Source organism: Xenopus laevis, chromosome 3S (assembly GCF_017654675.1).
Source record: "Xenopus laevis strain J_2021 chromosome 3S, Xenopus_laevis_v10.1, whole genome shotgun sequence".
Taxonomy (NCBI): Eukaryota; Metazoa; Chordata; class Amphibia; order Anura; family Pipidae; genus Xenopus; species Xenopus laevis.
Genome location: NC_054376.1, coordinates 30,481,269 through 30,625,447, shown reverse-complemented (window position 1 = coordinate 30,625,447; position 144,179 = coordinate 30,481,269). Strand labels below are relative to the sequence as shown.

Below are 144,179 nucleotides of genomic sequence, written 5' to 3'. Positions count from 1 at the left end.
CCTAGGGTTTAGCCAAACCACAGTGTACCCACTGCAGTACAAAACTGATGCTGCTTCCCCAAACTATTGCAATACTTCCCTGAAGTAACTTCCAGCTGAAAAAATGTACCAGTACAACTGATTCTGCTCATACTGTATAAAGTGAGTACAACGCATACAGTTCTCACTGTAAAAAAAAAACCCCTTTCAAAATATTAAGATGAAACCTCCTTTTTTTTTCTCTAGTCAGTGGATGCCCTCATGTCTGCTGGAGAAACTACTGTAAATAAAGCAGCAGTGTGCCCCTCTATATATTTATACATTCAAAAAAATGTCCCCTTAATTTATTGTATGCTGTGTATACCATTCCGAATGTACAGAATGTGAATCTACAGTGCCTAACATTGGTGAATGCAAAAATGTGAACATCCCCATTGGATTGACTAACTGGATCAGTGCTAAATAAAGAATAATATTATTAATAATATACTCACGGACATGGGGGTTGGGACAGGTGTCCATCAGCAATGGTCAACAGCTGCCTTTACAATACCACAGGGGCTGCATAACGATGTGCGAATGTGTACATTTTATTTACAAAACAATATTTTACAAATGGAAAGGAATGGTTCCAAAATGCCAGTGTCCAGTATAGATTTAACACAAGCTCTATATTGAGTTGCGAAATATGTTGGCACTCTATAAATACATGTTAATAATAATAAGTTAGATATTTCGAGCACATCCAGCATGCATCACTTGAATTTTATAGGAGTCACCCTGTTTGCCTCCTTCTCACCTGTTCACACTGGTAGGGTTGTAACCTTTAAATGCCAGCCTTTCTATATTTTTATAATTCTCCACTGTAAATAACACTGGCATCAAGGATCATTTTTACCAGTACAATACGGGACTGGGTGGCAATCCAACAGCTGGGGGTGTGTAGTTATGGTGGCAGGAAGGGGTTGTAGGTGTAATGGAGGTAATGTAGCATGGTCAAGAAAAACCTAAAATATAAAATTTTTTGGTCGACATGTTGATTTATATACTGCGGTTAGGATTGCTATCTTTTCTGGAAAAAAATACCACCCTTCATATATATATTTATCTTTTTTCCCTATTAAAGGAGAAGGAAAGGCTTGTACACTTTGGGATGCCAAATGTTAGGAAGAGGATCGCTCCATGGTGCTTGCGGGTGCAGTTTTCTGCTGATAGGAACACCGCCCCGGGTTTCAGGTAAGTAAATATAATCACTTGGGGGTGCCTAACATTTGCCACCCCCAATTGTATGAAGCCTTTCCTTCTCCTTTAATGACATTGGGATCAACTATCATTTTTATCGGCCAGGCCGGTAAAATACCGGCCAGGTGGCAACCCTAACCGCGGTCCAACTGAACTATCAGCGGCTGGAACTCCCAGCATCTCCATAACAACCTGTGCAGGTCAGGACTGAGAATTAAAATGGGCCCTGGCATTTCAGGTACACAGAGGCACAATAAGCCCCCACTTAATACTGACTTTCTATGGCACCTTATAGCAGCCCCCTCTGGCATTTGCCAGAACCCACAGATTGCCAGTCCGGGCCTGAACCTGTGGCTATCAGAGGGGATTTACGGTTGCCAAATTTTCTGGAAAACTTGCTGGCAGTTCTTATATTTCTTTCCTAATTCATAACAGTGGCAGCCATCAAGCATCACTTTGTCAGCTGAGCTGAAACAACCGTACGACCTGGTTAGTAAAAATAATATTTATTAGCAATATGAATAATAGGGTAGTGACATAGGAAGGCCTTAGTTTTCTCCAAGAAATGTTGTTTGTGTATTTTTTCTCCACAGCCTGGAGCCCCAACCTTTGCAAGGCCCCTCACAACTCCATGGCCTCCCTGTCCTATTGTTACTGATCAGTAAAGCTGATTATTCATAACACACAATATTTAATAGGAGTTTATTAATGCGACACAAGCAGAGGTTGTAAAAAGGAGAGAAGAATGAATTGTAAGTAGAACACACGGCGCAGTGACACTGACTAACTGCGGCACAACTACGAAAAGACATGAGGGCGGGTCATCATTTTGGCGCCGCACATTCGAGCAGTGACGTCATCACCGCTATTATATAAGCGACGGAAGGCACACTGGCGGGCTCATTTTGGCGCCTGAGCTTCAGTAGGTTTGAAGTACCGTCGCGGTAATCCCTTACAGCCGCCGCCATGTTTGAGGCTCGCTTGGTGCAGGGTTCCATCCTGAAGAAGGTGTTGGAGGCGCTGAAGGACCTAATCGATGAGGCGTGCTGGGACATTACATCCAGCGGCATCAGCTTGCAGAGCATGGACTCCTCGCACGTCTCGCTGGTTCAGCTCACTCTGCGATCAGACGGCTTTGACACCTACCGGTGTGATCGCAATCAATCTATCGGCGTCAAGATGAGCAGGTAAAACAGACATATGGGCTCTTCGTAAATGCGTAGGCGAGTTAGGAGGATAGTTCGGCAGTTTAGCGATTAATATATTCATACTGTCCCATAGGGAGGACACACTGCTTGAAGCGCGCTCATTGTATTTGACACCACTGTGCGCTACTCTTTATACCCCCCCCAGCTGTCATGGACTTGTCTGTTCAAGTCCGGACGATTGCGCGCGCAACCTGTCCGTGACGTAACGGACCCGCCAACTTCAACAAAAGCCGCTGTTGGCGGGAAAAGATTTGCCGGGTCCTTCATCGCGCGCTAATAAAGAAGCGTGTGGTGCAGCAAGATAGCGGAATAATCCGTTTTACCAGTGAACAAATAAAAATCTATTCCTCACAGTATTGCTCCGCACATATATAAATGTATTCCTCCCTTGAATTATTTTTCCCTGTACCACTATAACCATTTGTAAAGGGTTTCTGTTTTGTGCAGTCATTTTTCAGACTTGCCTGGTAAATGTCAATTGTTCCCTTAGTGCAATTTTAACCAACTTCATATCGGATTTAAATGGGCTGTTCACCTTCTACACTTTTCAGTTTATGCGTTTTCGTAAATACTTTTTTCAATTGCCTTGTCTTTTATCCTTTAGGGTTAGTTCACACGAGGAGATTCGGGGAGATTTTGTCGCCTGGCGACTAATCGCCTTTTCTTCTGAGTGACAATCTCCCCGAACTGCCTCCTCGTGTCTACCCATCCGCTATAATGAAAAGTCGCCTGCACTAAAGCACACGCAGCATTTTCCGAAGTTTCTTCGTGAGGCAAGGGCAGATGTGGAGTTTTTAAAAAAAAAGTTCCACCAGGTGTAAATATGCATAAACTGAACTACCACTGAAACTAATGGAAAACGCACTATGGTAATTCACACAGGGTGCTTGCAAGCCGAAATCCGCCACAGGACGCCCGTATTGGCCTTTTTCAGCAGAAACGCCAATACGTCAAGCAACTACCATATCAATAGAAAATACGCAGCGTATTTTAAATATGGCGTTGAAATTCTCAATGAGAAGTGCATGTTGGGAAAAGAAACCTACATGCTGAAAAACGCATGTTGACAGTTGCGTTTGGTTTCAGTGGCGTATTTACGCCCGACGTTTCTCTTTTAAAACAAACAGTCACTTCTGGCCTTGCCCTAAAAGTCTGTGACCCCTCCCAGAGCTGCATTAGAAGGTGAAAAATGAAACTTCACATTTCAACATTTGAAAAACTGTCATGACTAGAAAGTAATTGGGGGGGAAATGTCTTTAGTTTAGGGATGCACTGGATTCGGCCTTTTCCAGGAGGATTTGGCCAAATCCTTGTGCCTGGCTGAACTAAATCCTAATTTGCATATGTAAATTAGAGGCATGTAGGGAAATCATGTGAATTTATCACAAATTAAGAATTGTTTCCACTTTTTCCGTCCCTGGCACTAATTTGCATATGCAAATTCGGATTGGGTTCGGTATTCAGCTGAATCTATCACCATGGACTCTGGGGATTCGGGCGAATCCCAAATAGTGGATTCGGTGCATCCCTACTTTAGTTGTGGTGGACAACCGGAAACCAACTGAACTGACAAAGTGTTTGAAGGTGAAAAACTCCTTTAAATTAGGGTGTTCCAATACAAGTGCTGCTCAGAATGTCACTTTAAAAGAGAAGCAAACCCAAAAGTTAAAAAACCTTTATTACATAGACCCCAGCCTAATGCCCCCAAGTCTTTACTTACCCCACCGTGCAGATTCTGTCCAGCAAAGTTAACAGACGCCATCTTATTCTCTTCATAATCTTCGGAATGAAACCGGCAGTGCATCCGCAGTTGGAACAATTGTCTGTTTCGCGACAACTGCGCGTGCACTGAAACTCTAGAAAACTTTTGGATTTGCTTCTCCTTTAAATGGGCACATAGGACAAATGACATTGTGTGCTCATAAATTGTTGGAAAGACCATTAAAAGGGGATTCTGAGGCGCATTCTTACTCTGTCGCGGCACTCAGTCTATTGCTATGAAATTCCCAGAATTTGTACCAATTGGTCTACCTTTGTCATTCTCCTGATATGTTACATATGTTTAATCTTTCACAGTATGTCCAAAATCTTGAAGTGTGCCGCAAGTGACGATATCATTACTCTGAGGGCAGAAGACAATGCTGATACAGTCACAATGGTGTTTGAGTCGCCAAGTAAGTATTTGCAACTGGATTGCGCTTTCGTTGGCATAACTATTTTGATATCTAGTTAATTCATCATTCTAGTAATTGTCTGTGCAAGCTGTCATGACAAGCTTCCAGTCTGCATATTTCTTTTGCTCAGATGGCAACATTGAGACCATTATACTTTTTTTTTTAAACCTTACCTTTGTATAATGCAAATATATTGCAGTGTATTATTCTGTCTTCATATAACTAGCATCTTGATAATTTGTGAAACAATTTGTTCATGGAGATGTACTCTGTAAGAGTAATTACTGAACAGACGGTACCTGCTCAGCACTCCAATTATAGTAATGATTTAAACCTTTAAAGTTGTCCACATGCCTTGGGCACTAGCTAACATTGGGAACACTGTGACACAAAAGCTGATGCTGCAGAGCTAATTGTTCAATTTTGATGCAGTAAGTACTGGTGTCTGTGCAGCCATGCAACTTTAAATCCAAATGATTGCATTATAAGTGTGTAGGTAATGTATATTTTTATGTACTGTCTGTGTTTTATTTGCACTGTATGCTTTGGAAAGCCAGTTACATTTTTCATTGGGTTTCAATTTAGATCAAGAGAAAGTTTCAGACTATGAAATGAAGTTAATGGACCTTGATGTGGAGCAGCTGGGCATTCCTGTAAGTATCCTTATCATCTTAAGACTTGGATGCACACAAGAATTGTTTAGTGTTTTAGGGTGCCAGCTTTGGAGTTCCAAAAAGCTCTTAAAGGAGAATTCAACCTGTAATAAAAAAAACCCTACCCTGGGTAGACCCCTCCTCCCCCCAGCCTACCTGCCCCCCCCCTCGGGGTTCAAGGCAGCCATCTTCTTTCTTCAGTCGGGAAGTTTTGACGCATGCGCAGTTGGAGTAAATTTCCTGTGCATGCACCGAAAGTCATACATTTATGAAAATTTGTGACTTTCGGTGCATGCGGGACCGTAAATTTACTTCAGCTACGCATGCACCGAAGATGCCGTCAAGACACGAAGATTACCTGAGAAAAAGAAGATTGCTGTCGTGAACTCCGAGGCCAGAATCTGCATGTAGGGGTGAGTAAAAAATTAGGGGCACCGGTAGGCGGGGGGGGGGTCTATCCAGGGTAGGGGGACGTTTTTTTTTTTTCCATTACAGGTTGAATTCTCCTTTAAGGGGCAATATACATGAAGCTGGTAGGGAGCTTCCCTTCTTCTGTAGCCATGGCGGTTGTATGATGACCCACTATGCCCTTCACAAGTAAAAAAAAACCCAGTCTTTCTCCGGTGCAGTTAATGTTGGTTTGAACTCTAATGCAGTTAATTTAATGTTGGTTTCAACGCTAATGAATTATCTTGTTTCTTACACAGGAACAAGAGTACAGCTGTGTAATAAAGATGCCATCTGGTGAATTTGCACGTATCTGCCGAGATCTCAGCCAGATTGGTGACGCAGTAGTAATTTCTTGTGCTAAGGATGGGGTAAAGTTCTCTGCAAGCGGAGAGCTGGGAACTGGAAATGTAAAGCTGTCACAGACTTCAAATGTGGATAAAGAAGAGGAAGCTGTAAGTGATTTTAAAAATATTTCTAAATCATTAAGCAGCAACAGCAAACATGGTTTCCACACATGCTATAGTTTTATAGTGCCCCTGTACTTTCAGACAAGTAGTAGCTATATTGTTGGCATCTATTGTAAGTGAACATACTTTGAGCTCTCAATTAACAAACAGGAAGTCATGGTTTTGTTGCAGTTTGTCTTGTATGTGATCTGTTCTAGTTAGGGATGCACCGAATCCACTATTTTTGATTCGGCTGAATCCTTTGCGAAAGATTCTGCCAAATTCCCGAACCGAATCCTAGTTTCTAGTACATGCAGCATAACAGGCCCCACAATGAGAACGTTATAATTTAATGTACATGGTTAATATGAAAGGATAATTTTTTTCTTTTATCTTATTTCCCAGGTGATCTGTAATATTTATAGTGACTAATGGTTTTCCAATCTAATCATGTTTATTCCTTCTTTTTCAGGTTACAATAGAAATGAATGAGCCAGTACAGCTTACATTTGCTTTGCGGTATCTGAACTTCTTCACCAAAGCTACACCCCTGTCCCCAACAGTTATTCTCAGTATGTCTGCAGATATCCCACTTGGTGAGTATGTAGGGAAGCGGCACTTTTTTTTTTTCTCTTCTGGAACTTCTGTTTTGGAAACATACTGCACATACAGAGCTGTTGGATGCACTGAACCCTGAATTTATTCTGTATTTACTATTGATGCACCGAATCCGGGATTCAGCCTTTCAGCAGGATTCGGCCGAATCCTTGTGTCTGGCCGTACCGAATCCTAATTTGCATATCTAAATTAGGGGCGGGTATGGAAATTACGTGACTTTTCGTCACAAAAGAAGAAATTTTTTTGCCACTTTTTCCTTTCCTGCCACTTGTCAGATTTCAGTTTTCCATAAGTAGGACCAATCTTGAATATAGATATCATGCCAGCTCCTGTATGTGGAAAGGCTGGAGGTAAAATGGGCTGTGGATTATAAAATGTTATTTTTAAACCATCTCACAAAGTGCCTTAAATGGTTGCTGAATGAATAATAAAATGGTGATTTATGTCCACTTCATATTCGTTAAATGTATGGTGCATCCAATTATATAGTTTTTTTTTTTTTTCCTCCAAAAAGGTTTTGCTGACTATCTCTTATTGTCTTTACAGTTGTGGAATACAAAATTGCAGATATGGGACATGTGAAATACTACCTGGCTCCCAAGATTGAAGATGAAGAAGCTTCTTAATGTCTGAACTAGCTTATTTTATAAACCTCAACTGAACGTCCAATGGCGCTTTCACACACCTGCCTTGTTTTAACAGCTTTGGCTGAACCTACCCAACTTGTACCAACTGGCTGTACTTCTAGGCATGTCTGTAGATATTTTTGTAAATACGTCACGATTTTTGTAAAATCTCTGCCCTAGGAGGTCAATAAATCTTTGTAATAACAAACACGAATGGGTTTAATTTTGTCTGATCATAATTCGATTGTTGGGTATTTACCCAAGAATTAAACACCTGGTATTGTGTTCAAAGGAGTCTGCTGAAGCTACAGTAGTTTAAACTAAAACTTGCCATAATAACTCGTATAAAGCAATTGGCTCCAATGGTGAACTGCAGTAGGTCTTAAGAAGGAAAAAATCCTGCTTGGAATGAACTATTGCTTTAACACCAATGTAACCAGTCTTATGTTAAAGCTGTGTGACTACCCCCCCCCCCACACAAATCTGAGCGTGGATCTGTATATTGCTCCTTGAGGCCCATTAAGACTCGTGCCCCCCTTGTGCTCATTAAAAAATAACAGGTTTGCCTCAATTATGCCAAAATTATGCAGCGGGGTGCCATCAGCTGTAACTTGGCAACTCCAAATATGCAGTGATACAGTTGCTAATACTGTAAAACTTAGGGGAAGGGTTTGTTTTATATAAAATGGGCAGTTCAGGTAGAGCTGGGAGGGGGGGGGGGGTTTGGGTGAGCCAGAACAGCATGAGCTCATAATGAAACCGCAAATCCATTGCCACTTAGGGCAGAGACACTGAGATTAGTTGCCTGGTAACAAATCTTTTCTTTGGGGCAACTAATCTCTCCGAACTGCCTTCCTGACGGCTATGGCGACTTTGGAAAACGAAGCAGAGTGCCATCCCGCAGGCGATTTTCATTCTACCAGTCAGGAAGGAAGTTTGGGGAGATTAGTTGCCCCGAAGAATTTTGTCACTGGGCGATTAATCTTCCAGAATCAGAGCATATGTCTCTGCCCTAAGGGTCTGGCCACACGTGTAGATTTGGGGAGATTAGTTGCCAGGCGACATATTACCTATTCTTCATGGCGACTAATCTCCCAGATCTGCCTTCCCCTGGCTAAAATGTAAATCGCCCGGGGGCATGAACACGGAATGCTTCGTTTTACGAAGTCGCCCTTAATTGCCTCACGAGGAAACCTCGGAAAATGAAGCACTCCGTGTGCCTGCCCCCAGGCGATTTACATTTTAAGTGGCGGAAGGCAGATCACGGAGATCAGTCGCCTGGCCACTCATCTCCCCCGGAATCTGCCCATGTGGCCAGACCATTAAATGTAGATCGCCTGGGGTCAGGCACACGGAACGCTTCGTTTTCTGAAGTGGCCCGAAGTTTCCTCGTGAGGCAATTACGGACGACTTCGGAAAACGAAGCGTTCCATGTGCCCCAGGCGATTTACATTTTAGCAGTGGGAAGGCAGATCAGCGAGAGTAGTCGCTGCCAAGGAGAGATTTGATTTGTGCTAATGACTGGGCTAGTGAAATACTTGTCAGGCACCAACCTATCTCCTGCTGCAGCTGATTTACTAGCACACAAGCTACGTTTCACTGACTTGTAGTTGTCAAATCAAATGGCTGATCGGTTGCTAGTGGCAACTGCAGCAGTGCAATTTAGCGCCTCTGTTAGTGAACCATATCCAGCGCGTTTTGGGGCATTTCCATAGTCCAATATGATCCTGAGCATTGGAACATTTTAGCGCCGTTGGGTATACTCTGCGGCCTTTCCTAAAATCAACCCGTCCTTCACAAGCAAGTTTGTAGCGGATCTGAATGAGCTGAAAGATCACGCATCAGACTGCGCTTGTTAGTTCCGGGGGAAGTACCTGTGCTTTGTCAAAACGACTTCCTGGTTCTTCTGACGCACAGCCTGCCGGGATCGTCTAATCCCCTGTACCATGAGCAGTGGTATAAGGTAATAGGGCTTGTGCTGGTCATTGATGGGTGGGAGTGAAACATGAATCTCCAGTCCCTGCTGCCTATATAACGTGTCTGTCATGAGCTTATAACTCTTATGGGGTCCCTGCTTCAACACTCATGTTATATCTCAAAGCAGAGGGACGCTCAGAAACACCTTTGCTTTTAAAGGGGATGTTCACCTTTAAGTTACTTTTTACTGTGATGTAGGGACTGATACTCTGAGGCAATTATTTTTCATTTTGTATTATTTGTTTCTTTTGAGTTATTTAGCTTTGTGTTCAACAGCTCTCCTGGTTGCAGTTTCTGCAATCTGGTTGCTAAGGTCCATGTTACCCTAGCAACCATGCACTTGTTTGAATAAGATACTGGTCTAGGAATAGGCGAGGACCTGAATAGAAAGATGAGATTGAAAAAATACCTCCCAACATCTTGGAAATAAAAAGAGGAACAAAAAAATTGCCACGTGTAGCGCGGCAATTTTTGTTGACCACCCCCATTTTTGTGGCCACTCCCCCTAATCACCATGTTCATTTTACAACATTTGGCAGGTTATGAAAGTTTGAACATATTTTTTTTTTAAATTATTACAGTTTTGCTAATTAAGGTGAATTGCCCTTTAAGCTGTGGGTCTAACTTTTGCCAAGGGACCTGTTATCTTATACTGTTACAATTACTTATTTGCTTATCTCGAAATTGTTACAAAAGTATCTTATGTGAACCTTTAAGGCTGTTCTGGGTTTGCTGCCAAAAGCCAATTAAGTTAGAAACATTGTTTCTTTTTCTGGCTGTTCAGTGCAGAGAAAAACAGGACTTTCCAGTACAAAAGAGTGACAGTCCCTCTAAAAACGGGACAGTTGGGAGGTATGTTAAAAAGTAGCATTAGCAATAAATTTGTAGCCTTGCAGAGCATTTGTTTTTAGATGGGGTCACTGACCCCCCCGTTGGAATGTATTAGAAGAAGGCAAATAATTAATAAAATATTAGGGATGCACCGAATTCACTATTTTGCATCCAGCCGTACCCCCGAATCCTTCGCGAAAGATCTGGCTGAATACTGAACCGAATCCTGGGAAGGGGAGGGGGGTGGGAAGGGGAAAACATTTTCTACTTCCTTGTTTTGTGTCACGCAATTCCCCTCCCCGCCCCTAATTAGCATATGCAAATTAGGATTCGTTTGGTCAGCCAAAGATTCCGGCTGAATCAAAATCCTGCTGAAAAAGTCCGATAAAGCACTGCGTATCTTGTCGGCACTATATAAATAAATGATCATGATGATTACTGGGTTTGGTGCATCCCTAAAAAATATATAAGAAATAAATAATAAAGAAGAGTTGAAAAGTTGCATAAAATTAGCCATTCTATAACATACTAAAATATAACTTAAAGGTAAACCAACCGTTTGAAGGAGAACTAAAACCCCCGCAATGTTAAGTCCCCACTGGCCCCCCTCCCTGCCTCCCCCTGCACAGTCTTACCCCAGAATTATATCCCCTCTTGAAATAGCGACCGCACATGCAGAGTGAGCGCAGCAGAGCTCACGGACGCCATCTTCTTCTCTTCTGTAATCTTTGTGAAGTGAGTGGCGTAATGGTGCATGCTCACTTAGAGCAAACTTCCGGTTCGCGTCAACTGCGCATGCGCCGAAAGAGACGGAAATTACCAAAGCATTGGAAGAAGACTCGAAGAAGTGCCGGAAGAAGGAGCCTGTGAGCGCCGCTGCTCTCACTCTGCATGTGCGGTTACTATTTCAAGAGGGGACAGAATTCTGGGGTAATACTGTGCAGAGGGGAGGCATGAAGGGGGGACTTAACATCGCGAGGGGGGGGTTAGTTCTCCTTTAAGTTCCCCACCCATTTTTGCACAATGAGAGAGTATAAGTCTAAGCAACTTTTCAGTTTACATTAATTAAAAAATATTGGTAAATGTAATTGCAACTCAGATCTTGAAAACAATGTGGCTCAGGCCAGTTCTCTTCCAGGCCTGTTAGTCAGCTACATAGTTTCAGGAGTCAGAACCAATATTGCAGAAAGCTACTGATTGCAGTTGCATTTACTTTTGTAGTCATGTTCACAAATAACTTTAAAACATTAAAAAAAGTGAATTACAAATGTTTGATTTGTGTACAGGACCAGACTGGTAATCTGAGGGTTCTGGCAAATGGCAGAGGTTGAGATTCCATAGATAGTCACTGAAAGTGTCTTAAAGGAATGACAATATAATGTAGTGTTGTCCTGCACTGGTACAACTGGTGTGTTTGCTTTAGAAACTCTACTATAGTTTATATATAGAAGCTGCTGTGTAGCCATGGGAGCAGCCTTTCAAGCACAGGATACAGAGTAGATAACAGATAAGTTCTGAGGATTTCCATTGTATAACACTGTTATCTGCTGTGTAACCTGTGCTTTTTCTTCTTTTTTCGCTTTTGAATGGCTGCCCCCATAGCTACAGAGCAGCTTGTTTATATAAACTATAGTAGAGTTTCTATGTATTTCTAGTTTATATGAGATGGTTCATGTAGAAAAGGGCAGAGTGTCGGCTGAAACATTGCAAAAAACATAGATCATTTGAAGCAAGCACGTATGTTTTAACAGTGCAGCAAAACAGTACATTATATTTTCATTACTTTAAAAGACTTTCATTTTTTTGGCGTTACTGTTCCTTTAATGCTATGCGCCAATCTCTAGGCAAATATGTTTTATAGAATGGCAGGGTAATGTACGGTACGTTATATTCTATAAGGATATTAGAAGTCACAAATGAGTACTTTATACAGGTCTAGTAATCAGGGGATTTGGGGTCCTTTTTGAGTTATTTATTTACCAGTAGGTCTTTCCAGCTGACATAAGGTCACCCATTCCGATTAGAAGAAAGGATTTTCCCCCTAAATATTCGAAAGGGATTTTTTACAGTGAGAGCTGTGAAGATGTGGAATTCTCTCCCTGAGATAGGGACAGGCTGATACATTAGTTAAGAAGGGGTTGGATGGCTTTTTAGCAAGTGAGGGAATACAGGGTTATGGGAGATATCCAGGGACTGGTCCAATTGCCATCTTGGAGTCAATCCCTCCGAGATGAATTGGAGAGGCTTCAAATGAATCAGTTAGGCAGGTTAAAATAGAGTTAAAAGGTTAAACTTGATGGACGTGTGTCTTTTTTCAATCTACTAAATTACTATAGGGCCCAAAGAACTACCTTTTCTGGGTATCGCAATAGAAATTCATTGGAAGTTTTATTACTGTCATGTCCTGTCATTTCCTGTAAACTAGACCAACCCTTTTGTGCTCTATGTCATTATGTCATTTCTTTATTCCAGGTTATAATTTTCTTATTTCCCATGACAAGGCGTATGTGCCATGATGCCATCACGCAGCAACGCAGCAGCGGGAATAACAAAGAGCAAAGTGAAGTACTCTAAGCTTTCTAATACAGATGACGGATACATCGGCATTCAGGTGAGGTTAACCCAAAGCATCGATATAGAGAGGGACCCCAAAATAGGTCTCCGTGCTGTTTAGACTGGGTTTCCATGATCTTTTTTAATAATGTGACGTTTCCTTCTTCAATAGAAAATTGTAGTTAAAGGACACGGTACCCCCTAGTGAATCCATTTGCAAAGTGGGTAACATTTTCAGACTTTACAATACTGTTGCACAAGTCTAAGTCTTCAGCATTAGAATGGGGGGGGCTCGTTCCAGGGCTGCTGCCTCAGGGGCCTGCACAACCCCCCCCCCCCAAACACCCTCTGCTTCTAGGCCCCTCGCCCCAGCCTCAACCTTCTCTGCTTGTGCCTTGTTATATCTTATTGTGGCTGCATGGGGGGAGGTAAGGGTGCAGCGCCCAAGGTGGAGAGCAGGTCTTGCTCGGTGTGGCCCACCAGGCTTTCTCCCGGTGTCCTGCTGGCCCAGTCCCACCCTGCTAGTCTGAGAGTCCAAGTAAAACTAGTAGTTATACAGCATAGCTTTTTCTTTTGTATTGATTTAGCCTTTTTATTGAGCCAGTTGCTTGGAACTGTATAGTTGGCAAGTTATTTTTACAGGCCAATCAAGGGATTCATGACAAAGTAGTCAAAATCCATGTGATTATTTCCTGACTCAACATCAAATCAATATTTGCACTGTTCTGTAATTCACACAAATGCAGTTTTGCTAAACTGCCCCAAATCTTACCCCTTTATATTTCACTATATATTTGGGTGGAAGACAAGATTTTTAAAAAAAATGTTTTATTTCAGTTTACAATACAGCTGTGGGATCCCTTATATACTAACCAGTTAACCAGAAAGCCCTGAATTACAGGATGGAGTCCATTACAAGAAAATCATTTTCATTTTTAAAAATGATTTCCTTTTTTTCTGTAATATTTCAACAGAACCTTGTACTTGATCCCAACACATATATTATTAATCCTTATTGGAATCAAAACCAGCCTATTGGGTTTATTTAATGTTTAAATGATGTTTAGCAGACTTAGAGGCCCATTTATCAAAGGTCGAATTCATCTGAATTTTTTTTTAAATTCCAACATACTCACAATTCGATTGGAAGGTTATTTAAGAAAGAAATTCGAATGGCTAATATTCGATCGTATGGTTGCGACTTGAAAATTCGAATCATATTCTTCTCCCAAAAAAACAGGAAGGCAATTAACATCCCCAAATGGCTCAGCTGACATCTGCCATTGACTTGTACATGAACATGGTGAATATTCAAATTAGGACTATTTGCATGGTCCAATTGGGATTATTATTTTTTATTTAAAAGATTTAATTTGTCTCCTTTCCACATAAAGTCCAGTGGCTGCTCATAGTGTACCGAGCTGATCAGCAAAGTGCAGGGAATGCTGATTTGTGAGAGGTTCTCGGCATTATGCAGGACATATGATGCAGATGCAAGTCATTTGCTTGTCTGAAGTTGAAGCAATGAAAAAGCAAAAGACAAGACATTGCTTTCTGATAGCTGATGAAGTTTTCCTTGAAAGGTGGCCCCAGGGAGTGGTTTGAGAATAGCAGGAAGAAAAGTCAGCAACATGAAGCGTTGCTTTATCTAGTGCTGTGCAGCTTTTTACATGCAACAGGATTTTTTATCATGTTGTATATTTGAGGGTGACAATGTGAATTAAAATAATGACAATGTTGCATCCTAGAGCAGACTGGGGCCATAAACATCCTTTGGAGGGCCACATCCAGCCGGTAGGCCTGCATTTGGTCAGCTCTGCCCTAATTGATTGTGTAAACATTCTGACTTTTTAGCATTTACAGGTAATTAACGAACATATAAGATAACCATTTAAGCATAAATAAACCCAATAGGCCGTTTTTGCTTCCAATAAGGATTAATTATATCTTAGTTTGGATCAAGTACATTGTACTGTTTTATTGTTACAGAGGAAATGGAAATCATTTTAAAAATTTTTAATTATCTGGATAAAATGGAGTCTATGGGAGACAGCCATCCCGTAATTTGGAGCTTTTTGGCTAATGGGTTTCCGGATAACGGATCCCATACCTGTTTACAGGTCATGTGTTCCTTTTTTATTACCAGTCAAGGTTCGGTAGAAGGGACATAATCCTCAAAAATGACAAGAAACCTTTAAAGGGGACCTGTCACCCGAGAAAAATATTCCAAATCCTATTTTATCACTTTAGTCAAGCAAAATAAACTTTAATTACACTGCATAAAGTATTTGAATCTTGTTTCCTTCAGTCTTGGAATTAATAATTATAGCAAGCAGGCAGGAGCCATATTGTGGATACTGTTATTAAGGCAAGCCTTGCATCATCTCAAAATCATCTCAAAATCGGATTTGTGCATCAGAACGGGGGACCTGATGCCCATTCGAATGCACTGGTTACACAATTAAATGGTGAAGAGAGCGGGGGCATGTGCGGAGAGCAGTGACATCTAGGAAGTGCTGAATGGAAAGTGAAAGTAATTGCTTGCCCCGCCTCTATGCCTAGGCTTAGAGGAGTGGCAGGCAATATTTGATTGACAGCTGAGATTTTTAAATGAGTTCACAACAGCTATGAATACTTTAATAAAAAAAGAATTTGGATAGGACTTTTATTATAAAGATTTTTATGTCTGGGTGACAGGTCCACTTTAATACAAGCATGGGGCTGTGCACATGCTCTATTATATAACGGTTTTGGGCTGATTGAACCCCAGCAATTTGGAAGGGGGAGGGAGAAACTTGTTGTCAGTGCATTTACTCATAACTACCAATCATAAATATTGCTTTCCTTTTCACCTTTACAGGAGAATGATCAAGCATTGTAGTTATTGTTTACTAGTGGTAAATGAACTGGTGCAATTTAGCACTGCTGTTTGTATATAAATACCCCATCATATCAAAAAGTACCTGTAAGTGCTTACTTTTATCAATTGTGTTTAGTGTCAATCAGTTCTTTGGGTTGGTTTTATTTTCTAACATTCAGTAGACTGATCAAAACGAATTGCTGATTTGTTGCTGTGGAAGACGTTATTGGTGCAAATTAGCACCAGTTAGTCCCACATGTTTTTGGTAGGAGACTTTGTTACAAGCGACAGCTCTTCCCTACTTACAAGTACAGGTATAGGATCCATTATCCAGAAAGCTCTGAATAATGGGAAGGCTGTCTCACATAGGCTCCATTTTATCCAATTTTTTTTTTTTTATTACAATTTTCTCTGTAATAATAAAATATTAGCTTGTACTTGACCCCAACTAAGATGTAATGAATCCTTATTTGAGGCAAAAGAATCCTATTGAATTTAATGTTTAAATGATTTTCTAGTAGGCTTAAGATATGAAGATTCAAAAAAAGAAAAGATCCATTGTCCAGGAAACTCCAGGTCCAGAGGATTCTGGATGACAGGTACCATACAGACATAAAAAAATATTGTGTCTAAAAGTGCCTTAATGTGGCCCTCTGGCAGGCTCTCCAAACAATATCTGGGCAGAAATAATCCAGATGTCGATCGGGCAGGTTTAAAATCCAGTCAGATTGAGGACTGCATCAGTTGATGTGGTCCATTCTCCGACCTCCTGCATTCCCACTGTTGTAATCTGATTGTTGGGCCCTAGGGGGCACACAATCGGATAAGCCAGATATCACCCACTCAAGATAGACATACCGGGTCAAGACCTCTCCAAATGAGTGGATTTGCCCAGGTATAGGCACCTTAAGTGCTAATTACAGGACCCCATATCCTGGGAATTTCACTGTAGCAGCCTGAAAATAAAGAGCCAACGGTTTACATTTTTTTGTTTTGCATATTTTGTGCACAAAACAGTATTTCCACTAGGTGTCATCATTTCCTTACAGAACAGCAATTAAAGTTAGAAGTGATAATAATGCTTTGGGGCAGATAACACACAATCCCCCATATGTAATAAAAGTCACTGTTTGCCCAGTAGCAGTAACCCATAGCAACCAATAAGATGTTTGCTTTTAAATAGGTGACCAGTAACCAGTAACTCCTACCTGCTGGTTGATTGCTATGGGTTACTGTTCATGGGCAAAATGACTGCCTTTTATTATATAACCCCTTATAAGTCTAATTCTCATCATCATCAATTTCTATAGTGCCAGCCAGTTACACCGTGATTTACATTAATTTACAACAAATGTGGGTCTTACAAAAATGTAGCAAAAGGAGGGTTATGGAATAAAAGACTTATTTCATTTAAATCACATAGAATTCAACCACAAAGAGAAGCCCCCAACTGACTTTGATGGAAACATCCTGACACAGTAGATGGGCATCAGCACAGACAATGCTCAGATGCATGTTTTTGCTCTGTTGGTGGCCATACACTGCTCAATGTTGTACAGTATCCAATAGATTGGCCAAATGCGTGGATACTGTATGAGGGGCTGTACAACATATTGCTGCCTTTCAGATGTTCCATTTGGACCAACTGCCTGAATGATAGGAACAGCAGAGTGACTGCAGCTCCTCACCTGCCGATGCATCATGCAGTGGCCAACAGCTTAAAGGAGAAGGAAACCCCGTATAAAAAAAACCCGTAGACCCCCTCCCTAACTGCCTTCCCCCGGGGAAATGCCCCATACTTTATACTAACCTCTCACTGCAGATTCTGGCAGCGGACTTCACGGCATCTGGCTTTGATGGCTTTCGACAACTGCGCATGCACCGAATTTGACGGAGATTGCCAATCTCCCAGTCATTTTACCGAAGACCCGGAAGATGGATGCCGTGAAGTCCGCTGTCAGAATCTGCAACGAGGGGTAAGTATAAAGTATGGGGCATTTCCCCGGGGGGGAGGCAGTTAGCCTGAGGGGAGGAGTGGCATCTATGTGGGTTGGCGGGGTACAGGTTTTTTTTCTACAGGGTTTCCTTTTCCTTTAAAGGAGAAACAAACTCCTTATTAAATAAAACCCTACACCCTATTGTACTTTTATGTATTGTATGGTGCTGCTGCTCCTTAAAGGGGTGGTTCACTGTAAAATTAACTGTTTCTGCTGCAGAGAGTGATATTCCGAGACAAATTGAAACTGACTTTCATTTTTTATTATTTGCAGTTTTTGAGTTATTTAATTTTTTATTCAGCAGCTCTCCAGTTTGCACTTTCAACAATCTGGTTGCTAGGGTCCAAATTATCCTAGCAACCATGCATTGCTTTGAATAAGAGACTGGAATATGAATAGTGATATATTTTTATATAAAAAGTAGCAATAACAATAAATGTGTAGCTGTACAGAGCATTTGTTTTTTAGATGGGGTCAGTGACCCCCTATTAAAGCTGGAGAGAGTTATAAAAAGAAGGCAATTAAAAAAATGTATACAAAAAATAAATAATTAAAAAATTACTTAGAATAAGCCATTCTATAACACTACAATACTAAGGGGCAGATTTATCAAGGGTCGAATTGAAAATTTTAATTTGAATTGGTCAAATTTGACTAGGGAGTTATCTTTACAAAAAAAATCGAATTTATTAGATTTATTATACTCTGGCCCTTTAAGAATTCGAATTCGACTATTCGCCACCTAAAACCTGCGAATTGCTGTTTAAGTCAATGGGAGAGGTCCAGGGATCAATTTGGAGATGTTTGCAGCCTTCCTGACATTCAAGTTTTTTTTAAGATAACTCGAATCGAGTTTTTGAAATTCGAACCGATTCGAATTCTATTCACCCGACTTTGAAAAATTTGATTTTATTGATAAATTTTGATTGGTTAAATTTCGAATTTATGGGAGTTTTAAAAAAACTTACATACTCTGGGAAAAAGACTTATGAATATGTATGGAGGAAGACCAATGGTCTGACATTATCAAGGACAATATACACTGCTCTATTAATGTGACAAGTATCCCAAAAAGTACTGCACCGGTGGTATCTGGTACCCTCAAAATTAGAAAAATGGTACCCCACATGCTCTCCTTTATGCTTCAGAAACTGCGGCCAACATGGAACGTTCATGGTGGGAATGTCCTAAGGCTGTCCGATTCTGGATCCGTATATATACACTAATCACAAACGTTACAGGTCTAACTCTAAAAAAAGACCCAGGAGAAGTCCTAATTCATAAAAGAATTCCAGGAATCAATAAATATCTAAGGAAGCTGATACTGCATATTTTCTCAGCCTTAAAACAAGTTATAGCAGCAGCATGGAAATCCTCCATCCTAGACTTTCCTGCTGTCAAAACAAGGTTGGATAATGTACTTATACTGGAGAAACTAACTAGCCAGAAAAACGACTCTCAGAAATCTTTCAATAAAGTCTGGAATCCATGGCTGATATACAGGAATATCAAAGTAAACTAAGGTCTTATCCCTCTAGCACTCCCACTCTGACTAAGCGGAGAACCCAAATTTAACCAATAATTAGCCCACATTATGTAAGTGCAGAAAAATGACAGTACTCACATGTAACGGAAATAAATGTTTTTTGTTCACTGTTGTTATTCATCTAAATAACTCAGGAATTCAATATACAGTATATTGTAATGCGACTTCATAATTCTGCAGTCTGGGAACTGTCCAGTAACTGCAGCCCCTGAGTAATGTCAATGCTACTGCTTATGCTTCATTTTTATAATTGAAAATAAAAAAAGTTTTAAATTGAAAAAAAAAAAAGATTTTCTTTTTCTCTATAAGAATAGAACAACAGTTCCTTGTACAAGATCCATAGTTACTGGAAGCAAAACCAGCCTATTTGGGTTTATTTAATGTTTACATAGTTTTATAGTAAATTTAAGGTATGAAGATCCAAATAACGGCTCTTTCCATAATTTGGAAAGCCCCAGGTCCCATGCCTATACCTTTTACCCAGTGATTATCTTTTTCAGTTCAAATGCCCATGTAAATATAGGCAATTAGAATATCAGTCATTCAGCCATATTTGCAAGAATAACTATTTCATCAAATAAATATGCACTCAAGTCTAATCCTAACTGACCTTCAAGCTTGGCCATCAAGTCTGTCTAGGAGAGCAAATTTTCATTCTCAACTGGTCTTTAGGTTACTCTCCTTCTTCCACTGATCCAAGCACCCATTTGGCCCAGTTTCACAGTTTGGGAATCACTACCGTATAAATTCTATTGCACTGGTTGTCAGACTTAGCAGTTATATTTGGGCTGGATTACACAGCTTCTGAGTTCCCCCTACCAGCAACCGTATTGATTTCTGTTGGTCTGATTATTGACACTTTCGGGGGTTTCAGTGGGAACACTGCTAGACAAGTATGATTCTAAAAATCACACTCACCAGGCCACCTTGGTGGGCTCCATGGAAGCAATTCGAAATGCACCCTATAGGAAAGCCAAGGACACCCCTGAACTGCCTCTCACGATAAGCTGCCCACAAAAGGCCTGGTTTTTTCAAAGGCTGTAAGCCCACCTCCCCCCCTACCCCCTTATGGAAGAAACTCTAACCTGCAGCACCTGTTGCATCTCCCAGACTTCAGTTACTGACCAAAACTGGGGGTAAAACATTTATCAGATCTACTAGAGGGCAATACCTTTCCAACCCTCAAATCGGCATGCAACAGGGGAATTGTATAGTTTCCTCATTTCTACAAAAGATAAGATGGTGCAATTTCGGATTATACATTGCACGTACGTCACCCCAATTAGACTCAAGGCCATGGGCAGGAATCCTGATGGGAACTGTCCCAAATGCCAGCACCCCGACGCTGGGTTTTTCCACATGCATGTCCCTCAATACATAGGGGGAAATTCACTAACATTCGTAGTTTCGCCAGGCGCAACTTCGCCGCGCTTCGCCAGGCGCAACTTCGCCGCACTTCGCCAGGCGTAGTTTCGCCAATTCACTAAAATCCGAAGTAGCACTCAGGGGTAGCGTAAGGTTGCGAAGTTGCGCTAGCGTTGGTTCGCTATGTAAAGCGAAGTTACGCTAGCGAAGGCTAATTTGCATACGGCGCCAAATTCAAATTTCAATGGAGGAATACGTATCAGCACTACTAATGCCTAGAAAACCCTCAAATCAGCAAATAAAAATTTTATTTTGCCCTACACATGTGCCCACTGTCTAGGTAAGTTGCCATGAGTCAGGAAATGTAGGGGGGAAGGAGGGGAGCCCCAAAAAATCTTTCGATCTTTTTCAGCCCATCACCCATAATGTAGAAAACACGCCAGCGTTTTTTGGGACTTAGAAAAAATTTTGACTTTTTTTGAAACAATCCCTATCTACTCTATTGCGCTTCGCCAGGTCTGAGGTGGCGAAGGAAGTCTAGAGTAAAAGGTAGCGTTCAGTACACTGCGCAAGTTAGTGAATTTGCGTAGTTACGTCGCTAGCGAAAATTCGCTTGGCGTAAGGGTGCGAAGTAACACTAGCGAAACTACGCCAGCGTTCGTTAGTGAATTTGCACAGTAACGAAAATGCCAAACGCTAGCGAATTAACGCTAGCGTTCTGAGCTTCGGCGCTTAGTGAATTTGCCCCATAGGTTCTGGACCAAGGTGATAGCCTACATGACCAATGAAATCCTGTTCCCTGGAGCAATAACACCAGAGATATGTTTGCTGGGGCTGGTCGATGAGCTGGCACCCCTGAACAAAACGAGATGTGTCTGCTACAAAACCTCCTCTTTAATGCTAAAAAACAGATAAGTCAATAAGTGGATGAGCCCCCAACCCCCTACAGTAAAGCAATGGGTAAAATTGGTTAATAGCAGACTTCAGATGATAAAGCTGACATACCAAGGGCAAGGGAATGCCCAGAAAAAAATTGAAAAAATCTGGGAATCTGGGAGGTGGATCAGGTGACCCAATAAACACAAATACGGTATATGAGATAATGTACTGGATGTATTATGTCTGCAACTCCTACAGAAAATGTTGGTTTGTCTCAATGTATCTGAGTCCTGCGAGACCACTTATATCCTGCACTGTGTACATGGCTATACTACATCTGGTACTTTATGCTCCAATGTATAACTGTACATCCTATCCTAACAAGCTGTGGTCCTGTGAGACCAACTACTCTTCACTACAGTAATGCCTATTTTGTTTGTTTTCGTTTTATGTTGTCTAAAATGCAAAATAAAAACCTTGAACATAAAAAAAAAACCTCACATGAATTCGAAGAATTTAACAGTGCTTTACAAATAAAGTTATACATGTATAAATTTCCCCCATTATATTGTCTGTATTATATGCAGAGGGTTCCCCTTTCCCAGCTCTGGGGAATACATCAGGCATCTGCATCAAAAAAGTGCAGGTGCAGTGATTTTTTTTTAGTGTGAGAGGTGTACTCAGTAGCCAAAAGTAGCAGGGATTCTGTATCTTCTATCTGCTCTCTGGGGAAACCGCAAGCAGTCTGCTGAGTCCGATGTTAATTAGGTATAAATCCTTCACTGATTGTCTGCTTGTTGCTCAGTGTTCCCAATTAGATTGTGGCAGACAGTTTTGTCAGTGTTCCAGGGAGACGAGATGAAGCCTGTCTGTGAATGATTTAAACTGAGTAAACACTGAACTTCTGTAGCCTACAGAGAATGATTTAGGGTAAGGACACACTGGACGATTTGTCGCCAACATTTTTAAAAAGCAAATCGCGGCGACATATCGCTCGTTTTGTCTCTGAACAAAAACAAATGAAAGACGCCAGCTCCTGTGCCCACAGCGCGTTTGTGAATCGCCTGTAGCTCCAAAACGCACTGAGACCCTTTTCCGAGCGATTTATCAGAAATAGCATGTACGCTGTGAATCGTCTATTCAAAAAAGACGATCGTCTTGTCGCCGCGATTTACTTTTTTAAAACTTTGGCGACAAATCGTCCAGTGCGTCCTTTCCCTTACTCTCTCCTCACTATGTAAACACAGGAGTATAGGACAGAGCTTGGCAACACGTCTGTCTGAAAGGGCAGAGACACAAGCTCAGATTCAGAGTGATTAGTCGCCTAGCGACAAATCTCCTCTTCTTCAGACGACTAAGGGTAGGGACACACTGGACGATTTGTCGCCAACGTTTTAAAAAAGTAAATCGCGGCGACAAGACGATCGTCTTTTTTGAACAGACGATTCACAGCGACTATTGGCACAGAGCGATTTGTATCCCATTACTCTGTGCGGTACGTGCTCCACCCAAACCGGAAACGGTTTGTGCTTCCCGCTGTAACCTGGCGTCTTTATGTGCTTGCGTTCTTGCGTCATTGCGTTCGCATTGTAATTTAAATACAATTGCTGCTACTTATCTGTATGTGTGTGCGTGTCTAGGAGATTTCAGTGCTTTTCTAAGTACATGCTATTTCTGATAAATTGCTCGGAAAAGGGTCTCAGTGCGTTTTGGAGCTGCAGGCGATTCACAAATGCGCTGTGGGCACAGGAGCTGGCGTCTTTCATTTGGTTTTGTTCAGAGACAAAACGAGCGATATGTCGCCGCAATTTGCTTTTTAAAAACGTTGGCGACAAATCGTCCAGTGTGTCCTTACCCTAATCTCCCCTTCCCGCCGGCTAGAAAGTAAATTACAGGCGGGGTGGCACTGGAAACGCTTCTTTTTCCAAAGTTGCCTGAAGAAGCACTCCGAGGTAGTTCGGGGAGATTAGGAGATTTGTCGATGGGCGACTAATCTCCCAGAATCTGTGCTTGTGTCTCTGACCTTAAACTGTGACTATGCTACTTCTTCCAGGCTCCAACATCAGGAGGTATACAGAACTGAAGGGAGGTAGAATGTTCTGCATATTGTCCGTAAAAAGAGGATAATTTATATAAACTAATGAATTATAGTCAGCATCCTAAACAACATGTATATTTCCTAATTTCCTTATGGTTCCGTTTTGTATATGAAGAGCTCCAATGCAAATACACAAAGGAGCAAAACCTGGTAAATGTAAGATACATTACCCTGTGCAGTGATAGGCATTAAAAACAAAGAACCCCATCCTAGAGAATTTAATGGATCCTATGTGGTACCCAACTTGCTAGTAACTGCTACTTGATCAGATTTGCAACTGCTATATTCGCTACCAAATAGCAGGGGACCTTTTTACCCATAAAGTGGATCACCGTACCAGAGGCCACCCCTTTAGACTAGAAGAAAAGAACTTGCATTTGAAGCAACGTAGGGGGTTCTTCACAGTCAGGACAGGGAGGTTGTGGAATGCACTGCCGGGTGATGTTGTGATGCTGATTCAGTTAATGCCTTTAAGAATGGCTTGGATGATTTTTTGGACAGACATAATAAAAAGGCTATTGTGATACTAAGCTCTATAGTTAGTATAGGTATGGGTATATAGAATTTAATTAAAAGTAGGGAGGGGTGTGTGTATGGATGCTGGGTTTTCATTTGGAGGGGTTGAACTTGATGGCCTTTGTCTTTTTTCAACCCAATTTAACTATGTAACTACCCACTGAGTTCCAACGTCATAAACCCAGAAGTAACACCATATGAGAGTTGGGGAAGGTGGCAGGTAAAGCAGAGCAGTCTAATTTGAGCCTGCATCTGTCATTCCTTCAACCAGAAGTAACCTGTGGCTATCACATGTGCTGTAGGACTCATCCTGATTAAATGCATTTAAACAATTTACTCATCACATTGCAGCACACTCATTGGGAAGTATACTACAGGTATGGGACCTGGGATTTTCCAGATAATGGATCTTTCTGTAATTTAGATCTGCATACCTTAAGTCTACTAACATTATTTAAATATTAAGTAAACCCAATAGGATTATTTGGTCACTAATATATCTTATATAATATCTAATTAATCTTAGTTAGAATCATGTATGAGCTACTGTTATTATCACAGAAAAAGGAGAATCAATTTTTAAAAACTGTATTGATTAAAGTGGAGCTGACTCTTTCCTGTAATTCACAGCATTCTGGATAACGGGGAGTATGGAGTATAAAAAGAAAAAAAAATGATTCTTATGATGACTCTCCTTGAATTTATTTGCATTTGCAGCACAGTTTTGTGTGCTGTTTACAAACAGACCTTTTTCTATTTTTTTTTATTGCTACCTGTTGTTGTGGTGGCAAACGTAGTGTTCCGGGGAGATTAGTCGCCCAGCGACAAATCTCCTCTTCTTCAGACGACTTATCTCCCCGAAATGCCTTCCCACTGGCTAGAATGTGAATCACCATCGGGATGGCACTCGGATCGATTCGGATTTCCGAAATCGCCCAAAGTGACTTCAGAAAAAAAAGGTCACATGACTGAAGCACCTGGAAAACTAACAACATGTCTAGCCACACATCAAATTTCAAAATCAAATGTAAAAGATAATCAGTTTGCTCTATTAAACAACAGATTTTTTCCCCCACAAAAGAATCCCTTTAATCAGGGTTCCTTGCTGTTCAATACCTTGCAGTCTTACAGAACCATTATTACACCTGGGAAAGATTTCAGTGCAGACTTCTGCTGGAGCAGCAATATTAACTGATGCATTTTGAAAAAAAAACATGTTTCCCCATAAAAGTAATTAAAATATAATTTATTGTTGCATTGTGCTGGTAAAACTGGGTTGTTTGCTTCTATATTATACTATAGTTTATATAAATATGCTGCTGTGTAGCCATGGGGAAGTCATTCAAAGGAGAAAAGGCTCAGGTTACATAGCAGATAACAGATATGCTCTATAGGACACCATTATATTATAGGGAGCTTATCTGTTATTCTATTTTAATTAATTTGTAAAGACTATTTTTTTTTTGGTGTTCCTGTTTCTTCAACATGCAGTGTAAAAACAAAAAGCTACTACAAATGACACTGGCACCCTGTAGGTAAGAAGAGAAGAAGTCAGACTCACCAGCTGGATTCAATATGATACGGTGCATGTCTCTGGCAGCCACTTCCAGCCGGACTTAAGGCACAATTTTCAAATAGACTGCACCGAACAGTGAAGTTTTTTTAAAAGGCCATTATTAAAAAAGGGCTTTTCTTGGACAGACATACAGCAACGTTTCAGGCTAGCAACAGTCTTTCCTAAAGCTACTGAGTACAAATTGACAAGCACATTCTATAACTTTAAACGTAGCGTCATCTGATGGCAGCTTGACTTACAAAGACACAGATGAATGTCCTCAAGATAATTAAAGAACACAATGTTGCAAATTAACAATCAGTCCAAGTGTCAAATATCGGGAAAAGATAAAAAACATTTAAAAATATATACTATTAAAACTCATTACCGGAAAATTTTATGAAGTTCATACTCCCTATTCAGACCAAAATGTGTAAGAGTACCCAATAGTCGTATCCACCTGACTTCCCTTTTCAGCAATTCTTTTGTTCTATACCCGTAGCAGGTAAGAGGCAATAGCAAATATTTTGCGATGTACAATTCTTTTTTTTTTTAGCTGGTTCCCTTGCTCTAGTTATAACAAAGCAACAAGCTGGTGGAAAATACATCCCTACATAAATGAATGTCTCTTTAGTCTGCTGATCAACAGTACAGTCTATACATAGCCTCGTAGAATAGAAGTATGAGCCAGTGCATCTCAGGAAATATTAGACACAAACATTAATTGGCAAGCATCTTGATTTTTAATTTTGGTTCCCATATACCACATTTCTCCTTCTGCCCACAGTACTTGCTTTTGAATGTATGTGGCCAGAGTGTTCAACCTGCAGGCAGAGATCCCTTATGATATGCTGGGAGTTGAGTGTTGGTTCACCAGTAGCTGTAGAGCAGATGAAGTAGATATCTATGTTCTACGCCCTGGGTCTGCCAGGTTTTCTTTATGCTAACATAAAGCTTACATGTATTTCTTTCATTCGTTCTCACTTTCTCTGGCTTTTTTCTGAGTTTTTTTCTCCTTATTCTTGTTGAGTCTCAATAATGTGAAATTAAACCTTTTTTCTTTCCCACACAGTTTAAGAAGAGCCCTTCAAAAATCCCTTACAAAGCCATTTCTCTGGCAACAGTGCTGTTCCTAATTGGTACTTTACTTATTGTGATTGGGTCTCTACTTTTAACTGGATACATCAGCCCAGGGGTAAGTGGTCTGCATTTAATAAGCATAGATTTTTACATTTATACTTGGCCCAAATAGGGCACTTAGACCCAGGTCTGGACTGGGAGTCAAAATAGGCCCTTGCATTCCAAGTACAAAGAGGCCCAAAGAGGTCCCAGCAACCCACTAAATAGTGACTTTCTATGGCACCCGATAGCAGTCCCTCTGGCATTTGCCAGAACCCACAGATTGCCAGTCCGGGCCTGCTTAGACCTGCAGTGCTCATGGATCCAGAATATGGTTCTTAGACCCTTGCTCATGGCCCCATACAGGGAACGCATTTCCCATGGGCATTGTCAGTCCCAATAGGCATTGTTGGCTATAGGCCTGTGATGTTGATTCAGTAGAATGAGTGATTGTATACACTTTATGAGATATATGCAGAAAAAAAGCAATGGACAAAGTTTGTTTTGCATGTTATTCCATTAAGTGGTACCTTTCAGTGATTACGGAAGTTGTAGTTTTATCAGGAGGCCACCTATTGGATAAGCATTATACAGGTATCCGGAAACCCATTATCCAGAAAGATCAGAATTACGGAAAGCCCGTCTCCCATAGACTCCATTTTATCCAAATAATCGAAATTTTAGAAAAGTGATTTCCTTTTGTTCTATAATGATAAAACAAAACCTTGTACTTGATCCAAACTAAGATATAATTAATCCTTATTGGAAGCAAAACCAGCCTGTTGGGTTTATTTCATGTTTACATGATTTTCTAGTAGATTTAAGGCATGAAATTCCAAATTATGAAAAGATCCATTATCCGGAAAGCGCCAGGTCCTGAGAATTCTGGATAACAGGTTCCCATACCTGTACAAGGTATCACTGAAATAATATTTTCTTCCAACTATATACTCAGTCCTTTGCAAGAAGAAGGTTGTTGGGTGTGAGGGTAATTATTATGCTTTGCCATGTTCTTCCTGTTAGTAAGGCTGCTTTATGGAGCCCCACAATATGAGGGGGCAACCCAACATAACATTTTAGGTCCAGACACTAACCCATCTTAAATCTTTCCTGATTTTGGGTAAGATCACCTTTTTGGGAGTTTTTGAATCTAGACTACCCCAGCTATGAAAGGACACTTGGGAGGTACTGTGTGTAGGGGGATGGTTGTTCAGTATAATGTTTCTTTAATGGATATCACAGCGTGTTGGTTATATGACATCTTTTAATTTTAATTATTATGCTTTATTCAGGGAAATGAGCGAGCAATCCCAGTCCTGATCATTGGCATACTTGTTTTCCTGCCTGGGTTTTATCATCTCCGCATTGCGTACTATGCCTTCCAAGGGTATCGGGGTTACTCCTACGATGATATTCCAGATTTTGATGACTGAGAAGACAACGTACATTTTGTGGATTAGTACATTGCAGTGCCCTGGTAGGAGTAGACCTACTTTAGGAGAGACCAGTTAATGCAGAGGATACATATTGCATAGGTCTAAGAGTTTGTCAACTACAACACGAGGCCCTGGATTTATTCGTTATTAAGAATCAGAACAAATAAACAGGTTGTGGCGTAAATGACACAAATCGATCAACTGGTAGGAGGTTTCTTCCTCAAACTCAACATAGTTCCGTACGAAAATACTTGGAAAAGTTTCAGATGTATAAGGGAATATATGTAGAAATGGTTATTCTCGCATACTAATTGCTGTGTAAATCAATTCCAGTTGCAGTTTTTATTACCATTACATTTTTTTTATTACCATTACATTACAGACGGAAAAAAATACAGTTTATCCTTTTTAATATATTTTTTCTGAAATGGACGGTAAAAGGTATGTTGTATGGACAAGGCCATTCCTTATTTGCATGTTAAATCCCCTTTGATTTGGATTATTACTGTAAAGATGTACAGCCATGCTTATAGCATAGCACTTTATAAATAAACATACAGTATATGTATTTATGTGTTTACTTCACTAGTATATCCTATGATCAAAAACAGCTTTTGTGAATTGGAGGATGCCATATTCATGGCAACCAGTATGTCTTTCCCTATGGTAAATGAACGCCTGTCCTTCTGGGAATTTAAGCACCACTCTACTCAGGCAAGGGGCTATATGATTCAGGGACAGGGGGCAGCTATATGGGACAGTACCTGTTGTACGTGGATAATGGAAACACAAATCATATTCATGAGTACTGTGAGCAAAAGGTTATTTGCAGGCTTAATTGCCTTTTGATTTCTTACAAATAATATATGTATTCCATTATATACACATTGCTGAAGTTGAATTTTTGTAAAATGTAATTATGTCTCTTAGACTCCAAATTCCCAATATTTGTGCTCAGCTCATCATGCTTTTAAGATTAATTGTTATGTAATTCTCTTTGGTGAAGTTGCTTCTCTTTTCTTTCCCCTACATCTAGAACAATCTAGATTTTCCCAGTATAGGTAGTAGACCTAAGTGGGACCCGAGGTCAGCAATGTGAAAATTCCAACCTCCTTCCTCCTGTATGTACACCTCCACCTCATCCAACTAAACTTAGTTTCTAACATCTAAACCTCATAATCCTTTTGTAATATGCTGGCTCTGAATAGTGTAGCTGTGCTTACAGATCGCTAGGGTTTACAGATACAGTTTAATTGATCTGTATCTGCAATATGTATTTGTGTTTCATATAAAAAGTATCGAAAATCTGTTGATCTCTGTTTTACCTACTGACCAATTAAAGAGAAGGTCAGGCATGTATCTTGAGGTGGTGTGGGGTCTCCTGTATTAGTGTAATCTCTAGCTACACATTCTACACCATAAGGGCCATTTTTGAACATTCCAAACAGGGCAAAGTGCAATTTTTGGATGCAAAACACATTCTTTTTTGCCCACAATGCAGTCCCAACATACTTGCACCCTCCATAACTGCATGTAAAGCATTAAAATGAATGCGATTGTGTGTTCACTTGTTTGCTATCGGACATAAGTTGTGGCTAACATTTAATAGGTACTAAGTCACTTTCAGCAGCATTAACATGGCTTTAGTGTGATTCTTTTGGCACAAGTCAGCTATGCCTATTGATACAACCGCTGTGGAAACCCTGAAAAGTCTGCAGGGTGAAGGTAACTCCAGGTTATCGCCAGTGTGATTAGGCACACTGCAGCTGAAGAGAAAAGACAATGGCACTTAGTGTTGGCATATGGAAGTGCAAGGACCTTAAAAGAATTGCATTAACACACACACATTTGTGTCCATTTTAGTGTGCCCACATGAGAACATAGAGTAGAGGGTGCTAACTGGATGGAAAAACACTGAAAAGCAACAAATCCTACAATAGGGTGATTCATCTAGGGCAGTGGTCCCCAATCGCCGGGCTTTGGCCCAGTACCGGGCCGCCGAGCCAAGGAGACCCCTGATCTAGGGCACAACCCGCAAATGCAGTGGGAGAGGTAACATGGGTCAGTAACTACATAAGATGATTTATAAGGTTTTAGAAAAAAAATTATACTGTATGTACTGAAATGGAGAGGAAAAATTACTTATAAGCTGCAATTTTAATTAGTGGTTATGTACAGGTTTCTTAGGAAACAAAAACACTGACTTAAATAAAAAAAAAAACTGATTTCAGGCTTAAATTTACCTGCTGGGGCATGTTATGAAAGTTGCAGATTTAATTCCAGTAGCAATTCATAACAAACTAAGATCCACATGACTAGTGCTTAATGAATACACCCAGCTGTTTGATTTCTTTTCATCAAAAACACAGAAGCAAATATTTACAGGGATCATATGCAAAACAAGGTTATTCATGCTTTTAATAGGTGTCTAAGCGCCGGAGGGTGCGAAAAGCGTAAGGTGGGCCATGTGGGGTCAGTATGTATCATAATACTTTTTAAAAATGTGAATAATAAATATTTATTTTTATTGAAGATGAGCCTTGGGACATATATCTTTTGATATAAATTTTTGTGGGTTGATTGCCTTTTGAACCAGGGCATGATCCTCTGGTTCTGCCTTAGGCTATTGGACTCATGATTATAAAACCGTTTATTCATTCTTTTAAGGCGAGGTAAAGCCTTTGATATATTACATGTCCCTTTAATTGCATTATCACACTCCCTAAAGGGGCTCCTGTACTCAAGGGTCCAGTATGGTTGTTGATCACCAAAGGGGGTTATTTATCAAAGGCTGACTTTTCGAGTAATGTGAATTTTTTAAACTCTAATAAATTAGATTTTATGCACAATTCAAATGGTATGTTATTTATGAAAAAAATGTAAGTCTTTTAAAATTCGATCGAATAGTTCCGACCAGAAAACTCAAATCTAACTCAAATCGAATTTTCCTCCGAAATTAACCCTTGACTTTTGCACGTCGAATTTTATTTTGAAGCACATTTTTTTCTCCCACTGGAGTTTATGGGGCGTCATTTTCAAAGAGAATCTTGGCATGAAATTTGGCTCATCGCTACTAATATCTTCAAATAGTTCAAGGGACCTCTGCCATTGACTTTAGGCTTTAGGTGGAGAATAGTCGAATTAGAACTGTTTCCAAGGTCGAGGTGTATTATATCTCACATTCAAATTCAAAGTTACGCTGGGCTGGGGGGCGGTGCAATCCTTCCATAGCCTAATTACAAATAAAAACAGGACTGCAGTCTATGGAAGGATTACTCCGCCCCCGGCCCAACGTCATTGAAGCAATGCAGAAGATTCGCTTTGTCAGAAGGTCGACTTCACAAAGGTTCATGGGGCTGGCTTTTGGGGGCTTTTAGTGGAAACTATTCGGCTTGCAGCAGCTCCTAGATACGTTCCTGGACAAATTTACCGGCAGCTACATTGCCGGTAAATTTGTAATACCAGCCCCGGCCTTGGCAGGTGTTTTACCGGTTAGGCCGGTAAAATACCGGCCAGGTGGCAACCCCAGAAGGCTGGTATTTTTTTCCAGAAAAGGTGGCATCCCTATATGTGAGTAATGAATTAGGAGCACTTTCAGGGGTAATCACCTATGGGGGAAGCAGAGTAGTAGATAGGGATTTTATTATTGGGGGATTTAGTTCTCCTTTAATGAAAGTGGAAGTTGCTGTAGCAGAAGGAATGACCCATGAAAATAACTAGAAACAAAAGTCTTTTTTTTCCTGTTCTCTAACAGAAATAGGAGCTGAGCGGAGGAAAGTTAGATTGTGAGGGGAGCTTTAACAATTTATAACTGTGTGGCGCTGATTTACGCCGTGTCGTCACGCCCACCACAAAGCAGCTGTGTGACGCGTCACCGCGCTTACGTTTAGTAGTGACGTCAGTCTCGCGTGATGAGACTCGTGCAATTTGGATTGTAAGGGACAGAACATGCCGGCATCCTAGCAACTGGCCTCCTTACTGACGTATGCGGCTCAATGACAGGAGGCGGCCAGATAATCCAAGTAAGTGCAGGGCAGCCGTGCAGACCCCAAAACCCACCGGGACGTCTGTCCCCCCCAATGGGTACAGCAGCAGTGTGCTCAGGAGAGAATGATGGGGATACACACAGCTGAGCGCAGCAGAGAACAATGGGTGAGGACCAGTAGGGCACCCGTAGTCTTGTCATCAGCTTTTACTGGAGGCTTCTTACGTGTGACAATGTTTGCTTGGGATGAGTGATGAGGAGGAGGAGCATCCATATTTCTGCTCATTAAAGGGCTGGTTCACCTTTAAATGAACTCTTAGTATGTTATAGAATGGCTACTTCTAAGCAACTTTTCTGTTGGTCTTCATTATTAATTTTTAATCGTTTTTGGATTATTTGCCTTCTTTACCGACCCCATCTAAAAAACAAACGCCTTGTGCTACTTTGTATTACTTCTCTTTCTATTCAGGTCTCTCCTATTCATATTCCAGTCTCTTATTCAAATCAGTACATGGTTGCTGGGGGAATTTGGACCCTAGCAACCCGACGGCTGAAATTGCAAACTGGAGAGCTGCTGACTAAAAAAGCGAAATAACTCAAAAACCACAAATAATAAAAAATGAAAACCAATAGCGAATTGTTTTAGAGTATCCCTCTCTACATCATACTAAAAGTTAACTCAAAGGTGAGTAACCTCTTTAGGGGGCCCATTTACTTAGCTCGAGTGAAGGAATAGAGGAAAAAAACTTAGAATTTTGAATGGTTTTTTTTTTGACTACTTCGACCTTCGAATCGAACGATTCAAACTAAAAATTGTTCGACTATTCGACCATTCGATAGTCGAAGTACTGTCTCTTTAAGAAAAGCCCCCTAGTTCGCCACCTAAAAGCTACCGAAGTCAATGTTAGAAGGTCCCCATAGGCTTTGCTAGCTTTTTTGGTCAAACAAAGATCGTTCGATCGATGGATTAAAATCCTTCAAATTGAACGATTCTAAGGATTTAATCGTTCGCTCGAACGATTTTTCGTTTGATCGAACGAATAGCGATAAATCCTTCGATATTCGAAGTCGAAGGATTTAACTTCGACAGTCGAATATCGAGGGTTAATTAAGTAAGTTCACACACCCTGCCGATGTCGTAGAATCTACGGGGAAAAAGTGTGATTTTTCGCAATGGACTTTTCAAAGCCACTGCCAGGGAAAGAGAGAGTAAGGGGCAAATTTATCAAAGGTTGAAGTGAAAATTTCGAGCTAATTTTTTGTACTTCGACAAGGGAATAGTCCAGATTCGAATTTGAAAAAAGTTCGAATTTAGAAATTTATGATGTACTGTCTCTTTAAAAATTCGACTTCGCCATCTAAAACCTGCCGAATTGCTGTTTTAGCCTATGGGGGATCTCGTAGAAACTATTAGGAGTCAATTGGTGGACTTTGAAAAAATGTAAATTCGATTGCACTATTACTACGATTCGAATGTGATCGAAAACAGCTATTCGTTCGAAAATGGACCTATTCGGCCAAAAAAAAAAACTTTGGTTGGTCTTTTTGAAATTGAATCTCCAAGTTTTTCAAAAGCGAAATTCGACCCTTAATAAATCTGGCAGTCGTGTAGGGTCATTTACCAGCCAGTAGTAAAGTGGTTGTTCACCACTTAATTAAAGGGATACTGTCATGGGGAAAAAAAATCTTTCAAAATGAATCAGTTAATAGTGCTGATCCAGCAGAATTCTGCAATGAAATCCATTTCTCAAAAGAGCAAACAGATTTTTTTTTATATTCAATTTTGAAATCTGACATGGGGCTAGACATATTGTCAATTTTCCAGCTGCCCCAAGTCATCTGACTTGTGCTCTGATAAACTTCAATCACTCTTTACTGCTGTACTGCAAGTTAGAGTGATATCACCCCCTCCCTTTCCCCCCAGCAGCCAAACAAAAGAACAATGGGAAGGTAACCAGATAACAGCTCCCTAACACAAGATAACAGCTGCCTGGTAGATCTAAGAACAACACTCAATAATAAAAACCCATGTCCCACTGAGACACATTCAGTTACATTGAGAAGGAAAAACAGCAGCCTGCCAGAAAGCATTTCTCTCCTAAAGTGCAGGCACAAGTCACATGATTTGGGGCAGCTGGGAAATTGACAATATGTCTAGCCCCATGTCAGATTTCAAAATTGAATTTAAAAAAATCTGTTTGCTCTTTGAGAAATGAATTTCAGTGCAGAATTCTGCTGGAGTAGCACTATTAACTGATGTGTTTTGAAAAAAAAAACATGTTTTCCAATGACAGGATCCCTTTAAGTTTTAGTATAGTGTAGACATTACGATTCCAGGATTAATGCAATTGGGTTTCATTTTTTAATCTTTGTGATTTTTGTTTTTTCGAATTCTTTAGCTTTTTTGTTCAACCAGGCAGTAGTTAAAAATGAGGGACTGAATAGAAAGACAAGTAATAAAGAGTAATAGTAACAACAAAATTATAGCCTTGAAGAGTAATCCTTTGTGACAGCTGCAAAGAGGTAGAAGACGAAGATCATGCTCACTTTCCTGAATAAGCTCACATTTCATCAGTACTCTAATAGTTAACGAGTAACAAGGGCTAATGTGTCTAAACGACTTCCATTATCACAAGGTACGTTGCCGATGTGTATTTGTTTAGTTATGCAGGTGTTAACTAAGTATAAATTCAGCATTGTTGGTTTTGTTCTTTGGGGAAGAAACATTTTTTATTTACACGTTGATATCCAAGACTACGGTTCATGAACATGCACTTGTTTTGTCAGTACTCTTTATTCTCAGGACACACTATTGATGTGTTTTTGCAAATCTCAGTGTATGAATAGGAGTAAATAAATATGCTTAGACAATTACTTAGGGGCATATTTATCAAGAGTCGAATTTCAAATTTGAAAACTTCAAAAAGACCAACCGAAATTAAATCAGAGGTTTTTTTTTTATCCATTTTCGATTGAATAGGTCCATTTTCGGCCGAATTTGAATTGTACGAATCGAAATTAATAGCACATTCGATCAAATTCGTTTAGAAAGTTTTTCCCATAAAAAAACGTACATTTTTCATCAATTTGGCAGGTTTTAGATGGCGAATGGTCAAAGTCGAATTTTTAAAGAGACAGTACATGATAAATTTCGATATTCGAATTTTCTAATTTTTCTCAAATTCGAATCTAATTTTGACTATTCCCTAGTCGAAGTACACAAAAAATAGCTAGAAGTTTTAATTTTTTGAATTTGAAAATTCACCCCAACCTTTGATAAATCTGCCCCTTATTGTTTCTAGGGATGCACCGAATCCAGGATTTGGTTCGGGATTCGGCCAGGATTCAGCCTTTTTCAGCAGGATTCAAATTCGGCTGAATCCTTCTGCCTGGCCGAACCAAATCCAAATTCTAATTTGCATATGCAAATTAGGGGCGGGGAGGGAAATTGTGTGACTTTTTTTTTTCTTTCACAAAGGATTCGGGCCAAAAAGTGGATTCTGTGCATCCCTAATTGTTTCATCACTTTAATACATTGTTGTTCATGAATTCCTGCACGTAAATTTTCAATAAAATAATTGTTAAAAACGCAGGCCATATGTGTTGACTGTCAGACGTTGGCAGATATTAACTCTTTGACTGTCAGCTGATTTTCCATAAAGGTGCCAAATGCCATGCGATTTTTCAGTATTTTGCTCTTTTGCTTTCAAGGCATTTACAACATATGTTTTTACAAATAATTCTACCAGTGATTTCTCAAATAAAATATATATTTTTTTAAAAGCAAATTCCATACTTCAGGTTTAAGGTATACCTTCCACATGCGTTGGGGTGCACAGGCAAAGAACAAAAAATTTGGGCAACGTCTAAGTTTATATATATATATATATATATATATATATATATATATATATATATATATATATATATATATATATATATATATATATATGTTTTCCCCTGTTGCCTGCCTCCACTCCATCCTCGCAATTATATACAGAAGCCTGAGGGACTTAAAGGGGTTGTTCACCTTCACTTTTTTCACTTAAATTGTTTTCAGATTGTTCACTATAAACAATATTTCTATTGCTTTCCATCTTTTATTTTTTACTGTTTTCCCAAAATTGAAGTTTAAAGTTGAATGTTCCTGTCTCTGGTGTTTGAATCTGGCAGCTCAGCGATCCAGGAGCAGATTCTGAACTGTTACAATTGCTACATTTAGTTGATACAATTAGTTGATACATTTCTCTCTCTATTAGCATCTATTGTATCATTTCTAACAGCTGCCTTTAATGAAACTCAGGGATTCTGCTCAGCAGGGACAAAGATAAATATATCCACTAAATGTATCAATTTAGAACAGTTAAGGTGGCCATACACGGGCCGATAAAAGCTACTGACAGACTCGATCGGATGGGACGAAAAATACCGTTGGATCGTGGCCGCATCTATCCGTTGATGCGGTCCCGTGATCCGACCGCCCATTACTATTCTTTAGGATGTGATCGTTGGGCCCGACATCGCCAAACGAGCGGATCTCTCCGTGTATGGCCACCTTTAGGCGACCTCCCCCCCCCTCCCAGAGCTGCTTTAGAAGGTGAAAAATGAAAACTTTACACTTTAATATTAGAAAATATTACATTAAATAAAAAAAAATTAATGTACATGATTTTATTAGTAGATCCAAATTACAGAAAGATCTGTTATCCGGAAAACCCCAGGTCCCGAGTATTCTGGATAACAGGTGCCCATACCTGAGCTAGAAAGTCACCAATTTTAATGGGCAACGTGTGGGGTCTTGCTAACTGAAATAATGTTTGGCAGTTCCAAATACTGTAGTGTTATTTTAGAAAAAAATATATATATTTGGTAGTACAGTGTATGTATTAACCTGAAACAGAACAAGTGGTCAGTGTGCACAAAGTATTGAACTTGATGTTTATATATACAAAAAGAGAGCAAGAAATAGCATCACATTTATCAACAGAACAGTGTTTTGTATTTGTCTATTGTAATCAAAAAGAACTGTCAAAGTGCTGAAAAGAAATACCTATATAATACCATTGATATAAAAGCATGATTTCCTCATCTGATGTGTTGGGATAAGTGTTGCTTGAGAAGAGTATTGACAGTAGTGTAGAAAAGCTAACGATACAGGTGTGGGATCTGTTATCCGGAAACCTGTTATCCAGAAAGCTCCGAATTACCGAAAGGCTGTCTCCCATAGACGCCATTTTATCCAAATAATCCAAACATTTAAAAATGATTTCCTTGTCCTCTGTAATAATAAAACAGTTCCTTGTACTTGATCCAAACTAAGATATAATTAATCCTTATTGGAAGCAAAACCAGCCTATCGGGTTTATTTAATGTTTGCATGATTTTCTAGTAGACTTAAAGGACGAAGGTCCAAATTTTGGAAAGGATCCGTTATCTGGAAAACTTCAGGTCCCGAGCATTAACAGATCCCATAACTGTATTTCGAAGAGCTGCATTAGGCAATGAGAGAAGAGCTGACATTGATTCACAGGGGGGGGGGGGGGCTGAGAATTTGGAATGCACGATAAGTGGTAATAATAATTTATTAGAAAATAATAAGGAACTTATATGCCACAGTGTCTATTCTCATTTCCAAGTTCCTTGCTTTCCATCACTACCTCACTGCAAGAATAGGAAATTCCCTTTAATTTTTCAGGAAAAAAAAGCCTTCAATTGACTGCAATTCTAATAAGAAACTTGTGATTCCAGTGTATTCTAATCATTAGCCATGTTTTAATACTAACCTGGGAAATACCCTTTCTATGGTTCCCCTGCTGTTTTTCAACTACAACCCCGCAACTGTAACTTTTAGTTTGATGGTTTCATTTCCCCTATTTAGAACGTCAGACTTCCAGTGTTGGCTGGGTTCCTTGTGGGCAACTTCTGAACAAATCACTTTGCTGATGGGGCCATGAACCCTATTTGGTTGCTGAAGCACAATGGCACAATATGTCATTCATTCTAAATCTGCAGAAACTGATGCAGCTTTCTCCCTTGTCCTCCGGATCCTGCTCTCTTGATACAAACAGTTTGTTTTCTGGGGTTTCCTTCATAATGCCTTGACTCCAGGCCAAGAAATCATATTGCCCATTTAAAGCTATTGAAATCCATTGCAAGGAAAGGAATTCTCTTTGTACAGGTATGGACCTGTTATCCAGAATGATTGGGACCTAGGGTTTTTTCTGTAATTTGGATTATCATGCCTTAAAGGGGTTGTTCACCTCTGAGTAACTATGACGTAGAGAGTGATATTCTGATATAATTGGTTTTCATTTTTTATTATTTGTGTTTTTTCGAGTTATTTGTCTTTTTTATTCAGGAGCTCTCCAGTTTGCAGTTTAAGCAATCTGGTCGCTAGTGTCCAACTTACCCTAGCAACTGCACATTGATTTGAATAAGAGGCTGGGATATAAATAGGAGAGGACCTGAATCGAAAGATGAATAATAAAAGAAGCTTTAACAGTAAATTTGTAGTCTTAGAGAATTTTTTTTTAGATAGGATCAGTGACCCCCTTTTGAAAGCTGGAAAGAGTCAGAAGAAAAAAGCAAATCATTCAAAAACTATAAAAAAATAACTAATGAAGACCAATTGAAAAATTGCTTAGAATGACCAAAAGTTAATTTAACGGTGAACCACCCTTTTAAGCCTACTAGAAACTCATGTAAACATTAAATAATCCCAATAGGCTGGTTTTGCTTCCAGTAAGGATTAATTATATTTTAGTTGGGACCAAGTACAGGTGTGGGACCCATTACCCAGAATGCTTGGGGTTTTCTGAATAACAGATCTTTCCATTATTTGGATCTTCACACCAAGTCTACAAGAAAAACATATAAACATTAATTAAACCCAATAGACTGGTTTTGCCTCCAATAAGGATTAATTATATCTTAGTTTTGATCAAGTACAAGCTACTGTTTTATTATTGCAGAGAAAAAGGAAATACATTTTAAAAATTTGGATTATTTGATTATAATGGAATCTATGGGAGACAGCCTTTCTGTAACACAGAGCTTTCTTAAGGGTTCCCGGATAACGGATCCCATACCTGTGCAAGGTATTGTTTTATTATTACACAGAAAAAGGAAATTATTTTTCAAAATTTGGATTTTCATTATAATGGGAGACGGCCATTCTGTAATTTGGAGCTTTCTGGTATTGGATCCCATACCTTGTAGATAATTGTCTGAAAGCCCAGCTGCCCATGTCTTTGGGCTATAATCTTACCCAATAATTATAATAAAAGTCCCACTTGAAAAAAAAATAGTTTGACATAATGATAAATATTTGCTAATTGTAGGGAATCTTTGTAGTGTGCAAATCTTTATATTAAACCCTCCTAGTGAACTCTCGTTAGGGATCTGTGTCGGAGTCAGACTCGACTTTTTTTTTCCCCAATGTCCCAGCGGTCAGTGCTTCATTTTCATTTTCCAAACTTTCGATGGGATCGGGTATTGTTTACATTTGTCCTCCACCTTTTCGGAACTATTGCCTACTTCCCCAAGCCTAATGTCAACTTGAGGAAGAGTTGGTGCCATCAGATCAGTAAAGGAGGTCTGCCGCGAAGCAGTGGACAACTTATAGAAGTAAGTTTATCACTAAAGACCTTAGTCATAGTGACACGATCCTGATGTGGAATGTGTCACTTTAAAGTAGGGATGCACCGAATCCAGGATTCGATTCTGATTCGGCCGAATCCTTCTGCCCGGCCGAACCGAATCTGAATCCTAATTTGGATATGCAAATTAGGGGCGGGGAGGGAAATTGTGTGCCTTTTTGTCACAAAACAGGGAAGTAGAAAATGTTTCCTTTTCCCACCCCTAATTTGCATATGCAAATTAGGGTTCGGTATTCGGCCGAATCTTTTGTCAAGGATGTGGAGGTTTGGCCGAATCCAAAATAATGGATTCGTTGCATCCCTACTTTAAAGGAGAACTAAAGCATAAGAAAGAAGTAGGCTAGAAATGCCACACACTGCGGGTCATCTATAAGTTTGCGCAGCACATATTTATTCACAAATGGTTGTATTTCCCATGTTTTTTTCCTGAATGCTAAAATTGCACTGCTTTGTTTTTTTGTGAATTCGCATTGCAAACAATTTCTCTAAAAATGGCTCTCAAATGACATGTTTGTGGGCAGCAACTGTACAAGGCTGTTGTGCGCAAAAATAGAGTTGACAGCTATGTAAATTTGAGATTTTTGCCATATTTAAAAAGCTCTGTCATTTGCAGTGCAAAAAAAATTTGCAATTCTGTTTGCACAAGGTGACCTATTGTGAACTATTGCAGAAAATGAAAATGTACTATTAGCTTCCTCATACTGAAGTAAGAAACTTTCTAAATACAATCCATTAAACATTCTGTATTGCTTCTGAAATAATGAAGTTTATTTTCACTATTCCTCTCTCAGCATCTGTTTCTTTTCATTCTGCCTTTATGCAGCAGTTGGGTGTCAGATAAATGATTTAATATATCTTATAGGGGGGCTCCCTTTCCTATCAGATGTATTAGAGCTCACTTAAATAACTGATTCCAGTACAAACAACAAACAAAATAACGGCCTTTTGCACAAATTCTGCATGTAGGGAGATTTTAATAGAGTGAGCTCTAATGCATCTTCTGGGCAAAAGGAGCCCCCCTAAAAGATATATTGGATCATTCACCTGACACCCAACTCCTGAATGAAGACAGAATGAAGAGAAACCGATGCTGAGAGAGGGACAGTGAATATAAACTGGATATTTCAGAAACGGTACAGAATATTTCATTGTATTTAGAAAGTTTCTTATTTCAGTATGCTGAAGCTTATATTAAATTAACATTTTTGCTATAGTTCCCCTTTAAATATACCACTTTTTTTCATCTTTATAGATAAACCATGTGCAGGGCAAATATATACACTGTGCAAATCATTCTGTGCTGTTTGAAGTTTATAAATGAGCCCCAGTGTGTTTTGGGCTTCTTTCCAAGTCCAAGATGACCACAGCCCTTTAAAGGAGAATTCAACCCATAACATAAAAAACCCCTATTTGAAAAACCCCCAGTCCAAAGCATTCTGGATAACCGGTCCCATACCTGTAAATGCTTCCAAATCCTAAGTCGCCCCACAGTTCTATTCTCCTTTGGCATAAATACAATTCGGAGACTTTCATGCTAAAACAAGTCAAAAATGTACTATTTTTCATTCATTTTTTCTTTGTACATGGCAGAATGTTGTAGTTGTCAACTCAAATTCTGAACACTGACAGGCTGTTGTGAGGCAGCATAAGTTTTCCTGCTGCTCTCCAGAACAAGCTCTCAGATGGGTTGCCGATGTGACCCCAGCCTAATTGGCTCTTGTTAACATAATAATTATCATAATATCAACATAATATAAAATAATTTTTACAGACACTTTCTATAGAAAATACTTGAATAGCTAACAGATAACTATCCAGCAGGGGTGTAACTTTGAGGGGCCCTAGCATTTCTGAGCCCCTTATGCGCTTATCACAGGTGACCCGCAATCCCCCAACCCCACGCTGTACATACCTTCCTGTGCATTGATCCTGCATTCAACTATCCCCCCTGCCGCACTGTATGAGCATATGCTACAGAGAAAGCAGGCCGCCTCCGGGTCCCCTGTACCCCAGCAACCAACCCCCCCCCACTGGGAATACCAATTGGTACCCCCAATGTTTTAGACCTTTCATGCTCTTTAAAAACTGTTAAAAGGCATTTTTAGAAATTAATATAATGTTAATTATTACAGTGGCTCTTAAAGGAAAACTAAACCCCTCAAACTATATAGGTCTCTATAAAAATGTATTGCTTAAAACAGCATGTTTCATATGTAAAACCCTGCTTCATGTAAAAAAAACATTTTCATAATATACTTTTCTAGTAGTATGTGCCATTGGGTAATCATAAATAGAAAACTGCCATTTTAAAAAATTAGGGCCGCCCCCCCTGGGATGGTACGATTCACTGTGCACACAAACAAACCAAACAAACTATTTTGTTAGGTCACATGAGCCAATTAACAGTCAGAGTTCTGTCTTTTGCTTCCATACTTCTTCCTGTTACAGTTAGAGCTGCAGTATTTCTGGTCAGGTGATCTCTGAGGCAGCACACAGACCATCAGGAAATAGTGGCTCAAGGCAAGAGATGTAAAAGGAGAATATTTACTTAAATATATATTCCAGTTTAATAAGATTCTTTAAAGTGAACCTGTACCCAGACACACAAATTGGTATGATAAATCCTTTTCAAATTAAACATGAAATCCATTTCTATTGTTCATAGCTGTTGTAAGCTCTTTTAAAAATCTCATCTGTCAATCAAATATTGTCTGCCCCTCCTCTATGCCTTAAGCATAGAGGCAGTTCAGACAATTACTTTTACTTTCCATTCAGCACTTCCTAGATGTCACTGCTCTCCCCACATTCCCCCAGTTCTCTTCACCATTTAATTCTGTAACCAGTGCATGGGGATGGACATCAGGTCTCCCATTCTGGTGCACAAACAAGATTCTAAGATGATGCAAGGCTTGCCTTAAAGGGGTTGTTCACCTTTATATTAACTTTTAGTGATGTTCTGAGAAAATTTGTAATTGGTTTTCATTTTTTATTATTTGTGGTTTTTGAGTTATTTAGCTTTTTATTCAGCAGCTCTCCAGTTTGCAATTTCAGCCATCCAGTTGCTAGGATCCAAATTACCTTAGCAACCATGCATTGGTTTGAATAAGAGACTGGAATATGAATAAGAGATGGTCTGAAAAGAAAGATGAGTAATACAAAGTAGCAGTAACAATACACATGTAGTCTTACTGAGCATTTGTTTTTAGATGGGGTCATTGAAAAGCTGGAAAGAGTCAGAAGAGGACGGCAAATAATTCAAAAACTAAATAAAATAAATAATGAAGACCAATTGAAAAATTGCTCAGAATTGGCCATTCTTTAAGTTTCCTTAAAGGTGAACCACCACTTTAATAACAGTGTCCACAAAATAGCTCCTGCCTGCTTGCTATAATTTTGAATTCCCAGACTGAAGGAAACAAGTATTCATTTTGGGGGTATATTTTCCTTTAAAGGGCCATTTACTTAAGCATAGTATTCGTAAAACAGAAAATGTGTTTTACAGTAACAGACATTTTTTGTATGATCGGAAGGATCCCAGACAATTTTACCCCAGTTCAATTCTATAGTGTATCTGTTGAGCTTAAAGGAATTGTTAAGTATAAAAATAAAAACTGGGTAAATAGGCTGTGTAAAATAAAAAATGTTTCTAATATAGTTAGTTAGGCAAAAATGTAATGTTTAAAGGCTTGAGTGATTTGATGTATAACAAGTCAGTCAGAACACTACTTCCTGCTTTTCAGCTCTCTTGATTTACACTGACTGGTTACCCTGGTTACCAGGCAGTAACCAATCAGAGACTTGAAGGGGGGCTACTTGGTTCATATCTGTTGCTTTTGAATCTGAGCTGAATGCGGAGGATCAATTGCAAACTCACTGAACAGTTATGTCCCATGTAGCCCCCCTTCAAGTCGCTGACTAACTCAGAGTTAGAGAGCTGAAAAGCAGGAAGTAGTGTTCTGGCTATTATGTTAGACATCCAGTCACTTCAGCCTTTATACATTACATTTTTGGCTAACTAACTATATTAGAAACATTTTTGATAATGCACAGGTATCATGTATAGGTATGGTGAATTGTAACAATACTGGCTGTATACAGAGACACTTATTAATAATATCACTTTAAGGGAATTTTAACCGATTGGGGTTCAATTGTATAATGGGATGCTCCTTTTAAGATTCTATTTTTCATGCTGCTGTACTGGAATGTATGTAATTAACTGTTGAAAATAAAAATAAATTTATAAAAAAAAAAAAAACATTTTTTATTTTGCACAGCCTATTTAAATTGTTTTTATTTTCACACTGAACGGTTCCTTTAAAGGGCCTTCATTCTTCAAAAGAGATTCAGAATGAAAGTTTAATGATATTTAAATGTTCTTGAAAGCATCAGAATTGATGCGGTTGTCCTTTTATTGGCTTTGATTAGATGCGCTGCAGTACCAAGCTGTTCCTCCGGGTGCCAGTGTGACACCCCCCCCTCTGTCCAGCCTACAGTGACGTTTCTTTTTGAAGGTCTGTGCTTGGCTTTTATGCAATCCTGCAGCTTCTTCCGCACCACGTTAAATAAGCATGCTGTGCCTTTGTATGATCAGGCAGAAGGGCTGGAAGGGATCACAGACAAGGAGAAACCTTCAGAGGAGACACAAGTGCTGGAGTTGAACAAGTGGCCTCTTCCGAGGTGAGAACCAGGTCAAGTTCAGCACTCCCAGAATGCCTCTGGCTTTTATTCTTTCATAGGGATTTCTTTATAGTCTGGAAGGATCTAATTGATTATCCTAACGAGTTAGTCATCGGCTCTGGTTCACTATACGGCACCATTCTGTAAAGGCGTGCTTCCCAGTTTGTGCCACAATCCATTGATCGATATTGTGTGTGTGTACTTTATGCCTTGCTTATCTATGTCAGTTATCTGTGTGTCAGTGACTGCTATTTCATGGGGTTCTAGGCAAACTGCCTTTTGTAAACACTGAAACTTGCTAAGGATCATCTAAATGGCTAATAGCAATGGTCAGTTTTTGTGTAGTGATACAGTGGAGTCACCCAAACTGTAAATATCTGTAAAGGAGAGCCGTCAACTCTCTGGTTCATATACAGTAGAACCCCCATTTTACATCCCCTGATTTTAAGTTTCCCCTCATTTTACATTGTTGTTTTGTGGTCCCACCTATATATTATGCATAATACATTTTCCTGGATTTTACATCATCCTTTTTTCTTTCCCCTGAAAAACGTAAAATAGGTATTCTACTGTAGGTCCCATGTATTTACTGAAATCGCTCCCAAAGCTGTTCTCACTTAGTGGCAAGCTTTATTTATTGTTTGTTCCAATGTAAACTCTAAAAAACGAATGCAGATTTATGGCGCTTTGAAGAATGGGAAGGAAAATGGGAGTATTTTCTTTTTTTCTCTTAACTTAATGGTTCAAATAAATGGTACAGATATTGGATCCGTTATCCAGAAAGTTCCGAATTATGGAATGGCCGTCTCTCATAGACTCTATTTTATCCAAATAATTCAAATGTTTAAAAATTATTTATTTTTTTCTCTATAATAATAAAACCAAACTAAGATATAATTAATTCTTATTGGAAGCAAAACAGCCTATTGGGTTTATTTAATGTTTATATGATTTTCTCTTAGATTTAAGGTATGAAAATCCAAATTACAGAAAGATCAGTTATCCCAAGCATTCCGGATAACAGGTCCAAAGCATAAAGGGAGGGGAATTTGTTTTTGTTATAAAGTTGCTGGGATGAATAAAGCAGTGTTGGGAAGAGATACTTTATAGACAGGGAAGTGAGCTTATAGGATATCCTGAGCTAACTAGTATATTCCCTTACAACAAGGGAATGTTGTTCATTAGAGATATTTTACATATATATGTATACATATACACACGTGGGTTCTGTTATCCGGAACCCCATTAACCGGAAAGCTCATAATTACTTGATGACCATCTCCTATAGACTCCATTTTTATTGAATAATTTGAATTCCTTTTTCTGTGTAATAATAAAACAGTAGCTTGTACTTGATTGATCACCAGTAAGATATAATTAATCCTTATTGGAAGCAAAACCATCATATTGAGTTTTTTAATGTTTACATAATTTTTTTTAGTAGACTTTAGGTTTGGTGATGCAAAATACAGAAAGAAACACCAGGTCATAAGCATTCTGGATAACAGGTCCCATACCTGTACACCGTTAATGTCTGTCCTTTCCCCATTTTTTTTATAATTTTATAATCTTAGGGCAATGGCACACTGTCGCCCATATTATGACTTGCCATAGCATAACATTAGAGTCACCACGAGTAAAACATATTACTCCCGGCAATCAGGATTAATCATGGGAAATTGCCTACCATCGTATTTACTAGACATAGCGCTACATACCTTCCAGCTGTCCCATTTTAGAGGGACATGTCCCTCTTTTGACAGCTCAACCCGCAGTCCCTCATTTGTACTGGAAAGTCCCGTTTTTTTCTCTGCACTGAACAGCCAGAAACAGAAACAATGTTTCTAACTTAATTGGCTTTTGGCAGAGAGCCCAGGACAGCCACAACAGAAGACAAGATAATTTTGTAACAATTTCGAGATAAGCAAATGAGTAATTGTAATAATATAAGATAATAGGTTCCTTGGGAAAGTTAGACTTACAGAAGGGCAATTCACCTTCATTAGCAAACCTGTAATAACTTAAATATGTTCAAACTTTCATCACCTGCGAAATTTTGTAAATTGAACATGGTAATTAGGGGGTGTGGCCACAACAATGGGCGTGGCCAAACAAATTGATGCATTTTGTTATTGTTATATTTTTAATGGGCCTTCTCCTCCAGAGACTGTCACTTCTCCAGTCCATAATAAACACTGCTGCGAGGCTCATATACCTCAGCAACCGCTCCTCCTCTGCCTCGCCATTCTGCCAATCCCTGCACTGGCTTCCGTTACCTTTCAAAATCAAATTCAAATTAATGACGGTGACTTTCAAAGCACTTCATAACTCTGCCCCACCCTACATCTCTGAACTCATCTCTATATACTCACCCAACCGCTTACTACGCTCCTCTACCGACCTACTACTCAACTCTTCTCTCATTACCTCCTCACATGCTCGCATTCAAGACTTTGCAAGGGCTGCACCCCTCCTCTGGAACTCTCTCCCACCGACTTTCTCCCAACCTTTCTGCTTTCAAGAAATCTCTTAAAACACACTTCTTTCGAGAAGCCTACCCTCGCTTAACTACCAAACGCAACACCACAAACAGTACCACATTTCTCACCCACTTAATTCAATCTTGCCCACTCCCACACCTTGTGTATTACTCCCTTCCGTTTAGACTGTATGCCTATGCATAGGGCCTTCCTCACCTTTTTGTACCTGTATTGATTGTGATGTATGTAACTCCATATGTTCTATGTATAGAATTCATGTATTTTAGTTGTATAATCACATTTACTTTACAGTGCTATGCAATATGTTGGCGCTATATAAATACATGTTAATAATAATAATAATAATATTTGGCATCTTAAGGGACTTTTTGCATGCTTGGGTTGCTCCCCAACCTTTTTTACATTTGGATGGGGCTCACAGGCAGAAAATGTTGGGGACCCCTAACCTAGCCAAACATTACAAACATTAACATACCAGGAGATGAGTCAGAGCACCAAGGGAGAACAAGTCGACAAATGCTTCTGAGTGAAACATTTTCCCGAATTTCCAAGGTTTCTCTCAAACACTGCAAGCTTAACAGCCCTGAACCGGTGACATTCAGAATGAGGAAAGACTTGAATTTAAGCTGAATCATGCCGAAGTGCTGTTTTTAATAAGAAATACATGATGCAAAACAAACTGTGTGCACCAAGGAATTAGCAGACCGAAAGGTATTTTATGTTACAGTCCCAGAAATATGTGAATAATTCACCTGCTGAGAAAATCAACATAAAATCTGGTTGATGATGAAATTTTTGAATGTTAGGCCCCAAAGCAGCAAATTTTATTTCTTAAGGGCTTTTACTAAGAACTCTGTAACCCTCCTAGGAATGCCCTTTGTTTCCGGAGAATTCAGAACAGCCATTGTGGTGACACGAGGAGAACAATGCAGCTTTCTGAGTTTTTGTTAGAATGGCTCAATATAATCTTATCATGCGGGCCAAGCTCAACTGAATCATCAGTGCCTAGAATATTCCAACGTGGATAAGAAAATTCTCTTGTAAAGCTGGCCATGCACATATAAAAGTGTGTTTCATAACATTTTATCAGTATCTTTTTTGGTATTTGTAGCCCGGTAAGTCTGACTGCTTGGCTTTTGGGAAATGAGAAATTTGTTGAGTAAACTCTTAAAGGGGTATGGAGTAAAAGGGCAAAACTTCTTAAACTTAAGACCATATGTTTGATGGGACAGTATGTCCTGTGGGCCCCTTCCCTGGCTGAAGCCTATTAGGCTGTGAGATAAGGAGAAGCTTATTGTACAGCTGTATCAGCTGAATTGCTACTTGCCTTTGTGTGGAATATTTATGCGCTTGTTCTCCACTGAAGAACAAGCGCACTGCTTATAGTGGCCCTGAACTTTATATCGAAATGTGCCATTCAGTAGAGCCCATGCTATTTGCCTTTGCTGTGCCAATAGTCTCGCACTAATTGATCCAAAGGGCAAGTCAACCCCAAAATAAAATATTGCCTAATAACAGAAAACCTAATTCAAACAACTTTCCAATATTCATTAATTAAAAAAAAACCCAGTGCTTTTAAAGTTATTGATAAAAACAATTGCTATTGAAAGAAGTATTTGCTTTAATCCTGGTTTTTACTTTTTAAACAATATTGCAAAAGTCTTAAGGTGGCCATAGATGTAACAATTACTATCTTTCTTGGAAAAGATCTTTGATCTGACGATTCAGCACTAACAATGGGCGATGTTTGGATGCATTCAAAATTACCCAATAAAAATTTTCCGTCCAGTTGTCTTCTGCCAATATCGGTCGGCTGTTTTCCCATCATACACGCACCAAATATTGTACGAAAATTGGTTTTGTACAATATTATCTGTGCGTCTATGGCCATCTTTAGTTCCCCAGCAAAGACAGGTCTGTTAAAAGGGTTGTTCATCATCAAACAACTAGTTGTTTTCTGATAGATCACCAGAAATAACAACTTTTTCCAATGACTCTCTATTAGTGACCGTTTTTCTAATATTGAAGGGTAAAGTGTCATTTTTCACCTTCTGAACCAGCTCTGGTGTGGGTAAGGTCGCCGACCCTGTAAACTGTTCAAAATGGATATATGTAGTTGATACATTTCTTATCTTTTTCAGTCTGAGTAGAATGTCTGGGTTTCATTACAAGCAGCTGTTAGAATTGATACAATAGTTGCTAATACTCCAGAGATGCTGCTGAGAATTGTATCAAGTAATTGTATCAAGTAATTGTATCAACTCATTGTATCAACTAATTGTATCAACTAATTGTATCAACTAATTGTATCAACTAAATGTAGCAAATTATAACAGTTAAGAGTCTGCATTAGAATTATTGAGCTGTCAGACTCAAACACCAGAGACAGACACATTACAGTTTTAAACTTAGATTTTGGAAAAACAGTAAAAAAAATAAATAATGGAAAGTAAATAAAAAAAGTCTTTATTTAAGGGGAACAATCTAAAAACATCTGAATTGAAAAAAGTGTTTGGAAGGTGAATAAACCATTTAATGAGCTGCTTTGTCTCACATTGTATCAACTGTCTGAGGCACCAGGGCAGAGAATAGAAAGGGACAAACACTGCTTTCAATAGCAATATATATATATATACAAATACAGGTATAGGACCTGCTCTACAAAATGCTTGGGACCTGGGGTTTGCCGGATAATGGATCTTTCTGTAATTTGGATCTTCATCCCTTAAAGGGGAACTAAAGTCTTAAATAGAATAATGCTAGAAATGCTGTATTTTGTATACTAAACTTAAACATGAACTTACTGCACCAGAAGCCTAATTAAACAATTGATTTATGTTTTCAAAGTTGGCCGCAGGGGGCTGTCATCTTGTAACCTTGTTATACATCGTTGCAAGACCAAGACCATGCACATGCTCAGTGTGATCTGAGCTTCAGTTGGGAGGTTAAGCTTAGGGATCGTCATAAATTATCAAAACAGCACAAGTAAAATAATATCTGCCAGAAGCAGATACAGCAAGACTGATTAATAATCAGAATATGCAGACAGCACTTGGTCTGCGGATACAAATCTCTACACAGTCACTGGCTGCTTTACAGGGAAACAAACAAAGATATTTCTTTTTCATTAAAGAAAGTAAAAATGGGATTTTATTTTTTTTCCTTTACATCCCCTTTAGGTCTACTAGAAAATCATTTAAACATGAAATAAACCCAACAGGCTGGTTTTACTTGCAATAAGGATTAATTATATATTAGTTTGCATCAAGTACAATGTACTGTTTTATTATTATAGAGAAAAAGGAAATAATTTTTAAATATTTGGATAAAATGGAGTCTATGGGAGACGTCCTTTCTGTAATTCAGGGCATTCTGGATAACTGATTTCCGGATAACGGATACCATACCTGTAACTTAAAAACCATCGAAAATGTGTAATGAATGTATATTGCAAAGTTGCTTACAATTATGTTTTCTTATATTAGGCAAAAAATGTTTGGGTTGACATTCCCTTTAAGTAAGAACTGTTGTGTCCTATTTTTCTATGTATTTGCATGAACTGATCGCACAACAGCATAGGTGTAGCGTTGCCTCTAGATAGTTACCTTTTATGCGTCTCTTTTGACATCTGTTCTGAGTTGCACAACTAAAGCACCATCAAATGTTTTGACTGCATCTCTGCTACCAAATTAACATACTTCAAATCTCAAAATTATCGACCTGCCGACTCTTCCTTCTGTTAATGAGTAGTGTTGTTTGGTGTTGTCTGGTCTCCTCCTTCCAATAACATCATACATGTGGTAGCACAAGCCTGGGGGGCATCCAGACAGCACAGCTCCATGGGTTATGATTGTAGCTGATTAGGCCTAGTATACATTAGAAACTGTACAACAGTCTTTTGTGCACTGGGATCTCCATGCCACAGCTTTTTGGTGCGTTAGTTTTCTCTTTGGTAGGTGTTATTAAAGGTATCTAGTAAGTAAGGGCAACCAATAAAATGTATTAGCCTTGGGTGCTTTTTTGTGGTCTTACTATTAGAAATGCTGAAGAGCAAACATTAAACATTAGGACCAGTGATGAAGTGCACTTTACTACCTGATAGTAGAGTCCTGCGCAGGACCAATTTTTGAAACCCAACCCAGACCCTGCAACCCACATTCTTAACCGCTTGGACCCGCTACCTGACCTGCAAGTGCCTTATCCGCAAACTGATCCCGACCCGATGACCATCAAGAAACAGGAAGTGCTGTCATTGTAAACCGGAAGTGACATCATTAGAAGTAGGCGTAATCAGAAAAAATGTTTTTAAAATATACATAAAGGAGTAAATCTCGCTCTTGAGAAGACCCGCAACCTGACCTGCGACCCGCAGAACCGACGACCCACCTCTATACCCTCACCCTAAAGTTCTACCTGCAACCCACAGGTTACCCACTTTTTTGCGGGCACCCGACCCACTGCAGGACTCTATGTGGCAGATTTCCGCTTGGATTTGGCAGATGCCAGGAGACCATCTTAGCTACTTGGGATGAGGAAGGGAATTCCCTGACTCCTATATGGCAGATCACCGATTTGCACTATGTATGTTAATTCTAGTAACTGTGTATTGGTCATGCAGTTATCTTCTAGCATTGAGTTGCCTATGTGTGTTCTTGGAAAGCTATCTACTAAATAACTTTTAGTGGAGGGGGGTGATTGTACGTCCTGCTCATAGTTTTATATGGAGTGATAATTTCTACATCAAGCACATCTCCTGCACTGTAAACATTGCCTTGGTCATTCTGTTTTGATAACTACAGTTCACTTTTTGCTTTGAGTCCTCCTCAGAGGATCACTCTAGGTCCATGATGTCATTTCTGTGAATTACAGACTAAAAGTGTTCACCGTAGCAGGGGCTCTTCCAGTACTTTATAAAGAGAGAGCCAAGGTCTCCTCTTGTGTTTCTATACCCTTTGAACTTTGCTGCCTCCAGATGCTGCAGAATGGAAAAGGTATTTTCTACCAATAAATCTCTTATTTGGAAATAATCCTAAAATGATACTGACAGATTCCTGTAATTTAGTCATCAGGTACTCTTTGTCCCCTTATGACCTCGCACAATTCTTTTTCAACTTCCTTCTACAGATCAACAGTATCACTCAGTATTAAAGTTATCCCTTTAGTTTAGCTTCTAAATACAGGTACGGGATCTGTTATCCGGAAACCAGTTATCGAGAAAAATCCCATAGACTTAATTTTAAGCAAATAATTTTGATTTTTAAAAATGATTTCCTTCTTCTTTGTAATAATAAATCAGTACCTTGTATATGATCCTCACTAAAAGAGTCCATACGCGAGCCGATATAAGCTACAGACAGACTCTGTCGGCAGTTAATTGGGCAGTGTATGGTGCACTACAACAGACTTGCCTGATCGATATGATCGATAACAAAAGATGTTGATCAGACAGGTTTAAAAATCCCATCAGATTGAGGACCGCATCGATTCGTTGATGTGGTCCTCAGTCCGACTTCTTATAGCCCACAATCAAGGTGGACATATCTGGTAGTAGATCTCTGCATGTATGGTGACATTAAGATATAATTAATGTTTATTGGTAAAAAAGCAATCCTTTTGGGTTTAATGTTTAAAGAGAAGGAAAGGCTAACATTTAGTACACTTTATCAGAAAGGTCTATATAAATACACCAATAAACCCTAAAAATAATGTTGCTGTCCTCTGTCTAAAGAAACATAGCTTTTCTTTCCTTCTATTGTGTACACATGGGCTTCTGTATAAGACTTGTTTTCAGCTTAAACCTCCAGGGCTAGGGCTTGAGCATGCTCAGTTTGCTCCTCCCCCCTTCCTTTTCCCCCTCCGTCCTCCCCCTCCCTGCTGTAATCTGAGCCCAGAGCTATGAGTGAGCAGGGAGAGACTCAAGCAGGAAGTGATGTCACACCAAGCAAATATGGCAGCTGCTATCCTAAACAAACAGAGAGTTTCTAGAGCTGTTTACTCAGGTATGGTAAAGCATTCTGCAGAATAAATATAGTGTTATTGCTTGCACTATTGTGGCTAATCTATTGGCAATAAACTGCTTCGCTACCTTTCCTTCTCCTTTAAAATCAGGGAAATGCACCCATTGAAATGCATTATAAATTGGTGGGATCATAAATAAAAAATGTGAAATGTGGAAAACTCAAAATCAGGTTTCACTGTAGCTGTTTTTTCTTTTTCTTTCCCCAATCATGTTTTTTATATTTCCACTATTCCAGATGTAATACTGATCTTAGTTTTTTATTTTAAGGGTGTTGTTAACTTTATGTTAGAGCAGGGATCCCCAACCAGTAGCTCGTGAGCAACATGTTGCTCTCCAACCCCTTGGATATTGCTCCCAGAGGCCTCAAAGCAGGTGCTTATTTTTGAATTCCAGGATGGAGGCAAGTTTTAGTTGTGTACTGCCAAACAAGGCCTCAATATATGTTGATAATCCACATAGGAGCTACTAAATGGCCAATTACAGCCCTTATTTGGCACCCCAGGAACATTTTTCATGCTATCGTTGCTCCCCAACTCCTTTTTACTTCTGAATGTTGCTCACGGGTTCAAAAGGTTGGGGATCCCTGTGTTAGAGCTTCTGGATGTGAGGCATGTATGCGCTAATCCTCTCCATTTTCTGTTTCAGTTCCAAAGCTTACTCTTACACTAACTCCCTACAAGTTATTTTGTATGTGTGAGTAACTGTGTGTCCCTTTTGCTTATCACTCCCTATACAAACTGCAAGGTTCCTACATGCTCCTCTCCTGATAAGAGACTCCAAACAGGCACATATTTGTTTATAAAAACATTTCACTCCCCAAGCACGTGATTCCATTGACTTGAACTGCTGTTATTTAGGGAACATGTTTTGATCTTTTCTGCTTGACCAAAGTGTCCGCTACCTGTTCTGGATTTAAAGGAACGGTAACACAAAAAAATGAATGTTTTAAAAGAAGATGGGGAGCTACTGGGGCATCTTTGGAGACACAGATTTTTACTGGTAAAGGGCTGTGGTTGCCTTGGGCTGGTACAGAAGCTCAAAACATAATGTAAAACATTTCTACCTATTTCTTCAGTTAGGCTTTAGTTGTCCTTTAAAAGGGGATTTGAGACTTAAGGCTGTTTGCGCTATATTTGATTTAATTATGTTGGCTAATAGCTCAGTGCAGAACTTAATGGCATACCAGCATGAAATATTAGACTAATGGCACAAGTTATGGTTTCTCTGCCAACAGTTTTGGCCCTGTGTGTGCATCGAGAGGAAGGAAAACTTGCCTGTCACCAGGCAACCTGGCAGATTCTGATCTTACAATACACTTTTGAACACATTTGCATACCTCCCAACATTTTAGAAATAAAAAGAGGGACAAGATTTGCCGCGCAGAGCACAGCAATTTTTTGACAATGCCCATTTTTGTGACCACGCCCCCTAATTACCATGTTCATTTTACAAAATGTGACAGGTTATGAATGTTTGAACACATTTCTGTGTTTATGTGTTATTACAGTTTAATGAAGGTGAATTATAAGCTGCAAGTCACAGTTTCCCAGAGACCTGCTTATAATAAATTGTTATTGTTTCTTTGCTTATCTTAAATTGTTACAAAAGTATCGGTGCACCTGCCACTTATTCTGGGCTCTCTGCCAAAAGCCAATTAAGTTTTAGAAACGTTGTATCTTTTTCTGGCTGTTCAGTGCAGAAGATCAGTCAGGACATTTCAGTAACAATCCGGGACTATGAGTTGAGCTGTCAAAATCAGGATCGTCCTGCAAAAAACAGGACAGTATGGAGGTATGCTTTTGGAGCCCAATTCCACCCTCGTGTTTTACCACAGTGGATTCCATTCTTGGGGGTTGTTCACCTTTCAGTTAACTGTTATGAAGGCCAACTCTATGCAACTTTTCAATTGGCCTTCATTTTTAATTTATTATAGTTTTTGAATTACTTGCAGTCTTCTTCTGACTCTGTCAAGCTTTCAAATTGGGGTCACTGACCCCATCTAAAAACAAATGCTCTGTAAAGCATACACATTTATTGCTATTCCTACTTTTTTAAACTCTTCTTTCTATTCAGACCCTCTACTATTCATATTCCAGTCTCTTATTCAAATCAGTGCATGGTTACTAGGGTAATATGGACCCTAGCAACCAGATTGCTGAAATTGCAAACTGGAGAGCTGCTGAATGAAAAGCTAAATAACTCAAAAACTGCAAATAATAAAAATTGAAAACCAATTGTGAATTGTCTCAGAATATCACTCTCTTCATCATACTTAAAGTTAATTAGAGGCTGAATAACCCCTTTAACATTGCCTTAAAAGTAAAAAAAAATATTTTTTTTGTGTAATTAAAATCTTTATCCAGGATGGCTCACTTTCTGGCATTTTGTGATGTCATCTTTTCAGCTATCATAATAGCTTGTGTCTTAGGGAGGAGGCAACAGAACAGAAAGGACTATCATTATAGTTTAGTTGCAGAGGGAAATTATCAATAGGGAGGAGCACATCCTTGACTTCAACAGTTGAATCGGGTGAACACATCTTGTGACTGAAAGGTCAGACAGAGCAGTGCAAATAAATAAGGAGTTTTTGCTGTATCATCTGTGGTATAACCAGCTTTAGTTATGTGTTTTCTCTATTGTGTGTTGATTTTAGCAGTAAGAAAAATAAATATTTGCGGTAGACCAGCATGGAAGCATTTTATGTGTACACAGAATGCTATAGATGGCAACGCACATGCTAACACATGGAATTTCTAATAACAAAGATAGGTACAGGCATGGGATCTGTTATCTGGAAACCTGTTATCCAGAAAGCTCAGAATTATGGAAAGGCTCTCTCCCATAGATTCCATTTGATCCAAATAATCCAGATTTTTTTTTTTTAATTATTTCCTTTTTTTTCTTTAATAATAAAACAGTACCTTATACTTGATGCAAACTAAGATATAATTAATCCTTATTGAAAGCAAAACCAGCCTATTGGGTTTATTTAATGTTTATATGATTTTCTAGTAGAAAAAAGTTTTTTTCAAAACGCATGAGTTATTAGTGCTGCTCCAGCAGAATTCTGCATTGAAATCCCTTTCTCAAAAGAGCAAACAGATTTTGTTTATATTTAATTTTAAAATCTGACATGGGGCTAGACATATTGTCAGTCTCCCAGCTGCCCCAGTCATGTGATTTGTGCTCTGCTAAACTTTACTGCTGTACTGTAAATTGAAGTGATATCACCATCCCTCTTTCCCACCCCCGAGCAGCCTAACAACTGAACAATGGGAAGGTAACCAGATAACAGCTCCTTAACACAAGATAACAGCTGCCTGGTAGATCTAAGAACAACACTCAATAGTAAAATCCAGGTTCCATTGTGACACATTCAGTTTCAGTATATTGAGTAGGAGAAACAGTATATTGAGTAGAAGAAACAACAGCCTGCCAGAAAGCAGTTCCATCCTAAAGTGCTGGCTCTTTCTGAAAGCACGTGACCAGGCAAAATTACCTGAGATGGCGCCTACACACCAATATTACAACTTAAAAAATATACACTTGCTGGTTAAGAAATGAAATTTTATATTGTTGAGTGAATTATTTGCAGTGTAAACAGTGTCATTTAGAACTAAAAACTACACCATAAAAATTGTGACAGAATCCCTTTAAGGTATGAAGATCCAAATTACAGAAAGATCCCTTATCAAAAAAACCCAAGCATTCTGCAGAACAGGTCCTACACTGTATTGTACAATTTAGCCACACGCGGATGCCTTTACAGTTAAGTCAACCAGTCACCTCTACATGTTTCATAAGTCTTTTGAAAGGTACCAAGCTGAAGCTGAGTGAGCATTGCCTTTATAAAGAAATCATAATGGAAATAAGAGAATCCCTGGTGGTACCTCCAGCAGACACTTTTGGTCATCTGTTAAAGTATTGCCTCAGGCATTGGAATTCATCTTGTTTGCTGCATTGTTTTCATTCCTGCTTTTGAGACATCCCCCAATATGTAATAAAAGGCACGGAGTTTTCCCAGGAGCAGTAACCCAAAGAAACCAGTAAGATGTTTTAACAGGTGACCAGTAAATGCTTCCTGCTGATTGAATGATATGAGTTACTGCCCCTAGTCAAACTTAGTGCCTTTTATTACATAACCCCACATCTTTCAATTTTGGGTTAATTCGATTTTTTTTTTTATCTTTCTCCACCCCCGTCCTTCTCTTAAGGCAGATCTGTGGAGTGGCCCTATAAAACTCTCCTGTCTGGATGCCCAGCCCAGTGCAGTCCTCATTCTGACCTCTGAGGGTGAGTTTGCCGAGCACAAGAAGCAGCAGTGTGTGTTGGCTCGGCCAAGGCAACACGAGTAGTGATCCCAGCACCAGAGATGGGCATTGGTCGGAACCCGTCATCCAAGGCAATGGAATCCACAAACTCAACAGATGGGAAATATGAGGAGGAATCCAAGCATACAGCTTTTTTCACCCTGCCAGTAAGTGTCTGAACCTTTTTTTTTTTTTTTGTAGGCATCAGAAATGCACCAGAGGCATTACAAACCGCATAAACAATGAAGAAGTAAGTGTAGTAATCACTGAGGAAGTTTCTTTGGAAAGTAGGAAGGAAAGCATTTAATTTTTGTTTGGATTTTTCAGACGGTCTGTTATCTAAGCAATAAACATAGTTAACTAATAAACAATAAACATAGTAAATAATGCAGTGTGGCTTTTAATGAAGAGTAAAGAGTCATATGCAGAACATTCACTGAATTAACATGGAAATGTTAGAGTAGATCGAGATTGCACTGAACGTCTCTGGTTCATATTGCTTTTTTTTTGTTTGTTTTGATTTTAAAAGTGTATCAATACTAATATTGATACACTTATACAGGTATGGGATCTGTTATCCAGAAAAGCTCTGAATTACGGAATGGTCGTCTCCCATAGACACGATTATAATCAAATAATCCAAATTTTTAAGAATGATTTCCTTTTTTCTGTAGTAATAAAACAGTAGCTTGTACTTGATTCAAACCAAGGCATAATTAATCCTTATTGGAAGCAAAGCCAGCTTATTTGGTTTATTTAATGTTTACATTATTTTCAAGTAGACTTAATCTATGAAGATCCAAATTACGGAAAGATCCATTATCCGGAAAACCCCAGGTCCCGAGCATTCTGGATAACAGGTCCCATACCTGTATAATAGTATAACTGTGCATACAAAGTCTCACTCCCTAGAACGGTCACTTAATAATTAGTCTCACTGTCCATCCTATAATTTTTAACACCGCTGTTGAGTAAGCCTTTAAAGATCTACATTTCCCTCACACACCAAATAAAACCATATTAAACAGATGCAGGTATGGTTTCCTTTATCCAGAAACCCATTATCCAGAAAGCTCTAAATTACAGGAAGGCCAAATCCCATAGCGTCCATTGTAATTCACATTTTTAAAAACAATTCTCTATTTCTTTGTATTAATAAAATAGAACTTGATCCAAACGAAGATTTATTTCATCGTTCTTGGAGGCAAAACAATCCAGTTAAGTTAATTTAACATTTGAATGATTTTTTTAAGTAAACTTAAAGTATGGACATTCAAACTACAGAAAGGTCCCTTATCCATAAAAACCCAGGTCCAGAGCATTCTGGATAACTGCTCCCATACCTGACCTAGAAGCTCTGCTATCGATGGCAGGTTAGTTTTGAGTTTTGTCATTTATTGTAATTCGTAAATGACATTTGCTCGACAGTGATTTGCTCAGGTTAAGGGTAATGGAACACGGTACATATTGTTGCCTACATGAATCTCCTTCAGCACAGGCAACAAAATATTAGAAAATACTTTTCCATTGATCTCATTGTGACTGGCCACCAGCAAAATTGTTAAATCTAGTAACCTCATCGAAATTACGTTTTCCGGCAGTAAAATAATCTAAATGTTTTTCTGGCAGCAATTCACACTGGCACAAATAAAACAGTATTTTTGGATAGCTTTTCGCTTGCACTAAGGGTCAGGAGACACACTCAAATTCGGGGAGATTAGTTGCCCGGTGACAAATCTCCTCTTATCCGGGGCAACTAATCTCTCCGAACTGCCTCCCTCTGGGTAGAATGTAGAAAAACGAAGAGCTCAGAGTGCCATCCCTCTGTCGATTTACATTCTAACCGGCGGGAGGCAGTTTGGGGAGATTAGTCACCCCGAAGAAGAGGAGATTTGTCCCCGGGTGACTTATCTCCCCGAATCTCAGCGTGTGCCCTGACCCTCCACTAGAATGAAAAATCGCCAGCAGGATGGCGCTCGTGGCGCTTCATTTTCTGAAGTTTTCTCGTGCGACAACTTTGGGCGACTTCAGAAAACGAAGCGCCGTGAGTGCCATCCCACTGGCAATTTTTCATTTTAGCCGGCGGGAAGGCAGGGGAAAGCAGCTCGGGGAGATTGTTGCCCCTAAGAAGTGGCGATTTGTCGCCAGGGCGACTATCTCCCCGAATCTGCCCGTGTGCCCATACTCTAAAAAGTTTGTAATTGCCTTGCTATCTCTTATAATCACTGCTGTACAATACAACTGCTTCCCCCCCATATGTTTTTTTTTTTTTAACTTTTTACAATTGTGTCCACTTTATGACCTGTAGTTTGTCTCTTTAAAGGCGTAGTTCACCTTTAAATAAACTTTTAGTAATTATAGCATGGCCAGTTCTTGGCAACTTTTCAGTTGGTCTTAATTTTTATTTTTTTTATAGTTTTAAAATTATTTGCTTTCTTCTTCTGGCTCTTTCCTGCTTTTAAATGGCAGACACTGACCCTGACAGCCAAAAAACTATTGCACTGTGAGGCTAAAACGGTTGTTACTTTTTAATTATTTATCTTTCTGTCCACGCTACTTCTCATAGTCCACTCAGACTCTCCGTCAAAACACTGCCTGGTTGCTAAGGTAAATTGTTCCCTAGCAACCAGATAGCAGATGAAATTCAAAACTGGAGATCTGCTGAACTGAAAGCTAATTAATTCAAAAACTATCAATAATAAAATTGTCTAAAGAAAGTCATCATACTAAAAGTAAATCAAACGGTAAACAACCTTTAAGATGCACAAATTTTTACTATTCTTTAGGCATGTTACTTAGTAGCCTGGCAGCGGTGGAAAGCTGTATATGTTCCACACTGTGGCACAGAGAGAGGTTGCTAGGAAGTAAACTTGAGGAGTAGATTGCTTGGAAACATAGCATGCTGCATTCATATGGCAACACTGTGTAGTGTCAGTGAAGTAGCAGAAAATAATTAGGTTACTGAATAAGAGAAATGCTCATGGGAACAGCTGTACTTCATCAGTAAACGGACTATAACACAAAAGCCAGAAGTGATGTGGTGTTTACCCAGTGAAAACATATAGGGAATGGCAGAGGGCCAGGGACATAATTGATCCTGAATTAAAAGGAGAGTCTGGATAAGTAGTATCAATTACACAAAAGCTGGGTCATTTAGCAACCGCAAAGACATGCTTTAACGAGATCAACTTTTGCTCATAAGCTGGGGGAATGGGAATGAAAGCAAGGTTTTACATTCACTTATAAAACTATAAAACTGTCAGTGGTTTGAGGGTAGAAATACACAAGCGTTTTCCGTGAGATCGACACCCGGCGACAAATCGGAAGGAGACGCAGGTAAGAACTAAATTTCATATGACACAACTGTGGGATGTGGACGCAGGAAGGAGTGTCTTCATCCAACAGTCGGACTGTGTAGCGCTTACCTGCGACTTTTCATTCAGTCCAATTACATTTTGATGCATGCGACTCCATCCGATTTGTTGCATGCGTTTTGTCACCGGTTGTGTAGTTCTACCCTTAGGTTCCGTCACACTCACTATAAGGTTTGGCAGGTCAGTACTGGAAGCTCCTGGGAAGAGAAGGAACTGATTTGCACTTATCTGCCCAGACTGGGAAAGGATGGAAGAGCTGGAAACTGGTTTAGTGGGGTGCCATTGCATTCAGAATAGTGACACAGTGAGTCAAGTGGAAAATGGTTGGGTAAATTAGAAAAGGGGTGTATATGGGACAAAAAGCTGGGAACTGCACTTATTTGATAAGGCAAATTAGAGATGTAGTTCCTTGTAATGGGATTCCAGAGACATTTTGATCTTGTACCTTTCTGAACAAATGGTAAAATAAAAGTGTAAGTCAGTTTAAAGGGGTTGCACCTCTGTGTGAGGCAACAAGTCATTCTGAGTGTCGAGCTTGTTTCCCCAATTAAAAGGAGGGTCTGTTTCTGAGAAAAACTCCATTCCAAAGTTATTCCATTTCTAGCGTTTATGTCTTACACACATCTCAGATCAGTTCTATTGCTGCTGTTCTACCTGAGCCTGTAAAATGGGGATAAAATTATCTAAAACAGTGATCCCCAACCAGTGGCTTGCATAAGAACCAGTTGTACTGCTAAACAGACCATCTTGTAGTCACATAGGGGCTACCAAATAGCCAATCACAGCTCTTATTTGGCACACCTAGGCATGTTTTTCAAGCTTGTGTTGCTCCCCAACTCTCTTTTTCATTTAAATGTGGCTCATGGGTAAAAAGGTTTGGGGACCCCTGGTCTAAACCATGTGTAAGCTGCATCTACTTGTGAACAAATGTGTCCCCAACAAGAAAACGTTTTCAGGTGAAAAAGGAGAATGTGTCTGTATAGAGAGAAATGTTGTTTATGTAGGAGGCTCTCTATTCCTTGTAAAAGAAATAGGAAGACAAATTGAGCAATGGATACTTCCTCTTTGTAATGTCTGGAAGAGCTTACTGGACACACTGCCATTAAAATGAGTTGGTTTTAAAGGGTTTCCAATTCACACCCAGTCAGTATGTCATAGATGTGGCACGCACTCTTGTAAAAAGGACATTTGTCTCTATACGCTGCTTTGGCAGATATTATAAACTGTGAAAACAGAGGTTGTTTTGTGGAAAGGCATATAAAGTCCTTTGAATGAGGCGTGAAGAATGAGAGACAGGCTGTATTAGATTATATCTGGTTATATTTATTTTCAGTATTTGCATTGTCATGATTCCTGCTATACAATGGGGCTGGTTTACTAAATTAGGAGCTAAATTGCCATTAACAACCAATCCGATACTTCCATTCATTTTTCCATGACTCCCCCCCCGGTCTTTGGGGAGCTTAATGCCTCACTTTTATAGTTTCTGTGGGGCAATTTTTAAAAAGAAAAAAACCTACTGTTACCCCCAACCGGAGTGCCTTTGGTTGGGGATAACATTTTAGCCCAACAGATGCCCTTTAAGAGTGATTAGTAGCCAATGGTTTACAGTTGCTTTTACAGTGATTTATATTTATTTAGGGAATTTGTGCAATTTCTGGTGAGTCGTAGCTCCTGGAATTGGTTCAGTATTCGGCCGAATCTTTTGCAAAGGATTCGGGGGTTCAGCCAAATCCAAAATAGTGGATTCGGTGCATCCCTAATTCTGAGACAATTTGCCATTGTTTTTCATTTTTTTACTATTTGTAGTTTTTGCGTTGTTTGGTTTTTTTATTCAGCAGCTCTCCAGTTTCCCCAGCAATTTCACCAATCTGATTGGTAGGGTCCAGATTACCCTATCAACCATGCACTGACTGTGAAATGAATAGTAGATGAGTAATAAAAAGTAGCAGTAACAACAAATGTACTGCCTTAGAGAGCATTTGTTTTTTAGGTGGGGTCAGTGACCCCCTTTTGAAAACTGGAAAAAAAAAAGCTTAACTCTGCCTAGGAAAATGCAACAAAAGTTCAGAAGGCATCAAAACCAAAGGAAAACATATTACAATTAACCCCTCTTTTGTTATTTCCAAATTTCTCCTTCAAGATAGGGGCACTTTGTACTTGCACAGCTACTGAAAAGGGATGACTCCAGGATAACTGGGCTATTTGGGCATATAATAACAATAATGGTAAATGGACAATTTTGAAGGGGCTGCTCACCTTTATATTTAATTTTCGTATGATGTAAAAAGTGATATTCTGAGACAATTAGCCATTGGTTGCCATTTTTTATTATTTGTTTTTTGAGTAATTTAGCCTTTTTTCAGCAGCTTCCCAGTTTGCAGTTTCAGCAGTGTGGTTGCTAGGGCCCAAATTACCCTATTAAAACACTGGATTAAACACGTGCATAAACATTTAACATTCCACTGGAACATGTAGTCCGTTGACTTGGTGCCCTTTTCCACGTGTGCTTGACCCACTAACAGTGTTTTTTGTTTTTTTTAACCTGCCACTTTAAAGGTGATCTGTATAAAATGCTGAAACAGTGATTAAAGGAGATTTTGTTTCACTGCTTCTATTTTCTTTTAATACCGTTAATCATCTGCAGCTTGTCCTAGATTTATTTCTTTTATCCGAATGTGGGGTTGCTATAGAAACCTCCTCCTTACTGTTCATTAAAAGAGCATTAAGTCTCCATATAGGGAGAAAACAACACCGCACTCCCCCTGCTTACTCCCATTTCTATGCACTGGAAATTAAAGAGGTGCTCTGCAGAAAAATGAACGCTGACATTTGTGCCTAAGAAAACCAAATTTACTACTGCAATCGGCTGCACTGTATAAGCTGTGGAGTCATGGCATTAAGTCACCAGAAGCAATAGGAAGGCAGTGTAACATCAGCTGGTGACGCCGAGATCTTATGACACTGTCTGCCTAGATCAGGGGTCCCCAACCCTTTTTACCCATGAGCAACATTCAGATGTAAAAGGAGTTGGAGAGCAACTCAAGCACGAAACATGTTCATGGGTGGTGCCAAATAAGGGCTGTGATTGGCCAAAAGGTAGCCCCTATGTGGACTGGCAGCCTACAACCAACATTTTGGTAGTACACCTGGTTTATATGCAACCAAAACTTGCCTGAATTCAAAAATAAGCACCTGCTTTGCGACCACTGGGAGGAACATCCAAGAGATCGGAGAGCAACATGTTGCTCATGAGCCACTGGTTGGGGATTACTGGCCTAGATTAAGCCAGTGCCATTTATCTATAACACCTTCCCCCCCCCCCCCCGCATGGCGTCTATGGCCAGCTTAAACCTTCTCAAGTATTTGCCAAGGTTATTAAACCTACAAAGCATTTCCAACACCTCACTTCTCTTCTTTTTGAGGACATGACATTGACACTCTCTGTCAAAAATATCTGAGCTTAGTACAGAGGGAATATCTATGCTGGTACAGGTATGGGATCCGTTATCCGGAAACCTATTATCCTAAAAGTTCCAAATTATGGAAAGGCCGCCTCCCATAGACTCCATTATAATTAAATAATTCCGATTCTTCTCTGTAATAATAAAAAAGTACCCTGTACTTGATAAACTAAGATATAATTAATCCTTACCAGCCTATTGGGTTTAATTAAAATTTACATGATTTTTTGGTAGATTTAAGGTATGAAGATCCAAATTATGGAAAGATCTGTTATCCAGAAAACCTCAGGCCGCAAGCATTCTGAATAACCGGTCCCATACCTGTATCTTTCATTATGATAAAACGTGGTACTTCCCCAGCTGTGGAAGGGTTATGTACAAATGTCTAACCATGTCCCTTTGATGTAATATGAACACATAACAGAACTTGCGGAGCATTTCGTATAGTTAAAAACATGTACATCATAGCTGCATCTCGAAATGCCACGAAACGCGTGAATAAAAGTTCTGTTATGTGTTCATATGATATTGGCCTGGACCGGGGGGGGGGGGTGTTGCGTGCAAACACAAAGTTCTACTGAATCAAACGTGCAGGTGAGAGGGGGAGTGCTCCCATTTGATGTAATTCCACAACCAATATGCTTCCGGGCCATGCCCTCTCTGCAAACTCGTTATCCAAAAATCTCCGATTTACAGGAAGGTAATCTTTCATAGAATTTTTTAAAAAAAATCCTTTTCCTTCATAATAATAAAACGATGACTCGTACTTGCTCTCAACTAAGATATAAAATAAACTATTCTGTTGGGTTTAATTAAGGTTTTAAATGATTTTTTAGCAGGATTAAGGTATGGTTATTCAAATTAAAGGACCCCGTATCTGGAAAACTCCAGGACCTAAACATGCTGGATAACAGGTCCCATACCGTTGTATTTCTTTTTTGCTTTAACCCAGGAATGTGATCTGATGTCTATGCTGGTCTAACTAGCGTAAAGTGATCAGTAAAGGCAAGGCATTACCATGGGCAGTTATATAGTGAGAACAACTAGTAAAGGTAGGGATTCTGTGATTCAGAAGGTATGGGGCATTTGACCTTAAATGTATGTTTCATAATTCCATGTTTGCTTGAATTCCAGGGACGCCTTTCCGTCAAAGCTTTCTGTAGCATGGGAAATCATGCACAGGGCTGTCTTAGTAATTTCTTTGAAATAATGTGCTGACCCTGCTGTGCTATTGTTACAAGAAAAGAGGAAAATGTGCTTTTTATCAAGTGCTAAATGTCATGGCCCACCTCTGGGTGGGAGGCAGTCAGTGCCCATGGCAGTGCTTGTCAGTAAGAAAAAAGATATAGGTGCACAGCAAATGAACCTAACCCACTGTGCTATTGATTTTCAGGCGGTGATAAATGGAGGAGCTGCTTCTAGCGTTGATCAGGACAATGAAAATACAGAACTAATGGCTATTTATACCACTGAGAGTGGCATTGCAGAGAAGGTATGTATATGCCATAACATGGCACTGTGCTGAAGTGCTTCAGCAAAAGTTATGTAAGCTCCATTGGGCAGGAACTTGGTGTTCTCAGATAATAATCCCACCTTTGCATTTAAAGGTTGGAAAGGTGCAGATTATGGGCTGGGAGGAATTGTATTCTCACAGTGAGCACGCAATTCTGTGCCAAGACAGGTTTTTTGCCCTTTGTACCACATTATAATTCATGTTTGTTTATTTCTTTATAAATGAGCATACAGCTAATATTACAAGGCATGCACAGTTCTGCTGGCGCCACAGTTATATAAGGTGTTAATGTAAGGAGATCAGCACCTGATACGCAGATATTTCCAACAAAGTGCTATAAAGGAGATAGAATGGCTTTATTCTTCATTGGAGGGTTCCATCTGTCTATTGACGTTCCTAATACTTAAGTATTTAATTATCCTCATAAGTTGTATTTATTCTGGCTTTCCATTGTTTGTGTTTATGCACTGCGTACACTGTTACTAGTTGTGTACATAATGTCCCACACTCCCAAAACACTTAGCAGGGCTTCTTTTCCATAAGGTATGGCACCTTGTGTATGGTGCAATAGTGATCCCTAAATTAAAGTCCTAAGGAGAATGAGTAAGGGCATCAGATCTGCAGTCTTGGGCAGAAATACAGCCAGAAATGTTCAGTTTCTATCATAACCTATTGCCTTGTGGAACCATGATGGACTAATCCCTTGCCTGTGCCCAAGTAGAAAAACAGCCTTGTGTGCCATTAGCCTTAAAAAGAAGTCAAGGGAATGAATTATCCATTAAACTTGGAGCTGTACAAACACTCAGTGATCTAGGCTGAACATTTCTATGGTGGCCTGAGGCACCGAGATGTTCAGAAGCCGGAAAACACAAACGCTTGAAGAAGTTCATCTAAAGGATCTGATCTCTTCTGCTTCACACAGCTGTCAGCAATGGCTTTCTTACAGTTTGGTGTTGGCCTTCCGCAGAAACCCAAAATCAGTTGAGTAATGAGCCCTGTTTAGTTTAAAGGCCTCCATTTATATGGAAAAAAGCATTTGTGGTGATATGGAGTTTCCAAAATGTGTCTGTTGTATAGTTTACATTGTTTCATGTTAATGTATTTTTCCAGCTTATGAATCTTTAGACCTTCATACAACAATCTGATGGTCATGCCCTTCCCTGCAGGGAAAAATTCTGAATTATCAAGTCTTGGACAGATGTCTTATTGCTCACCAACAAAAACAAGAAAGCAGGCAAAACAACATATTTTTATCAAGATCTAATTTTGCATATTTGAGGAAACGGTTACAGGTCATTTCATGACCTCATACCAGAGATGATTAATGTAGTAATAAGTCCCAATTCCCAGTATTGCCTTATCCTCTGTAAAAAGATAAACAACAGCCTATACCTCATATAATTGCACAAATAGTGTGCTTTATTGCAGTGTGGATACAAGTGACCTTTTGTTAGAAGTGTTACCTGCAGTGGATTACAAGACAACATCTAGTAACTGATCATGTACGGTGTCAAATAGCTCTCACTATCCTCCAGGCCTAGACTGGCAATTCTGAAGATGCAATAGACCAGAGGTCCCCAATCTTTTTTTAACTGTGAGCCACACTGAAATGTAAAATGATTTGAAGCAACACAAGCATTAAATAATTAGCAAAACAATTGCCATGATTGGCTATTTGGTAGGACCTATGTGAACCGGCAGCCTACAGGAGGCCCTGGCAGTAGACCTGATTATGCAACCAAAACTTGCCTCCAAGCCAGGAGTTTAAAAATAAGCACCTGCTTTGGGGCCACTGGGAGCAACATGGCTGAGCAAGCCACTGGTTGGGGATCACTACCATTGGCCATAAGTAATCACTGGGCCTGTGGGGGGCTGTTTTACCCTTGGTGTACGTAAAAAAAAAACAAGGCCTATTTAGAATCTCTGCCTGGACCTTTACAGTGTGACATATGCTAGAAGTTGTAAAGATCCTGCACTTTTAGATAGTAACGTAGTAAATTAGGTTGAAAAAAGACACACGTCCATCAAGTTCAACATTTTAACTCTATTTTAACCTGCCTAACTGCCAGTTGATCCAGAGGAAGGCAAAAAAAGGCAAAAAAAAACAAAAACATTTGAAGCCTCTCTAATTTGCCTCAGAGGGGAAAAAATTCCTTCCTGACTCCAAGATGGCAATCGGAATAGTCCCTGGATCAACTTATACTATGTTCTATCTTCCATAAACCTGTTTTCCCTCACTTGCTAACAAGCCATCCAACCCCTTCTTATAATGTATCAGCCTGTACAACTGATTCAGGGAGAGAATTCCACATCTTCACAGCTCTTACTGTAAAAAAACAAAAACTCCTTCCAAATATTTAGGCAGAACCTCCTTTCTTCTAATCGGAATGGGTGACCTTGTGTCAGCTGGAAAGACCTACTGGTAAATAAAACATTAGAGAGATTATTATATGATCCCCATAATTTGAAATTAGCATAACTTGGCTTTTGTTAAATTTATGGTAGCTCATAATCTGGTAGGCTCAGACCCTCAGCCCACATTTTTACCCATTTGGACCCAACCTGCAACTCCTTTATCCACAACCAGATCCACGCCATCACAAACCAGCGACACAATTGGAAACCAGAAGTGACCTAATCCAAAGGCTTGCACCTTAAGGTACAATTCATTTCATGTCTCCAACTGCAGGAACAGTATTTGACAGGCTGGCACTGTACCAGACCACAACAAGTAGAAAATAATAAGCAGCTAATAGTTTTTGTGATTATTTTGAAGTACGTAAAATACACTAGACTTTGTTTGAAACTTTTAGCTGCTTATAGTTTTCTACTTTTTGGGATCCGGACCAGTGACGGGCTGGCAAATATTGTTCCTGTATTTTACTCCCTATGCTGAAAGCCTGGGGCACGTATACCTGAACTCACCAATCACATTAGTTAGCTTACCCTCTCCTTATTACACCAGACTTCGAGATAAGATATAACTGTGTTTAGTCTCCAACTGTCCAGCTGTTTTTGACATACAAATCCCCAACGGTTTGTATTCTCATTTATGTACATACATAACTTCCCCAAATATTTAGGTTAAAGCAATAATCAGATTTAGTGGCTTACTGTTTCTACTTCAAACATTATAATTTTTTAGTGTGTGTGCCACGTGTATTGCCATGTTCACGTGTTTTCCTGCAAAGTAAAAGGCAATATGTATGGCTCTAGATGAAAACTAGATGAAATGAAAACTGCCAACATTTCTCTGGAAATGACATGGAATGTATAAGGAGCAGGGAGTTTCAGTTGTGCAGCATCTGACACACCGTAGCTTTTCCTCTCTAGAGTACACTATTGCCAGTGTAAGTACAAAGTCATTAAACCACATAAATAGTTAACGGCACCATGAAAAAAAATGAAAACTCCTGTTGTCCACGAATAAGATCAAAAGGGTGGAGTAAGCTTAAAGGAATAAAGTTATTAGTCATGTCGTGGGAAGATGAGTACTGTAATTCTGTCCTTTCCACTTACAGTGATGGTGGGAACACCGCAGTTTATGGAATGATACGCCATTAATGCCAGCTCACAGTAGGCTTATTCGAGATTAAAGCTTTAACTGATCTGGGAACATTCTTGTTGGTTTACAGTGATGGAGAGATCAGCCAGGGTGCATTTCTGTATTTCCTTTAGAAGCAGGTACCTGCCGAATATTGATACAGATTATTATTATGTATCATCGTTTCTCTATATAGCACCAGCACGTTTCTTACACACCTATGCAAGATGGGTATAACATGGGCATTTAACCCTGGACCAACTGCCCATTGTCCTGTGCCACATTTTCTTTGGTGCGTAAAGATTCTCTGCAAGGGTTTTCTAAAAGTAGATGATGGCATTGTATGGTGCTGGCACAGGATAAAGGCGGCACCTGTTCCAACCAGAGGGCAAGGCTGCATGCCTATGCATGATAAAACCAAGCATCCTGCTAATAACTTTCCTTACAGGTTTGGTTACTAAAGAATCTAAAATTTTTGTTTTTTGTAATTCTTTATAGTTTTCTTGGGGGAGGGGGTACAGAAAGGAAAAAGGCGGGTGGTGGGGGGTATGCATTAGGTAAAAATCAAACTTCGTCATTGTAAAACAAGGGCAAGTTCTGTCAACAAGTCACTACTGGTAATGTATAAGATACAGAAAGAAAAAAACACAGAGAAGCAGCCTACAAATTAATCACGAGATGGCATTAGATGATATTTTATATGTATTTATATAGCCCCAACATATTGCGTAGCACTGTGATATTACATTTATGTAAATTAAATAAAATGTATCTTACCTGTACCAAGACATGTTGGAGGTGTAATTCTAAGGAAGGTTCTCACTCTCATATTTGGCTTACATGCCCGGCCTTAAAACTATTTTGGAAAACTGTAATTGATATCATAAACAAAGTTACTAATTCCCACTTAAGACATCAATAACCAAACTCAAATCTTATTGCATTTCTCAATTGAAGAGAATAAATCGATCTCAAAACCTCTCACTTCTCAATTGCTACATGCAACTAAATACCTTATACCTAAAAAATGGAAATCTACAGAGGCCCCCATCGTAGCAGAATGAATTTCATCCATAGAAGATATCAAACAAATGGAAGAAACTACGCATATCTTACAAAACAAAAGTGCTTATTACTGGAAAATATGGTCTCCTTGGATAAACTCCACTAAGACAATAACCTGAGAAAGTAGAACATTTTATGGTTAAATTACCTCTTCCAACAACTCCTAAAAAGCCAGTTCATTGACATTTATGTGATCTTAAAGAATCCAATATTTTATAAGGAGTTTATCTGATATGATGATGAAGGAGTCTAGCAGCAGTAGCAGTATTTATTACAAAGTGAAGAATCCCTTCAGAAGAACACTCAATGGAAATACTTAGACTTTAAAGACGTAGACTATGTTGACAAGACAACACAGCTTAGTCCTTAGCCCCAGTGAAGGTAATGCAACTTAAGTTGTATCTCTGATCATGTTGGTCTCTGATCAGTAGCTTTTTCTTGTGTGCGGCTTTAAAAACTAATTAGCTTGTTTTTTAGATGGTATACATGGGTCATGTATAGTGGATTGTAATATTTGGAAGTCTGTAACAAGGAGAGTCGAGAGCAGAGAGCCCATGCCTTGTTTGTTACAGGCACACGTCTATACAATTTCACACTTCATGTGTTCGAGTCACTTCATGCCTTTATGGTCCGCTCAGAATGAGTGAGGATCAAGTGCACTTTTGAGATCTGGCAAGAATGCAATTCATTTGACAAAAGCAAATGTTTTTATAGAGCTGTGCAAACTTTGACCGGGCTGATAATTTAAAGGTCACAGTCTTAGCTTGGGAGCAGATCCAACCCCAGAATCCTCTGCTAGAATGTTGTTACTGTAAGGTTTGCATGGCACACATAAATTTTTTTTTCCTTTTAGCTATTCAAATGTTTTTTTAAAATAAGTTCTCAGGTTCCAGAGTGTTTGTAAAATAGTGGAGACCATTGACTGCAACCTTCTCCTGTATTAGAGCAAAGCTGTGCACTTCAGTACTGATTCCACAAATTCTAGCATTGCTTGTCACATTGCTACTACATTTAGTAGTATGCTGCTGTACTATACATTCTTTTTGTCACTCAAAATTTTTATTTAGCAGATAAATACAATGTAACATACATTTCACAGTCTGGCTTTCCATCATGCCAATTTGATTTGACATTCTTTTTTTATGGTGTACAATTATTGCCCGTAAACTGGGCTAACAGTCTAAACATTATCTAACTAGTTAAACAAAATAGTAATAGGTAAGAACCTGGAGTGACCTATACCATATCTTAACCTGGTGCTGCATGGATCTTATGCTTTCTCCATGTTCCTTTTCCTACTTTCCATAGTAATGGGATGTTTCGCCCGGGTGCAAAATAAGTTACCCACGGGGACCAGGTCTGTTCCTCAAGTTGGGTCGTAGTGGCTATATAAGCTGTCATGGTTTCAAAATCTTTGTTATTATTCACTCTGGAGATAACTTCTGTACTGGTGCAGTAGCGTCACTAGAGGGGGGCGGGCCCTGGTGCGTCACGCGCAGCCGGGCCCCGCCCCCCTCCGTACGGCCGCATTTGTCAGTGGCGCGTGAGCTGCCGGGGGCCCTGAGGGGGTGCGGCCCTGGCCCGCTTGCACCCCCTGCTCCCCCGGTAGTTCCGCCACTGTACTGGTGGGTATTATTTGGGATTTCCATTTAGCCACAAGTGCCAGTCTAGATGCGCAATGTTGTTAGTTTCTGGGCGCTTAAGCTTTGGGATAGGCTGCCCTAATAGTAAATGTGCTGGTTTAATAAATAGAGGAGTAGCTAGTATGGATTGTATGAGATCAGTGACTTCCTTCCAGTTCTATTCGTGGTCATAGCCAAAATATATGGTAGACAACCTACCCACAACCTCTCCAGCATAGTGGGGATGAGGTACAATCGATCTGGCGTCAAATACCACCTCATTAGGACCTAATAAACATTTTCTTAACCACCATTCTGCCGGTTTTGTCCCAGATTCTGGCCCACGTTGGCATTGAGATTTCCTCTCCCAAAGCCCTCTCCCAATATTGCATATATTTATGCTTAGGAAAGGGCTCCTCAGGTAGCTCTACCATCAACTTATATAGATGTGAGATCAGGCCCTTGTATGGATATGATGATCTCAGAATCTTCTCAAATGGGGTTAAGGAGGCCTTCATAGGGACATCTAATCTAGTATAGACGTTATAAAGTGTTTATCCTGGAGGTAATCCATAGACCTGTCCCCTTGCCATTGGATTTTCTCTTGCAGTTTGACATGTGCTAAGGCTAAGGTCTGCCGCAGGTGGGCTGCTTCGTAATACTTAGATATATCTGGGATTGCCAGCCCTCCTTGGTGTTTACTACTTAGCAATACCGACCTATGGCAGTCTACCTTTGGACCCCTTCCAAATGAACTTGTGGAGTTCTTTCTGAATGTCTTTCAAGATATTTGTAGGAATATGTATAGGTAAGGTCTCAAAGAGGTATAGCAACTTAGGTAACGTGTTCATTTTGACCACAGCAATTCTGCCAAACCGGGACAGGACTTTTTTGTGCCAGTCTTTCATATCTTGGGTTATTTGCCTGAGTAAGTGGGTACCTTTCGCTTTATAGAGGTCCCTATATTTAGGGGTGACTCCTAGGTATTTAATATGTGTTGCTGTCCACTTCTATTTGAAGCTAAATTTAAGAGTTTCACTAGCTTTCCTATCTAAATTCAGGGGGATTGCTTCGGATTTGGTCCAATTAATTTTGTACCCTGAGACCATACTATACAGCTGTAAGGTTTTGTGTAAGTTAGGTAACGATACTGTTGGGTTGCTGAGCGTGAGAAAAACATCATCTGCAAATAGTGATCCTTCATATGGAGTGTTGCTGATTGCTCAAAGCCACTGCAGGTATTTGTAAATTTTGTATAACATCAAGGATATTTATCACTCTTCGGGTGTTATCCCCTGCTTGGCGCCCCAGCACAAACCCTACTTGGTTTAGGTGTATGAGGCACAGTAATATTAGGGCCAATCTGTTAGCTAGAAGTTTTGTGAAAATTTTCAGGTCACTATTAAGCAAGGCTATGGGGCGGTAATTGGAACAGAGAGTGATATCTTTGCCTTCTTTCGGCAATACCGTGATATAAGATACAAGCATGGTTTCTGTCCCTTTTAAGAAAGCATTAAATAAATCGGCTAATGTGGGGCTAAAGTAGTCTTTGTACAGCTTATAGTAAGAGTTTGGGAAGCCATGAGGCCTGGTGGTTTTTGTGTCGGAAGAGAGGCAATTACCCCTAACACCACCTCAACTGTGATAGCTTTATTAAGCTCTTCCCCTTCTTCCTGTGTTAAATATGTTAGTTGGCAGTCCTGGAGGAACTTAGCCATATGACTTGTTAGGGAAGTTCCCTTTTGCTGCGGGCTTTTGGGTAGGTTGTACAAGTCCGAATAGTATTTATGAAAGGTTTGTGCTATATGCCTAGGGTCAAATGTAATACTGTCCTCATTGGTTTGGATGGAGAGGATTTGAGACTGGTTAAAATTCTTCTTCAATTGTCTAGCTAGAATTGTATGGGCTTTGTTCCCAGATTGGTAATATTTCCTTTTTTGACCAGATAATTGTTTTTTCCACCACTTTAAGAGCCAGTGCAGGAAACATTATAGTATTATTCATATTGTTGGAGTCCAGAGGATCATAAACTTTTAGTGGAGGGCAGTATCTGGTCTGTGGGCTTCCAGCTGGCGGAACCAGAGACACAGAATCTCTCTATAAGGGCAAATGCTACTGGTGCAAATTCAGATAAGTGTATGGCTCACTGGTTAGAGTTTCCACCTTGCAGTGTTTAGAATTCTGGCCATGGCACACAGTCTGTAGGAGGTTTGTATGCTCTCATGCTACAGTCCAAAAACATACAAATGGCTTCTCATTAAATGTATTTGTGTGTGCCTACAGTTGCAACTTGTAAGCCACACAAAGAGAGTTTTGGGTCATTTTCTGTTCATACTTGCTGACTGTTCAGCATATTTTAATCCTTACCACTCTACATGATAATCATTTTGGATCCGGACAACCGAAACAGGCTGATAAGCAAAAGACTAATCACTTATAAAGTGTCCCAGCTTTGGATAATGGATAACATTGCCATATGCCTTGATTGGAAACTACTTTAGATTGCGTATTATCTGGAATCCACCTGTGCCCACAGTGCCTTCTGAGGTCTATGTAAGAGCCACGGCAAACCCATATTTACTTTTCTGTTTTAATAAAGAAAGTTATTTTCTGCTGCGTCCTGCATGATTTTACCCTTTGCTATGCACAGCAGAGCAAAAGGTTAGCTTTTAGCTTCTTAAAGGGCAACTATCGCGAAAATGAAAATTTAATAGAAGCTTCAGCATACAGAAATAAGAAGTTTTCTACTTATAATCAATTAAAATTTCTGCATCATATCTGAAATAATCAAGTTTATCTTCACTATCCCTCTCTCCACATCTGTTTCTCTTCATTCTGCAAGACTTGGGTGTTAGATATGACCGTTAGATCCAATATATCTTATAGGGGGGCTCCCTTTCCTAGCAGATGTATTTGCGCTACCTCAAATAACTGATTCTAATACAAACAATCTAACAAAAAAAACTGTCTATTGTACAAATTCTGCACGTAGAGAGACAGGATTTCTGGTGATTTTAATAGAGTGAACTCAAATACATCTTCTAGGCAAAAGAGTCCCCCTATAAGATATATTGGATCTAACTGTCAATGAATATATACGACAACCAACTCCTGCATGAAGAGAGAATGAAGAGAAACTGATGCTGACAGAGGGATAGTGAAGATAAACTTGATTATTTCAGAAACGGTACAGAATTTTTAATTGATTATATGTAGAAACCTCTTATCTCTGTATGCCGAAGCTTATATTAAATTCTAATTTTTGCGATAGTTCCATTGCATGCACTCACTCAAGACATATGCAAGGGATCCCTGGAACAGGTGAGAAGGTGGTGGTGCTTATTAAAGTAAAACCCTTGGCAGGTACAGCATTCAGAGAAAAGGAGACCTGTCCCAGGGTCTGAGCTAAGTGATTTGCTGTCAACTGGTAATCTAATTACCTACCTCACAAGGAACAGTCATGGAGTAGCTTTAATTTCTCTGCTTCGTTCTTAAAATAACAGCCATAGAATTTCCATGCTTAAAGCAATAGACAAAAAACATGTTTAGCCCAAGCCCCTATTTAATGCATGAAAGTCGAACAAGGAGGTATACTATCTAATGTTTTAACTACAACATTTATTGTTTGACTCTGAAAGGTCAGCCAAAGGGTCATTTATCATTCTGAAACAAGAAAAGAAGCAGAAAGAAAGATTCTGTACTCAACACTTATTATATATTAAACTTTTAAACTCAAAGTATTAATGGATGTATTGTTTTCCTGGGTTACTTTCAGCTTTGCTGCTTGAGTTTATAAGATTATATTATATTATATTAACTGGACTAGATCTGTGAATCTGGATTTGAGCATATTGTAGGAACACAAAACCTTGGTGTTTAAGCTGTAGACAAGTTCCAGCAGTAATAATTTCCAATTTCCCTGTTAAAGGATAAAGGCAACTTATGCGTATGGTGGTTATTGTAGCCTTCCCTTTGATATCACTCCATCACTTTTTGCACTTTCTCTACCCCACGCAGAGCTCATTGGCAGAGACACTGGATAGCACTGGGAGTCTAGAGCGGCAGCGGCTTGATATGATCTACACAGTGGAGGATGTCCCTCCCTGGTACCTCTGCATTTTTCTGGGTTTACAGGTATGTATAGCTGTTTGTGAGTCCAAAAAGGCACCCAGCATGTTGTATTGTGCCACTCCTTTCTGCGTAAAACTAGGGTGCTGTCATGTCTCACAGAAATGATTGTTTAAAAGAATTGTTCAGTATAAAATTAAAAGTGGGTAAACAGGCTGTGCAAAATAATTTTTTTTTTAATATAGTTAGTTAGGCAAAAATGTAAATCTATAAAGGCTTGAGTGACTGGATGTCTAACATAATAGCCAGAACACTACTTCCTGCTTTATAGCTAACTTGCTTTCCACTGATTGGTTACCAGGCAATAGTAACCAATCAGTGATTTGAGGGTGGGGGCCACATGGGTCATAACTGTTGCTTTTGAATCTGAGCTGAATGCTGAGGATCAATTACAAACTCACTGAACAGTTATGTCCCATGTGGCCCCCCTTCAAGTCGCTGACTAACTCAGAGAGCTGAAAAGCAGGAAGTAGTGTTCTGGCTATTATGTTAAGACATCCAGTCACTTCAGTCTTTATACATTCCATTTTTGCCTAACTAACTATATTAGAATTTTTTTTTTATTTTGCACTGCCTATCTATTTACCCAGTTTTTATTTTCACTCTGAACTGTTCCTTTAAGTCAGGGGTGTCCAACCTTTTGGCTTCCCTGGGCCTCATTGGAAGAAGAAAAATGTTCTGAGGCCACACTCGAAATACACACAAACACTAACTCTAGCTTTTGATTTATTTTATTGTAAAAGAAAAGAGGTTATAATAAACCTAGTGGGATTTTTGACATTGTGTTTGAGAAACTAATGTATCAGTATCTGTTGAATGGAAGTAGTTGCAATTCTCAGTGAATTCTCTAGGTGCTCATCAGATAGTTTGGTTCTAATTTTACTAAGTGTGTTCAAAAGTTGCTCACAAATGTAGGCGCTGCATATATCCCTACCATAGCCGGCAAAGCAGCTGAAGAATGCTTACCTGCCTTTGTAAGTAACTGAACGCTCACTTGTTAACTGCTTTTCCTGCTCTAGGAAGCCACACACCCCTTGTAAAATTGAAAGCACGCATGCACACAATTATCGACCGCGTACATACGCTCTCGGTGCGTGAAATTGCAACATGACGTTTCCTGGAAGTTCAAGCTAGGCCGCATTCATATCCATTCTTGGGCCACAGGTTGGACACCCCTGCTTTAAGTTATACTTCAACAAATCATGATAAAGTTTCACCCTTTCTTCACAGTAAGGGGTTAATTAACCCTCGATATTTGACTGCCGAAGGTAAATCCTTCGACTTCTAATATCGAAGTCGAAGGATTTACCGCAATTAGTTTGATCGAACGATCAAACGGAAAATCGAACGATTTGAAGGATTTTAATCCATCAATCGAACGATTTTTCTACGACCTGAAAAAGCTTAGAAAGCCTATGGGGACCTTCCCCATATGCTAACATTGAGGTTCGGTAGGTTTTAGGTGGTAAAGTACGGGGTCGAAGTTTTTTTTAAAGAGACAGTACTTAGACTATCGAATAGTCGAACGATTTTTAGTTCGATTCGAAGGTCGAAGTAGCCAAAAAAAACATTTGAAATTCGAAGTTTTTTTTTATTCTATTCCTTCACTCGAGCTAAGTAAATGTGCCCCTAAATGTTTCATTTTCACTGTAGCAGATAAATGTATTATACCAGCCCCCACACGTTACTAACGGCAATATATATATATATATATATATATATATATATATATATATATATATATATATAAATAAAACAAGGCTCCCTGTGTTCATATATTTAACTGAAGTGGTCCAGGTATTGCTAACCCCTCTGTTAGTTTCTGACTGCAGTTGGATATATTCACTGCTGTAATAAACCGTGTAGGACTATGTAGCTTTGTAATTACATTTGTGTCACTGGATGAGTTCCTTATATGTGGAGGCACTCATATGAATAATTCCTCTGTGTGTGAACAGAAATACAAGGCCCAGTCAGAAAAACAAAGGGCAACTATAAAACCTTTTGTGTCATTTTAAGAAAAACCTGAAAAGAAGTCGTCGTTGTGCAAGGTTGGAATACGTTTGACCTTCGAGTTATTTTTAAAACCGCGTGTTGGTTTTACACAGAAATATACATGTACGTAATAATGAAACTTCTCCTTTCATTTCTCCCCATATTCTTGCATGTGATCAGCCCAGGAGAAGCAGGGTGGAGATATATTGCATGCTGTTATCTTTTGCCCAAGTGCACGTTGCCCTGTTTCGCTTCAACTTGTGGATCTCCAGTTGTTGCCTAACTGCAAAGATCAGTCCCTGCTTTTATATATGGCCATAAGGTTGGCTGTGGGCCTCCAGTGGGTGACTACCCAGCCGTTTTGTATTAGTCTCTCTGTGGGTGCTTTCATCTGCTGTTGTAGTTGGTCCACTTGTTCTCTATTGATTGTGGGATCGTTTACATCAATGCTTTCCTCAAAAAGTTTTGTGGGACAGTTGCATCCATCCTGGAGGTGGCATCCTTGCAGCTGGTAGTCTGGGCAGCTAAGTGACAGATCATGAGCAGCACAAATGCAAGGAAATACATTTGGGATTTAAAGGAGACTCATAGGATAATAAAATAACCCTAATTTTGTAGGCAATTATGAGTAATATATGGTGTTGCTTTTACACAGTGCTAAAATTATCTTTAAAAATAGCCCCTTTATTGGAGCTCCCTATAGATGTTCACTGGTCCCTGTCCCTGTTACAAATGAGGGGTGGGCGTGTTCTAATGGTCCCTGACAGAAGCACAGTAGGAGGGGGACAGCCAATTACAGCCCTGCAGTCACACAAGCACAGACAGGCTTAAGTTTCCGATCAGGTCCTGCTAGCTGCTGATTGGTTCCTGTCCTACAGTGCAGTGAGTTGAGTGCAGCTGGCTCCCCTGAACAGCCTGGGAATTCAGGGAGCAGGAAGTGGAAGAGAAGGGAGGGATTATTAGGGTTTTGCAGAAATATTCAATAAATTAGCCTGAAACACTACTTTTTTTTTAAGCACAATTCTTCTATATATATAAATTAGTATAACGCACTGGTAAATTCTTATTTTTCAACAAAATGTTTAGAAATAGGCAAGCCACCAAGCTAGGGAAATCCTTGATGGAGAGCTGTCTGTGGATAGCTTATTCCAGAAATTGTCAGTTTAGGGATGTCTTTGGGTTCCTAACTCTCAACTGTTGACCATTTACAAATGCCATTTAAACTAGATATTTAGATTTAAACCAGCTATTTCCAGGTTATTTCCAAATATTTATGTTAAAGTTTTTTTTGCTTCAGGAGTCTTGTTCAGCTGCATATTGCATTCATTGAACTCAATTTCTCCCCTTATTGTTACTTATTGTAACTGTACAGCGGAACCTTAATTTTACACCATTTTGTTGTCCAGTAAAACCTATTGACGTGTGTTTCTGTTCATGTCTTTAACGGTATTTCCTTAGAATTAGAAAGGCTGGAATTGCAGTTTTGGGCTCCAGTCCTTAAGAGAGCTATAAATGAGCCAGAGGCTTGCAATTAAACTGGTTAGAGGGATGGACAACTTAAATTATGAGGGTAGACTGTCAAGGTTGGGGTTGTTTTCTCAGGAAAAAAGGTGCTTGCGAGGGGACATGATTACACTTTACAAGTACATTAGAGGACATTATAGAAAAATAGCAGGGGACCTTTTTAACCATAAAGTGGATCACCGTACCAGAGGCCACCCCTTTAGACTAGAAGAAAAGAACTTTCATTTGAAGCAACGTAGGGGGTTCTTCACAGTGAGGACAGTGAGGTTGTGGAATGCACTGCCGGGTGATGTTGTGATGGCTGATTTTGTTAATGCTTTAAAAGGGGAACTCTGGTTTCCAATCCAAAATTTGATAACACAGACACATAACACAGAAACCCATAATTTACCCATCACAGTTATCAAAAAGTATGAATAAATGTAATTTACTTTGCTGAAATCCAGTTGTTTAAAAGTTCATCTCTTTCTGCATCATTTGAAATCCTGGCAGGGAAGGAGGGACTAAAAACTGATGTTACAACTTCTCCACAGCTTACAGACAGCATGCAGGAACTACATTGTGATGTTCCATTCCTTATTGAAATCACATGTGCAGGGAATTGTGGGGTTTGGAGGATACAGGCTGAGGGCAGATGGCTGTTAATACAAAGTAACAGTAGTCAGCCATCTCAGCAAAGTAGTCCGAAAGATCAGCAGGAGAGCAGGGGGCTAGACTTAGGGAACTGTCAGAAACCATTAAAATTCATGAAAAGTCTGCATATTTTTTAATGATGTATATTACAAAGTTGCTTGAAATTATGTTCACTTTTCAAAAAGCCTAAGTTATGTTTTTGTGGCTTGAACAACGATAATATCCAAGGCCATAGTGATACAAAAATCTACAATTAGTATAGATATCAGAATATATAGTTTATGTGATTGTATAGAGGGGTGTATAGAGTGTGTGTATGTATGGATGCTGGGTTTCATTTGGAGGGGTTGAACTTGATGGATTTTGGTATTTTTTCAACCCAACTTTACTATGTAACTATGGAGAGTAGCTTGCTGGTCAGTTGTCTTTTTTTCCCCATCAATGTTAACTATTGATAAATATTCAATATTGTTCCTTGTTAGTGCTGCCAGAAATTCCAGCGGGCCAAATCGCCTTAAAAGGAAACACTATTGTTAGGGTTCCTAAGCATTTTTTAATGCATATTTTATTTATCAAAGCCCGTTGCTGCAACAAGTCTGAATCCAAAAATCCAGCATCTTAGACTTGCCGAGGTTGTATACAAGTCAATGGGGGAGGTCCCTATCCTATTTGGAAGTTTCTGTGGTCGGCTAATGAATTAGCCCGAAAATCCGACTATTTCAGGCTTTTCGGGCAAAAATATGAAAAATGGACATTTCAGGAAAAAGCCTGAAAAAATTGTATTATTCAGGGGAGAACTGAGAAAAAAAATCGTACAATTTGGGTTTTTGTTTGATTTTTTTTATCGAGTTTTTCCCCAATCCGATTAAATGTAGCTTTTTTTAATAATAAGTAAGGTAAAATCGTGGATTCTAGTTCTCTTTTTTTTTTTTTTTTTTTTTTTACATTTGGATTTTGATAAATAACCCCCTTAGAGTTAGGAAATGCATTGTCTGTTTACTATTACCTACTATGTGATTTTCTCCCACAGCACTACCTGACATGCTTCAGTGGGACAGTAGCTGTCCCGTTCCTGCTGGCGGAAGCCATGTGTGTAGGATTTGACCAATGGGCCACCAGCCAACTCATTGGGACCATTTTTTTCTGTGTAGGAATCACTACTTTGTTCCAGACAACTTTTGGCTGCAGGTGAGAAACAGTTTGTATTTGTAGCTAATCGGATTCTGTCAGTGTGATTAGAGCAGCCACGGCCATTGGTGCAGGATCTTCTGCTGTTGTCGAGTCTTTTGTGTGCTAATTAACATTCCTTCAGTCAATGTTTCTGCAAATCAGCAGTTTATTAATCTGTGTTTGTGCCCTCTCAGCTGCCTTTATGACTAAACTATGCCTGAAAATTGTCCAGATATCTATTTGGGTGTTTTGAAAACCCTGTCGGGTGAGGAGCGATTCTGTGTGTGTTGATGCAGTCCTCTCCCAACAAGTCTCGCTAGGATTATCCCACTTTGCCTGTAAGGGCAGAGACACATGGTCAGATTCAGGGAGATTAGTCGCACGGCGACAAATCTCCTCTTCTTCGGAGCGACTAACTTCAGACGACTTCGGGAAACGAATCGATCCAAGTGCCATCCCGCCAACGATTTACATTCTAGCCAGCGGGAACGCAGTTCGGGGAGATTAGTCGCCCTGAAGAAGAGGAGATTTGTTGCTGGGCGACTAATCTCCCCGAATCTGACCGTGTGTCTCTGCCCTAAAAGTCTGCCATATTCAGAGACAGATATTTCTAATTCTCACCTTGCTTGTCATTATTGCATCCTCTGACCTTGCTCTCTTGCTATTTCAGGTTACCATTGTTCCAGGCAAGTGCATTTGCCTTCCTAGCCCCAGCTCGTGCCATTCTATCCCTTGAGAAGTGGAAATGTAATGCTACAGGTAAAATTTCAGTCACGAAAGATTTCCCATCTTCATTATGTCTTTGGTTGCGATCGTGCATGCTGTGTGTGAGTGTGTATGCATGGTGCACCTAGCATTATTCCTCTTGTTGGTATCTGTACTTGTAATCCTTTGTACAACCTGTCTGGTGTGGGAAGAACGCACATAACCTCAGCCCTGGAGCATTCTGGGATTAAGCACATGATCCGAGGAAACCCAGTACACCTACTGTGTTAGAAACAATATCTGCATTTAAAGGAAATCTATACCCCCCAAACAATGTAGGTCTCTAAAAAATATATTGCATAAAACAGCTCATATGTAAAACCCTGCTTCATGTAAATAAACCATTTTCATAATAATATACTTTTTTAGTAGTATGTGCCATTGGGTAAATCATTTTAAAAAACAAGGGCCGCCCCCTGGGATCCTACGATTCACAGTGCACACAAACAAACTATACTTGTTAGGTCACATGAGCCAATTAACAGACGAGTTCTGCCTTTTGCTTCCACACTTCTTCCTGTTACAGTTAGAGCTGCAGTTTTTCTGGTCAGGTGATCTCTGAGGCAGCACACAGACCATCACAAAATGGTGGGTCAAGGGAAAATATGTAAAAGGACAATATTTACCTAAATATATATTCCATACACATATATATATATATACATATATATATATATATATATATATATATATATATATATATATATATATATATATATATATATATATATATATATATATATATATATATGACTCTTTAATATGCCACTTAATTTGATAAACTTTCTGCTGTTTAAGCGTTCATTTTGGGGGTATAGTTTTCCTTTAATGGATTTATTATGAAAGCCTAAAAATAGATGCTCCTGAAATCTTAAAAAAAGCAGTTCTCTTGTAAAACTTTTCAGTGAAATTAAATGTGGAAACTCAAATGACAAAAGTGGCAATCCCCTTTTTAAAAGAAGAGACAGTGACACCCTGTTTTTTAAAGTGATACTGACACTAAAAATTTTATTTTTTTAAATATTAATCTACATGAAAAGTTGCCTATAGGTCATGTTGATCATTTTTTGCTGATAGTTCTGCTTTTGTAAGTAATTGTTACTTGAAGTTCCTAAACCTGACGGTTTTGTTAACCTGATCTGTCAGTTAGTTTCTAATGCTAACCGACTCCTGCTGAACAAATATGGCAGCCCCCTCATACTGAAATATGGGGGTAAAAATGGTAATGAAAAAGCATCAGGCAGATACTTTTATGGCAAAATTATAAATAGCATTCAATAATAATGTTATGATCGATATTAAAAAAAGTTTATTTTCTGATCTCTTTAATGGACCCTATTAAGAAGTAAAATAAGACATTTTATATGAAAAAGAGGGAAACCATAATAACACAGACATTGTTGGACCTGCAAAGTTAAAAGCTGTTGCTATGGATACAGAGGGCAGCAGCAGTGATAAAAATAAGTTTTTCCTGGGGGAAACAAGAGGCTGCACAATATAAATACACTGTTCTTTCCTATTCCATGCTCTTATTTGCTTCTACTGTATATGGCTTAGGCACACGGGCAGCAGCAGTTTAAAGGACAAGGAAAAGCAAAAAAATAAAATCCCATTATTACTTTCTTTAATGAAAAAGAAACCTATCTCCAATATACTTTAATTAAAAAATGTGTACCGTTTTTATAAGAAACCTGACTGTATGCAGTAAAATTCTCCCTTCATTTACTGCTGTGGATAGGAATTGTCAGATGATCCCTAACTGCTGAGCAGGGAAACAATCATACTTATGAACAGCAGGGGGAACCCCCGCCTTGCTTACCAGCCATGCAGAACTCAAGCAGTTTTGTTTATGACGATCCCTAAGCAGCCCAGACCACACTGAGCATGTGCACAGTCTTAGTCTTGCAAAGATTTATAACAAGGTTACAAGATGGTGACCCCCTGTAGCCAAATTTGAAAGCATAAATCATTTGTTTGATTAGGCTTGTGGTGCAGTAAGTTCATGCTTATGTTTAGTAAACAAAATACAGCATTTCTAGCCTTATTCTATTTTAGACTTTCCTTGTCCTTTAATGTTGTATGTGTAAACTTACATTGTTGTAATAGAATATGTAAACGACACCAGATTTACAGTTTGCACTCATGCCAAAGATTTATGTTAAAATGTCTATATCAGCAGCTCACATTTCCTTGGTATTGTTACCCTTGCTAATGTAAGAACAGTTTGCCCTGGGTCTTGTAACCCGCAGTCATGTTTGCTTTCAAACAGTGGGCAGGTAAGATCTCCTTTACGCTGTGTATTTTTCAGATATATCCATCAGCAATGGAACGGAGCTGCTCCATACGGAACAAATCTGGTATCCAAGGATACGTGAGGTACAGTTACTAACAGGTTAACAGCTATCCTTTCATAAACCTTCCTACAGCCACATTAAAGTGATATTGACACTAAAAAATATCTTTTCAAAATATGACTCTACATTACAAGTTACCTATAGATCGTTTTTCGCTGATAGTTCTGCTTTTATAAGTAATTGTTAGTTGAAGTGACTGTTTTGCCAACCTGACTGTCCCATCTTAACTTGTCAGTTAGAGTTTCTAATGCCAACGGAATACTGAAGCGCAAATATGGCAGCCCCCTCATAGAGGAGCAATGGAGTAAGAAAGGCATTGGAAAAGCATCAAGCAAATACTTTTATGGCAAAATAATAAATAGCATTCAAAGCTAATGTTATAAAAGATGTAAAAAAGGTTCATGCCTGGTGTCAGTATCTCTTTAAGTGATGGGATTTAAACGACCAGGAACAATCTTGCCACATTAAAGGTGGCTATAGACATAACAATTACGATCTTCCTTGGAAAAGATCTTCCCAAGAAAGATCGTTGGTTTCAATACATGCGTGTAGAGCTGAATCGTCAGATATACAGGTAGAAACAATAGAATTCTACCTGTATCTGACGTTTGAGCACTAACACTGGCCGATGTTGGGAGATTTTCAAGGTTTTGTTGTGGCCAAAACTAAGGAATTGTTCAAATTCGATTTGAGTTTTTTTTTTTAAAAAAAAATTCTAATTTGATTTTTGAGATTTATCATACAAAAATGATGAAAAAAAAATACAGGTATGGGATCCATTATCCGGAAACCCGTTATCCAGAAACTTCTGATGTCACACTGAGTCACCATAAGCTGACCAGAATTCATTATTTTTCTGTGCAAATTAATTTGGTTCCTTTTAGCCTTTTAGCCTTAAAACTAAACCCCCCAAGGTGATAACTCCCCACTGCCCCCCCTCCCTGCCTCCCCCATGCACAGCCCCCCTGAATTCTGTCCCCTCTAGAAATAGCGACCGCTAGAGTCCTGCATCAGGTCGGGTACCAGTGGGTTACCTGCAAAAAAATAGCGTGCACCCTGCGGAATAAGGGGAGGATTTTCAGGTGCGGGTATACCCGCGGGTTGGGTAGCATCTCATCTAAATTTCTTATCTTATGTAATATTGTCTATTTTACTCCTTTTAAAGTTTTACAAAACTTGTTTCTGTCCCCGCCCACTTTTGATGACATCACTTCCACTTGCAGCTCCGTCGCTTCCTGTTTGTTGGTGGTCAGCGGGTTGCAGGTCGGGTTGCGGATAAGGGAGTTGCGGGTCCGGGTCGGGTAGCGGATCAAAGTGGGTAAATATGCGGGCTGTGGGGTCGGGTCAGGGTCATAGAAAGTGGTTCCGCGCAGGACTCTAGCCACCACACATGCAGTTAGTGGAGAAAAGCTCACGGGCTCCATCTTCTTCTCTTTGGTAATCTTTGTGAAGTGAGCGCTGTATTGGTGCATGCACAGTTGGAGAAATTTTTCCGGTTTGCGAGACAGAAATTGCCGAAGGGGAGGAAGAAGACACGAAGATTACTAAAGAGAAGAAGATGGCGCCCATGAGCTCCACTGCGCTCACTCTGCATGTGCGGTCGCTATTTTTAGAGGGGACAGAATGCAGAGGTAAGAGGTGTGCAGGGGGGATGGCAGGGAGGGGGGCAGTGGGGACTTATCACCATGGAGGGTTTGGTTCTCCTTTAATGGCACTAATGTAATTTCTTATGTTTCCATTACAGATCCAAGGAGCGATCATTATGTCTTCACTGATTGAAGTTGTAATTGGCTTTCTTGGGCTCCCTGGAGCATTACTAAGATATATTGGGCCACTAACCATCACTCCTACTGTGTCCCTCATTGGTCTATCTGGATTTCAGGCTGCCGGGGAGAGAGCAGGAAAACACTGGGGCATTGCAATGCTGTAAGTTCAAGCACCCCTATTTATTGAATTAGTTGGGATACTGGACTGATATACAATTTGCTTTGTATCTCAAAGGGGGTAGTTCTCCTTTAAGTTAATTTGTAGTATGTTATTGAATGGCCAACTTTTCAATTGGTCTTCATTATTGCTTTTTTTTTTATATTTTTTTTTAAATCATTTACCTTTTTCTTCTGACTCTTTCTGGCTTTCAAATGAAGGTTGCTGATCCCATCTTAAAAACAAATGCTCTGTAAAGTTATACATCTATCATTATTGCTACTTTTCATTACTCATCTTTCCATCTCAGTCCATCTCCCATTCATATTCTAGTCTCTTATTTAAACCAGTGCATGATTGCAATGGTAATTTAGACCCTAGCAACCAGATTGCTGAAATTGCAACCTGGAGAACCGTTGAGTAAAAAGCTAAATAACCTAAAAAACACAAATAATATAAACAATGTAAACCAGTTGCAAATTGTCTCAGAATATCAATCTCTGCATCATATTTAAAGATAACTCAAAGTTGAACAACCCCTTTTAAGATAGGTTAGCCTGGGCTTTCAGGGCCTCTAATTGCTCAGTCCTTTCCCATGTGTTACATGGAATCCAACTTCCTAGAATTTACACGAATAAAAAAGGAACAGTAAGTAAATAGGATTGCATATTTAAAGCAGATGGGAAATTCCAGTTTACAAAGGCAGAGAGTAGCCTTAAGGTGGCCGTACACTGTACGAGCTGCTCATTTGGCGAAGTTGCCAGAAGAGCGAATCTTTCCCATGACATGCCGCTCTTGGGTGGGCGTTATCCTGGTAATGTTATTGTTTGGCCCTATAATGAAGGGGATATGAAAAGTCAGATTGAAGTCCACATCAATGAGCCAATGCGGTCCTTGATCTGAAAGAAAAATCAAGCGTGCCCAATCGATGATCTGGTTGATTTTTGGCCAGATATTGATCAGGGAGACCTGTCGGAAGGCCCCATACACAGGCAGATAAGCTGCTGAATCAGTCTAAAGAACCTGAATCGGCAGCTTAAATCTGCCCATGTATGGCCTCCTTAACATTGTGCTAGAGACTAAATTACAATTCTTCCTGAGTGGTTCCCCTCATTAGGGTGTATTTAGCTTGGAGGGGTCTTAGATTGCTTTAATAACTAACTGATCATTCTAAGGGCTGATAATAGTATGGTTGGCCATACACCAGGCTGGCCAGTTGCTGCTGGTCTAAAGTAGGGGTCCTCAACCTTTTTTTTACCTGTGAGCAACATTTGGGTGTAAAAGGAGTTGGGAAGCAACATAAGCATGACAAAAGTTCCTGGGGATGCCAAATAAGGGCTGTAATTGGCTATTTGGTAGTCCCTATGTGGACTGGAAGCCCACAGGAGGCTCTGTTTGGCAGTACACCTGGTTTTTATGCCACCAAAACATGCCTCCAAGCCATGAATTCAAAAATACCTGCTTTGGGACCACTGGGAGCAACATGTTGTTCACGAACCACTGGTTGGGTATCACTGGTCTGAAGTTTCATATCTGCAGTAGGGATGAACCGAATCCACTATTTGGAATTCTGCCGAATCCTTTGTCAAAGATTTGGCCGAATACCGAATCAAACGCGATTCCTATTTTGCATATGCAAATTTGAGGCGGAAAAAGGAAATAGTGGTGAAACATTTTTTTACTTCCTTGTTTTCTGGCGAAAAGTCACATGAGTTCCCTTCCTGCCCCTAATTTACATATGCAAATTAATTTAGGCACAAGGATTCGGCCGATTCCAGCTGAAAAAGCCGAACTGCATCCTGGATTCAGTGCATCCCTAATCTGCAGGGAGTGAAGGGGGCTGCAGCTCCTCATACAGCTCCTCAAAACTGATCAGTGATATGCAGGCCCAGACAGTTGGGAAATATGGTTAAAACATGTCCTACTGCCTGACCAAATTTGAGGGCTTGTACTACACCTTCTACCGTTACACATGGCTCCCTTCCACAATAACTTTGCTATGGGAGGATGTACCTAGTTCAGCTAACTGATCATAATGCAATTATAAATGGGCCCAAAATGTAAGTGGGAAGTATGCATGGTGGTGGGGTGTTTATAACTACTGCCTTATGCATTTCTTTCCAGCCAGGGCTGAAGTGTATGTTCTCTATGTGTCTGTGTGGATTTCTTCAGACACTCCAGTTTCTTTCCCACTCCACGTGTGTGATAGGAACAGGAACTGATAACCTCAGTAAAGCACTTCACAATATGTCATTATAATCAGCCGTGTGGGCTTTGGGTGTCTGTATCCTTACACATTTATCATGCAGTAGATAATGGATGATAAGTCAAGCAGATCAATCGGTTCATAGTCATAAATTTGTAAACACAACGACTCGGGACCTTTATCACAGTTCCAGGCATGATGAGGTTCCTACATTCAAGGTTAGTCAGACAAATAGATCTCCATATCATCCTCCTTCAAGGTCAGAGGGAAGGAAAGACTCCTGCTGGGGATTAACTGCACCAGATAACAAAGGCAAGTGTGTAACATACGCTGTAAATGAGCAAACTCATAGACTGTCTCAGTTTACAAATGAAATCTCTATTCACTGTATCCATATATTAGTGGGAGGAGAACAAATAGGCAGTAGACGCCTCGGCATCCCTAAACCACTTGTATACATGTCTGCTTCCATGATCCTCCGATGCTTAAAGGGTTAAAATAAGTTCATGAGAAAGAAAGCCTCAGATATTCCACAATGAAGAAAGGCAGCACTTCGTTAGCATAAGCAGTAGTAATATTTAAGGATAATGTCTGTCAATTGTAGTTAATGAATGTATTTCCTTTTTTTCCCCTTCAATCTGAGAGGGCTTTTTCTTAAAGGGGTACCATTGTGAAAATTAAAATGTGATATAAGCTTCAGCACACTGAAATAAGAAGTTTTCTTAATATAATCAATTAAATATTCTGTACCGTTTCTGAAATAATCAAGTTTAACTTCACTATCCCTCTCTCAGCATCTGTTTCTCTTCATTCTGTCTTCATTCAAGAGTTGGGTGTCGGATATTCAGTGACAGTTAGATCCAATATATCTTATAAGGGGGATTCCTTTTGCCTAGAAGATGTATGAGAGCTCATTCTATTTAAATCACCAGACATCCTGTCTCTCTACATGCAGAATTTGTGCAAAAGGCAATTATTTTGTTAGATTTTGTTTGTACTGGAATCAGTTATTAGAGGGAGATCTAATTCATCTTTTAGGAAAGGAGCCCCCCATATAAGATATATTCGATTTAACAATCAGTGATTATCTGACACCGAACTGCTGCATTAAGTAGAGTCCTGCGCGGGTCAATTTTTTGGAACCTGCAACCCGGACCCGCATTCTTACCCGCTTGGACCCGCTACCCAACCCGCAAGTACCTTATCCGCAACCAGGACCCGCGACCCGCTGACCATCAAGAATCAGGAAGTGCTGTCATTCTAAACTGGAAGTGACATCGGAAGTAGGCGTGATCGGGAGAAAAAGAGTAAAAATCGCTGTTGAGAAGACCTGCGGCACTACCCGCAGAACCTACAACCCGCAAACCCGCAGAACCTGCGACCCACGTCTATACCCGCCCCCGGCACTTCTACACGCAGGGCTGCAGGACTCTAGCATGAAGACAGAATGAAAAGAAACAGATGCTGAGAGAGGGAAGTAGCTAGAAATATTGTACATTATGTTTTGGGCTTCTGTACCAGCCCAAGGCAATCATGGCCCTTTAGCAGTAAAGATCTGTGTCTCCAAAGATGCCCCAGTAGCTCTCCATCTTCTTTTCTGATGATTCACTGCACATGCACTTTGCTGCTGTCACTTACTGAGCTTAGGGACCCACTCACAATATACAGTACACATAGAATAGAAATGTCACAATATAAGGCTGATTAGTAATTAATACAGATAATTACTACATGGCAGCACAGAAACCAGTGCAATTAGCATCAGAATTTAATAATCAGCCCTGTCGCATCAGTTTATATTACAGGCCAACCTCATTTTCTGCTGGATAATTAGTGACGACCCCTAAGCTTAGCTTCTCAACAGCTGCTCAGAGCCCACTGAGCATGTGAGTGTCACAGACACTTTCCAAGATGGTGACCCCCCTGTGACAAGTTTGAAGTCCTGGATCATTGCTGCTATTGACAAGCTGAAACTTTAGGCTGGTGCAATAAGTTTACTATATAAAATCTGGCATTTTTAGCCATATTCATTCTTAGGGTTTAGTTATTTTTTATGGTGTCAAATAAACAGTTTTTATGTGCAACGGAAAGAGTTTTTCACTTCCATTAAAATCCAACAAAAAGGGAAGCAAGCAGACACTGGGGAGTCTGATAAACAGTTCAAATCATCTGCTGACTCAACCGAGAAATGTTACACTGAAACAAAATGTGCCAAACTTTTTGGGGGAAAACAGTAGCAAGTTTTTATAGATTTCCAGTGGGTAGTATTTAGCAACATCAGAGAGGGTGGGCGACCCTTTGAGTAATATCCTCTGGTTCTTTCATTCCTGAATACTTGCTCAGCGCACTGCCTGGACTCATGCACCATAAAACTAACAGCAGATCTGTACTGTAACATAGGTCATTCCCCCCCCCCACCCCTTTTGTTATGTGTTAAAAAAAAATCATAAAAAATAAAGAATTATAAAAAATAAAATAAAAACATAGTTTATTATATATTCACATGATTCCTATATTCCTTTTTTTTTAGTTTCTAAATTATTTTTACTTCCTCTACTGCCTTTTTTCCCATTGTAAAATGCAATCTGTTTGTCAGGGAGTGACTGACCCCAGCAATAAATATCTCTGTTTTGTAAGGCTACAGTTTTACTGTTACTTCCCAGCAGGTCTGGACTGGCAGTCAAAATAGGCCCTGGCATTCCAAGCACACAGAGGCCCAAATTGTCCTCCACCAGCCCACTATTTGTGACTGTCTATGGGACCTTGCAGTAGCCCCTCTGGCATTTGCCAGAACCCACAGATTGCCAGTCCGGGCCTGCTTCCAAGTCATTCCAAGCACTGCCTGGTAGCTAGGGTTAAATGGGACCTCAGCAAACATAGCTGCTGAAATTCCAGACTGGGGAGCTGCTGAACATAGAAGCTATGAAAAATAATAACAAAGACCAATTGCAAAGTTAATGTATGTAAAGTTAATTTAAAGCTGAACTACTCCTCCATTAACTTCAGCCTTTCTTTGAAATAGAAGAATACAGCTGAGCAAAGGTGCCAGTGTTTTTTTCAAGTGACATTGCCTAAATATTGGGGCTTCAGCCTCTTCACGCTGCCATTAACCTCTCCTGTTGTTTCCTTTCCCTCAGCACCATTTTCCTGGTCCTGCTCTTCTCCCAGTATGCAAGGAACGTCAAACTGCCGCTGCCCATCTACAAATCCAAAAAAGGATGGACCGCGTACAAGCTGCAGCTGTTCAAAATGTTCCCCGTGAGTAGCAACATAACCTGCTCCTACTTGTATGTGCAGCTGATAGGGGTATTTATAAAAGGCACATGTTCTGATTATTGTATTCATTTTCTTAATTGCTTCAGTTAATTCATAACGGCACAGTGTAGCCCAGAGAAGCATATAAAAGGGGAACTATCGCAAAAATGGAAATTTAATATAAGCTTCCCCATACTGAAATAAGAAACTTTGTAAATACACTCAATTACATATTCTGTACTGTTTCTGAAATGATCAAGTGTATCTTCACTATTCCTCTCCCAGCATCTGTTTCTCTTCTTTCTGTAGCAAATGGGTGTCAGATATTCATTGACAGTTAGATCCAGGTCCGGTCTGAGAATTAAAATAGGCCCTGGCATTTCAGGAGCACAGAGGCCCAAACAGCCCCCACCAGCCCACTAAATTCTTACTTTCTATGGCACCTTATAGCAGCCCTTCTGGCATTTGCCAGAACCCACAGATTGCCAGTCCGGGCCTGGTTAGATCCAATATATCTTATAGGGGGGCTTCCTTTCCGAACAGATGTATTAGAGCTCACTCAAATAACTGATTCCAGTAAAAACAAAACTTAACAAAATAACTGCACAAATCCTGCATGTAGAGAGACATGATGTCTGGTGATCATCATCATCATCATCATTTATTTATATAGCGCTGTCAAGATACGCAGTGCTTAGATGATTTCCTATACATCTTCTTGGCAAAAGGAGCCCCTCTATAAGATATATTGGATCTAACTGTCAATGGATTTCTGACAATGAATTAAATTGTAATTTTCGCAATAGTTCCCCTTTAAGGGGTACATGTATAGTTTAAATTTACGAACTATAATTTTTCTCTCGTTTACAGATTATTACGGCAATACTTGTGTCCTGGCTCCTCTGCTTCATCTTTACTGTGACAGACGTTTTCCCTCCAGATAGCAGCAAATATGGCTTCCACGCCCGCACTGATGCCAGGCAAGGGATCCTGGCGGTGGCCCCATGGTTTAAGGTTCCCTACCCATGTAAGTATATATATTCCTACCCATGTAAGTATATATATCCCTACCCATGTAAGTATATATATTGCTACCCATGTAAGTATATATATCCCTACCCATGTAAGTATATATATCCCTACCCATGTAAGTATATATATTCCTACCCATGTAAGTATATATATTCCTACCCATGTAAGTATATATATTCCTACCCATGTAAGTATATATATTCCTACCCATGTAAGTATATATATTCCTACCCATGTAAGTATATATATATTTCTGTCTAAAGTCAGGCAGTCTTTCAGCCTCTCCTATAAATGTCTTGTGGTGTTACACAGCCTTCTGTTCTTTTTTTCTCCCTTAATTTTTGTGTTAAAAGAAGAATTTAACGCCTTGCTCTTCCCTTATGCTGTACATATTGCAGTTCATATTATTACTGCTACACTGCTTAACCCAGCTGGTTCATTATCAGTGTTCAGTAGAATTGACAAGGGCCCTACAGCAAAGGGCTTGCAATCTAATGTGAATAAGTGAGACAGAAGTTAGAAAGCTTTGTATATTCGGGCAAGTATATATCGCAGCTCTGTAACTGCAGCGATGTTCCCCTCCATATTCCCCTGAAGCATTACACTGGAGAAACATCCTTTGATGACTATGGGCCCATGCCTCAGGGATTCTTTTTCATCCTTGCTTTGATCCGCAGTAGCCTTGGGCAGTAGCAGGGCATCCATGTTGTATCTTTTAGGCTGTGCCCTCTGTGTACACTGCTCTGACGCACATCTTCTTAACCCTTCGAGGCTAGAGGGCCGGCGAGACGTGCTCCATGCCCTGCTGCTAATGACGTACAATATTGGAGAAGAGGATTGGGGCCTTGGGAAATCACCTTGTACCTTTCCCGTTTCAGTGTTAATGTCTCCCCAAGTGGCGCAGGATTGTCACGCCGCCCTTTCCCTCCATTAGAGCAGTGTACACAGGGAGCTGTTTGTGTTTTGCTAGGACACTCCATTCTAGGAAAAGAATCTCTGTAGGAATCAAGGTAACACTGCACCTTTCCTCAGTGTGTCTGTTTCATAAATTGTCTCTTTTTTTTATTTTTATTTTTTTTAAAGGAGCAGTCCCATACATGACAGATAAACCATGCATTTGCTTAGCCATTATGTGCAATTATATTTAAAATCGAAATTGAGCTCTGCCTCTCACACCCGGTTGAATTCTCCTTTAAAGGATTGCTTGGCGTGTCACAGGGACATATTTATTAAAGGTCGAATTTCGAATTCATGTGAGTTTTTTTAAAACTGTATTAAATTTGAATATACTCGAAATTCGACTGGGGGTTATTTATAAAAAAAATTTAAGCAAATTTTACTGACGCGAATGTGACTAAACTCTCAATTCAAGCTTCTTCTCGAATATCAGGAAGGTTACTAACATGTCTAAATTGACTTATACATGAACTCAGCGGTTTTAAGTGGCAAATAGTTGAATTCGAGGGTCAGAATATGATTAGGGATTCACCAAATCCAGGAATTGGTTCGGGATTCGGCCAGGATTCGGCCATTTTTAGCAGGATTTGGATTCGGCCGAGTCCTTGTGCCTGGCAGAACCGAATCCGAATCCTTGAAAATCATGTGACTTTTCGTCACAAAACATGGAAGTAAAAACATTTTTAGCCACATACTTCGTGCCGATTCTTTCATGAAGGATTCAGGGGTTCGGCCATATCCAAAAAAGTGGATTCTGTGCATCCCTAAATATGATCAATTTCGAATTTGAATTAAAATTCGACTTAAGTTCTGATAATTCACAATGCAAATTTAAGAGTTTTGACCATAAAGAAAATTCTAATTTGAATTTTCAGTTCGACCCTTAAAGGAAAACTATACCCCCCAAACAATGAAGGTCTCTATAAAAAGATATTGCATAAAACAGCTCATATGTAAAATCCTGCTTCATGTAAATAAACCATTTTCATAATAATATACTTTTCTAGTAGTATGTCCCATTGGGTAATCATAAATAGAAAATTGACATTTTAAAAAATAAGGGCCGGCCCCTGGGATCGTAGGATTCACTGTACTCACAAACATACCAACAAACCATACATGTTAGGTCACATGAGCCAATTAACAGACAGACTTGTGTCTTTTGCTTCCACACTTCTTCCTGTTACAGTTAGAGTTGCAGTATTTCTGGTCAGGTGATCTCTGAGACAGCACAAGGACCATCACGAAATGGTGGCTCAAGGCAAGAGATGTAAAAGGGCAATATTTACTTAAATATATATTCCAGTTTGGTAAGATTCTTAAATATGCCACTTAATATGATATGAACTGTTGCTTAAGTGTTCATTTTGGGGGGTATAGTTTTCCTTTAATAAATCTGCCCCTTAGTGACCAGTTAAACCAAATTCTTAGGCAATACCAATGTAATGTATATAATGTATCTTTTTAACTTTTTTCGTTTGCTTCATGAACTTCTGTAATAGAATATCGGTGTAAGTGACAAAGCCCAAAGCTAGAAAAAGATAAAACCCTTTATAGGGAAACTAGATGCCCTAGAAAAAAAATCTCCAGGTGGTAACCCTGCACCACAAGAATAATATACCACAATACTGTATATATATATATATAAATAAATAAACTGGGCTCCTGTTGTTTCAGATGGGACTGCTCCTTTATATACCTATACATTTGATCTCTCTAATGCTTCCCGCTTGACTTTCCCTCTGCAGTTCAATGGGGTCTCCCTACGGTGTCCGCTGCCGGTGTTATTGGAATGCTGAGTGCAGTAGTAGCAAGTATTATAGAATCCATTGGGGATTACTACGCCTGCGCACGCCTGTCCTGTGCTCCCCCTCCTCCAATCCACGCCATCAACAGGTGAAATATCCTCAACTATTACCCGCCCACCATGAAGAAGTTGATGGATCTTATCAGCTTTGCTGTGTACATTAACATGTGCCTGTCCCTTTATATACTCTGTGCTGCTTGTACTGACTACTATTAAAGAATGAAAGATTCCTGCTAGATTCCCACAATGCCTTGCATGTTCTTTTATTGGTAGACTTGGCTGTAGTAGAACTGATTATTGCTACACGGTATTAATGGGGTATGTAATCACGGCGAGCAGCTAAAAGACTAGTATGGGGCAGCAGTTATATTACATTGACATATTATTATTGCAAGTGGTTCTACACCTGATAATTCTGATGTTTTCTGACAGAGGGATTTTTATTGAGGGTCTTTCCTGTGTCCTTGATGGGGTGTTTGGTACTGGAAATGGATCCACCTCATCCAGCCCCAATATTGGTGTGCTTGGCATCACTAAGGTAAGGAGCCATGCATACATTAAGAAAAAAACGTCAAGTGTACAACCACAGATCAGTTCTAACTAGAGTTTGCACTGTAGATGTAGGAAAGCTACAGAAGCAGTTTATTGCTATATTTTATTATTAAAATAGCCACAATAGTGCAAGCTAGAACGCTATATTTATTCTGCAGAATGCTTAACCATACCTGAGTAAACAGCTCTAGACGCTCTCTCTGTTTGTCTTAGGATATCAGCTGCCATATTAGCTTGGTGTGACATCACTTCCTTCCTGAGTCTCTCCCTGCTCACTCATAGCTCTGGGCTCAGATTACAGCAGGGAGGGAGAGAGGAGCAAACTGAGCATGCTCAAGCCCGTGCTCAGGAGGTTTATGCTAAAAACAGGAAGTCTGATACAGAAGCCCATATGTACAAATAGAATGACAGAAATGCTGTGTTTCTTTTGACAGAGCAGCAATATTCTGGTGTATTTATATATACCTTTCTGATAAAGCTAACTTAATTTTAGCCATTCTATCTCCTTTAAAGTGTATTTTTCATGTCACATGTTCTTGTTCTTGGACACATATCAGTCTGGATCCCATTACTGAACTGAAAGTAAGTTCTCATTGCCATCTAGTGGCAGTCGATTTGGTTGCAACCAGAAAAGAGCAGATATTGCAGGTGCAACTAAGTACAGTGCCCAATGTTTCATATATAATCTGTTTCTCTCTAATAATGTAATGCTTTGCATCTGTTAACCAGTCATAAATGTATTATAAATCACAAAATTGTTTCAATAATCTTTTTTGTCTCAATTGTACCCTAACCCTTTAGTTTGTAAACAACTCCTATTGTATTTGGTTAATCCTTGTTTGTTATTTACTGTTTGTTGCCTGTTTATTTTCTAATGTAAAGCTCTGCGTAACTTGGCGCTATATAAATAAATGATGATGTTGTTGTTGGAATAAATCCTTAATCTGTGGTAATGTGAATGGGATTCTTTATATACCTGGAAAAGTTTGCAAATCTAGCAATGTTGCCACAAAAAAGAGCCCCAAACAGTAACTTTAGGGGTCAGATGGTAATCCCTGTAACCAGCAACTAATTACAACACATAGTAAAGCTGAAGGAGCTGTAGCTCCAGTTCTACAACAGTGAATAAGTGTTCTCCTGCTGTCCGGAACATATTGTACCTGAAAAGTAAACAAGCCATGTCCCCTATCCTTAATGGATGCCGTCTAAATCTTGTATATTAGTGTTATGGAACAACACAGTACTGATAGTGAAGTACAGGGATCAGTTATCCGGAAACCCGTAAATCTCCAATATAGGGAATGGCTGTCTCCCATAGACTCCATTTCATCCAAATAATCCAAATTTTTAAAAATGACTTCCTTTTTTTTTCCTCTAATAATAAAACCAGACCTTTTACTTTATCCCAAGATATAATTAATCTTTATTAGAAGCAAAACCAGCCTATTGGGTTTATTTAATGTTTACCTTCTAGTAGACTTAAGGTAGGAAGATCTAAATTGAGGAAAGATCTGTTATCCACAGGTCCCAAGCATTCTGGGTAAAGGTCCCATAACTGTACTCAAAAGGCAGTCGGTGTTGCTTGCACTTTCATGCTGCAGTCTGGCAGTACTGCTGCAAGTGTCAGATCCTTTTGTAGATAAGGACAGTCTGAGTGCTTGGCCAACTTCCATTCAAGCTAATATTTTTAACTTTAGAGTGAAGGTCGGTGACTCTGTAACATGTTACATTATTGTATATAGAGCTAGGTGTCTGCCTTTCCATTCCCACTACTGTTCTTGCTTATTTGCTGTGTAATGTTGCAGGTTGCCAGTCGGAGAGTTATCCAGTATGGTGCTGCCTTCATGCTGCTGTTGGGGATGATTGGAAAATTCAGCGCCCTCTTTGCTTCTCTCCCTGATCCTGTTCTTGGGGCTCTGTTCTGCACCCTTTTTGGTAAGCTGAAACTGGTGGAGTCCTGCTCTATGCACATTATTTCATTGCAAAAGCTGGACATACAACTAAAGGGTCACCAGATGAGTGAACCTTTCCCTAATATGCCCACCTTTCCCTAATGTGACCACCTAAGTCAGCAGCTTTTAATAAGCCAGAGTTTGGCCATCTTAAAGGGATGCTGTCATGGGATCAGTTAATAGTGCTGCTCTAGCAAAATTCTGCACTGAAATCCGTTTTTGAAAACAGATGGTTTTATATTTATTTTTGAAATTTGACATGGGGCTAGACATAGTGTCAGTTTCCTAGCTGACTCCAGTCATGTGACTTGAGCTCTGATAAACTTTAGTCACTCTTTACTGTTGTACTGCAAGTTGGAGTGATATCACCCCCTCCCAGCAGCCTAACAACAGAACAATGGGAAGGTAACCAGATAACCGCTCCCTAACACAAGATAACGGCTGCCCGGTAGATCTAAGAACAGCACTCAATAGTAAAATCCAGGTCCCACTGTGTCAGATTCAGTTACATTGAGTAGGAGAAACAACAGCCTGCCAGGAAGCAGTTCCATCCTAAAGTGCTGGCTCTTTCTGAAATGACCAGGCAAAATGACTTGAGATGCACCTACCCACCAATATTACAACTACGGTAAAAAAAAATACACTTGCTGGTTCAGGAATAAAATGATATATTGTAGAGTGAATTATTTGTAAACAGTGTAATTTAAAAATAAAAAAATACATCATAAAAATCAGGACAGAATCCCTTTAATACAGAGCATGCTATATATTTGCTGGGCCTTTCTCACCAGTGATTCTGGTTCGCTGAGTAAGACAAGTTCTTTTTACAATTTAGTGTTTTGCCTAAGATGTTGGCCAGCTATTCCAGGTTTTATGCAACTCCCTTTCACCTGCTGCCATTATTACATTGTGAAGCATAAGTTGCCAGGCTCATGAGTTTCATCTGTTTCAGGAATGATCACTGCCGTGGGGCTCTCCAACCTCCAGTTTGTGGATCTCAACTCATCCCGAAACCTCTTTGTCCTAGGATTCTCTATCTTCTTTGGGCTCATGCTTCCCAGTTATCTAAAACAGAATCCATTGGTCACAGGTAAGTGCACAGTCTAGAGACAATCCAACAGTAAATCCCCCCCGTCTGATTTATGATTGGAGAAGGAATGGCAGAAGCTGTATAGGAGTTTGACATACTCCATTCTTCCTTTTTGCCTTTCAGGTATAGTAGGGATTGATCAAATTCTAAATGTACTTTTGACGACAGCCATGTTTGTCGGAGGTTGTACGGCTTTTATTTTGGACAATACTATTCCAGGTAAGGTGCAATGGAGAAATATGTTTTAGGTGCATTTTGTTAACGTGAAAGGCTTGAGATCTTATGCTGAATCCTTTGCTTACCCAGGCACACCTGAGGAAAGAGGAATCCGCAAGTGGAAGAAGGGCGTGGGCAAAGGCTCAGCCATTGAAGGACTGGAGTCTTACGACCTGCCATTTGGAATGAGCTTTCTGCGGAGATACAAGTGTTTCAGTTACCTTCCCATTAGCCCCACATTTGCCGGCTACCAATGGAAGGCTCTGAGGAAATGCAGTAATAGAGCTGAGGAGGAACCTGAGCCAGCGGTATAACCCTGGCCCCCGGTTTGCTCTCATTGTGCAGTGTACAGTCTTTGCAAAATTTTACCAGGTTTACCAAGCCTTGAACCAGATGTGTTTTTTGTATATTTACATATAATTCCAGGGCAGAGACCCAGGGTGCAGTATGGGCTTTATTAACACTTTCTTCTTTATATATATATATATATATATATGTTGTTCTGCTAATGCAGTAAGTTTATTAATTAACTGATTGTCCTTGTCTTTACCCTTTTCAGTCCCATTCTGCTGAACACTGTATATTTTTTTTCCACCTTCCTTCTCTGGCTCAGAATGGTGGGCTCCTAAATTGTCTAAGGGTTTATCTGAAGACTGACTGTTTAAATGGGTATTCATGCCCATCCAAGGGTACTCAGTTGCCCTCTGTCTCAGCTCGGGAATAGTTAACTTATTGCAGTCCTGTCTTCTATTATTTATGCCCCACCTCCCCACAATTATGTGGGCTCTTGTGGAAACAGCACCTTCCTTCTATCCCTCTGAATTTATATAGAAACTGTAAATCAATTTCCCCCTTTTCTGAAAGACATGTGGTAGTTTTGAATGCCATGATGCTGTGTGGGCAAACCATAGTGGGCAATGTTGGTAACAAAACAGGAAGTGATAATCTGAGAAAAGTTAGTCCTCATTTTTTTTTGTGGTGTTCAGGAACAACTTCCTTCCAACCGAGAACTGGAATTACCTACTGGTTGATAGGTTAAAGATCCTAGTAACCAGAAAGAGGAATAGAGACAAGGGTGGATTTTTATTTATAAGTATTTATTGATTACCCTTCCATGGCCCCCCTCGCCTGCCATTTTCCCAGCATTCTGAAAATAAAAAATGTGCTCTAATATGAAACCACGTCCAATGAAAACCAGTTGCTTTTTTTTCAGATAAACACTTTCTGATTCTTTTTCATTTGAATTTATTTCTTCAGAATCCAAGACCTCATTATTTGAAGTGTTTGTAGAAGGGTATGTAAGGCCGCTTACTTATTGCTCAGCAGAATCCCACAGGTCAGGCTGGTGCTTTGTCTTGGGAGGAATCAACCCAGACACAGAGCTGGAAGGCACTGCAGCTTTAGCTTTATTGGATTCCCATTTGCACACACACACACACACACACACACACACACACACATATTTGTTCCATATCTCTGCATCAGATAAGGGGGAACCAAATTGACTCAACGTAGTTTCTTTGTTGGCATTGCCAAATCAGTGGGAAAGTATAGTTATAATACCAGTTGTCCCTGTATAAAACCATGCTGCAAGTACAGCAATATTTGGAATTGTATATAGGATCACATTTGATAAGTAAAGAAAATGTCATTGCATTCATCACTTTCTGTTCTGCAGAACAATAAGCTGCGCCTCCCCTTTATTATAATAAACTGTAAGGGCATTGCTATGAGGTAAAGATACCAGACTATTCCCATCTCAGCCAGTTAAATATTCATTTCAGAATTCTAAGAGTAATTATATTCACAATAAAATATTTCAGCCAGTGACATTGCAGCTGTATGTACTTCCCAGAATCCTCAGCAGGCAGTAGTCCCCCCAGTTGTGACATTTCTATCCTGCTTTATATTAGCTTATTCAGGATAATGCAGGCTCTTGACTTCATTCGTATGTGTATATTAGCTTGCCTGGGGCTTGCACACTCTGGATACTAACAAATACCAAAACCTAAACTTGCTCAATGGGAATGAAATTAATTGAATACTAACAGACCAAAATTCCCTTCATTTAAGCTATTTTTATTGTGGACTGCTTTGTCTACTCAATTGGGAACTTTGACACAAGGCGCATGGATACATCTATTAGTAGCCTCTAAAGCTGGCCATAGACGCAAAGATCTGATCGTACGAATCGAGGATTCGTACGATTTTCGGAACGTGTGTGGATAGTCCCGAAATTTTTCGTCCGGCGGAGATCGGTCGTTTGTTCGATCAGACAGGTTAGAAAATTTCTGTCGGCTGCCGATAATATCTCTGCGTGTATTGCCGATCGGACGATTTTCAGTGGGAGACTGTCACTAGCTTTGGTTGGACATAGATATCGTACGATTTCTGTCAGGCGTAGAACATTGCTGATCTGTTCTTTTACTACTTTATTTGATCTGACTGGTAAGACTTTGATCTGAATGGTTAGTGGCGGGTCGGGAGATGGGAAAGTCTGATCGTACGATGATTTGTATGATCGGATCTTTGCATCTATGGCCAGCTTAACTGAATGACCCAATTAGGAGATATCTGTATCCACATGTATAGGTATGACCATCCACAATTGTCTATAGTAGCAGTGGAATAATAGTCTCTGGGAAGGGAGTGTGACTGTGGGATAGCAGGTATAGTAGGGAGAGATGGTGTCTATAGTAGCAGTGGAATAATAGTCTCTGGGAAGGGAGTGTGACTGTGGGATAGCAGGTATAGTAGGGAGAGATGGTGCCTATAGTAACAGTGGGATAATAGTCTCTGGGAAGGGAGTGTGGCTGTGGGATAGCAGGTATAGTAGGGAGAGATGGTGCCTATAGTAACAGTGGGATAATAGTCTCTGGGAAGGGAGTGTGACTGTGGGATAGCAGGTATAGTAGGGAGAGATGGGGTCTATAGTAACAGTGGGATAATAGTCTCTGGGAAGGGAGTGTGACTGTGGGATAGCAGGTATAGTAGGGAGAGATGGGGTCTATAGTAACAGTGGATAATAGTCTCTGGGAAGGGAGTGTGGCTGTGGGATAGCAGGTATAGTAGGGAGAGATGGTGCCTATAGTAACAGTGGGATAATAGTCTCTGGGAAGGGACTGTGGGATAGCAGGTATAGTAGGGAGAGATGGTGCCTATAGTAACAGTGGATAATAGTCTCTGGGAAGGGAGTGTGACTGTGGGATAGCAGATATAGTAGGGAGAGATGGTGTCTATAGTAGCAATGGGATAATAGTCTCTGGGAAGGGACTTTGTGAAACAACTGTTCCAAGCAGTTGCCTAACCTGCAGACTTTAATTGTTGTTGAAGTGTAACTCCCAGTGCTCACTGACAGATGGAGGCTGGACAGTTTTATCAGGCCTAATGTATGGTGTGCATTTGCATTCTGTTCCATTGCAGCAGGTAGCCAATACATTTCCCAGGACTTGTACTGAAACGGTGGTGTTCAGCAGCTGAGGATCATGGGAATTGCAGCTAGGTTGGATGAGTAGTTCATGTTGGAAGTGCAGTTCCAGTTGAGAGGAGCAGCTTGGCAATATGGATCAGGATCTCTGACTGAGTTTGAGGGAAAGGAGAAAAGTGCCAGTGTCAGTTTTTTTGCTTTAGTTTACACATATCTCCGTATTTTCATAAAAGTAAATAATAAATAAAAAAACATTTCACATCCCCATTAGGGGTGGAGAGAAACTTGATATTCTCATGACAGTGTCATGTGTGACTATAATTCTACTGTGTATGTGTACATGTACAAAATATACATATATATATATATATATCTATAGTTGTGTATAGAGTGTAGTAACCCTGACATACCCTCAGTGGAAAGCATTTGTACTCTGCTCCAGTGCTACAGCCATTACTGGCCAGATACACTATCCTTTGGCTTCAGCTGGCCACAGTTCTTGAGCAACATCAGTTGGGCCCAGATTATTGACATTGTAGCTAAAGCCGTGCCACAGACTATAGGCAGCAATCTAGGGGGTGCCAGCAGATAAAATGCCACCTTGAGCATCATTCTTTACATTCAGGACTTGCCTGTGATTGGCTGCTGGTGAGACGCACATCTTTTATTCTGTCTTAGGGAGCAGTAGCCCATAGAACAGTGACTGGTGTGTGTGTGATTAGGAAGTCGCAAGCATTTATACTCATGTATTAGAGCTCACTTAAATAACTGATTCCAGTACAAACAAAATCTAACAAAATAACGGCCTTTTGCACAAATTCTGCATGTAGAGAGACATGATGTCTGGTGATGAGTGAGCTCTAATACATCTTCTAGGCAAAAGGAGCCCCCTATAAGATATATTGGATCTAACTGTCAATGAATATCCGACACCCAACTTCTGCAGGAAGACAGAATGAAGAGAAGCAGATGCTGAGAGAGGGACAGTGAAGATGAACTTGATTATTTCAGAAACAGTTCAGAATATTTCATTGTTTGTATATAGATATATATTTCAGTGTGCTGAAGCTTATATTCAATTTTCATTTTCACGATAGTTCCCCTTTTTAAGCAGGATTGTGTGTACGAGGCCACAACCAAGAGTGCAGCCTACATCAAATGATATTCTGTGTCCCAGCCACGGGAGAGCAGCAATTCCTGCCATCAACTGAACCAGTTACTACTCGTTTATGACTTGTAAATGGCACTCAGCACAAATGGCAGTTTCTTTAGTCATTTCCAGTAAGGACCATGGGCATTTTAATATTGATGCCATGAATCACTTCCAATTCACCAGAGTGGAAAGCATCATGAGCGCAGCCCCGAGATCCTCATTCACAGCTGAGAGCAACTGTCATTTTTATGCCCGCCTGTGCCATAGACTTGAAGTGACAGCTAAATTCATTGGTGCATGTATTAGATTCCTTCCTCAGACTCTGCAAGAGCCATGTTGTGTACAGGAGAAGGGTCGGCATACTCAGTATTAATATGATAAGCTGCACATATGTAGTGACTCTATTCCCACATCCCATAATGCTAAAGCACTGCCCCCATCTGTATGGAAGTATCAGAGATCAAATGTTACAGCACAGCATCTGTTTTTATGTCACTGTTTATGCAATGATGTCATGGGGGAGTTGATGATGTCACAGTACAGAGCATCAAATGATTCATTCATTGCCAAAATCAGGAGATGACTGAATAAACCTTTACAAATCGAAGCTTTTTTTTAACCATTTCATAACATTCCTCTCCCTTTCTTCCTCCTATTGTCAGAGTTTGAAGTGATCACAACTGACACAAAACAGTCAAAATGTTTCCTTGTGCTCGACCGATGTATCTCGCAAACGGACGCTTTACGTAGTCTTTATATAACGAAGCTGCTTTTTTTGTACCCGACTGCGGGAAGGAAAATCTTGCGATTTTATAGCCTTCCTGGAGTTCAGGGGTTAATGGCTGGACAATTTTTTGCTTGTTAAATACAACGTTTATTATGGGTTTTTTTTGCTGTTGTCGTTTTTATCTGAGATGTAATTTGTTACAATTTTTTTTTAATTTGTGTTTTTTTTTTTCCTGACAGCTTTCATTCATCGTTTAAATATATTTAAAAAAAAAGAGAGATGTAATATTGGACCAGATGTGAATAATAGTAGAAGATAAAACCTATTTTATTCTGTATTTTTAAAGCTGTTAAATATAATAAAATTGATACACCTGCAGAATATGCCTGGGCTGTTTTTGGATTGAGAAGTAAATATTGGTACTAAATATACCAGATTTATTTATTTATTTTGTGCAGAGTGAAAGCGAGAGAGAGACCGCCCGTGAGGAGCTCAGAGGTGGCACTTAGGCTTACACTGGGATTCAAAACAAGCATTACACAGAAGCTCAAACAGCCCCCCCCCCCCAAGCCAACTGACTGTCTATGGAATCTTTTCTTATTACTGGCAATTAAATTCTAGCATCCCTAAGCCTTCACCCATGCTTAAAGGAGAACTAAAGCCTATATTTTATATATTGAAGGTTCAGAAGCCCTATAACAGTAATGATCCCGGGCCTACAAAGATGTGCACAAGTGCTTACCCATTTTGGATCTTGTTAGGAGTGTCAGTGACTTTGCACATGCTCTGTGTGCTCTGGGCAGCTGCTTAGAAGCTAAGCTTAGGGGTTGTCGCAATCATCAAGCAGAAAATGAGGTTCATCTGTCAAAGAAGCTGATGCTGCAGGGCTGATTATTAAAGGGGAACTATCGCGAAAAATTTAATATAAGCTTCCGCATACTGAAATAAGAAGTTTTCTTAATATAATCAATTAAACATTCTGCAGTGTTTCTGAAATAATCAAGTTTATCTTCACTATCTCTCTCAGCATCTGTTTCTCTTCATTCTGTCTTCATTCAGGAGTTGGGTGTCAGATGAGCGATCCAATATATCTTATAGGGAGGCTCCATTTGCCGAGAAGCTGTATTAGAGCTCATTCTATTAAAATCACCAGACATTATGGGGCAAATTCAGTAAGATTCGTAGTTGCGCCAGCGTCCGCTTTGCCGCACTTGGCCAGGCGTATTTTCGCCAGCGCTACGCAAATTCACTTAAATCCGAAGTTGCGCTCAGGGGAAGCGTAAGGTTGCGAAGTTGCGCTAGCGTTAATTCGCCAATCAAAGCGAAGTTACTCTAGTGATGCTTAATTTGCATACGGCACAAAATTGAAGTTACAATGGAGGTATATGTAGCAGCACTACACAAGCCTGGGAAACCTTCAAAACAGCAAATAGAATTATTATTTTGCCCTACACATGAGCCCACTGTATAGTTAAGGTGCCATGAGTTAGGAAATGTAGGGGGGGAAAGAGGGTAGCCCCAAAAAAAATTTCCATCTTTTTCAGCCTATCACCCATAAAAAAAAGAAAAAACGCCAAAGTTTTTGGGACTTAGAAAATTGTTTTACTTTTTTTGAAGCAATCCCTAGCTACTCTATTGTACTTCGCCTGGTCTGAGGTGGCTAAGGAAGTCTGGCGTAAAAGGTAGCGTTCAGAAAAATGCGCCGTCAGTGAATTTGCGTAGTTACGTCCGTTGCGCAAAATCACCAGGCGTAAGGGTGCGAAGTATCACTAGCGAATTTACGCCAGCGTCCGTTAGTGGATTGGCAAATTAATGAAAATGCGCTACGCTAGTGAATTAACGCTAGCGTTAGGCGATTCGTCCTTTAGTGAATTTGCCCCTATGTCTCTCTACATGCAGGATTTGTGCAAAAGGCAGTTATTTTGTTTGTACTGGAATCAGTTATTTGAGAAGCCCCCCTATAAGATATATTGGATCGTTCACCCAATTGCTGAATGAAGACAGAATGAAGAGAAACAGATGCTGAGAGAGGGATAGTGAAGTTAAACTTGATTATTTCATAAATGGTACAACATTTTTAATTGATTGTATTTAGAAAACTTCTTATTTCAGTATGCAAAAGCTTATTTTTTAATTTTCACAACCGCTCCCCCTTTAAATTCTGATACCAGTTGCACTTTTTGTGTCGTGAATTTGAATTCATGAGTAATCAGCCTGTTATAGTGACTTGCATTCTACAGATCCAGCATATTATAAGTGGATCCCTGAGCTCAGGTGAGTGACAACAGCCCAGAGCATATACTGGGAATCAGTAGATGGAGCTACTGGGGTGGCATCTTTAGAGGCACAGATGGAGGCCTCTGATCTGTGTTTTATTGTTCATCTTTATTACTGCAAAGACACACAGGGCTACTACTTGTAGCACAAATCAAAACACCCACTGCATCCCATTAGTATGGATCTGGAACTTCATACGTGACAAAAGGTCTCTAGCAAGTTTTGGCATGTTTACCCGACAAACAATCAGAACAGACGTCCTTGTGCCATGGATATTGGTCGTTTCATCCATCGGGCAGGTTTGAAATAAATGTCATTTGTGTTGGTGCATGAAATGCTAAAACAATAGGGGGAAAGAATGAGGTTCCTGATTGGTTCCCAGCATCATTAAAGAATGAATCCAAATGATATTTACTAAAGGGAGTCACAGGGCAAGACATGGGGAGTGTAGGGCTGGATCTCTATTGGTAGGAGCCCAGGAAGACATGGGGGCACGTTATCAAATGCCAAACTATTAAACATTAAAATGAGGTGTAAGTGACACAGGAAGAGGTCTAGGAAAAAGGAGGGGGTCCCCCTCATTCATTGACCCTAATATCATTTTAAGTGAGAGGTCTGGGGGGAGACATGAAAATGAAACTGTGCCAATTTTTTCCTTTTATTGCTGTTGCTTCAGTTAACCTTTAAAAAGGTATAAAAGAGCTGCCAGTAACAGATCTATGCAGCACAGGCAAGGGAGGTGTCAGGCTGTTTTGGTTTAAAGGCGTTGTTCACCTTTGAGTTAACTGTTAGTATGATGTAGATAGTGATATTCTGAGACCATTTGCAATTGGTTTTCATTTTTTATTATTTGTAGTTTTTGAGTTATTTAGCTTTTTATTCAGCAGCTCTCCAGTTTGCAGGTTCTGCAATCTAGTTGCTAAGGTCCAGCTTACCCTAGCAACCATGCACTGGTTTCAATAAGAGACTGGAATAGGAGAGGACCTGAATAGAAAGAGGAGTATTAAAAAGTAGCAATAGCAATAAATCGGTAGCCTTACAGAGTGTTTGTTTTTAGATGGGGTCAGTGACTGGAGCTGGAAAAAGTCTGAAGAAGATCAGACTTATTTTTGTACATTCTGGATACCCAAATCATTGTTCAAAATGACGGCTTGTGAGGGGCAATAATGTAGCCGGAATGTGCCAGTCAAATTTATTGTGGCTTCCTGCTGGCAACAGACATTATTGCTCTATAGGATCTTTCAAAAATAATTAAAAAAATAAAAGAAGACCAATTAAAAAGTTACTTAGAACTGGGAATTCTATAAGTAAGTAAGTAAAGAGCAAGTAATTAAAAAATGTTGTCAGCTGCGCACCCCTGTCCCCTCCAGTCCTGCTCGGCCACCCTCTGCTCGCTTGTTTGTGCCGGCGGTGAACTTTAAGGGACTAGTGAGGGGGTCTACCCTACATCTGTCCCCATGGGTCTACTGTATGGTAGTTAAGCCAGCCATGTTGGTTTGCAGCCATGTTGGGGTGCAGCCATGTGCATACTGAGCAACTAACCCAGCTCACTTGTTATGTACATGTATGTGATGTTCATGGGTCAGTGCTTCCCCTTTTCATAGGGGCTCAATAGAGCCTGAAACTGCTCCTGGTACTCGCCATAAGGCATGCACTTTTGATGCACTTTTATATTTCTTAAACGTGTAGGGATGTGAAAATCTTAGACACCCTTACACTTTACAGACAGGCACATCCCTAGTAATATGGACACCTTAGTGGGTCCTTATGGGGACCTTGTGCTTATGTAACCCCTGCAGTTCACACAGTGTACACCAGATGGCACTGTGCCAGAGTGCTCTGGGTCCATTGCTTTAGCCCAACCAAGCAGGCTGGAAGGGAATGGGTAGTGCTGACCCTAGGTGCCTTGGCCCTAGTAATTAGACAGCTATACTCGTTTTATAGATCGCTCTAGGAGTGATAGAGAGGTTATTTAGTTGAGCAGCTCAAGGCTCCGCCGAGGAGATTAGAGGGATTAAGATCCCAGGGTATTACTGACCCAGAGTAAGGAACCAAGTGTTGAGATAGGGATGTCAGGAGTTCCCCTAGTCTGCCACTGGAAGATATCCTGAAAACTGGGCAATACCCATCACATGCTGTCAACTTACTCTCTGCTGTATATTCCCTAGCCTGTGGGGATTCAGCCTATACGTGCTGTGAGTATATGCTTCCTTTATGCTGCTGTGTATGTTCTATATTCCATTGTGGATCAATGTGCTAAATGATCTATGTGCTATTGTTCAATAAATACTGTTCTTTGTTCAACTGTTAAAGAACTACTGGCGCCCATCATTGTGCTATCGCATCAGGTTACAGTTACACTACACCCTTGCCTCCACCCCGCTGGGAGGGCTTACCCCTGAGAAAGAGAGCTCATCGGTGGTCTTAGCCCACCAAGGAAAGTAGCTAAAACTGCCCTAGCACAAGTCAGTTTACTATAGCGCTACAAACGTAAACCCAAAATATATGAAAACATGATCATGACAGTAACTTCCCTATAGTTTTCAGCATATCCATATTATGTTGCTTTGATGTGCCGTCTACTCTCCCACCCACCTCTCCAAACTGACAGTTGCACCCGAATCAGCAGCAGGAGAGGAAATTCTGTGACTTTAGGAAGGAAGCGAGTGTCACGCATCACTGCCGGCCAGTATCTAAAGAGACAGGTTAACAAACAGGAAGCAAAAATTACAGCATATTGTTTTTCATGTTACAAAAAGCATTATTGTGCTTTCATATTGTGACATTGAATATTCCTGGGACCTGCAAGGGGCACTGAAAGAAAGTAGAGAAAGAAGATGTTATAGTTTTGTGCAGGTAGAAGAACGTGTGTGCAAACGGCGCTCATATACTGATAGGTATGTAGTCATTTTGTGTAGTTGCTGCTGCTTTATTTTTAAGATGTGTTTGTACCTGATATAAGCAGAAGGGAAGGTTGCTCTGGGACATACATAGTGGGACCCAACAAAACAACAGTTGTAGATAGTTTACTCTTTGACTGTGCAGGCAGTGCGTATAGTAACAGTGGGACTGTGGCTTTGGGATAGCAGGTATAGTAGGGAGAGATGGTGTCTATAGTAACAGTGGGATAATAGTCTCTGGGAAGGGACTGTGGTTGTGGGATAGCAGGTATAGTAGGGAGAGATGGTGCCTATAGTAACAGTGGGATAATAGTCTCTGGGAAGGGACTGTGGTTGTGGGATAGCAGGTATAGTAGGGAGAGATGGTGTCTATAGTAACAGTGGGATAATAGTCTCTGGGAAGGGACTGTGGTTGTGGGATAGCAGGTATAGTAGGGAGAGATGGTGTCTATAGTAACAGTGGGATAATAGTCTCTGGGAAGGGAGTGTGACTGTGGGATAGCAGGTATAGTAGGGAGAGATGGTGTCTATAGTAACAGTGGGATAATAGTCTCTGGGAAGGGAGTGTGACTGTGGGATAGCAGGTATAGTAGGGAGAGATGGTGCCTATAGTAACAGTGGGATAATAGTCTCTGGGAAGGGAGTGTGACTGTGGGATAGCAGGTATAGTAGGGAGAGATGGTGCCTATAGTAACAGTGGATAATAGTCTCTGGGAAGGGAGTGTGACTGTGGGATAACAGGTATAGTAGGGAGAGATGGTGCCTATAGTAACAGTGGATAATAGTCTCTGGGAAGGGACTGTGACTGTAATCCGGGCACTCTCTGATAGATGAATGCTTTGTTGTGTTGCTGGGAGTTGTAGTTATACAACAGCTGAGGAATCATATCTTGGGCAGCTGGATAAAGATCAATACCGTTTAAGTTTTCCACTGTCTTCCCTGTAAGAGAATGAATTGGGCAATTGCAATTGTTCCAGGCACCACCTTTATATTTCTTCATTACAATGTAGTGACTTGCAGTCCATTGAGTGTAGAAGTGACTGGTCCTTGCTGTAAGTTTGTGTTTTGGGATGGATCAAAGGGGAAAGGGAGAATCATTCCCAGGCGGCAGCAGTTAAATCCTTTTGCTTCTGTGTACCTCCCATTAATCCCCATCTGGTTCTGTTCTCATTTCAGGTCGTCCCTCTCATGGACAGTGGGATGAACACATGGAGCACTCGCTGGAGACCTCATTAGTTCCCTGTGGGAAAGACAAGTTCATTTCCAAGTGAGTTTTTCTTATTGGTGCCTTCCTGCTTGCTGTTTTCCCTTGGCCTTCTGTGTCCTGCATGGAGATGGGAGAATGAATAAAGGCCAGAGTCTCTCCATAGGAGCCGGATAGGATGGCAGGAATGTGTTGCCCCCTAGATTGCCCCTCACCTACGTGCTGTACAACTAGGCCTGCTCCACCCTGTGCAACTACTGCACCTATTCATGTAATATTAGCCCGTCTGTACAGCATGTACGCTCTTTAAATTAGTAGTTCTCATTAATTATTTACTCTTTCATCAGCATAGGGGAATCCATCCGATTGAGCCTAAAAAAATGGAACAAAAGCAGCTTATGATGGGGGTAGGGATTCAGTGGGCAGGATTTTAATTATTAAGGACAAGCAAACGATGTCTACTATATCTTTTTTTGGAAAGGAAGGGGGATACAATTCAATATTTTTTAAGAACCTTTAAAGGGGACCCGTCACCCAAACAAAATTATTCCAAATCCTATTTTATCATGTTAGTCAAGCAAAATTAACTTTAATTAATTAAGGCTCAATAATATGACCGGTTCAGATGCCTTGTTAGTGTGCTCATGTAACCCTTTAACTGGCAGCTGAATGGAGGCGCTTATCATTAATAATGATTGGGGGGGGTTGCAGTGACTGTAGGTATTTAATTCAAAAGCATAGTGTTAGAGATGTTTCTTTGCATCATGAAGTACAGGGGGGTCCTTGGTTTAGTTTGTATGTTCTCCCTGTGATTTTGTTGGTTTCCTCCTTCACTCCAAAAACATACAGGCAGGGGAATTGGCTCCTGATAAAACTGACCATGTTGTGTGTGTGCATGTGATAGATTGTCAGCTCCTCTGGGGAAGCCAGGGACTGATGTGAACAATACATAATCAGTAAAACTCTCCGGAATATGTCCAGATTAAAATACAGAATAAAAGTGCAGAGCAAATGTGCTTAGTGAGCCGTCGGGTGCTGCTGATACACTAAATGGTTAAATGGATGTGCCTGTCTGTTCCGACCGCTATGGTTACAACACAGTGTAACTGTTACTGCACTTCCCTTTCAGATACCACTTTGCTATACGTGTACATTCTGGATACCCAAATCATTCATCATATTGACTGCTTGTGAGGGGCAATAATGCAGCCGGAATGTGCCAGTCAAATTTATTGTGGCTTCCTGCTGGCAACAGACATTATTGCTCTGTAGGATCTTTCAAAAGCCATGGCAAACTGGTAATGTCAGGTCTCATTGCTTTGTTGCTTGAGGCTAAAGTTAAAGTAGTAGGACACATCTTAGTGCGTGTTTATGGACTGCTCACTGTTGGCCTATTGCTGGGCAGGGTAATGTACTGTATATGCTGAATCATTTTTGTGTAAATCACCTTGATATCTGCATTGACATTAGATATATGGGGGGCAGTCATTCTGTATTTACCAATAACTCTGGCCTGTGTCAGGGCAGTGAATGCCAGTGGCTACTCATTCCATATGTACCTCATCCTTGGCCTGTGTCTGGTTAGTGTATGTCTGTGGCTACTCATTCCATATTTACCTCTCCCCCTGGCCTGTGTCTGGGCAGTATGTGTCAGTGGCTACTCATTCTACATACCTCCCAACTGTCCCTTTTTTGGAGGGACAGTCCCTCTTTTGACAGCTCAACCTGCAGTCCCTCTTTTGTACTGGAAAGTCCCTATTTTCTCTGCACTGAACAGTCAAAAAAAGAAACAAAGTTTCTCACTTAATTGGCTTTTAGCAGAGAGCCCAGAACAGCTAACAGGTGCAAATAAGATACTTTGTAACAATTTTGAGACACAAAAAAACAGTTTAGATAAGGAGAATTATTTTCAAACTTTCATAACCTGTCACATTTTGTAAAATGAAAATGGTAATTAGGGGGTGTGGCCACATAAAGGGGTGTGGTTCAAAAAAATTGCTGCGCTGCATGCAAAAACATTTTTTGTCCCTCTTTTTAATTCCAAAATGTTGGGAGGTATGATTCTATATAAACCTCTCCCTCTGACCTGTGTCTGGACAGTATGTGTCAGTGGCTACTCATTCTATATATACCTCTCCTTCTGACCTGTGTCTGGGCAGACATGCTTCAGCCAAGTGTGTTGCCGTATGCCTTTGTGCCTAAACTGCATCTGGGCTGGTGTTGTGAGCAACAAACAAATTGAAAATTATCATGGTGGCTGTGTTGGGGTCAAGAACACCCAAGAGTGCCATATTATTGTCTTGGAAGGGAAGAAAAGCCCTTCTTGTAGCCTCTGCAGACAATTAAAAAAGCAGGAATTGGCACATATTGTTACTATTGACCTGATGCCAATTCATGTCAACTCAATGCTGCTAAACCATATGTACTGCAGCGAGCCTTTGTAAGTCTGAACTGGCAGGTAAGAGAAGTCGATGCACTTATTACGTAAGACAAGTATCTGCACATATTACATAACAAAGATAATTTCTCTTGTGGTTTAGGAACAGTCACAAATACATTTCATACCAGATGAATGCATTTCTAAGTATGTATACGCTAGTCAGTAGAAACATATACAGTTCAGCCAGTAGAGATGTACTTGCATAGATGTACTGCCATTCTTCCCTTCTGTGCCTTGCAGGAATGAACTGCTGTCACATCTGAAAAATTACAACCTGTACTATGAAGGACAAAACCTTCAGCTACGGCACCGAGAGGTAAAGTTCTAAGAGTTTACTGTCCATCCATTTTCTTTGGCTCTTTAGTACAAGACAAGTTCCCTGCCTGTTTCTCTTTAGTTTTGTTACATCTTTAAAATTCTTATTTGTCTTGTGGAATCTCTAAGAATCAGAAAATAAAACCAATGTAAAATTCCTGTTTTTTTCTCAGAATGAATTAGTATAATAACCCTGGGCATGTAAAGGCAAAAAAACAATATGCCATTTTTACTTTCGTTAATGAAAAAGAAACCTATCTCCAATATACTTTAATTAAAAATTGTGTACCGTTTTTATAAGAAACCTGAACTGTATGCAGTGAAATTCTCCCTTCATTTACTGCTGTGGATAGGAATTGTCAGATGGTCCCTAACTGCTGAGCAGGGAAACAATCATACTTATGAACAGCAGGGGGAGCCCTCGCCTTACTTCCCAGCCATGCAGAACTCAAGCAGTTTTGTTTATGACGATCCCTAAGTAGCCCAGACCACACTGAGCATGTGCACAGTCTTAGTCTTGCAAAGATGTTTAACAAAGTTACAAGATGGTGACCCCCTGTAGCCAACTTTGAAAGTATAAATTATTTGTTTGATTAGGCTTGTGGTGCAGTAAGTTCATGTTTATATTTAGTATACAAAATACAGCATTTCTAGCCTTATTCTATTTTAGACTTTACATGCCCTTTAATGGCTGCAGTGTGTGTATCTTTGCAGGAGGAGGAGGAGCTGATTGTGGAAGGATTGCTTAACATCTTTTGGGGCTTAAGGCGCCCTATCCGGCTTCAGATGCAGGATGACAACGAGCGAATTCATCCCCCGCCTTCCTCTACTTCCTGGCACTCAGGATGCAACTTAATTACACAACGGTCAGTGGTGGGCGGAGACACTGTAAATTATTTTGGGGCTGTATGTCAAGATTCCTATGTTAGTCAAGATTTAATTTGTAACTTAATGTGTCCCTGAAGCATATTTAAGTTGTGGTTAGAAGACATTGATTGGGGGAGAGTTTTCCATCCTCTCCCTCTGCCCTACTACAGAAAGACTTGTACCTATGTCATCTTTAGTATAGTACTCTATTAGTCTTGAGTTGCACACAACTGCTCAGTGCTCATGAAAATAGACTCATTTGTTGTAAGGAGCATGAGAACTGGCTGGTAGATATACAAGGGATTCAGATCAACTCAGAGTACAGGTCCATGTCAAGGGCCCGGTGCTTAACCCCTTTGCTTCCAATGGATTATATCAGAATAAAAACAAACGGCATGCCCCCCCCCCCTACGATGCAGAGGTTAATGAGTGGGAAGGTCATTGGTTGACGCTGAACCCTTAGGGGGAAATTTACTTACCTTCGAAGTTGCGCCAGTGTTGGCTTCCCAGGGCTGCGCAAATTCACGAAGATCCGAAGTTGCGCACAAGTTACCGATCGTTTGCGAAGTTGTGATAATGATGTTACGATCAGCGTTTTGAAGTTACACTACCGATCGCAAATTTGCATACGGCATGCAGTTAAAGTACAATGGCCGTATATGCAGCAGCAAAGACATTATACTACATAAGCCTAGGAAAGCTTCAGTGGCGGAACTACCGGGGGAGCAGGGGGTGCAATTGGGCCAGGGCCCGCACCCCCTCAGGGCCGATTTTCGGGTAGATAATTGTGTACGGAGGGGAACAGGGGGCCCAGCTGCAGGTTCCGCACCAGGGCCCGCCCCCCCTCTAGTTACGTTACTGGAAAGCTTCATAAAATAAAATAGAGTTGTTATTTTGCCCTATACATGTGCCCACTGTATAGTTTAGGTGCCATATGTTAGAAAATGTAGGGAGAAAGGAGGGAACCCCCAAAAAATCTTTTTTAGCCTATCACCCTTAAAAAAGTAAAAGACGCCAGCGTTTTTTGGGACTTAGAAAAAATTTCAACTTTTTTTTAAGCAAGTCCTATCTACTCTATTGCACTTCGCTTGGTCTGAGGTGGCTAAGTAAAGTCTGGCGCAAGAGGTAACGTTCACGAAAATCCGCAACTTAGTGAATTAGCGTAGTTACGTCCCTTCGCCAGAGCTCAACTTCGTCTGGCATAAGGGTGCGAAGTAGCGTTAGAGTAGGTCCACTTCACTAGCGAATTTACGACAGCACTTGTTAGTAAATCGACAAAGTGGCAAAATGACATCACGCTGGCAAATTTTCGCTAGCGTTAGCCACTTCGCCCTTTAGTAAATTTGCCCCCTGTATGTACATTTTGTTCTTGGCCTGCGAGATACTCCACTGAAAAGCTCTGTAGATCAGCAGTGAGGAAATATGGCTGAATGTTTGTTCTCATTTGGCATAAATACCCCTGGATTTTATACGTCTCATCCAAGCACAACACAGAGAAATATTCATACAAAGCATATGGGAAAATCATCTGGGCAACACTCCCTCCTTGTTTGTTCCTTTGCTGGAGCATTTGGTTTTTATTTAAATGAGCAGCTAGTTGTTGCAGATCACAGCACAAAGGGCAAATAAAACAGTGTTAAAGGACAAGGAAAGTTAAACTAAAGAAGTAGCTAGAAATGTTGTACATTATGTTTTGGGCTTCTGTACCAGCCCAAGTGAACCACAGCCCTTTAGCAGTAAAGATCTGTGTCTCCAAAGATGCCCCAGTAGCTCCCCATCTTCTTTTCTGCTGATTCACTGCACATGCTCTGTGCTGCTGTCACTTACTGAGCTTAGGGAGCCACTCACAATATACAGTACACATAGAATAGAAATATCACAATATAAGGCTGATTAGTAATTAATACAGATAATTACTACTTGGCAGCACAGAAACCAGTGCAATTAGCATCAGAATTTAATAATCAGCCTTGTAGCATCAGCTTATATTACAGGCAAACTTAATTTTCTGCTGGATAATTTGCAACGACCCCTAAGCTTAGCTTCTCAACAGCTGCTCAGAGTATTTGAGTGTCACAGTCACTTTCCAAGATGGTGACCCCCTGTGACAAGTTTGAAGTCCTGGATCATTTCTGCTATTGAGAAGATGAAACTTTAGGCTCATGCAATCAGTTCAGTATATAAAACATGGCATTTTTAGCACTATTCATTTGTGGGGTTTAGTTCTCCTTTAAGATGTAAATTTTTTTTACATAATGTGCTTGTATGCAAATTAACTTGTTCTTCATTCATAAATAAATGTCATTCTTTGCCCCTCTGCTTCCCGCACACCCAGCCCCTGCTAATTCCATGTCAAAGCTATTTCTGTACAGTCAAGTTAAGTTTTGATTTGTCTTTTTCACCTGCTACTTTCCAACCAGCCAAAACAGTTGCTGTTGCTACGTAAGGCTACAATTTGATACAGTTAGGTGCAGATTTATCAAGGGCGTCGCAGTGAATTCGAGGGAATTTTCGAAGTAAAAAAATTCAAAATTCAAAGTAATTTTTTGTATACTTCGACCATCGAATAGGATACTACAACTTCGAATTCGATTCAAAGTAAAATAGTCAGAATATTAGATAATCTAAGTACTGTCTCTTTAAAAAATCTTCGACTTCAATAGTTGGCCAAATTAAACCTGCCGAAGTGCTATGTTAGCCTATGGGGACCTTCTAATGCAGTCTTCACACATCGAAGTAAAATCGTTCGATCGTACGCTCAAATTGTTTGAATCGATTTTAGATCGTTCGATTGCCAAATTCGGTGAAAAATCCTTCGACTTCGATATTTGAAGTCAAAGTATTTTATTTTGATGGTCGAATTTCGAAGTATTTTTTACCTTCGAAATTCGACCCTTGATAAATCTGCCCCTTAGTATTATTTATCATTCTATTCAGTTTCTGTTAGCCTCTCATTCAAATCACTGCCTGGTTACTAGCATCCTCGAAACCAGGCAGCTGCTGAAATTCTAGACTGGAACAAAAAGCTAAATAGTTCACACAAAAATCACAAAAAAATTAAGACTAATTGCAAATTGTCAGAATAGTTTCAGTATATCATTGTCTACATGATATGGAAATTCAAGTTATTGTGCAGTTGAAGGGGATGAGGGTGGGCCCTGGACAGATGCTCAATTCTTCTGTGTATGAGCCAGAGGAAAGTGCTCATATATGAACCAAAGCAAAGGAACCATATTCCAAAATTAGAAGCCCCCCACTGTTCTAATTAGATCTTGCAGCCCCTGGGGGGAATGGAAAGTCTCATGATTTCCAAATTACAGAAAGATCCGCTATACGGAAAACCCCAGGCCCGAGCATTCTGGATAATAGGTCCCATACCTTTACACATTATCATATTGTAGTAGTGGTAGCAGTCTTTGTTAATGTATGGTATACATTAAATGGGTTGTTTGTCTTCAGACACCTAGTTGTATTCAGATAGTATATTCTAAATACATTTAGTTACATTTCTTATATTAGTCAGAATCCCTTTCCTTACAGGCAGCTGTTAGAATTGATAGACTTAGTGATGGGCGAATTTCTCCCATTTCGCTTCGCCGGAAAATTTGCGAATTTCCCGCAAAATTCGTGAAATCAGAAAGTTCCCAAAAAAAACGTGAAATTTGGACGATTTCACAAAAAATTGTGCAAATCGGGCATTTTCACACAAAAAAGGGAAATTCTAAGGATTCCACTCAAAAATCGTGAAATTTGAAGGATTTCACTCAAAAATCGTGAAATTTGAAAGTTTTCACACATAAAATGGTGAAAATCGGACGTTTCACTCAAAAATCGTGAAATAATAAGGTTTTCCCAAAAATGTTTGAAATTTAAAGGATTTCACTCAAAAATCGTGAATTTTAAAGGATTTCACAAAAAAATTTTGAAATTTGAAGGTTTTCACAAAAAAATCGTGAAATTTGAAGGTTTTCACGCAATATTCGTGAAATTTGAAGGTTTTCACAAAAAAATCGTGAAATTTGAAGGTTTTCACTATAAAAAATCGTGAAAATCGGAAATTGAATTTTCACTGGCGAATTTTCAAGGGAGCTTCACGGATTTATTCACTGGCGGTGAAACGCGGAAATTCGCCGCAAATTCATGGCAGGCAAATTTATTCGCCCATCACAAGCCAGACTCAAACACCAGAGACAGGAACATTCAACTTATATAAATATAAACAATGGAAAGTAATTGAAAAAAAAACCTATTTATTTCTGTGGAACAGTTGAACTGAAAAAAGTGTTAGGAAGGTGAACAACCCCTTTAAGGCACTCCGTAACAAGGGGGATGGCGGAAGTTTTTTATACTTGTATTTAAGCCCTGAGAGCTGTCACTATGGCAACACATCTGTCTGCTCACTTCAGCGCTCGCTGCTTTTCCCTTGTTGATGCCCAGATAATAACCGACAGATAATTTGCCAAATTTTACTTTATTTTCTAGGCCTGTGGCTAAACCCGTCACCATCCCTGACATCCAGATCACAGAAGCCGAGGATAATCCCACCAGTACAGGTAAGTCGCTGCCTTTATCTCTCTCATGGAGGTTCAAGCGGTGGCCTTACAACTCCCAGCATCCCTTACATGTTGGTGGGTTGAACAAGACGCTGGCAGGGAAGCAAGTTAGCAAGACTCCTATGCCTCCATTTTGTTTCACGTGGAAAGAAAATAATATGGAACTAAAGTATCGCATTCAACAACAAAATGTTTATTTCACTTTTGTTCAATCTGTGAAGTAAAATATTAGGGAAATGTGGTTTTGTGTTCGCTCTTTCTGCCGTCAGGTTCCAAAGGGAACTTGTCTCCTAAGCCGACCTATTTTATCTCAGTGACCAACCACCAAGATTGTACCGTCTGCAGAGACATAGGGTCACATGACTGCTTCATGTCACATGATCTATTCTCCATCACTAGGTTATGAAAGGATGATATTCCTCCTGGGATAGCACCACTGTTTGGAACCCAGGGGAGGAAGGGGAACTCCCTAATGAGATTTATTATAAAAGAAATCTGCTCCCCCCCAGGACTGAGCATGTGGCAGAGAGACACATAGCTTTCCGTGTTCTTCGTCTGTCTGCAGCTTGCCTTGTGTATGAGCTGATTAATTCAGGTCACAGAGTTAGGGTGCACAGTGCCACACAGTAAGGTGGTTCCCTCCCTCATGAATTATACGTGCGGCCTGCTTGGGCACCTTAATAATTCATCATCCTTTCCACTTCATGATCTTCTTGCCTGCAGGCACTGGACATGCGACACCCGTAATCTACAAGAAGTAGCAGATAAAGTGCAATATACTGTCAGTCTGCCGCCTATCTTACCAGCCTGTATGTACATATACTGTGCTTTGCTAGGAGTCTCTCCCCGATGTGCCCACATTGAAGTGGGCGATATCGGGCTGATCCAATCTTGGGCCATAGGGCCCAACGATTGGATCATAATGAAAGGAATATGGTGGTCGGATCACGGGTCAGCATCAACGGTCCGACGGGATTTTTAACCCTCCTCAATCGTCATTTGCCTGACTTTCGGCCAGATATCAGTTGGGAAGCCCATCGGAGGGCCCCACACAGGGGCCAATAATCTGCCAACTCGGTCTGTCGGCAGCTTCTGTCGGCCCATGTATGGCCAGCTTAAAAGCAGTGTCGGACTGGCCGGCGGGATACCGGGAAATAACCCGGTGGGCCCGACCCTTAATGGGGCGATCAAATGATACGCAAAATTTTTTTCCTTAGGCATGCCTAATGTTTGGAGGGGGCCCCAGACAGTAGTCCCGTTGGGCCCCAGGCCCCCCCTGCCTTGACCCTGCTTAAAGGTGGCCATACACTATGAGATCCGCTCATTTGGCGACATCGCCAAACGAGCGGATCATTTCCCTGATATGCCACCAACAGCAGGGCTATATCGGGGGTAATCTGAACGTTCGGCCCTATTCCCGAACGATTGGATTACAATGAACGCAATGGGCTCCGACGGGTCGGTAGAAAAATCAAACCTTCCCGATCGATATCATGTCCAGATATCAATTGGAAAGACCCGTCGGAAGCCTCCATACTTGGGCAGATTAGCTGTCAAATTAGTCAAAACGACCGATATCTTCAGCATTATCTGCTCGTGTATGGCCACCTTAAAGCAGATAGTTATCTGGCAGGTAATTATTTGCCATGATTAGATTCCAGTCTGGCCGGCTGCTACTCACACACTTTATATTGCTAATAATGCCAGTGGGTCTGCCAGGTGTTAATCAGAGACATCACTAAGGGTTTTTTTTTTTTTATCAAAATCCAAAAATTTCTCAGAATTTTCTAAAAACTACTCTGACCAAATCCGCACAGATTTTTTTCCTTCTTTATCAATACATTTTCCTGAAAATTTCTTGTGCAGGGAAAAAACTTGAGAAAATCATGAAGAAATTCATATGAATTTTTCATTTTCAAAATTGATTCGGATCCAAACTTTTTTTGGATTTGACACTCGAAAACCACAAAATCTTTGAATTATTGCACAAAACCCAGTACAGATCAGGATATCTTTGGAACATATCCCATTGACTTCTACATGGACTTGGCAGGTCTGAGTTGGAGTACTTTTATATTTGGGCTTTTTACACCCTCGGGGTTTAATAAAAATAATTAATAATAATAAAAATTAGTTTTTTCCCCCACAAAAAAATTGTGTTTTGCCGTTTAAAAGGCCAATGAGAAAAAAATTGGACTTTAATAAATAACTCCCTAAGTGTCAGAGGGATGGCACTACCTTTTCCCCCAATTTAAATTGTGTTATAAAAAAAGGGTTCAAAGCTTTAAGCAGTCTATAATCCATATTTATAGATATATTTTGCCAGTGACTTCCTGTCACTGTTCTCTTTCAAACGCTGTTCATCATGGGATATCCTTGTTGTCCCTCAGGTGAGGAGGAAACAAAAACTGTTGAAGAGGACACCCCCCAGCTGATGCGTACCAGGAGTGATGTTGGGGTGCGGAGGAGAGGGACCCACCATACGCCAGGGGAGCAGAGACGCTTTAAACGCCATCGCTTCTCCATTAATGGGCACTTCTACAACCACAAGGTATGAAATAGGGGATTTAATTAGTTACTGGATTTCACTAGGCCAAGAAGAAGATAATATTAGCAGACAGCAGCAATATCATTACAGAAACAGAGAATTCTAGAACCCAATATGTTTTTGGATTTTTTTTTTTAATTAATACATAAATATGATCAAATATGATCATTTTTGTTTCATTTGTTTAACTAGGTTTTCTTCATCTTCTTTCTTATTATCGTATTGTTTGAAGATCAGATGATGTTTTAAGTCATGTTCAGATAAAAATATTTTAAAGGGTTCACAAACATTCAAGCAGCAATGTCTGTATGTGGGTGCCTACAACTGTTTTTTTTGTTGTTTTTTTTTTACTGTGAAGCAAAAAACATATAGGGCAAAATAACAGAAATCTTCAGCGTGCTTCAACTGTTCACCCCCCTAAAGTCAGTACTTTGTAGAGCGAACTTTTGCGGCAATTACAGCTGCAAGTCGCTTTGGATAAGTCTCTATGAGCTTGCCACATCTTGCCACTGGGATTTTTGCCCATTCCTCAAGGCAAAACTGCTCCAGCTCTTTCATGGTGGATGGTTTTTGCTTGTGAACAGTAATCTTCAAGTCTGACCACAGATTCTCAATTGGATTGAGATCTGGACTTTGACTAGGCCATTCCAAAACATTTAAATGTTTCCCCTTAAACCACTCGAGTGTTGCTTTAGCAGTATGCTTCAGCTTATTGTCCTACTGGAAGGTGAACCTCCGTCAGTCTCAAATCACAGGCAGACGGACACAGGTTTTGCTCAAGAATATCCCTGTATTTAGCACAATCTATCTTTCCTACGACCAGTTTCCCAGTCCTTGCTGCTGAAATACATCCCCACAGCATGATGCTGCCACCACCATGTTTCACTGTGGCCATGGTGTTCTTGGGGTGATGGGATGTGTTGGGTTTGCGCCAGACATAGCATTTTCCTTGGTGGCTGAAAACTTCAATTTTAGTCTCATCTGACAGAGCACCTTAATCCATATATTTGGTGAGTCGCCCACATGCCTTTTGGCGATCTCAAAACACGCCTTCTTAATTTTAACTTTAAGTAATGGCTTTTTTCTGGCCACTCTTCCATAAAGCTCAGCTCTAAGGAGTGTACGGCTTATTGTAGTCCTATGGACATATACTCCTGTCTCTGCTGTGCAACTCTGCAAGTCATTCAGGGTTACCTTTGGTCTCTGTGCTGCCTCTCTCTGAATAATGCCCTCTTTGCCCGGCCTGTGAGTTTTGGTGGGCGGCCCTCTGTGGGCAGGTTTGTTGTAGTACCATTGTTGTGGTACCATGTCAGAAAAGGTGTGTTTATACTGACTGATCATGTGACACTAGGAGGTCATTTATCAAAGTCCGAATTTATCTCAATATTTTCTGCTACAAACTCCGATTGAATCCGCTCGGGTTTTTTACGCTTATTTATTATTACATTTTCCCGAAAATTAGCTTTTTTGGATTTTCACGAATTTCAAGATTTTTGCAGAATTTTTACCCGAAAACTCCAAAAACGTTGGGGTATTGCACAAAACCCATCGCACATCAAAAAAATCATTGGGACTTCTCCAATTGACTTATATGCAACCTCAACAGGTCTGAGATGCCGGATTTTCAGATTCTGACTTTTCCATCCTCAGGTTTAATAAATTCCGAAAAAATGTATTTCTTGAAGGTAATTGGTTGCACCAGGATTTGTAAGGGGCTTCATGGCAAAGGAAGTGAATACATATGCACATGCCAATTTCTATTTATTTATTTATTTATTTTTAAATTCTTTTTTATATATATTTTTCTCATTTTTCTTCAACAACTTAGACTATTTTGTGCAGATCCATCACATAAAATAAGATTAAGAAACATTTAAACTACAGGTTGGAATGTAACAAAATAGGTAAAAAGCCAAGGGGAGTGAATACTTTTGCAAGGCAGTGAAAAAATGTTTTCCCCTTCCCACCTCTAATTTGCATATGCAAATTAGGATTCTGTTCAGTATTTGGTCGAATATGTCGTGAAGGATTGGGGCATTCGACCGAATCCAAAATAGTGGATTCGTTGCATCCCTACTCAAATCTTTTTTTTTTACAGCCTCCTCTAGTTAGCTGGTAGTAAGATCCTGGTAGTTTGTATTTCATTTTACATATTTATATGCAATTGCTGCTTTTGTAGCTAAATGATAAACATATATACAAAGCACTTGCTTGTGATACTTGACCTACAAATGTGCTTCCCAATAAATGTCTAATATGTTCCTTTGACCTTTACTTTTGCAGACATCAGTATTTACTCCAGCGTATGGCTCAGTCACCAACGTGCGGATAAACAGCACAATGTCCACTCCCCAGGTCCTGAAATTGCTTCTCAACAAGTTCAAGGTATGTACTAAGGATACAATCCCTCTGTTATAAAGAAGCGGCACACTTACTTAAATTAACTATTAAGAGTATAATCCCCACACCAGATATTTTTGCTTTAGTACTCCATCCCCATGTCAAGCTGTGCTTTACATTATTAGGGACCAGACATCTTGAATAATGGATGGTGCAAAATATAGAAAATACTGCCATAGAGCTTATTTCAGTCTGCTAGCAGAAATAAAGCTTGGGGTATATTTGTATAGGGATGCCTTGAATCCATCCTTTTGAGACTGAGCCAAATACCTAGGATTTGGATGAGAACCAAACCAAATTTACATCCAATTTTATATATTGAAATTTGAGAAAATTAAACATTTCACATAACACGGATAACATTTTTCTTAAAATTTATTGCAAAGTTTGTTACATTAATGTCCAATGTACAACACTGAATATAGAAATATCACTATATACATACATTAGTTGATTAATAAGGATAACTGCCAGTTAACCACAGAATCTTGAAAATGCATCCTATTGATTTATTGTGCACACCAATGACATCAACTACCCTTTTCTAATTTCAGATTGAGAATCCGGCCTCAGAGTTCTCTCTGTACATAGTGCACACCAGTGGAGGTGATGTTGGGCATTATACTTTGCACAGTGCTAAACTTGCTTTTTATTCTGATATAGTCAACTCATGGGCTGGTCGATGAATCTTAAATATTACCCTCATAGGCACTCAAAGCGTTTGTCTACTCGGCCCGAATGAATTGAACAATTCAGATGCAATTGTACATGAGTATGGCCGAATGGTCTGATATCTTGTGAGTTGGGCTGGTGTTTGTTCACTTAGAGGGGCAAATTCACTAAGCGCAAAATACGCTAGCGACGCATTCGCCGCACTTCGCCAGGGCGCCGCTAATTCACTAAAATCCGAAGTTGTGCTCAGGGAGGCGAAAGGTAGCGAAGTTGCACTAGCGTTAAGTCGTCAAGCAAAGTTACACTAGCGATGCCTAATTTGCATATGGCGCCAAGTTAAAGTACAATGGACGTATATGTAGCAGCAAATACATTACACTACACAAGCCTGGGAAACCTTCATAAAATAAATTAGAGTTGTTATTTTGCCCTACACATGTGCCTTCTATAGTTTAGGTGCCATATCACCCTTAAAAAAGTAAAAGACGCCACAATTTTTTTGGTACTGAAGCAAGTCCTATCTACTCTATTGCACTTCACCTGGTCTGAGGTGGCAAAGGCAAGTCTGGCGCAAGAGGTAACGTTCAGTAAAATCCGCAAGTTAGTGAATTAGCGTAGTTACATTGTCCCTTCGCAATAACGCAACTTCGCCTGACGTAAGGGTGCGAAGTAGCGGTAGAGTAGGTCCACTTCGCTAGCGAATTTACGCCAGCACCCGTTAGTAAATCAGCGAAGTAATGAAATGACGTCACGCTGGCAAATTTGCGCTAGCATTAGCCGCTTTGTGCTTTAGTAAATTGCCACCATAGAGTGCAGACAAACCGAGCTACTAGTAGCAGATAATTGTCACGGCTACAACATTGACAATAGTGATAGTTGATTTTGCAAAGACACTCCATGTGAATTACAGAGGCTATTCTCTGTGTGTGGCAGGGAACTAGTAGCAGCTACTTGTTGTGGCTACAAAATACTCTGCTATAGACATTACTGAGAATTGCTTTTGCTGAAACACACGCAGTATCTTAGCAAAGTCAGTTACCACTATTTTGTACCTGCCACTAGTAGCTCTGTGGGGCAAATTTACTCACCTCTGAAATTGCGCCAGGTATGGCTTCACTGACATTGCAACACTTCGCCAGGCGTAGATTCGCCAGGACAATGCTAATTCACGAAAATCTGAAGCTGCGTCCAGGGTACCGAACACTTGCAAAGGTGCACTAGCGATAATACGATAAGCAGTTTGAAGTTACACTAGCGATGCCTAATTAGCAATGGACGCATATGTTGCAGTAACTACATTACACTACACAAGGCCAGGGAACCTTAATAAAATAAAATAGAGTTGTTATATTGCCCTACACTTGTGCCCAGTGTATAGTTTATGTGCCATATGTTAGGAAATGTAGGGGGGAAGGAGGGTACCCCCAAAAAAATGTAGGATCTTTTTCAGCCTATCACCCTGTAAAAAGTAAAAGACGCCAGCGTTTTTTTGGGACTTGGTTTTTAGAGGAACTCCTATCTACTCTATTGCACTTCGCCTGGTCTGAGGTGGCGAAGGCAAGTCTGGCGCAAGAGGTAACGTTCAGTAAAATCTGCATCTTTGCGTAGTGACGTCACAATAGTGAATTTTCGCCAGCGTTAGTCACTTCGCCCTTTAGTAAGTTTACCTCTGTTTGTCTTCTACCTTGTGCTTACAAACACAACAGGCCTTCCGAAACTATTGTAAAACACTATGAAAAGTACATTGACCCATAACTAATTATAAGTTTGTTTTTCTAACTGCAGTCAACTGAATTAGTATGGCGTGCAAGTGGTTGTTATGGGTTACTGCATTGGGGCAGCTTTGCACTATGTTATTACATGGCTTTGTTTTTGGGGAAAGTATTATTATTTAATAATGCGGCTTCAGTCATACAATAGTTTTAAAACTAAGGAGAGAATAGCCTGAGAGCACTACTTCTTGCTTTAAAAGTTTTTTATTTTATTTTGCATCCTGCACAACATGTTTCGGCTAGTAGACTGTAGACTGGCCAGACTACGGAGCTGGTGCAAATTTGTTGGTGAGGTGAAAGGGTAAATAGCTTGTTACACCATTGGGTTTTATGCACCTGATGAAGGCCGTTGTAGCCAAAACATGTTGTGCAGGATGTTCTGCAAAATAAAATGAAAAACTTTTAAAGCAAAAAGTTGTGCTCCATGGCTATTCTCTCCTTGATTTGGAATCTGTGCACTCCGGCACGGGGTCTGTGGCACGTTGAGAGGCACTGAATACACAAACGACTCATATAAGGACAACCTTATATTTTAGTTTTAAAACTATTACAACTAGGAATGCACAGAATCCAGGATTCTGCCTTTTTCAGTCAGATTCGGGGACATTGAAATGCCTGGCTGAACCAAATCCTTAAAATCGTGTGATGTTTCGGTTCTTTGTAATGCTTAGAATTAGGATATGGGTTTTGGATTCAGCCCAATTCTAGATGAAAGATTTAGATGATTTGCAGATCGTGGATTTTGCGCCTACTTAAAACCATATTTTTCATTTTGTGTAGCCAACAAACATACTGTCCAAGGTACTGTACAGAATTGGATATCAAGTCTCCAGAGGGACAGCTGAATGTAGGGGCTCACATACTGATTATATTTAATGTCCAGGCCCCCCATCTGATTCAGTGCCAAAATTACAATTAGATTAGAGGGGAGTGCAAACAAAATTGACATTGTTTTTATTGTCTCCAAAAATAAATCTAAAATGATAATGATGCAGTATTTGTCCATTGATGGGAGATTGTATGTAATGTTGTTCCTTTCTCTCTCACCTTTTTTTCTCTACACAGAGAAAAGAAAGCTGAAGGACACCGATTATCCTCTAATTGCACGGATTCTGCATGGGCCTTGTGAGCAGGTGTCTAAGGTTTTCCTCATGGAGAAGGACCAGGTGGAAGAAGTCACTTATGATGTGAGAGTCCTTTGTGAATGATCCTGTTTCCTGGCTAGTTCCTCTCTCTGTTATATCCGTTACATCATCCTTGGAAAATGTCTCAAATTTCTGTCTTGTTATGTATTATTCTTGTATCCGTCAATATGAAGCCTCTTAATATGTATGCAGAACCTTTTTTCTTTGTATATTTGCACTGTCAATATTTTTGTGACCTCAGAAATATGGTCTCATTTAAAATTTTAAAAGAGACCAGCTAAACTGAGAGCCTGATGTTAGCTGTCTAGAATTAAATGTATTTCAGAAACCACTAAAAATTTAAAATTAATGTAAATTCCAAAAGTGCTAAAAAAAAAAAGCAGTCTAAGTTCATTGACATCAAATTTTTGGGGTTTTTTGTTCCCCTTTAAGTATGAAGCTTATAGGCTGAATGCTATAAATACATTTTTTAAGTACATATTATAGATGAAACTAAATTTTTCAAGGATAGTATGTATGTATATATAAATACATGGCAAATAATTTACTAGTAGATTAATAGAAAAGCAATGGACCCAACAGTTGTGACATGCTGCTGCTGATTCAGTGTCATTGAATCATTCATTGAGGCTTGTTCCAAATAATAACAGTGATCAAAATAATAATAGCTTGTTCCAAATAATAGCAGTGTGGAGTTCAATTAGTGGGCTCATTCATTCTGTGAAAAAAACAGGTGTCACTTACAGCCATTATTAAAGGAAGGAGCAAATGTTGTACTTGCTGGTTATAGTGGATTTCTCTCTGAAAAGCTGAGTAAAATGGATAGTTCCAGACATTGTTCCAAAGAACAGCCTACTTTGATTAAAAAAGTTGATTGGAGAGGGGAAAACATATAAAGAAGTGCAGAAAATGATAGGCTGCTCAGCTAAAATGATCTCAAAGGCTTTAAAATGGCAACCAAAACCAGAACGATGTGGAAGAAAACAGAAAACTACCATTGGAATGGATAAAAGAACAGCCAAAATGGTAAAGACTCAGGCAATGATCAGCTCCAGGAAGATCAAAAGTCTTACCTGTGATACTGTTACAATTAGAAGATGCCTACATGAAGCCAACCTATCGGCAAGAAGCCCCTGCAAGGTCCCATTGTTAAAAAAAAGACACATGCTAAAGAGCTTACAATTTGCTAAAGAACACATTGACTGGCCTTAAGTGAAATGGCACAACATTTTGTGGACTGATGAAAGCAAGATTGTTCTTTTTGGATCTAGGGGCTACAGACAGTTTGTCAGATGACCCCCAAACACTGAATTCAAACCCCTGTACAGTGTGAAGCCAGTGGCACAAGCATCATGATATGGGGATGTTTCTCATTCTATGGTGTTGAGTCTATTTATCACATACCAGGGATCATGGATCAGTTTCAATACATCAAAATACTTGAAGAGGTTGCCTTATGCCGAAGAGGAAATGCCCTTGAAATGGGTGTTACACCAAGACCATGACCCCAAACACACCAGTAAATGAGCAACATCTTGATTCCAGACCAACAATATTAAAGGGGTCCTGTCATCTGAAAACATTTTTTTTTCAAAACGCATCAGTTAATAGTGCTACTCCAGCAGAATTCTGCACTGAAATCCATTTCTCAAAAAAGCAAACAGATTTTTTTATATCAAATTTTGAAATCTGACACGGGGCTAGACATTTTGTCAGTTTCCCAGCTGCCCCTGGTCATGTGACTTGTGCCTGCACTTTAGGAGAGAAATGCTTTCTGGCAGGCTGCTGTTTCTCCTTCTCAATGTAACTGAATGTGTCTCAGTGGGACATGGGTTTTTAATATTGAGTGTTGTTCTTAGATCTACCAGGCAGCTGTTATCTTGTGTTAGGGAGCTGCTATCTGGTTACCTTCCCATTGTTCTTTTGTTTGGCTGCTGGGGGGAAAAAGGGAGGGGGTGATATCACTCCAACTTGCAGTACAGCAGTAAAGAGTGATTGAAGTTTATCAGAGCACAAGTCTTGGGGCAGCTGGGAAATTGACAATATGTCTAGCCCCATGTCAGATTTCAAAACTGAATATAAAAAAATCTGTTTGCTCTTTTGAGAAATGGATTTCAGTGCAGAATTCTGCTGGAGTAGCGCTATTAACTGATTCATTTTGAAAAAAAATGTTTTTCCCATTACAGTATCCCTTTAACGTTATGGAATGGCCAACCCAATCCCTAGACCTTAATCCAATAGAAAATGTGTGGGGTGACATCAAAAATGCAGAAGAATTGTGGAATGTAACAGAAGTTGGTGGACTCCATGCAACACTGATGTGCAGCAGTTCTCAGAAATACTGATTATACAACTAAATATTAGTTCAGTCAGTCAAAGGAAAGCCAAATCTTTTTTCAGTTCATACAGTGAATGTTTCAGTTTATAAAGAAGAATTCAGACACTGCTATTTTTTTTTGGAACACCCTAATATTCCTTTTTCTTCGGTTTCTGTAAAGGAATAACATAGATTTTTCTTAATGTTTTGAATTGGAATAGAATGTGCAGTGTTCCAAATGCATTTGAGTGTATGCAAAAAACACTCTGCTACTATTTTGAACACAACTGTGTATACTGTATAATATATACGAAAACATTATATACTTTTTTTTACCCTCCTGTTTATGTCTTCTATACGTTTTTGTTTTTTTAACGTGGCCTTTATGGTATATCTGTTTAATCCCTCAGGTGGCCCAGTACATCAAATTTGAAATGCCAGTTCTGAGCAGTTTTATCCAGAAACTCAAGGAGGAAGAGGATAGAGAGGTGGACAAACTAATGACGAGGTACAGAAAGGGGCTTGAGTGGAGACCTTCCAACTGTCATATGGGTGAAATAGAGTACAAACCTGCCCCACTATCAAGTCATAGGCTGAGTGAGCTGTACAACCTGCCCTGACTGTCAGCTGATAGTAATATGGAAGCTTGGAGTGCAGATCTATGATAATGATGGTTCAAAGTGAGGCTCGGGTGCTGGCCTTTGTCACATGACAGTTGTAGGTAAAACTGAAAAGGAGACTATGCTTCCATTTGACAAGGTGCTAGACACTATTAAGGTTATACATTAAAATACGCTAATTGGGTAATGTAATAGTAAGGTCTAAATTTAGCCAACATCCAGTAACTAGTTATGGGCGAAATTTGCGCCGTGTCGCAAGTTTGCGAAATGGCAAGAAATTTGCGTAACGATGCCGGCGTCTCGTTTTTGATGCCGGCGTCCGTTTTTTATGCCGGCGACGACATTTTATTTTTGCAGGCCGTTTCACGAATCGCGCAAATTCGCCGCAAATTCGCACCTGGCAAATAAATTCGCCCATCACTACCAGTAACCCATTGCAAACTATCAGATGTGTGTTTTGAAACATCTGATCATTAAATGCTACCTGCTGATTGGCTGCTTATGACAAGTAATACAGTTTAGAATGTTGATTACATTACTTATACTTTGACCGGCTGCAATAAACTATAACAGCCAATCAGCAGGTCTGTGACTCCCCTCCCTTAAGATTTATAGCAGACTACTACTATAAGGTAAATGTCGATGGCAAATAAAATCCAGCTTCATTTGATTTATATTTTGTTTATAATAAGGAGAAAAACAGCAGTGACCAAACCTCCAACTGTTTGTAGTAGTAGTAGTAGTAGTAGTAGTAGTAGTAGTAGTAGTAGTAGTAGTAGTAGTAGTAGTAGTAGTAGTAGCAGTAGATAGGCTTGCCTTGCGCTTGGTTTCCCTACAGTAACACTCGCTCTCTCCCTCTCCTTTTGCAGGTACACCTCCTTGAGGATGTTAATTGAACAGCGTTTACAAGACCTGGCAAGATGTCATGCCACCATGTAGGCCCTCGATGGGTTTTTCCTGACCGTAACCAAAATTTCCCTTCTATTGGAATGGCAACCAAACAAGGGTCTGCTGGGGGAGGGGGTTGCAATTTTTTTTATTGGAAGCACATATTGCATAACCCCCTTTTCTGCAAGGAGGTATAGCTCTGCTGCAGAGCACCCAGTTAGCCATTTATAATAATGCTTCTTGGCACCACAATAACTGGTCAGCGTTTTGCTTCTTGATACTTTATTGGGTTAGTACCTGGCTCTCTGTGTTCCTGTTACATTCTGATAGCAGCTTCTGGCTTTAGTTAGACTTTAGGAGCCTACAAGTCAATAAATGCACTAATATCGCCCCCTTTTCTTCACCTCAATACAGAAAATGTTTTTTTCTGATGCTTTATTTTAAAGACAAGGTGAGCCAGTCATCTTACGGATATAATGACCAGTAGGAAGTTCTCTAGCAGACAGGCAGTATTTCAGTAAAGAAGCATATGCCTTATAGAGGAACCCCAGGGAGTAGGCACCATTTTGTCTTGAGATGCAGCATGCCCGCAAAAAAACTTGGCTGTAGGAGAGGATTTTAGTCAATCGAGAAAGGTACAAGTTCAGAAGATCTCGATTTGCAAGAGGTGTAAGTGGAAAGCACAGGAATTCTATCATTCCATGGCACAAGTAATAAAAGCACAGAAAGTGTTCAGTATTTTTACAGTAGGGAAAGCTGAATGATTTGCCTTTAACAGGGTCCCACTAGCTTGCCTTCTTATTGGGTTAGAAGAACATGAACTCTTCCTCGGCATTGTCACGGGGACAGGGCCCAGCACTGCAATACTTATGGGATAGGAGTGTATTTTGTACCTTTTTGCTTTTTTCATTTTTTTTAACACGAGCTTCTCTGTGTAACATATTGTCTTATATCTATGTGAATTTTTACAGTGAAAATGCTGAATTTATGGCACGTCGGCCAATTTCCTTCTGAATAAAGCACTTTGCAGACTGTCCTTTGTGTAACTTAATGGCGGCGCAGAACATTTGAGCGAAAATATATCCTCTTGCATTCTGGGTATACGCTGGGTAAATTGAGATGTAGATGAAGCAAGTGCATCTATATGCTACTATGGTTTATATATATATAAGTAAAAGAGACCCTACATGACTCCTACTATTTGCTGGCAGTTCCTACTCGAATCTGTCTGATAAATAGTCCATTTGGAACAGGGGTCCTCAACATTTTTACCTGTGAGCAACATTCAGATGTAAAAGGAACTGGAGAGCAACACTATCATGAATAATGTTCCTGGCAGTGTCAAATAAGGCCTGTGATTGGCCATTGCTAGGCAACATGATTCGATCAAATGTGGTGCAGGATGGGCTCATCTATAATACAAATGTTTCTGTTGTACATGTATGGGATCCATTTTGCGGAAACCCGTTATCCAGAAAGATCCAAATTACGAAAAGGCCGTCTCCCACAAACTCCATTATAATCAAATAATCCAATTGTTTTAAAATGTATTTCCTTTTTCTCTGTAATAATAAAACAGTAGCTTGTACTTGATCCAAACTAAGATATAATTAATCCTTATTTGAAGCAAAACCAGCCCATTGGGTTTATTTAATGTTTACTTGATTTTCTAGTAGACTTAAGGTACGAAGATCCAAATTATGGAAAGATCCCTTATCTGGAAAACACCAGGTCCCAAGCATTCTGGATAACAGGTCCCATATCTGTACTTATATCAAATATAAGGTGGGGAGATGAAAGGAAACAAAGAGGTTCTTTTAGTAACGGGAGCAATGTTTGCCAATAACCCATAGCGATCAATCAGCTCCATCCTTGCTATTGTTCTTGCTCTACTGGACCACCAGAAAAACTAACTGCTGATTGGTTGCTATGGGTTGCTGGATGGGGGCAGACTGTTTCCCTATAAAGTATATACAAGTGTCACAAGAGCTTACATTGATGAGTGACTGGATATAATAACAGCTACAAGGGGAATCCTTTGCATTGAGGGGTCATGGCACCTCTAAAACTCAATTAGATTCTGTGCAGAGCTAAAATAAGTTATTATTATTATTACTGTTGGATTTAGGGGTGTCTGTACTGCACCCCCCCCAGGTCACTGCAATCATACACAGCTGAGGAAACCAATAGGGGTTGAAATTAGTTATATAACCCAGTACTGGCCTAATGGTGTTAACTATACAAGTGCAAAATGTGCCATCCTCATTCATATCATTTGCCTTTTTATAGATTCTAATAGAAGTAAGTGGATTATCACAGAGCTCGGCACATCAGCTGCTATCTAGCTTGTGGCTCCAGAGTACCCCACTTACTGGGTAAATAAATAAGCTGTGCAAAATAAAAAATGTTTCTAATATAGTTAGTTAGCCAAAACTGTAACGTATAAAGGCTGGAGTGACTGGATGTGTAACATAACAGAACACTACTTCCTGCTTTGCAGCTCTTTTGGTTTCCACTGACTGGTTACCCTAAAAAATAAAATTGGATTTTATTTTTTTTTACCTTTAAATGCCCTTTAAGCAGTTTTTACACCACTAATGTGCTCCTAGCTGTTTGACTTGGATGAGGGCTGGACAGATCAGCAGAAATCTCATTTTACTGAAGCAGACAGTGTCTCTTGATGCTTCTCTGCTCAGCTTTGTCACTCCTGTAGAGCAAACTGGAATAAATATATATATAATAAATTGCACAAGCACTAAGAGGGAAATTTTACACTGTTTTAGTAAGGGTATATGTCATTTTATTTTCCAGGAAGGTAAATGTCAATGGCAAATAAAATCCAGCTTCATTTGATTTTTATTTTGTTTATAATAAGGAAAAAAACAGCAGTGACCAAACCTCCAACTGTCCTGTGTGCAAAACAGCAGTCATTTCGCATCATTCCTGCTCATGTGCATATAAAGTAGAGTAATACAGCTCCTGTTGTTAATGATAACAAGTGATGGGCGAATAAATTCACCAGGAGTGAATTTGCGGTGAATTTCCACATTTTGCCGCCGACTAATACTTTTCCAAAAAATTTTGGATACGCGTCGTAAAAGTCGCTCACATCACAACCGTCACTCGTCCAAGTAATTCTTGCGGGCAGGGTGCAACGCAGTCTGGAAGCCCTTGCCAGGGACAAAACAAACACTAGAAGTAAATCGCTGCAGCACCTCTTTGTTGCAAAAGTGAAAAGTTGTGTTTATTTGGTCAGAAAAAAACAGGCAACGTTTCGGGCTAAATCTCGCCCTTTCTCAAGCCTGCCTGATGGTACAACATACAACATATTTATCCCCACCTCAGAGGGAGTGCACTTCACCAGGACCCACCCCCAATCATATCCAAACCAATCGTGTGAAACCACTGTGTAAATAGGCAATAAGCTTGTCAACATTATTCGGACGCCCCATTTTGACAAATTCGCCCATCACTAATTATAACTCTATGAGAAGTCACAAGTAGTTCTAGTTGAAAGGCTTGCGTTTGACTAAAGGTTATAGAATGCCTTGGTCATCTGTAAAAGGCTAAACTATTAGTAGAATGCATATACATATATACCTATTTACATATATTCCTATATACATATATTCCTATATATTAGAGTACGTTTCTATTGCATTTTGCATTATGTGGCAGATAAAACATCAATATTCGCTAATGTTTTGATATTTACCAAGACCCCAAATCTGTCAACAGCAGCCCAGCGTACACTGAGCATGTGCAGTGTCATTGACACTTAAAAGATGGCCTAATAAGATCCTAGATGGGAAGTTGCTGTGGACAAATTGAAGGCCGGGATCAATATTGTTAGTGGGCTGCTGAACCTTTATGCTGATTCAGGTAATAAAATACAGACATTCTAGGGTTTAGTTTTCCTTTATTAACTCCTTTTCTGAGTAATAAAGGAGATAAGTGGCACCTACAAAGGCCCACAGTCCTCCTGTGCAGGTTACTGCCCCGTTAGTAAGCTTTAAATAATTTTCCAAACACAGAAACTGGAGAACCTGCATGCCTACACTCATATAGATGTCACCTTCTTCTTCTTCTTCCAGTCCAGAGATCCAGACTTTGTTTTTCTCTATAGTCGTGTTAAGGCAACTGCTTATAAACTCCTCCAAGCCGGCGGCATCATTCAGCTGGGAGGGCCGTGGGTAGTGAAGGCCATCAGGGAATTTGTAGAGATTTGCTGTATAAAGCTCATATTCCTCGGTGAAGTTCAAGTTCACATCAAGCTCCTTACCTCTGAAGAATAGCTGTCCGAGGACGGGAGAATGGGTCACTTTCGGCCTTTTCTTGGCTCCCCTGCTCAAGTCAGTGGTTTTGCCATATTTTTTATTGCCGGCCCCTGGTCTTCTAGGGGAAGAGAGACTGCAATATAATATCAGCACAAGAAGAATCAGGCAGGAGAATGAATTTTGCCTTCCCATTCTGCCAGCATCTATGAAAGAGAGAGATTACAATGAATAATGATTTGTTCAATATGTGCATGATGAGTCTTGTGTTGCTTATTACGAGTTTGCATCTGCCAATGACGTGGGCATCAAAATGAATGATGATGTTCTGTATATACATCCATACTTATTTATGCCTCTTATGTTGACCCATAGTTCAGTATAATGAGTACCTGCGGTAGAAGTGGTCCCATTGAAGATTTTTGGTCACTCTATGATGTATAAGGAGAAAGGAGGGATCATATTCTTCCCTAGGATTCCTACCAGAGGAAGGTGATGGATGAAGTCTACAGCTTGTAATAGGAGTCAGCCCTAAGGCAAGATAGGGCAGGGGATCGTATGAATGAGAAAGAAGCTAGAGTTATGAGTAAATCCTACATTAAGTTGCTCTATAAGTAAAACCTAGAAGGAACTTAGTGAGCACGCTATGGTTTTATTAAGGATTGTAAGATAGGTAAGTATCGTAGGTGCATAATGTACCCATTTAGTGCTTAAAGTGATAGTAGAGGTTTTCCCCAGTTGTCTGCTAGAGAGAAGTGTTGATGGAGCCGGACTACAGTAGCACAGACAGAATGTGGGTGTTCTGTTTTGCTACCGAACTCATACTGATTATACTGTTTTATAATAATGCCAATTCTAAATGAACACATTTATAAAGTCCCAACGTATTCTGCAACGCTGTACAAAAATGGCCATTGTGCATTTAAGCTCTAATATCCTACTTTATAGCTGGTCCCTTTTAGATCCACCAGGGGTCTCTGAACTTCAGGGACTGGTACTTTTCAATAGTGCGGTTGAACAATTATAGCTTCAGGAACATTTTAGTTTACTCTTCTAAACTGTTGAATTGACGATAATAAATATATGAGACAGAACACAGGAAAAGTAGAGATGTGCAGGAAAAACTCAACCCGCACCCTAACCAACAAAATCCTTAAACTGCATCCAACCCTAACCTGTATAATGTTGCCCTTGTAGGACCTGCACTTGTATCATTCCTCTCCATGTGCTGCTTTCACCTCTGGTTCCAAGACAGGGTGTCTTCTGGAGAAGAGAAGCAGTGTACTTTCCCAATCTGACCCACGCAGGGCCGGATTTATACATAGTCATTGTCGCCCCCCTTTCCCCCCCCTCTGCCTCCCCCCTTCATATGTACAGGTCCATAGCACTGGGATTGGTACACAGGAGATTTGAAGAGCTACAGTAAGTCCACATGTCCCCACTCCCAGTGCTTCTGAACCCATTGTGATGTGGATGGGTGACATGCCCCCTTAAAATTCTGCCGTCTCTAAAATTCTGCCACCTTAGGCCTGGGCCGTTATGGCCTTTCAACAAATTCTGGCCTGGACCCACACACCCAACCTGAACTCACAATGGTCTCCCAAACTTCAACCCAAACCTGCCTGACCAACTGGTAGATTTGCAGGACCCTCGGGTTTTGGGTCAACCCCAGATCACTAATGGAAAGGGTAATCTCTAGCCTAGCACAGGCTTCTAGATCTAATCCAAACACAGATTTTTTATAAGACTCTGCTCTTGCTTCAGTCACTTTTAAAACAACTTTCTGCCCTCTGACAGTAGCCAGCCCTAAGGATATTGTTTATCAATTTCATTAAAAGTTGTCTATGAAGTGGGGTGAGGGGGGGAGGGATATGCAGTGCACAATAGTGGATACAGTTATGGGGTCATTTCTCATGCACTGGGGCACGGAGAAAAATGTAGGACTTTGCTCCCATTCAATACAGTGATGCCTGAATTCCACATCATTGTATTTATTAGGGTCGTGCACCTCACACTGAATTTTGAATGCAGATATGCCAAGATACAAGTGCACCAAGGGCAGGTACTTTTATACACTTTTACTACTGTTGCACATGCATCCGGGGCATTAATAAACAACCCCTTGTATTTGTGTGCTTGGCTGCTGATAATGTAAAATCAATAGTCTGATCTGATGGATAGGGTTGCCACCTTTTCTTCTTTTTTCCCTATTAATAACATTGGTATCAACCATTATTTTTACCGGCCAGGTTGCTTCTCTTTGGCCTGGATAAATAACTGCAAATATCCCCCATGTACCATTCATTCATTTTGTTATGATAAATGGTATGACCCATTTATGGGGGAGGGCTCAAATGAGAAACTCGAGTGCCCCCAGTCTCTAAGGGACCACTTACAAAGAAATTTCTCTGGGAAAGTTAAACTGTATTTAGATTGTATCCTTGTCATACATATTTGTGTCCATTTCCAGCTTGTCCTCCCTCCTGTCTTGCAGCTTCCCTGCTACTGAACTACAATTCCCAACATCCTCCAACAACCACAGAGTTGCTTCCAGCCATGTATCCTTGCATGTGGCCCCTTTTGTCTAAGCCATTTCACTTTAAAAAAAAAAAAAATTAATTAATTTGTGGGTGTTTCTTTATCATGCTATCAGCCTTCATACAAAAGTATTGTAATGGCCATTATTCCTTTAAGGTATTTGAAACACATGAAGAATACACAGATCATCTTCCAGGCAGAGGTGGGTCTATTGCGCATATACACTAAGGGCTGGGGAGCAGCATATGTTTCATTCCTATTTTTTTTCATAAAGTACTTCCCCTTTAAATGCACAGTTTTTACCCTTGCAATAAACACTATAATTCTATTTGAAAATCAGCTGCACCTTGTGTGTTAGAGAAGCTTCCCAATCACAAATCTGCACATACATAATGGAATATGGGCACAGAGAAAGGAACACACTTACCTGTTGCGCAGAGTTGTTGTTCTATTCAGTGACACTGACCGGTAATGATGGGAATACAAGTCTTATAAACATGATGGGAGGGGATTTCGAGTCTAAATATGATATCTAATATATTAACTCCTCCTTCCCTTTCCAGCTGCCAGAAGGGTTTACAGGGAAAATAATTTCTGAGGTTAAACTATGAAGCAAATATACAGAAATATTTAGACTCTCATTAGATGAATGATTAACATTGGGGATTTTTTGCTAAACATGGATCCAATATATATTGAATGTGTGTGTTCATTATCCTCTATTGATTTTATATTTTGGCTGAATCCATTGACCACTCACACCACATCTCTCCCTACTATACCTGCTATCCCACAGCCACATTCCCTTCCCAGAGACTATTACCCACTGTTACTATAGGCACCATCTCTCCCTACTATACCTGCTATCCCACAGTCACACTCCCTTCCCAGAGACTATTACCCACTGTTACTATAGGCACCATCTCTCCCTACTATACCTGCTATCCCACAGTCACACTCCCTTCCCAGAGACTATTATCCCACTGATACTATAGACACCATCTCTCCCTACTATACCTGCTATCCCACAGTCACAGTCCCTTCCCAGAGACTATTATCCCACTGTTACTATAGGCACCATCTCTCCCTACTATACCTGCTATCCAACAGCCACAGTCCCTTCCCAGGGACTATTATCCCACTGTTACTATAGACACCATCTCTCCCTACTATACCTGCTATCCCACAGTCACAGTCCCTTCCCAGAGACTATTATCCCACTGTTACTATAGGCACCATCTCTCCCTACTATACCTGCTATCCAACAGCCACAGTCCCTTCCCAGGGACTATTATCCCACTGTTACTATAGGCACCATCTCTCCCTACTATACCTGCTATCCCACAGTCACACTCCCTTCCCAGAGACTATTATCCCACTGTTACTATAGGCACCATCTCTCCCTACTATACCTGCTATCCAACAGCCACAGTCCCTTCCCAGAGACTATTATCCCACTGCTATTATAGGCACCATCTCTCCCTACTATACCTGCTATCCCACAGTCACACTCCCTTCCCGGAGACTATTATCCACTGTTACTATAGGCACCATCTCTCCCTACTATACCTGCTATCCCACAGTCACACTCACTTCCCAGAGACTATTATTCCACTGTTACTATAGACACCATCTCTCCCTACTATACCTGCTATCCAACAGCCACAGTCCCTTCCCAGAGACTATTATCCTACTGCTATTATAGGCACCATCTCTCCCTACTATACCTGCTATCCCACAGTCACACTCCCTTCCCGGAGACTATTATCCACTGTTAATATAGGCACCATCTCTCCCTACTATACCTGCTATCCCACAGTCACACTCCCTTCCCAGAGACTATTATTCCACTGTTACTATAGACACCATCTCTCCCTACTATACCTGCTATCCAACAGCCACAGTCCCTTCCCAGAGACTATTATCCCACTGCTATTATAGGCACCATCTCTCCCTACTATACCTGCTATCCCACAGTCACACTCCCTTCCCGGAGACTATTATCCACTGTTACTATAGGCACCATCTCTCCCTACTATACCTGCTATCCCACAGTCACACTCCCTTCCCGGAAACTATTATCCACTGTTACTATAGGCACCATCTCTCCCTACTATACCTGCTATCCCACAGTCACACTCCCTTCCCAGAGACTATTATTCCACTGTTACTATAGACACCATCTCTCCCTACTATACCTGCTATCCCACAGTCACACTCCCTTCCCAGAGACTATTATCCCACTGTTACTATAGGCACCATATCTCCCTACTATACCGGCTATCCCACAGCCACACTCCCTTCCCAGAGACTATTATCCACTGCTACTATAGGCACCATCTCTCCCTACTATACCTGCTATCCCACAGTCATACTCCCTTCCCAGAGACTATTATCCACTGTTACTATAGGCACCATCTCTCCCTACTATATCTGATATCCCACAGTCACACTCCCTTCCCAATGGCACAGCTGGACTCAACAACACTAAAGTGATTTAAGCATTGCGGCCACCAAAGTGCAATTTTAAATGCATGTGACCATGTTTTTTTTCAGAATGCCATATTCCCCCCCCCACTCTCCACAATTAAATTTGGATGCAAATATATTTAATTTATTAATCAATACACATGTCCCCATTTTAGCAGTTGCAAAGTTGGCCATATATTGATCATCGAGTATATACAGATTGCAGCACTCCGATATCGCATTAAAACCGTTTTTATCTTCAATGTAGCATCGCAACGTTTCGGACACAAAAAGTCCTTGTTCACCCAAGTCTGCCCAAAATTGTATCACGTTTTAAAACAAAAAGATTAATTAATGCTATTCTTGCAATTATATCTTAAATTTAAAGAGGCAGTGTGACATTTTGTTCAAGCAAGTAATATGTTATAGTGTTTCTTTCATTGTAACAATGGTGTAATCATTCCGAAGGGTGCTTTTTTTTAAAAATTTTTTAAAGAAGTCAAAATTATTGTATTGGGTGCTACAAAATAATGCTGATGTCTAATTTCTCAGGAAGGCAGATACCATGTGACTGTGCAAGGAGAAATGTGAAAGAGAAAGGCAAGGCAATAGGGCAAGAAGAGAGCAGGCACATACCTCCCAACTGTCTTGATTTGTCCTGGGCAGCCCTGATTTTTATTAAATTGTCTTGAGTTTCTCTTTGATCTCCTGCACTGATTACAGAAAAAGATAAGGGCCAAGAATACCCAGCACCTGCATTTTGATACACTTGTAACTAATAAGATAAGCAGGTATCTTGGGGAGCTGAGACTCCCAGATAATGGAAAATATACTATTTCTCTGCCTGTGTTGAATCAGGTAAGGAGATATTTATGTGATGTAGTGAAGCTCAACAGAAGGGGGGTTGGGTGTCACAGCAGATGAGCCTAGAAGGGGAAAATAGGTAAAACTGGCCCTGATACCAGAAACAGAAGGTTTATTAGTCAGACCCCTTGTCTGAGCAGAGTAGAGCCCCAGGTGTTCTACTCTACGGATGATAATTCAGCCCCTGACTATTTAGCAGCTCAATACTTGAAGGTATAGTCGGAAAGAATATTATAAATAAATATTTATTTTATGATATAGGATAGTCATTGTTTTCATATTGTTTTATATAATAACATCATTAATTAATCATTAATAAGGATTGGCAGGATATTTATGGCTCTTTTTTAAATTACATTACGGGGGTTATTATATCAAAGTCTGCATTTATCTCAATATTTTCTGCTACAAACTCCGATCAAATCCGCTCAGGTTTTTTACGCTCATTTATTATTACATTTTCCCGAAAATTTGCTTTGCGGAGAAAAATCTGAATTTCACAAATTTTTTGGACTTTTTTATCCGATTTTCAAGATTTTTTCATAATTTTCACCCGAAAACTCTGAAAACTTCGGGGTATTGCCCGAAACCCTGTGCACATCAAACAATCATTGGGAATTCTCCCATTGACTTATATGCAACCTCAACAGGTCTGAGATGTCAGATTTTCAGATTCTGACTTTTCTATCCTCGCGGTTTAATAAATTCCGAAAAGTTTGTGACTTTTTTAAAAGTCTGACTTTATATTAAAAAAATCACGAATTTGTCGTGATTTTTGCATTCGGAGTTTAGTAAATAACCCCCTCAAAGTCTTGTCATTTCAGTATGTTCAGAATCTTTAGTCTACTAATGATATTCAACTTATTTCAATCATCAAATAACTCAAAGCGAAGTCCAAAAGAGCCAAACATTGAGAGTAATGTAATAAATGAAGGGCAGAAAGATGAGCAAAGGGTAGAGAAGTATACTCCCCATTAGTGATGGGCAAATCTGTCACGTTCCAACTCGCTGAAAAAATTGAGAAAACACATTGAAGTCAATGGGCATGAAGACAGGGTTTTTGTTAACTTCAATATCTATTTGGATTAATTAATACAGCATATTCAGGGATATTTCTGCTATAGGACAAGACCATAAGGGTGACATTTTCCAATGGTAACAAAGAGCTGCCTGCAGGAAGAGTTAGCTATGCTTCCATACAGGGCAAGTCATTTTATAGATGAATATCCCATTTGTTTAACATTACTATTTAATATAGGAGAGCACAATAGGACTATCTACAGTTCTAATGGCAAAGGGGAAGTTGAACAACTGCCTATTAAAAATAAATTTCCCCCCATTTTTAGCTATTCTACCTATTATTATGGATGACTTTTATGCAGTGGATATCACAGCAGAATTGATAGCAGAATTGTGACAAAACATTTAATTTTTTGTTTGTTTATAAATCCACTTACTGTAATTTTTTTTATTGCAACTCACACCACCATATGTAATAAAAGGCACTAAGTTGGTGACCAGTAAATGCTACTTGCTTAGACTTGAGCTACAGGGTCTCCTAGAGTTTTGGCAGGAGCCCTTGTGCCTGTGCAGCATGGCAGATACCGGCGGATGTCACTAGGTGTCATTGCTGCACCTTTTACTACAAGGAGAGCCATGTGCTCACACAGCCATTACTGTCTTACTCCTGGATACTACTTGACTGAGGAGAGAGTGATTTCAGCAGCCAAGATGTAGAGGCAGGAGGCCTCTGAGGCTGGGGTGCAGCAGCTCCATGCCTGGGAGCTAGACCAGGAGGGTCTGAAGCTCCTGATTCCCAAATCTGGACTCAGAATGCTCGCGCTATAGTCAGTGCCGAGAGCTATAGTTCAGTTACGGATTTAGCAACAGTGTGCTTGTGCTGTGCAAGGAGCTATGTTTGAAGGATAAAGCAAGCTGCATGTGCTTCACGGAATGGATTTTATCTCTGTGGATGCCTGCTCCAGCTGTGGATGAGCCTACCCATCTGCGTGAATCCCCAGGGTGAGTGGTGCCCAGGGGAGGGTAGAAAAAGAGAGGATCCAGCATGCTTTCTGTTTGTGACAAAGAGAGGATCCAGCATGCTTTCTGTTTGTGACAAAGAGGATCCAGCATGCTTTCTCTTTGTGACACAGGCTTTGTTGATGTCTGCCACGTGGGAGTAAGTACGTAGTCCAGTGAGGAGAGGTATTTTGGTACTAGCGCTACCTGGAACCAATTGTGCTCATTGGGGATAAGGGACTGAGACTCTGTATCTGCCAATGGAGTAGTGCCTGGTAGGGAAGTGCCAGGACTGGACCGTTACAGGGTTCCCAGAGTGTTGGGTCATGCTATTTGAATGCATAATTGTACCTATGACAGTTTTACTT

The 144,179-nt window shown here is 40.0% G+C and overlaps 4 protein-coding genes across 8 annotated transcripts; all 4 read left to right on the top strand.

Moving 5' to 3' along the window:
• Positions 1–2,149: 2,149 nt before the first annotated feature.
• Positions 2,150–7,610, top strand: pcna.S (proliferating cell nuclear antigen S homeolog). Its single transcript, NM_001087542.1, is given in 6 exon segments — positions 2,150–2,408; positions 4,506–4,603; positions 5,189–5,256; positions 5,964–6,158; positions 6,625–6,748; positions 7,317–7,610. Coding segments are annotated over 6 exon segments (786 nt in total). The 5' UTR covers positions 2,150–2,187; the 3' UTR covers positions 7,397–7,610.
• Positions 7,611–8,923: 1,313 nt separating this feature from the next.
• Positions 8,924–28,696, top strand: tmem230.S (transmembrane protein 230 S homeolog). 2 transcript variants are annotated; one of them, XM_041587658.1, is made up of 4 exons: positions 8,924–9,359; positions 12,706–12,815; positions 26,646–26,768; positions 27,985–28,696. In XM_041587658.1, exons 2-4 carry the CDS (start codon positions 12,717–12,719, stop codon positions 28,123–28,125), a joined length of 363 nt encoding a protein of 120 aa, XP_041443592.1. In that variant the 5' UTR covers positions 8,924–9,359; positions 12,706–12,716; the 3' UTR covers positions 28,126–28,696.
• A 3,311-nt stretch (positions 28,697–32,007) lies between these two features.
• On the top strand, positions 32,008–100,703 carry slc23a2.S (solute carrier family 23 (ascorbic acid transporter), member 2 S homeolog). 4 transcript variants are annotated; one of them, XM_018255162.2, is made up of 16 exons: positions 32,008–32,150; positions 57,186–57,448; positions 65,513–65,611; positions 75,881–75,997; positions 81,174–81,331; positions 81,984–82,072; positions 84,387–84,454; positions 86,177–86,358; positions 91,699–91,819; positions 92,687–92,843; positions 95,554–95,701; positions 96,045–96,150; positions 97,970–98,099; positions 99,069–99,206; positions 99,330–99,425; positions 99,513–100,703. In XM_018255162.2, exons 2-16 carry the CDS (start codon positions 57,344–57,346, stop codon positions 99,734–99,736), a joined length of 1,938 nt encoding a protein of 645 aa, XP_018110651.1. In that variant the 5' UTR covers positions 32,008–32,150; positions 57,186–57,343; the 3' UTR covers positions 99,737–100,703. The 4 variants fall into 4 exon arrangements, with proteins under 4 accessions (XP_018110651.1, XP_041444087.1, XP_041444086.1 ...); XM_041588153.1 differs by having other exon boundaries at positions 32,028–32,150; positions 57,190–57,448; XM_041588152.1 differs by lacking the exon at positions 32,008–32,150 and adding an exon at positions 44,241–44,451 and having other exon boundaries at positions 57,190–57,448.
• Positions 100,704–109,500: 8,797 nt separating this feature from the next.
• rassf2.S (Ras association domain family member 2 S homeolog) lies at positions 109,501–132,681 on the top strand. The gene is made up of 11 exons (XM_018255161.2): positions 109,501–109,903; positions 111,083–111,173; positions 113,791–113,866; positions 114,580–114,731; positions 119,215–119,285; positions 121,676–121,836; positions 124,117–124,218; positions 124,788–124,839; positions 127,743–127,864; positions 130,550–130,647; positions 131,629–132,681. The coding sequence occupies exons 2-11, from the start codon at positions 111,115–111,117 to the stop codon at positions 131,696–131,698; spliced, it is 963 nt and encodes a 320-aa protein (XP_018110650.1). The 5' UTR covers positions 109,501–109,903; positions 111,083–111,114; the 3' UTR covers positions 131,699–132,681.
• The last annotated feature ends 11,498 nt before the right edge of the window (positions 132,682–144,179 follow it).

Coding starts and splice junctions, on each gene's coding strand:
- slc23a2.S (XM_018255162.2), top strand. CDS start 57,344: ATGGGCATTGGTCGGAACCCGTCATCCAAGGCAATGGAATCCACAAAC. Junction 57,449..65,512: donor CAGCTTTTTTCACCCTGCCA/GTAAGTGTCTGA, acceptor ATTGATTTTCAG/GCGGTGATAAATGGAGGAGC. Junction 99,207..99,329: donor ACAGAATCCATTGGTCACAG/GTAAGTGCACAG, acceptor TTTGCCTTTCAG/GTATAGTAGGGATTGATCAA.
- tmem230.S (XM_041587658.1), top strand. CDS start 12,717: ATGATGCCATCACGCAGCAACGCAGCAGCGGGAATAACAAAGAGCAAA. Junction 12,816..26,645: donor ACGGATACATCGGCATTCAG/GTGAGGTTAACC, acceptor TTTCCCACACAG/TTTAAGAAGAGCCCTTCAAA. Junction 26,769..27,984: donor CTGGATACATCAGCCCAGGG/GTAAGTGGTCTG, acceptor TGCTTTATTCAG/GGAAATGAGCGAGCAATCCC.
- rassf2.S (XM_018255161.2), top strand. CDS start 111,115: ATGGAGCACTCGCTGGAGACCTCATTAGTTCCCTGTGGGAAAGACAAG. Junction 114,732..119,214: donor TGCAACTTAATTACACAACG/GTCAGTGGTGGG, acceptor TTTATTTTCTAG/GCCTGTGGCTAAACCCGTCA. Junction 124,219..124,787: donor TGCTTCTCAACAAGTTCAAG/GTATGTACTAAG, acceptor TTCTAATTTCAG/ATTGAGAATCCGGCCTCAGA.